The sequence below is a fragment of the Cetorhinus maximus genome, chromosome 8 (assembly GCF_964194155.1).
Source record: "Cetorhinus maximus chromosome 8, sCetMax3.hap1.1, whole genome shotgun sequence".
NCBI lineage: Eukaryota > Metazoa > Chordata > Chondrichthyes > Lamniformes > Cetorhinidae > Cetorhinus > Cetorhinus maximus.
The window spans coordinates 34,343,437-34,487,615 of record NC_135886.1 but is presented as its reverse complement, the minus strand read 5'-3'; the positions used below and the strand labels follow the sequence as shown (position 1 = coordinate 34,487,615).

Genomic DNA, 144,179 nt, shown 5'->3' with positions numbered 1-144,179 from the left:
CCACCCACACAGCTAGGAGAGATCTCAGGGCCAATCATCTGACAGATGTGGTGTACAGTCTCCCTTCACAGACAGAGCCTTCTTCGGCACTGCACCTCAGTCATATTGAGGTAGCTGCTTCGCCGCCTGTATACCCTGGCAGTAGGATAGTGGCGTTTTCTGTGGCTCCTTCCACCTTGGGCTTCCTGTTGGCCCTGCACCCCTTGTGCCTGCGCCTGGCCTCCCAAAGTTGGCTCCCCTGGAAGCTGATTGTGCACCCCTGGCCTCCTCCTTATTCTAGCCCTCCCTTCCCCCTCAAAGGAGCTGCCTCCAGTGGACATGTCAGAACCCATACCCAGGCTAAAGGGAGGCCTCCAGAAAGCTGCAGGCCCGATAAAGATTACTGACTGCAGAGTGCTGACCTGAAGTTTAAAAGTACGCAGAAAGCTGCTGGAATTTATTCTGAACTGCTACAGATCACATAGGCTTTCTGCAATAAATACTCACAGACCAGACTGACAACACCACTCAGTTCTCTTATTCCCCCCACCGTGGATGAGTTTTATTAAAAAGTTTATTACCCGCCTACCCATTGCACCCATGCGCCGAGCCGAAGATTGCACGGGCGCCTGAAAATCGGTGTCGATTGCTGATTTAAGGGCCTTAACTAGCCTGTTAATTAATGGCGGGCACGCGTCGAACTTCATCGCGCGCCCGCCCAGCAAAACATCGTTATGGCGCGCGGTGACGTCGGGACGCTAGCCCGACATCACCACGCGTTATTTTACGCACTGATTTGCGGGGCCCGCTCCCCGCACGTCAAGCAGAAAACCCTGCCCATAGTCACCAGGACTGCCCATCAGGGGGCACGGAATTCCAGTGTGGCAAAACTGGACATTTCAAGCATTTCTGCAAATCCAACAATGTTAATCGAAGTCAAAGACAAAAAAGTATTTATGAAACAGATTCCTTCCAAGAAATGGGAAGCCAAGAAAATGACGAAATTACAGAGTTCCTTAGAGGTAGTTGATAGTCTTAATCCAGACTATTGGTCAGTTACATTCTAAGTTCAAGGCTTCAATACTCCTTTTTTCTAGTTCATGGAGGCATCATATGAAGTCTCTGTTGTCTTTTTAGAGGAGTCAGCTGTGTTTTTAGTGGCTGAGCAGCATTCAGAATTTAATCCCACTGGACCTACCATCTTGAAATCCCCTTAGGAACCTTTTTCCCCAATAACTCCAATTATGAGATGGGTCAGGGCCATTGGTGAGGCCCATTGGTGGTGGTAGATTGTGCTCCATCTTTAAAATATGTTAATTTGGGGAGGTCCCTTTAAGAGTGAAGGGGATTTCAAGATGGTGTCACCAGTATTGACGAAAACGGGATTTTTGCGTGCTTCACAGTTTCGATGTGAAATTCAAAATGGCCGAGGCAGTCTGGTAGGGAAGAAGAAGCCTCAAAATGGCTGTGGGTCAGGTTGCTGTTGGGTATCATTTTCATTGTGATGGTGTGCTGCATGCCAGGAACATGTTAGGAGGGCAGAATTCTTGCTGGTGGGAGGCTGAAGAATTACAAGATTCCCGATTTGCTTTTTTAAAAAATGCCTCTGTGTTCAATCTCTTTTTTAAAAATTTTATTTTCATGATGTTCCAGACTTAGGGCACCACATGGGGAAGGCACTGAGTTGGAGTTTGGACTAGCAATGAAATGCACAACAGAGTTTCTGCCTGACTGGATTTAATAAAAAAATTGTTCACAGGACTGGCTTGCCTGAAACCTTGAAAAGATTTTTAAAAATTCATTTTTATGGGATGTGGGGGCATTGCTGGCTAGGCCAGCATTTATTGCCAACCCCTAATTGCTCTTGAGAAGGTGGCGGTGAGCTGCCTTCTTGTATCGTTGCAGTCCCTGTGGTATAGGTGCACCCACAGTGCTGTTAGGGAGGTCGTTTTGACCCAGTACAGTGAAGGAATGGTGATATATTTCCAAGTCAGGATGGGGAGGGGAACTTCCAAGTGTGGTGTATCTGCTGCCCTTGTCCTTCTAGATGGTAGAGGTTGTGGGTTTGGAAGGTGCTGCCTAAGGAGCCTTGGAGAGCTTCTACAGTGCATCATGCAGATGGTATACACTGCCGCTACTGTGCGTTGGTGGTGGAGGGAGTGAATGTTTATGGAAGGGATGCCAATCAAGCGGGCTGCTTTGTCCTGGATGGTGTAAAACTTTCTAAGTGTTGTTGGAGCTGCACTCATCCAGGCAAGTGGGGTGTATTCCATCACATTCCTGACTTGTGCCTTGTAGATGGTGGACAGGCTTTGGCACTGTTTTGTTGAAGCTGATCTTCCACAGGGATTCAGTGGAGACTTTTGCTTGAGCTTAACCTGTGCCTTTTTTCTGCTGCCAGGCTCTTGTATCTCTGGAGTTTCTAAAGTGAATTTCCTCAGTGTCTTGCTTCTTGAGTGAGGTTGTTTCAGGGCAGAATCATTGCTGGTGTCATTTTCTTGAGAGTTCTTCAGTCTTTTAGACAGGATGTGGATTTTTATCCCCCCAGTGGCCACCATGATCTGTTCTGTTGTCACTACCTGTGATGTGTATTGCTTGGACACCTTTAAGTAGTCTTGTTGAAATTACACATTATTCATTATTCACATGAATGAATTATGTATATATTTACAGTAAAGGGTAAAGATATGGAGAGGACCCCATACTAGGTCCTTACATGTTGCTATCTTACTCTCAACTGCCCTTAGCTCTAGGTCATGTGCCTTCTTACATCACCTTGTGGCCAATGCTCAGTCCCATGTTAACCCATTAGGTAGCAGATCCTTCTACTACGGTGTTTTCATTCATCATCTAAGATAAGTTAAATCTCTAATCTTCAATGTCTTTACAGCAGTGGATGATACAGCTGTGACAGTCTTCCCTGGAGTTGTAGATCATTCCTCTTCTGAAGGTCTTCCCCAGTCTGCTTAAAGTGAGCAACACGTTCCTCAGAGTGTCCTGAGTTCTTCTCGTCTAGTTCCAGAGACTCCTAAAGCCAATTCTCTTCTTCTGTCTTGGATCAGTCTTTCATTGAAAAGTCTTCATTGTCCTTGCAGTACAGTCATCTTGCAACCCACACTCAGCTTCCCAGCAATGCTGCGAAAGTGTTGTCCTATTCTGCGGATGACAATGTCCTACCAGAAGCAGAAGAAAGGCCTCATGTCGCCAAGCCATCTTTCATAATGGTTGAGAATACCATGGGAGATTAAATCCCCCAGGACTGTGATTGGGGAGGGGAAGTGTAGGAGTTGGAGCTGGGTCGAATCTGTAGTTGTAGAAAGGGAGTTACAGAAATGTAATGCAAATAGTTAAAGATATTGTTTCATGTTGTTGAAAATAGGACAGTATAATTGGGTGGAGGTATAGTATAAGTGATTAACTGATGGGATATGCTAACGTATCATGTAGATGATGATGTATTACTGATATAAGCCAATCATGTGTTAGACTCTCTCTTGAGAGAGTTTGGATTCATGGCTAGCAGCAACATGCCTATTCTGTAACCTATTTAGAGGTAATGCTAATAAACAAGTGTTAAACAGATATCAGAATATATGTACAGTCTGTCTACTATCCAAGTCCTTGGCCTAGAGTCCAAGATAGAAAGACCGTCCCAGACATATATCAATGGAAACATTCTAAAGCATAAATTGGGTGCTAGGGTCCAGACTGAATCAGAAACAGAGTTGTGTGAAACTCCATTCTGCAGAGAACCTCTTGTTCTGGTGTTTGGTTAGATCCTGGCTATTACTTTGTCTGTTTTTACAATAATGCAAAATAAGTTTGTGAGGCCAAACACCTTGCATGTAGCCAGCGTAGAGTAAAAAAATATTGGTTGAGTTCACATGATTTTCCATGCATGGAAATGAATAGATGTAATTAGCAGGCTGAGTACCTAATTTTCAATATGCGCTGACTGTGTGGGATTTTTAAAATTTGTTCTTGGGATGTAAGTGTCATTGCAAAGGCCAACATTTATTGCCCATCCCTAAAAACCCTTGACAAAGTGGTAGTGAGTTGCCTTCTTGACCACTGTAGCCCATGTGGAATAGGTACTTTTATGATGTGATGCACATTTACCTTTAAGGGGGCATATCTTAAACTGCTGTCCATCACTATCCACCACAAGACAAGATGTGATGTATAATCCCATGGCTCTGTAGACAGAACCCAACAGCAATCCTACATGTTAGATGTGTCCACATAACCTCCTACTTACCATTGTCTGTATATAGTCTTATTTCAAATAAATAACCCACGTTATTGTTTTACCAATCCTTGTTGTAGGATTGGTCCATTTGTGATTCACAGAAGAATGCAACAGGTACATCCACAATGCTATTAGGGAGGGACATCCAGGATTTTGACCCAGTGACAGTATAAGAATGATAATATAGGCCCAAGTCAAGATGGTGGGTAACTTGGAGGGGAACTTGTCGATGGTGGTGCTCCCATATGTCTGCTGCCCTTGTCCTTCTAGATTGTAGCAGTCGTGGGGTTGGAAGGTGCTGTCAAAGAAACCTTAGTGATTTTCTGCAAGCACCTTGTAGATGGTACACACTGCTGCCACTGTGTGTCGGTGGTGAATGTTAACGATGGCCTTGAGTGGAGTGCCAGGCAAACAGCTTTGCCTTTGTCAAAGTTCTTGAATGTTTTTGGAGCTGCACTCATCCCAGACAAGTTGAGAGTAATCTATTACACTCCTGACTTGAGGCTTGTAGATGGTGGACAGGTTTTGGGGAATCAGGAGGTGAGTTACTCGCTGCAGAATTCCCAGCTTCTGACCTGCTCTTGTAGCCACAGTATTTATATGGCTGGTCCAGTTCTGGTCAAAAGATGTTGATAGTGGGGGATTCAGCAATGGCAATGCCACTGAATGTCAAGGGGACTGTTTAGATTTTCTCTTGTTGGAGATGGCCATTGCCTAACACTCGGGTGGCGTGAATGTAACTTGCCACTTATCAGCCCAAGCCTGAATCTTTTCCAGGTCTTGTTGCATATAAGCATGGACTGCTTCAGAATCTGAAAAGACACAAATGGCTCTGAACATTGTTCAATCATCAGCAAACATTCCCACTTCTGACCTCATAATGGAGGGAAGGTCATTGATGAAGCAGCTGAAGATGGTTGGGCCTAGGACACTGCCCTGAGGAACTCCTGCAGCGATGTCCCGGGACTGAGATCATTGACCTCCAACAACCACAGCCATCTTCCTTTGTGCTAGGTATGTCTCCAACCATTGGAGAGTTTTCCCTCTAATTCCCATTTACTCCAGTTTTGCCAGGGCACCTTGATGCCACACTCAGTCAATTGCTGCCTTGATGTCAAGGGCAGTCACTCTCACCTCACCTCTGCAGTTCAGCTCTTTTGTACATGCTTGGACCAATGCTGTAATGAGGTCAGGAGCTGAGTGGTTCTGGCGGAACCCAAACTGAGCGTCAGTGAGCAGGCCATTGCTGAGTAAATGCCGCTTGATAGCACTGTCAATAACAGCTCCTTCCATCACTTTGCTGATGATCGAGAGTAGACGATGGGACGGTAATTGGCCGGGTTGGATTTGTCCTGCTTTTTGTAGACAGGACATGTCTGGGCAATTTTCCACATAGCTGGGTAGATGCCAGTGTTGTAGCTGTACAGAAACAGCTTGGCTAGGATCGTGGTTAGTTCTGAAGCACAGATCTTCAGTACTATTGTCAGAATGTTGTCAGGGCCCATAGTCTTTGCAGTATCCAGTGCCTTCAGCCATTTCTTGATATCATGTGGAGTGAATTGAATTGCTTGAAAGTGCATTTGTGATGCTGGGCACCTCATGAGAAGGCCGAGATGGATCATCCACTTGGCACTTCCAGTTGAAAGTGGTTGCAAATGCTTCAGCCTTGTCTTTTGCACTGATGTGCTGGCTCTCCTAACATTGAGGATGCGGGTATTTGTGAAGCCTCATTCTTCAGTTTAGTTATCCACCACCGTTCATGACTGGATACGGCAGGACTGCAGAGCTTAGATCTGATCTGTTGGTTGCAGGATCACTTAGCTCTGTCTATTGCATGCTGCTTCTTCTGTTTGGCATGCAATTAGTCCTGTGTAGTAGTTTCACCAGGTTGACACCTCATTTAGATATGCCTCATGCTGCTCCTGACATGCCCTCTTGCAATTTTCATTGAACCAGGGTTGATCTCTTGCTTGATAGTAATGGTAGAGTGGAGGATATGCTGGGCCATGAGGTTACAGATTGTGTTTGAGTCCAATTCTGCTGCTGCTAATGGCCCAAAGTGCCTCATGGATGCCCAGTTTTGAGTTGCTAGATCTGTCTGACATCTATTTCATTTAGCACTGTGGTAGTTCCACACAATACGATGGAGAGTATCCTCAATGTGAAGACTGGACTTTGTCTTCACAAGTACCGTTCAGTGGTCACTCCTACCGAAGCTGTCATGGACAGATGCACCTGCAACAGGGAAATCGGTGAAGAAGAGGTCAAGTTAGTTTTTCCCTCTTGTTGGTTACCTCACAACCTGCTGCGGACTTAATCTAGCAGCTATTTCCTTTTAGGACTTAGCCAGCTTGGTATGTAGTGGTGCTGCCGAGCCACTCTTGTTGATGGACATTGAAGCCCCCATGCAGAGTACGTTCTATGCACCATCAATGCTTTTTCAAAAGTGGTGTTCAACATGGAGGAATATTGCATGATGCATGATGATATCCTGGGACTGAGATGAGCCACAAACATCAAATAGAGAAACTGCAGATTTTAGTCTTTTTATATTTACTCTTTAAGAACTGCAGTATTATTGTGCTGCCTTTGTACTATAAATGCACCTCAATGTTTTCGTTCTAGCTTTCAAATCTGTCAATCACCTTATCACTTAATATCTCCATAGCTTCCTTGAATCATTTATCTCTGCACACGCTCCACTCCTCTAACATTGTCAGGTGCTCCTTCAGCCAGAATTCTGGAACTTGCTCCACATTTCAGGTTTGTCACCTCCCTGTCTTCAAAAGTATCTGAGTGATATTTCTCTTCAGTCATGCACTCACCCCTTTTAATGCTTGGATTTTAACTCCCTGCTCTGTGTTGACTCTTTTCACTAATCCTGTAAAGTGCTTTGAAATGTTTCACTGTTTGTGAGGAGGAATGCAGAAATACAGATAAAACTAGTACAGAGATATGAAAGAGTCACAAGTTCACAATCTTATCAGTACTCTTCCCAGGAGGCATTAGCTGAGTTGGTAGCACTCTTGCATCCAAGCCAGACCAATTCAGATTCGCACTACACCTCACATCAGGGCATAAACACAATCTAACCTAATATTTCCACGTGGCACTGAGAGAATGTTACATTGATAGAAGTACTCAAATGAGACATGAAGGCAAGGCCTTTCTGCCTGTGCAGTTGATCGCAAAAGTTCTATTTGAAGAATAGTTGGGAGTCCTTTCCTGACCAAGATTTATCCCTCGAAAAAAGCACCACAAAAAAACAGGTTAATTAATCAGCCCTCTAATTAGTTGTTTTTGGAACAAAGCTGTGAGTAATTACCTATCCAAATACAATCCACAACATTGTTTATGCTTATCATGGACAGTTACCATTTGCCATTTCCACTCAAGACAATTGCAAAGGTGTCACATATGACATGCTAAAAAGAGTGTTGGCTATTTTGGGTAATTCAGTAAAGATGTTTTCACCCCATTATTATATTTGTACTAATATCATCCTGTGGATCATTCTGTGTCTGCCTTTGTTTTGTTGAGTCTCTGTGGGTTTTATTAAGTTAAATTTGAAAGCCCTCAGGCTGTAGAGTTCATTTATTAGCAGGTATATTTAAGATGAAGCAGTTTCCCTTTCTTGGAGATGAAATGATTGATCAGTGCCGAAGGGATGCAGGGCAGTGTGCGCCAGACCTGCTGAGTATTTCCAGCATTTTCTGTTTTTATTTCAGTGAGCGCTCACTTTGGAGAAAGAAAGTCTCACTTTCTGTGTAGGGAAGCATTTTCCAATGCAAAATGGTGATTTTCAACCCTGATCTTGGACATTTCCTGTTCCTGTTTTTTCTCAGTGCCTCTAAAAGTCAATGTACCATCCAATGCTTATCGTGGACTATTTGTGTTAACACCAAGGTACCCACTGTACTGGCCGGACTGTAACAACTACTGTACTTGGCTACAAAATGCTTGAGACTTCCTGAGGATGTGATACATCAGTGAAAGTTCTTCCTTAGGGAGGAAACTGTTTAACATATTTTATAATTCACTGCATGTATCAAAATGAAAACAAGCCAAAGTGAGGATATTCATGATAAGTTACTGATACTGTTGGCAAGGTTTTCTTGCTTACCCTGAACATCTCTCAAATTCCAGCACAATCTTTTACTATTTCAGGCACTCACTGTACTTTTCAGTAGGGAGCTACAGGATTTTGACCTAGCGACGATGAAGAAATGGCAATATATGCCTAATTCATGAGGATGTGTGACTTGGGGCTCTCCCGTCTTTTCCCCTCCCCCAGTCACCCATTCCCTTTCTTCCATCACTGTTGCCCCTTCTGGCATCAACTTCCACCTCCCCTCTATGACCTACCAGCCACAACCCTATTCCATCCACATTCACCTCCCGACCTCCTCCTTCCCACCCCCAGGGTCTGTGTCTGCCTCCGATTCCCTACCAATCACCCTCGCTGCCCCTTTTACTGCTACTGTCGAACCCTCACCCTCCCACCCTACTGCCTCACTCTGCCCTCGGTCATTCTCACCATTCCCTCACACCCACCCTCAGTTCACTCCCTAGGAGGCAGTCATGGATCCATCAGACCCCTCCATGCATGTTCATCTGGACATCCCCTCCTCCGGATCCCTTCCCCTCCCCACCCCCCGGGTACCCCTTCCCCCCTCCGGACCCCTTTCCCCCTTGGAACCCCTTCTCCCCGCTTAGTCTTCCCATCCACCCGGACTCTCCCATGCTTAGTCCCTCCCCCTTCCTGACCCTCAGACACCCTTACTTCTTCTGCCACCCTTAGTCCTTCCCCCCTCCCGACTCCTTCCTCCAGCCTTACCTCATACTCCAGCCTCACTTCTTCCTCCAGCCTTACTCCTTCCCCCTTCCTGACTCCTTCCTCCACCCTCACTTCTTCCTCCGACCTTACTCTATCCCCTCTCTGCACTCTTTCCTCCTCTGGAGTCCCTCCCCTTTCCGCACTCCTTCCTTCACTAGACTCCCTACCCTCTCCGCATTCCTTCTCCCCTCTCCGCACTCCTTCTTCCCTCTGAACTCCTTCCCTTATACCTTTCTCCTCCCTTATATCTACCTCTCCAGTTGCCATCTTCTCCCCTGTTACTCCCTCCTCCCCCTCCTAACCTCACCCCCTGACACCTTCATTCCCTCCCTCCCAACTTCACCCCCTTGACACCTTCATTCCCCCCCTTCCAACCTCACCCCCCAACATCTTCATTCCTCCCTCCAACCTCCCCTCTGACACCTCTTCCTCTCCCAGTCGATCCTAGATCTTCCTCTCCCATCCCCTTGACTATCATCCGATGTGAGCATCAACAGTGACTTTCCATCTTCTGTGAGTTGCTTCGCAGCAGAGCCATGTCCATGAGAATCCACCCAGCATGCCATGGATGTTCCTCCAGTGTGCCTTTGCTGTCAGGCTCCAGCATATTCTGCTCCTCGGTTGTCCACAATGTGAACAAGGCCCTGGCGGTAAGTCCCGACTTCTGCAAGACATGTTCTACACCGGCGTGTTTTCCTGCCAACATAGGTGGACGATCCAGTGGGCTGGGGGGGTGGGGGGTGGGATGAGTCCAGTGGGCTGGCCTTATAATGGTATGCTAATGAATTACAATGAGGTTCCCAACGTCCGATAGTGGGGAACGTGGCCCGCCATCTACGGGCTGAGCGGACGATCGCAAACTGGTTCCACAATGTCATGAAACCGATTTTTGGCCTTCTCGCCATATTGTCCGACCATGCCGCTGAACACACCCTACGCTCGTGGGCATGGAAAATACTGGCCAATATTTTTAACTGAGAACTAATGTGAAAAGTGAAGCCTCACAATGCAAGGTTAGTGCAAGAATAAGGTTAGTTTATAGCTGACTCCAAGCTTATAGAAAACACAATTGTAAAGTGAACTCATTATTTTCCTGAAAAGAAATCCATTCTCAGGAAACCCAGCAAACTATGAAGTTTATTTGACAGTGGATGAATCGCTTACTTAATTGGTCAAAAGTAAGAGAAAAAGAAGCACTAGAAGCATTGAAATGATTGCTTCAGAATTATTATTGGCTCTGACGTTCCGAGCACCTTCCGTGAAGCAAGAGGATCTCAGAATTTCAAACCAAAAGATTTAAAAACTCTTGAATGCTCAAACTGCAAAGCCATATATTTTTCAAGAGGAGTTTAAAGTAATGGTTAAAGGTGAAGTGCTCATTTTCAGCAATCTGGCAATCAAGTTCAGGTTAGTATGCCTAATTTGAGCTCACTAAACATGCCTTTGGGTTTTGAAACACGTGTTCAGTATTTCAGCTGTAATAAGCCTATGATTCCGGCAGATGGCACCAATAGATTTTGTCATTTTCCGTGGCTTGACAGAGACGTGTTAATGGTATATAATGATCATGAGGATTAGTTTGACAACAGATGATTGCTGTGCCTAAAATCCATGTTCAAATTATACATAATAAATTGGTATTTTTATGCAATTATAAAATGTTAATGGCAGAGGTACTGCTGAAATAAAACGCACTCTTTGTGATGTATTAGATGTGAAATCTGTATTAATCTATGCATTTATATGGAACATGAAGTACATTACAATATTTTGTAGGCGACCCTGTTTAAAATTTGAGAAGTCGTAATTGTGTTGTTAAGCTGTGTGGTACGACTCAAATACTAAATAAGCTGTGGAAATGATCACCCTGCCAATCTCTGGTTAGTGTGACTAATTTGAGCTCAACAACCAGAAATTCCTTTGTTTATTAAATTTTGGGCATAGAATATTTAAGGAGCTTTTACATTATTGCAGTGGTTGGCAGCATTAGCAAATTAGAGGCAATTTTCACGAGACTTCACCTCACAAAAATGCCTAATTCCCTGTGCGCAAAGGCCAGGAAAGAGAGATGGCAATCTGATTTGTTAGGTTCTGCACTTTTTACACTTTCCCAGGAATTCCAGAGTGCTCCCGGGGAATAGATTTGCGTGGGCCTGCTGTGGAGGGAGCAATGTGTCTATGGTGGATGGGGGTGTGCTTGTCTTCCTGACTTGTTTCCTGGCACTTGCTGAGCTGTGCAAAGGAGTTATCAACAGTCACAGATTGCAACTCTTTCGAGTACAATCACAGTTTCTTGGTTTCCGGGAGTGGGACATGAACCCACAACCCTCTGATTCAAAGGCGAGGGTGCTATGAACTGAGCCACAGCTGACACCTGTGCAAAGGAACCTGAGAAAATGGCATCCTGGCCTGCCACTAAACACCTCCCCCTTTCCCACTCCCCAGCCCCCACCCAGCATTAACAGCCAGAAGGTCCCACTGAGGCCAACATATAACTGTTGTGCCTCACTATCCTGCCCCTTGTACAAGTGCCAGGCACTACTGGGGGCAGGATTGGGCTGGGGGTGCCCAATGACTGTATAAATAGTTTGGCATGGCAAATCCTGGTTATGTTGGTGCTGGACTATAGAAACGCGTTGTGTCAGCAGCAGGAAAATCTACATTGTCAAATCTACTGAACCAGCATTCAGTAGATGGCAGCAGAGAGCCTCTTCTTCGTGAATTAGCAGAGCTGTCTCCATTACTTTTACCTTTTACATGGATGTTCTAAATGCCCCAGGGTGGTTCAGAAGTGTGCCACCATGATTGCATAATGATGCAAAGTTGTGTCAAGCTGGGATACTCAGCATCTGTACAGATACCAATGATCTAACATTTCTTATGCTGTGCCTTTAGTCCTCTAGAGACCCATTGGAAGCTCATTCAGGAAATGGAATGCTGTTTTTTGCACATGGATAGCAGAGTTGGTTTCTATTTTCAGTCTCCCTAAAGCTAAGAGGTGAACAGAGGTATAAACTGCAGTAAACAATGGTATTGCTCTTTCAATAGGGCTACAATGAACATGCCTTCTGTTAATTAGATTACTGCTGCAGAAAACATCATTGTGTTAGTTTTTCTAGTTCTACTTATTGAAATAGGATATGGACTTCAGTTATGTTATACAGTCAAATTCAAATATTGACTTTTTAAAATTCTTTCATGGATGTAGGTGTTGCAAGGCCAGCATTTATTGTCCAAACCTAATGTACTGCAGCGGTTCATGAAGGCAGCTCACCACCGCTTTCTCAAGGTCAATTAGGGATGGGCAATAAATGCTAGCCTTGCCCTTGAGAGCTGTCTTCATGAACCGCTGCAGTCCGTTAGGAATGGACAATAAATGCTGGCCTAGCCAGTGATGCCCACTTCCCGTGAATGAATTAAAAAAAAACCTCGAGAAGATGGTGGTGCTGCAGTCCATCTGGTTCAGGTACACACACAGTGCTACTAGGAAGGGAATTCCAGGATTTGATCCCATGACAGTGAAGGAACGGTGATACAGTTCCAAATCAGAATGACGTGTGGCTTGGTGTGCAGGTGGCGGTGTTCCCATGTGTCTGCTGCCCTTGTCCTTCTAGGTGGAGGTCATGTATTTGGAAGATGCTGCCAAAGGAGCCTTGGTGAGTTGCTGCAATGCATCTTGTAGATAGTACACACTGCTGTCACTCTGTGTCGGTCATGGAGGGAATGAATGGTTTATTGTGGTGGATGGGGTGCCAATCAAGTGGGCTGCTTTGTTCTGGAAGGTGTGTTGTTGGAGCCGCACTCATCCAGGCAGTGGGGTGTATCCCATCACACTCCTGACTTATGCCTTGTAGATGGTGGACAGGCTTTGGGGAGTCAGGAGGTGAGTTACTTACCTTAGAATTTCCAGCCTCTAACCTGCTCTTGCAGTGACAGTATTTATATGGTTAGTCCAGTTCAGTGTCTGGTCAATGGTTAATCCCCCAGAATATTGATAGTGGGGCATTCAGAAATGGTAATGCCATTGAATGTCAAGGGGAGATGGTTTTATTCTCTCTTATTGGAGGTGGTCATTTCCTGACACTTGTGTATCGTGAATATTACTTGCCACTTTATCAGCCACAGCCTGAATATTTTCCAGGTCTTGCTGCATATTAGCATGTGTCAGTATCTGAGGAGTCTCAAACGGTACTGAACATTGTGCAATCATCAGTGAAATCCCCACTTCTGACCTTATGATGGAGGGAAGTTCATCGATAAAGCAGCTGAAGATGGTTGGGCCTTGGACACTACCCTGAGGAACTCCTGGGACTGAGATGACTGACCTCCAACAACCACAACCATCTTCCTTTGTGCTAGGTATGATTCCTCTTAGTGTCTAATAGGTTCTGTTGATGGATGTTAAATACCTGGTAGTTTAAGGTAATAAAGTAATAAAGTAAACAGGTGCTGGGTATTGATTAGATTAGAGCAGATGTTTATATAAAGAAGAGTTAGCAAGTATTGGGGCAGATTGTGTTAGAGTGGAGAAGTAAGCTCTGCAATAAATAGCATCATTGTCTTTTTCACAACAAGGCTTGGGAGTTTCTCTAACAACTCTAGCCTGTGGAAAGTTTTCCTCATGATTCTTATTGACTTCAATTTTGCCTGGGTTCCTTGTTGCCATGCTCAGTCAAATGCTGCCTTGATATCAAGGGCAGTTACTCTTGTCTCACCTCTTGAGTTCAACTCTTTTGTTTATGTTTGGACCAAGGCTGTAATGAGGTCAGGACCTGAGTGGATCTGGTAGATCCCAAACTGAGCATCAGTGAGCAGGTTATTGCTGTGTAAGTGCCATTTGACATCTTTGTTGATGATACATTGCTTTGCTGATGATTGATAGGATGCTGATTGGACAGAAATTGCAGGATTGGATTTGCTCTGCTTGTTGTAGAGATGACATACTTGGGCAATTACCCACAATGGGTAAATGTCAGTACTATAGATGTACTGGAATATCTGGACTCAGGGCTAGTTCTGAAGCACAAATCTTCAGTACTATATTGCTGGGATGTTGAATCCAATGCCTTCAACCATTTCTTGATATCATGTTGAATGAATTTAATTGGCTGAATACTGTTATCTGTGATGCTTGGGACTTCAGCAGGAGACTGAGATAGATCACGCACTTGCCACTTCTGGCTGAAGATGGTTGCAAATGCTTCAACCTTGTCTTTTGCACTGATGTGCTGGGCTCCCCCATCATTTAGGGTGGTGAAGGAAGGAGGAGGACATGTCAGAGGAACTGTTTTTGAAAGTGGCATCATCAGAACAGATGCGATGGAGGTGAAGGAACTGAGAGAATGGGATGGAGTCCTTACAGGAAGTGGGGTGTGAGGAGCTGTAGTCGAGGTAGCTGTGGGAGTCGGTAGGCTTGTAATGGATACTGGTGGACAGTCTATCACCAGAAATTGAGACAGAGGTCAAGGAAGGGAAGGCAAGTGTTAGAGATGGACCATGTGAAAATGATGGAGGGGTGAAAATTGGAAGCAAAATTAATAAATTTTTCCAGGTCCAGACGAGAGCTTGAAGCCGCACCGAAGTAATCGCCGATGTACCGGAGAAAGAGTTTTGGGAGGGGGCCGAAGTAGGACTTGGAACAAGGAATGTTCCACATACCCCATAAAGAGACAGGCACATCTATGCTTCCAATTTTCACCCCTCCATCATTTTCACATGGTCCATCTCTGACATTTTTCTTCCCTTCCTTGACCTCTGTCTCAATTTCTGGTGATAGACTGTCCACCAATATCCATTACAAGCCTACCGACTCCCACAGCTATCTCGACTACAGTTCCTCACACCCCGCTTCCTGTAAGGATTCCATCCCATTCTCAGTTCCTTCGCCTCCGTCGCATCTGTTCTGATGCTGCCACTTTCAAAAACAGTTCCTCTGACATGTCCTCCTTCCTTAACCGAGATTTTCCACCCACGGTGGTAGACAGGGCCCTCAACCGTGTCCGGCCCATCTCCCGCGCATTCGCCCTCACACCTTCTTCTCCCTCCCAGAAACATGATAGGGTCCCCCTTGTCCTCACTTATCAACCCACCAGCCTCCGTATTCAAAGGATCATCCTCCGCCATTTCCGCCAACTCCAGCATGATGCCACCACCAAACACATCTTCCCTTCACCCTCCCTGGCGGCATTCCGCAGGGATCGTTCCCTCCGGGACACCCTGGTCCACTCCTCCATCACCCCCTAGACCTCAACCGCCTCCCACGGCACCTTCCCATGCAACCGCAGAAGGTGCAACACCTGCCCCTTTACTTCCCCTCTCCTCACCGTCCAAGGGCCCAAACACTCCTTTCAAGTGAAGCAGCATTTCACTTGCACTTCCCCCAATTTAGTCTACTGCATTCGTTGCTCCCAATGCGGTTTCCTTTACATTGGAGAGACCAAACGCAGACTGGGTGACCGCTTTGCAGAACACCTTCGGTCCGACCGCAAGCATTACCCAGAGCTCCCTGTTGCTTGCCATTTCAACACTCCACCCTGCTCTCACGCCCACATGTCCGTCCTTGGCTTGCTGCATTGTTTCAGTGAAGCTCAATGCAAACTGGAGGAACCTCATCTTCCGACTAGGCACTTTACAGTCTTCTGGACTGAATATTGAGTTCAACAATTTTAGATCATGAACTCTTTCCTCCATCCCCACCCCCTTTCCGATTTCCCCCATCTTTTATTCCAATAACTTATATAGATTTTTCTTTTCCCACCTACTTCCATTATTTTTAAATGTATTTCCATCCATTGTTTTATCTCTACCTTTTTTGATTCCTTCACCCCACCCCACCCCCACTAGGGCTATCTGTACTTTGCTTGTCCTGCTTTCTACCCTTAATTAGCACATTCCTTAGATAATATCACCACCTTCAACACCTCTTTGTCCTTTTGTCTGTGACATCTTTTGGTTATCTCCACCTATCACTGGCCCTCTATCCAGCTGTACTTGTCCCACCCCCTCCACCTTAAACCAGCTTATATTTCACCTCTGTTCTATTTTTACTTAATTCTGTTGAAGAGTCATTCGGACTCGAAACGTTAACTGTGCTCCTCTCCGCAGATGCTGCCAGACCTGCTGAGTTTTTCCAGGTATTTTTGTTTTTGTTTTACACTCTTCTGTCCTGTTATGTCTCATCCATTTGCAACTAACAAAACAGGTTTTCACATTGATATAATCATTAATATTATGTCTCCTCCCCAATGCACAGTCTTCCTTGATGTTTTGTCATGAGAGCTAAGCAGATACCTCAAAGACAGTGACGTTATGATAGATAAAGTGCTACAGGGACAATAATTACCAGTAGCGCATCTTATTTCCATTCTCTGCCATCTTCAAGCAAGAGAATTCTTATCAGTTCTTCCTGTGGTTTACACAACGCTTTGTTGGCTTTCTACCTCTACCTTGCCTTGGATTATTTAATAATCTGCTATTTGATTCTGTAATCTACAAATACAATGGAATTATGAAGTCTTGTTGTATTTGTTACCAAGGAAATTATTTCATGATTTGTGTAGAAAACTTTATCAGTTCTTAGGAGTGAGTTAGGATGAAAAATGTGGAGACCAAAAAATAAAAATTAGCAGGTATCTGACTTTTGTATGATCGCATCGGCTGTGTTAATCATTATTCAAAAGTTATCAATTGTCAATTTCTATATTTGTGTTTTAAATTAATCAATGTGGATAATATGGAAAAAAAATGGTTTTTTGGTCAGTGGTTCAATAAAGGCTAAGTAGGATAACATAAATATACCATTGTGATTAATTAATAATTCAAGGAAAGGTTCAACTGCTCTTATTCCTAACATCAAATCTCATCCTCTCTGCTTTTCAACCTGTCCTGTTGCTCTCTTTCCCATATTATTGCAATTCTTGCATTTGAGCTTTCCTTACTGCTTGTGCTAAGTTCAGGATATCAAAACTGTGGAGTGCCTTATTGTCAGTTCTGCTCTTCCTCCTACAATGTAAACACACTTCGGGATCATCTAACCATTATCTTAATGATTTATCTTACCCTTTCTCTATTCTTTTAAAACTGAGGTTGTTCTGCACTTTAGGGGTTTGAGTTCCATGACCAAGTTTCAGTTAAAACAAAACACCAAATATCTTGATTATAGTGAGCTTCAGAGGTTGTTTGATGTATTAGCTATTTCTATGAAGAGGGAAATCGGTGACAAATGCTGAGAAATTGCACTTTGCAATATTACTATTTGGAGAAGGTTAATATGCTTATATCTAATTACTTTGTCATATTTGAATGGAAGCATTATCGTATTTAAATTAAACCTCCATTAAAATGGCAACGTGATTCCATATGCATGCATTGCATATTCATGTGGTCATATCATATAGTGTAATATTTTGGCTATATTATGTCTGTGGTCTGTAAGCTTTAAAATGTGTGCTTTGAGTTTAGTATGGCTAAATGATAGTGACAGTCATGTGAAATTGCTGCTATCTCCTTCACGCTATAGGCTTCAGAGTGATAGTTCTTGGCAGAAGGCACTGAAATACCTTAAATAATTAAAAACCTTCATCAAAGTAGACTTCTGCCAGATGGAATGAACATATGTTAAAACCTAAAGGATGGTGCTGATTGTTAAATGGATGTTTTCTAAAATGGACTCCATTTATTCTTATTATCTCACTAAGAATAATTTGGGAAACAGCTGTCTTTGCCCCAAAGCAGAGGGAATTTAAATGACAATATTCAAATTGTTAAATTATGACTCTTCGGGAGGACTAAACTTTTGCAGCAATGTAATTAACCACAGCATGTGTAAATAATTTGAGTGCCCATAGATATTCCAGTATTTTGTTCATTTAATATTCCTTACAATCAATGTTTATATACTGTAAGTAGGCCTGAGTAGTAGATTTTCAATGTAACTTGGCCATTTACAGACTGTTCATTTATATTCACTGTAGTAAGCTAACAAGGTCATAACACCATTTTGTACTAACACTGGGCTAAAGAAACCATTTTGTGCTTTGTACTTTACAAACTCAAATGGATTAATTTAGAATTGCTGCATAATCAGCAACAAGCCAGAAAAAGTTGATTGATTAAGCAGTGTACCTCAGTTTACCTCAGTTAAGTTATAATTGATTAATAATTCTTCAAAGTAGTTATATTATTAAGGCTGGGTTATGTACAGAAGTCTAAGTTTTAGAAGTATTAACATTCTGCTATAAGACTGGTGTTTTGTTGCTGCTTAACAATTAATGCACACACAGCTATCTGCTTCTGAACTCCAATTTGATGTTTGAAAGAGCAGAAGGTTCCTTTATCCCTTATTCTCCACCAGAGGGCAAGACATCTGGGACTTAGCACAGCCTACTGGCAGATTTTTATATAACCCTTTTAAACTAAAATGTCCTTTTACAAGAAATCATAAATGTTGAGCACAAACATCATAAAGACTCCGTCTGTGGGTACAGCATCAAATCTCACACAGTATGCTAGCCCAGCATCGCTTTGGCCTTGCCCATGTTAAGATGCAATGGGGCAATGAACAGACAGTTGTGCAAAGTCATATGGAAAAGACACTCTGAACGGAACCATTGTTGGACAATGTACGTAGTTAAAATCCAATAAAATAATTCAACAGTGAAATGACCAATTACTAAATTACAATTGACCTGATTTGAGATGAGATGATGGTAATTCAGGGGTTCAAAGTAGAGTTTACGAGTGACACCTTTGTTATGTACTGGATGCTCCTGAGGCAGAATTCTGAAATAATTGCTGTCAATGAAGGAACTTGAGGAATCTTGCAACTTTACCGGCCTGATCAGCCGATTGAAGCTGTAAGGGTCTGTCTTGTATTGTTAAGTATAACTTTTCCTTTTAAAATAAACTCCTTTTTTATTTTCTATTTGAGTCCTGTGTGAACTAAAGGGCAAATTTTCCCACAATGAAACTAAATGTCGGGATGGGTGGTTTCAGCAGCACCCAGTCCGCTCTCCGTAATGGCGGCAACTTGCACCTGATGCTGTGCTTGGAGCCTCATTAATTATGCGGAGGTGTGTATCTGTTTGAATGACCTAGTAGGTTGGGAGGTTATTTGTCCACCCATCATCAGCTGGCGGGTTTTAAGGTCCGGACACCATATTTAAACACCAGTCCAACACACAACCTCACACTCTCCGGCCCACCAGGGATGCCTGGCAGCCAGAAGAGGAAGGCAGCACCCTGCTTCACACACGAGGCCCTCCAGGCCTCGATCAGAGGGGTGCAGGCGCACTGGTAAGTACTCTATCCAAGGGATGACAGCAAGAAGCACAGCAGCCTTATCTCTCTGGCCTGGGAACAGTCGTGGAGCAGGTCGATGTGGCTGGCGCACACGCCTGAAGTGTCAACCAGTACAGGAAATGGATGAATGATCTCATCCGCTCTGCCAGGGTAAGTCATCCTCCAACACCAATGTCAACCTCTCATTGTGGCACCATGCATTCAAACGGCTACTCTCTTCAGGAATCTCATGCAACCATTAACGGGGGACACATCAACAGTCTTCATCTCACCAAAACTTTTTCATTACCACCATCCTCACACTCCATCCTCTGGCCTGTCTGGGGAAGGCTCACTGCACACACGGAACATGCATCACACTGAACCTCTGCTCCATCCCTTCTCATCACATGCCTTTCTTCTTCATACAGGCCAAGCTGGCGCACAAAAGGTGCGAGAGAGCTCAGACCGATGAAGGGATGGCGACATCATCTCTAAGTTTGAGGAGGCTGCAACCGAGCTGGCTGGGACAAAGATCGCTCCTGTGGGGAAGGGGAGATCGGCCTCTCCTGCATTCCCAGCATGGATCACAGCTCCATCACTTTATCAAATTCTGACATTCACAGTGAGTCACATGCAGTCTTATCTAGCTCATGTTCATTAGCTGAAACTCTACTTTCTATTTTAGTCATAGAGGTCTACAGCACAAAAAGGCCCTTCGGGTCATAGAGTCTGCACTGGCCAAACAAGTACCGAACTATTCTAACCCCATTTTCCAGCACTAGGCTCATAGCCTTGTATGCCATGGCATCGCAAGTGCACATCCAAATACTTCTTAAATGTTATGAGGGTTTCTGCCTCTACCACCCTTTCAGGCAGTGAGTTCCAGATTCCCACCGCGCTGTGGGTGAAAAAATTCTTCCTCACATCCTCTCTAAACTTCCTGCCCCTTACCTTAAATCTATGCCCCCTGGTTATTGATCCCTCCACCAAGGGGAAAAGTCCCTTCCTGTCTATGCCCCTCATAATTTTATACACCTCAATCATGTCCCCCCTCAATCTCCTCTGCTCCAGGGAAAATAACCCCAGTCTATCCAATCTCTCCTCATAAATAAAACTCTTCACACCAGGCAACATCCTGGTAAATCTCCTCTGCACTCTCTCTAGTGCAATTGCATCCTTCCTATAATGCGGATTCCAGGGCTGCATGCAATACTCTAGCTGTGGCCTAACCAGCGTTTTATACAGTTCCAGCATAACCTCCCTGCTCTTATATTCTATGCCTTGGCTAATAAAGGCAAGTATCCCATATGCCTTCTTAACCACCTTATCTACATGTCCCGCTACATTAAGGGACCAGTGGACATGCACACCAAGGTCACTCTGATCCTCGGTACTTCCCAGGGTCCTACCATTCATTGTGTATTTCCATGCCTTGTTTGTCCTGCCTAAGTGCATCACCTCACACTTATCCGGATTAAATTCCATTTGCCACTGATCAGCCCATCTATATCCTCCTGTAGTCTAAGGCTATCCTCCTCACTATTTACCACCCCACCAATTTTCATGTCATCCGCGAATTTACTGATCAGCCCTCCTACATTCAAGTCTAAATTGTTTATATGTACTACAAACAGCAAGGGACCCACACCGACCCCTGTGGAACCCCACTGGATACAGGCATCCAGTCACAAAAGCACCCCTCAACCATCACCCTCTGCTTCCTGCCACTCAGCCAATTCTGGATCCAAATTGTCCTGGATCCCTTGGGCTCTTGCCTTTGTTATCAGTCTCCCATGCGGGACCTTATCAAAAGCCTTGCTGAAGTTCGAATAGACTGCTTCAAATGCATTGCACTCATCTACACATCTGGTCACCTCTTTGAAAAATTCAATCAAATTGGTCAGACATGACCTCCCCTTAACAAAACCATGCTGACTGTCCTTGATTAATCCCTGCCTTTTCTAGGCACCAGCAGATCGAGGCACCCAAGCCAGTCCAGCACCACCAGTGTGAGACCCCAGACTTTATCTGTGGAGGAAGCTCCGGAAGAACCGTCATGGTACTCACATGCACCCATCACCATCTCAGCGACACATCTATGGGGCACAGATGCAGATTAGGCTCGGGCTCACTTCTTGGGGAACACCTCACTGATACATCCCCATAGCAGTCGGAGGCAGGGACAGCCTGGGTCTCTGGCACTGAGGGCTGCTGGAGACTAACCACCCGCTCAGTCCAAGTCAGATGGTGAGCCTCTGGAAGCAGCCGCCAACTCCATGTTGGAGATACAATGACAGGCGGCAGAAGAAGGGACATGTACAGGAGGAGGAGGTCCCTAGGCATGTCCACATCTCAGTTGCAGCAGTGTTTGCATCGTTAGATGGCAGCAAAGGCTTCAAGTCTTCTCTTGTATCGCTCTTGTTCCTAAGTGGGTTTTCAGTTCCCAGAGCTCACTCACTCACAGGGCCTCACGGACTAAAGCAAAGATCATGGCCTGGCAATTCATGAGGCAAGTGTGAATGCAGGACTCTTTTTCGCTGCAGGTGGGAGAGATGTGGCCATATTCCCTCACTTGACTTTACTCTTTCTGGAACCTGTCAGCAATTAACGTATCACGGGCATGTCTCCCATGTCTTCCTTCCTTCATCGTGTGATCGCACACATACTGACCCTCAGCAGCCTCCTGAGGTTCTTGGGCCTCTGGATCTTCACCCTCTGAGCTCTCATCCTCCTTCAGGTCATCCTTTGGCAGGGAGTCACCTCTGAATTGCCAGATTGTGAAGGGCACAACACACTGCGATGATGTGGGGAACCCTGCCAGAAGTGTATTGGAGAGAGCCACCTGAGCGGCCCAAGCATCTGAAACGCATCTTCAGAAGGCCTATGGTCTGTCTATGAAAGAACATGTGGAGCTGTGAGCAGTGTTTTACCCCTCCTCAGAACGACTCTGAGGGCGACGCACTGGTGTCATCAGCTAGCGTTTCAGTGGGTACCCCTTATCCCCAAGCATCCATCCCTGAGATGTAATGGTCCCTTGACAATCTCAGGCATCTGGAGTGACTCAGGTTGTAGGAGTCATAGCATGACTCCTGACGTAACGATGGGCCTTCCTGTAAAGGACATCTGCGACTCCCTTTATGCATTGATGTGTTGCGGATTGAGCGATGCTGGGGCCCAGGCACTGGTCACTGCGGTACCCCTCTAGTCACTATCCGCCACACTGAAAAAGACCTGTTTATTCATACTCTGTTTCTTGTCTGCTAACCAGTTCTCAATCCATGTCAATATATTACCCCCAATCCCATGTGCTTTAATTTTGCACACTAACCTCTTTTTTATGTGGGATTTTATCAAAAGCTTTCTGAAAATTCAAATATAACACATCCACTGGTTCTCCCTTGTCTATTCTGCTAGTTACATCCTCAAAAAACTCCAGTAGGTTTGTAAAACATGATTTCCCTTTCATAAATCCATGTTGATTTTGTCTAATCCCATTGATATTTTCTGTGTGTCCTGTTATCATTCCCTACTACTGATGCTAGGCTAACCAGTCTGTAATTCGCTGTTTTCTTCCTCCTTTTTTAAATAGTGGGGTTACATTTGTGTCACCCTCCAATCTGCTGGGACTGTTCCAGAATCTACAGAATTTTGGGACGACTAACGCATCCATTATTTCCATGGCTACTTTCTTTAGTACCCTGGGATGCAGATTATTAGGTCCTGGGGATTTATCGGCTTTCAGTCCCATTAATTTCTCCAGCACTTTTGTTTTAGTAATACTAATTTCCTTCGATTCCTCCTTCTCACGAGATCCTTGGTTCCCTAGTAAGGCAAGTGAATTTTATAAAATAATTCTAATCTCTACATATTGCATTTTAAACATTGCAGTGATAAATTTCAAGCCAGTTACCATCAAAGTTTTTCAAACTGATTCCCTAGACTCTCGTGGCAAAATCTGTACGTCTTCCATAAATTGTAGCTCTTGGTCACAAAAGTGACAGAAACAGCCTGTCAGCTAAACTGCATTGTATTTGCAGCCTTCTACCCTTGGGCCTACCCTGTAGCAAGTCCTGGCATTGTCATTCACTCCATGATGGACTGCAGGTTTCTGCAAGCCTCTCGCATGCCTACACGGATGCCAAAGCTGCCAGCTCTATATTAAGTTACATTGCACGCCTGGTGCTATGAAGCTCAAAGATTGTGAAAATGTTTATGCTGATAAATTCAGATCTGTATAACACTTCCGAAAAGTATCAGCAGATTGTTGTACCCCATCCCAATTGTGCCCACAGTCGTCTCTCCCTCCCAATTCTGCTTGGATCCTCTCCCCTCCACTGACTACCAAGGTCCTCAGCTGTAACTTCCAGCCTTCAGTTGACCACTCCGCTGACTGGGTGACTCTGGCTGAGTTTCAGGTGGGACTCTGTCGAACTTTATTGAAATGAGGCCTTGCAGTTAAGATTGTCCTTGACATGTTCCTCACTGGCTATCGGGCTCCCTTGCATCTTTCACGACAGGCGGTGGGTAAGTATCGTTCTTGATCACCTTTATTTACCAGTTTGCTTATAATCTCCACAAATCTGATTGGACCCATCGGCTTTTTGAACTACCACAGCGTGTGCAGCCCATTCGCTGACCTTCACCTTTCTTATTTGCTCTTGTTCATTCTAATCTATCCAGATTTTTACTTACTGCTTCTAACTGTGCATAAGGCACTTGCCTAGCCTTTCAAAATGTCAGCTGTGCATTGTCCTTTATCTTGACTTTGGCCTTGTGATGCCTAATTTTACATTTGGTCCTCTTTGTTCTCTTAGCACGTCCTCAATTACAGATGCACTCTTACTAATCCCTTCTGTAAATAACTCATCCCAGTTTAACCATGTTTTCTTAAGCCAATTCCTTCCCATCAGGAAAACGTTCCTTCCTACTACTACCAATGGCAAGTAATAGAATGCATCATCATATTCCACCCTAACGCTAACTTGACCTGCAATACTGTTATTGTCAGTTTCACACCAGTTTTGAGTAAGGGAACGTGGCTTAGAGACTTTTTGTACTTTCCTTCCAAAATAACAGACACGGTTGCAATTGTATCAATGATGAAAGTAAGTTATGAATCTCTGACTTTCGTTTCCACTGTAGGTGTTGGAATTTTATCTTCAGCCCTATTACTCTTAGCTTGCCTATGCTGTTTTTCTTGCTCACTGACTGAGGACAGATCTTGACCTTCTCGATTAAAATCAATTTCGGTTTCCACATCTATCAGATGTGCGTTCAAGGATTTCCTCCTAACTAGCTTTAGATCCACTATGACCTCAACAGTGCATGGCTGCGACCTCAAACTTTACCATGGCCTGGAGCATTACTATTCTCTCTACTCCTGCATGCTATCTGGATATGACCGACTTCCCTACATGCAGAGCATTTGGACTGGAAATGGGGGCGTTTAGATGGTTGGTGGCTACCATGGCAATGGTAAGATCTAGATTTCTGACTGAGATTGTGAACTTGGCTGCCGCACCTTGGATCTCATTGAAATCTGCTGAACCACCCCCTGCCAGCTCAGGAAATGAGCTCCCTTGCAGTCTGCAACTATCTCTTTCTGCCATTCCCATGGCTGTGGCCTTGTGACCTCCTCCCACATCAGCCTTTGATCAAAAGCTTGGTGTGGATTTTATTATTCTTTAGGCCTCCTACAAACGTGTCTCTTGGGTTGATTTCTGAGTTTGTGCCACACCCACAGTGACGAAAGAGTTCCTTTATTTTGAGAATGTGATCTGCAGCAGTCTTGCTTGGCAACTGCTTCCTTTCATGGAATTCAGTTCTCAGTGCAATCTCATTCTTAGCTGTGCCATTATATGAGTCCAGAATCACATTAATTTCAGAATAATTCATAGTACTGAGGTTTTGCGGGCAATGCTGGTTAGACACCATCTCAAAAGCATCTGGTCCATCATGGTGAGGAAAACACTTACTTCATCCTCATCTCCTATTTGGTTGGCTTTTAGCCAAATGTATAACCTTTACTTTTAATACACCAGTTCTTTGTTAGGATTGAATTCCCCCATTGTCCCCAAATATGCCTTTGTTGCCATTTTACAACTACGTACCCTTGCTGACTCTGACTCAGTGCTGAACACGATGCACACATGGAACAATCCTTCAGGTTGCTCAAACTTCCTCAAAACCAACTTTAGGTGTTCCATAAATGTGACCCAATGGCCTGGTTCTTCTGGTTGGCATCGATGCTGCGTGCAGTGATGCCACCCGCAAAGATTCCTGTGACCCGACACTTCTGCGAGTTTTGAAAAATTAAAAAAAAATTTTTTTTTCAGCTGATTTTTCTGACCCTGGCTGAAGCATCGATAGGTCAGCGCAGACATCCACGGGGAAGACAGTCGAGCTCTAGAAAAGGTGGGTGTAGAGAAGACATGCCACCTTCTTAAAACACTAGCTGTCATATTCGGGTAATTTTTTCAAAGGCCCCAAGTCTTTCAGTGGGTTAGTGAGTGGGTGAATGGATAAATGGATGAGTGAGTGGTTGGGTAGGGGGTAGTCAATTGGGGTGGTAATTGGGTCAGGTCAAGTGGGGTGGGTAGCCTGGTTTGGAAGGGTAGTCAGGTGGTAGTTGGGTCAGGGGGTAGTCAGGTGCGGGGTGGTGGTTGGGTCAACTTGGGGTAGTTGGTTGGGGGTTGATTTGGGGGAGTTCGGTTGTGATGCTCAGTTCAGTTACTCTGTCTAATCACTGAGTTATACTTGAGTTAGCGTAAGTATCCAGGTAAGTCCTGTGTATCTGACCCAACTTTTTGATACTCAGCTCAATTATCATGTATGTGTGTGACAAGACTTCTGCAGGATCCTAATGAACACCTCCCAACTTGTCCAATGTCAGACAATATTGAAGCTGGAAGATTTGGGCCAATGTTCGTCAGTCCTTAATTTCTCAAATGAAATGTAAAAAATAGGAATTCTATCCCATCCCCATCACCATCTTTCTGTTGTGTATTGCACTGAGTTAGACAAACATGTTAGCTGCAGTCAACCATTATTGAACAAACTTTATTTATACTTCTCTAATAGGGCAGCAGAGAGAGTGACATAACAAAATGCTCAGATCTTGCAATATACAACATCTCTCAATGAACCAGCAAAGGCACGATAGGCTGAATGGCCTCCTTTTATGCTATATTAGCCTATCATTCTTTGAAAAAGCTCAGTTATCGCTCAAAAAAGATACTGCATAAAAGTAAACATGTTTATTTTTATGTAGGACTTTGTTTCCAAGTATTCCTCACTTTAATTGTCAGAGATTTTCTATGAATGTGTTCATGGGTTGATACAAGAGGCAAAGTGCCAGAATCACAAAACCATTACAGCACAGGAGGCCATTCAGCCCATTGTGCTCCAAAAGAGCAATACACCTAGTGCCATTCCCTTGCCTTCTCCCAGTAACCCTGTACATTCTTTCTTTTCAAATAATAGTCTAATTCCCTTTTGAATGTCTCCGTTGACCCTACCTCCACCATACTGTCAGGCAGTGCATTCCAGAACTTAACCACTTGTCGTGTGAAAAAGCTTTTCCTCATGTCGTTTTTTCTTCTTTTGCCAATTACTTTAAATCTGTGCTGTCTCATTCTCGATCCTTTCCCCAGTGGCAACAGTTGCTCCTTATCTATTCTATCCAGACCCCTCATGAATTTGAATACCTCTATCAAATCTCCCCTCAGCTTTCTCTTTTCCAAGGAAAACAGTCCCAACTTCTGAAATCTATCTTCATAACTGAAGTTCCTCATTCCTGGAACCATTCTTGTGAATCTTTTCCTCACTTTCTCCATTGTCTTCACATCTTCCCTGAAGTGCAATGCCCAGAACTGGATGCAATATTCCAGCTGAGGCTGAACTAGTGTCTTATACATGTTCAACATAATCTCTTTGTCCCTATGCCTATTAACAAAGCCTATGCTACTGTATTCTTTAACAACCGCGCTCTCAACCAATTATACCTTTTTATTTGTGAAGCTTCTTATTGATTGCTGGGGCTTACAGCTTTTTGATGTAGTCCCACTGTTGGCATTTTGCTTGTAGTTATTGAGTGCGTTACTCAAATGTTTTCATTTCTAGTTGTGTGTCACTTTATGTGTTGGCTGGGAAACCTACCATCCATCAAGATTGATGGAACAAAGTCATTGCTATTAGTATATAATCTATATTTAGATTTGAATATACTTTTTCAAATTAAGCATACAGAAATCCATTCCATATTTTGAGCCAATATTAATACTACATGCACTCTACCATTACAGGATTATAAGTTTTTGTGTACCTTACGTATCTAAAGAGTCAAAGTTTTTCTTTTTATTTTATGGCCACTATAACATTATTGTTAATACTTAGGATTTTCCAGTAGATTTTCCTTTAATGTAATAATATTCACAAATATTTTGTTTCATATCTTTTTGAGTTAATTCTCAACATTGTCTTAATTTTGTATTTTCTGGTATTTTCAATCTCTACGGCTGTTGTATTGTGCTTCGTTTTGAATTGTTGTTTGAAAGAGATAGTTTCACCTCAAAACCCTTTTAAGAATTAAAGTTGAGATTAACTTGGTCATGCTCAAAAATTAAAAAACGGCAGTCGGTCAAGATACCAAGATATGCTGCAATGGAACTAAGCTTAGTCATTGCCTTCAGGAAGGGAAAGAAAATTGGCTGGAAGTTTCATTTTCAAGAATTGGAATTAATACCTCTTGATCTGTTGTTTGTGACTGGTTTCAGGGAATTTTTGCCGAAATACTAAGCGGTGATGATATCATTGAGAGTTGTCAGGAAGGGCTAATGAGTCTGATAGAATGGCACATGAGCAATGAGAAAACATGAGCTCAGGTGAAGTTAAACTACCTTGAGTTAGTGCTGATATCGAATTATGTTAATTTAAATTTGTTAGAATCAGCAGATCTTCCAAACCAGTAACTGGATGATGTCATTGAGACTCACTGCTTCAATAAAATTTAATTAATCAACAAAAAAGGAAGAACTAAGTTTCCAGTAGCATCTGAATTTAAGAGATTCTGATGTGGAGATTCTCTCACTTTTCTGCTATTTGGTTCTGAAGGAGATAGAAGTTTGTGCTTGTTTGATAGGGAGAGTAAAAATGAAAGTAGGTGGTTTAGAATACTGACCCAAATAGATTCGAAAGCTTTGTTCTTCACTTGGCATGAGGATGTGCACATATATGACCTCCTCAGATAAGAAGTCTTGCACAAACTATAATAATAATCTACTGAAGCATACCTTGTATTCAAAGAATGATTGTATCAAGGAAGAAGAAAAAATGCCTCCTACATATTGGGTTAGGCTATATACGCTGGTGCTGGGCTGAGAAAGAGGGAAAATATTGCTTTAAAATGTCTTTGACTTGTGAAATAATTATGACCAGACTGCCAGTTAATTTCCCAAGAAGCAAAGGTTTGTCTTGTATGTAATCTGTGCAGGCGAGAGAATGCTGTGGGGATCTGGGAAAGAACGAGAAGCAGAATATTTAAGGCAGAGTGAGAAGAATTAAGGGTGGAAGAAGAGAAATTTATAAGTTCTTGATTTATTAAATGATTAAAACAAAGCATACAAACACATGAGCGCTTTGTGCTTTATTTTCAGTAATTATTTTACATTTTTAAAGCTTGGTGCATTATTATTACCCGTCCCAGCATTTGTAAGATGCTGGATAGCTCATGAGCATTCCTACATTTTCAGACCTTAATTTATGCTCATATAAAACCCAATAAAATCATGCTACATAATTGCAAATAAGGGAGACATGTTTGGAAAAAACAGCAGAGCTGCACTCAAACACATGAATACCTTAGCACAAAAATAAAACACTGCAGACATTGAAAATCTGAAACAAAAACAGAAAATGCTGGAGACACTCAGTAGTTCAGGCAGCATCTATAGACAGAGACTGAGGTAATGATTCAAGCTGATGACCTTTCTGTTTCAATGATATTAATATCTTAATAGTTTACATATAAAATGTAACTTCAACAGGTGTACACCATATTGCTTATTTATATTACAGTAGAAGTCAGCATATAAGTCAATCTTTGAAGCATCCAAAAATCATTCCAAAAACAGGAGTCTACTTATCAGCTGAATATAAAATGTAAACTGCTGGTGTGGGTGGTTGCCATTTTGAAATGTGAATACAACACACCGGTAATTCATATAAAATTAATGTGGCACAGTTTAGTGAACAGATTATTTGAACAAAGGTACTTTTAACCACAATGAAAATATTTTAAAAACTGTCAAATTCATTGCCTTCAGCATCTGACAAGCATTCAGCAGATTCATTCTGAGTCACTTTGGCAATGGCATTATTGTAAGGATCCCAATCTGGATCAGATTTGGTGCTTTCAGTTTCAGAATCATCTCTCCACAATAATAAATCATCTTCCTCTCCATCCATTGAATTGGATATACCAATTTTTTGAATGGTCTGACAACATTTTGTGCATCCCACAACTTGTTGACAAAACTACACAAAACAGCAAGTGGGGCATGTTTTTCCACTTTTTGTGAAGGTTTTTTTCTCCATCAACCTATTCCATTTGGCATGAATGTGATCCTTGAATGTTATTGTTGAGGCACACAGCCAAACGGATGTTAGACCCCCTGATATAACTGAAATGTAGGTATTATTTCTTCGCAGGCACTTCTTGATCTCTAAGATAAAAGCAAAATACTGCAGATGCTGGGAATCTGAAACAAGAACAGAAAATGCTGGAAAAACTCAGGTCTAACAGCATCTGTGGAGAGAAAGACATAGTTAACGTTTCAAGTCTGTATGACTCTTCTTCAGAGCTAAAGAGAAGTAAAAATGTGATGAAATTTATACTTTTGGAGGCAAAGGAGAGATTGACAGGGATATCATGAACAAAAGGGCAAAGGATTGTTAATGGTCATGGTACTGGCTAAAGGAGGTGCTGATGGTGGCATTAAGGTCAGAAAGCAGAATGTGGTAATAGCAAGACAAGGGTGAGCACTCTGGAAAGAACAACATGAACAAGTGACAGATGGTCCTAGCGGGGGTGGGGTGGATCTGAGGGGACAGTGGTGGGAAGAAAGATCAAAAATAGGATAAAAGGTGGGGATAAAATAATGAATAAAAGTGAAAATAAGTAAAAATAAGTGGTGGTGGCATCCTGCTGGAGTTGGCAGAAATGGTGGAAGATGATCCTTTGAATGCGAAGGCTGGTGGGATGAAAGGTGAGGACGAGGATCCTATCAGGGTTCTGGGAGGGAGAGGAAGGTGTGAGGGCAGAAGCGTGGGAGATGGGTTGGGCACGGTTGGGGGCCCTGTCAACCACCGTGTGTGGGAAACCTCGGTTAAGGAAGAAGGAAGACGTCAGAAGCGCCATTTTGGAAAGTGGCATCATCGGAACAGATGCGGCGGAGGTGAAGGAACTGAGAGAATGGGATGGACTCCTTACAGGAGGCAGGGTGAGAGGAGCTGTAGTCGAGGTAGCTATAGGAGTTGATGGGCTTGCAATGAATATTGGTGGACAGTCTATCACCAGAAATTGAGACAGAGAGGTCAAGGAAGGGAAGTGTTGCAGATGGACCATGTGAAAGTGATGGAGGAGTGGAAATTGGAAGCAAAATTGATGCATTTTTCCAGGTCCAGACGAGAGCATGAAGTGGCACCGAAACAGTCATCGATGAAAAGAGTTGTGGGAGGGGGCCTGAGTAGGACTGGAACAAGGTATGTTCCACATACCCCATAAAGAGACAGGCATAACTGGGGCCCATGCAGGTACCCATAGCCACACCTTTTATTTGGAGGAAGTGAGACAAGTTTAAGGAGAAATTGTTCAGTGAGAGAACAAGTTAAGCCAGGTGGAGGAGAGTGGTGGTGGATGGGGATTGTTTGGACCTCTGTTCAAGGAAGAAGCGGAGAGTCCTCAGACCATCCTGGTAGGGGATAGAGGTGTAGAGGAATTGGACGTCCATGGTGAAGAGGAGGCGGTTAGGGCGAGGGAATTGGAAATTGTTGATATGACATAAGGCGTCAGAGGAATCACGGATGTAGGTGGGAAGAGACTGGACAAGGGAGACAGAATGGAGTCAAGATAGCAAGAAATGAGTTTCGTGGGGCAGGAACAGGCTGACACGATCGGTCCATTGGGACAGTCCTGTTTGTGGATTTTGGGAAGGAGGTAGAAACGGGCTGTCTGGGGTTGGGAGACTGAGGTAGGAAGCTGTGGAGGGAAGATCTCCAGAGGAGATGAGGTCAGGAGAGAAGATCTTGATCTCATTGATTTTATGGGATCTGAACACGTTCTGCACTAGTAAGTTGTATTCTTTACATAGGTCACCGAGATGCCTAATCCATACGTTACTGATCTCTAAGTTCACTGCATTCTCACCCATCCAACTGTTGTCATGGATATATATAAAAACTCCTGTAGGGAACTTGATTTTTGGCATAGTTTTATGTTTGAAAATTACCATAAGCTTTAATTTTGCCCAATTTGCCATGGAAGCTAATACCATTGTGAATCTAGTCTTCTCATGTCCTGTGGTTTTCACTTGAACTGTTTTTGAATCTTTCCACTCCACAGTTTGCTGAGAATATTGAAGTTCATGAATGTTTCAGCCATATTTGTGACATAAGGAGTGCTCATGTTTTTACCGCTGTCTGATGATGAGTCGTTGGAAACTGGTCATTTTGGCTTTGGGGGCCTTTTGGGTAGCTTCTGAGCAATCTTGATCTTCTGCCACAACACAAGGCATTTTCATTCCATAAAGCAGCTAGAGCAACTAATTGTTGCTCTTAAATCATTACTGGATTCAGGGTTTGATTTAGCTCACTTAAGTGCATATCTATGCATTGCATTTCTGCTAACAATGCAAACATCCTGATGATTTACGAGGACCAATTCCAATACATACTTCTCCAGATCAGGCCAGTGGCTGCTCCCATGGTGCATTTGGCCTTGGGCATTTTCATTAGGGTGGATTCCTCCTTCTTCCATTATGTTACTAGTTCTTCATGAACGTTGAGTTCCCTCACTGCAGCACTATTTTGATGAGTTAGCAAATGCTACAACGTTTGGCTCAAAACCAGCTTCATATTTCATTCATTCTGTTGGAAGACTAATTTCCCTTTGTTGTTCACCAGACGGGGTCTACTCTGTGTGGATGTGTTTTCAACTCTTGTGCAAGTTTGCAACACAGCCCGTATCTCTACTCGTTCCCTTGTGCCCAGTTATAAGGTGAGTAAAATGTACATTTGTGGGATAAAAATTGAGCCTGACTACTAATGTGAATGTAGCATGTCTTGGCTAAAAAAGGGGTCAACTTGTATGCAAAGCATCCGCAAAAATAGGGTTATTTTATATGTGGGGTCGACTTGTACACCATAATCTATGTAGACCCACAAGCCAAAACTGCAAAACTTCACTCACTGAAGTATCACTTCAACAAATTTGATTAAAAAAAGATACAAGTTCTGATCATGTTGTATTTTGAGGGTCATAAAAAGGCATTTAGAGGTGAACATCAAAATGTGTGGGTTGGGGTTGGGTGAGACGTAGGGCAGGATTTTGTCCATTTATTCCCTGCCAGAATGGCAGACCCATTTTTGGGTTGGGAACCTAATTTCCTAATGAGCTGGTTTTGCTGAGGCTTCTTCCCAGAGCCATGACATCATCATCACATCTCCAGACTACCCAATCAGTTAGGGAGGGCAGGCAAGATGACACATCCATTTTGTCAAAGGAAGGATTTCTAATTAAAGGGACCATGACATGGGTTACAATGACTCAGCAGTGCTTGGATTAGGCTGCAGCAACCACAGGGATGGAGAGGAAATCTGGGAAGGCTGCCCCTAGGTGTCTCAGTATTATCTGGGGATCCTGATGCGGGATCTGAGGGGTTGTAGTGAGGTGAGCTCTGCCAAGGATGGGAGGAAGAGAACAACCTCTCCGATCAAGCTGGAGTGGATGAAAGTGGGCGAGGAAGTCAGCAGTAGGAGTGTGCTCCCTCCAACCTGGAGACAGTACACCATGAGGATCCAGGACTTCAGGAGGGTGGGAAAGGTGGTGGAATAGCACTTTCAGCTGCCACACTTCACACCCTGACTTGCCCAGCATTCCCCTGCACATCATGCTTCAGGTCAACACACATTCAACTGCACTTATTCCTCTCTCTGAGGCACCTCACATCCCCATCTGAGCAGCCAACTCTTAGATGCACCCTCAGCATATGCCCTCCTATGCCTCACAGTGACTCTCCACAAATGGTGTCCTTCCCTCCTTTCCACACTAGCCATTATGAACACTCATGCTTCTACTTTCCTCTTTGCAAGAAAGGAAAGCACACAGCTTGGCAAGAGACAGAGACCCCGAGGGGTGGTCCTCCAGTGAGAGGTACCCTTTCGGCCATTGGCAAAAGGTGCCCACCTGTTCCACTGTGAAGGAGGCCTTGTTCCAGGAGGCTGCAGATGTCAGCAGTGATCTCCCATGATAGCCTGAGCTTCCTGAGGCACTGGTGCCCTGACATGTCTAGAGAGCTGATCTTCCTCGTGTGTTGATGGTTTGTCTCCTTCCAGCAGGATCATGGTGCTCACCCCCTCTACCCTTTGAAGGGGTCTGCAGCTGAGGGGAAGGAAGTTAATGCTGCTGCTTATGCTTCTTGTCCTGCTCTTGGTAGTGGTCTAGCTTCTGCTTTTACCCCTCAGTAGAGGTGGAGTTTCATAAGCTGCTTCCATGCCATGTTGAAGGCTGACAGCAGGACAGTGCTGCTGAAGGTGAGTGAGTGCAAGGCAGGTGAAGTGACTTCCAAGAAGTTGTCAGTTCATTCATCGATCAGCAAAAGCACTTTTTGAGAGAAGAAGTGCTTTGAACAGCAACCCTTCAATGACCATGACTGGAGCTCTTCAGTGTGACTGATGAAAGTCTTTCCAACTTGTCTGCTTCACTGAAGAAGCTTCTTCTGCTGCACTCACCTCGGTGACCCTGACAATGTGCAGCCACAGCGTAGAAGATGTGCGCCCTTAGTTAAAAAGGAATTCATGGATAAATAGTCTCTTAATTATCTTTCTAATCACCTTAATCACTTTCCCTGCAGACTCACAGGGGGTTCCCCACAGGATTCAGAACCCACCCTGGGGAAATCAGGAAGAGAACAGGGTGTCAACAGGATTCTGATCTGACACCATTTTCCAGAACTTCCCCACTCTAGATTATACTTGAAGTGGCTGGGCTGCCCAGAACAATTTAGGAACAACTTAAACCACACACGAACCCTACTCTGACCAGACCGATTCCAGCTAACTGAGGCTGGACAATGTGCAGGCTGCCAACACACGCCTCAGAGGCAGGTTGACCATTTAAATATCCACTTTCTCTAACAGGTTTAACCTTGGCCAGTTGGATTGCCCAGGCCTCAGGAAACCAGGCAACTCAAAGGAGGCAAGGACAGCTTCAGGGAAAAAGTAAGTGGCCTTCCGGCACTGATTTTCAACCAGGAGGAGCAGAAGTGCTTCTGCCCCTGACAAACCCAGACCCCAGCATATGTGCTGACCTGGCATCCCACTCCGACCCAACAGAACCTCTCGTGTCAGTGATCAGAACCCCAACCCTGAGGGTTGATCCCCTCCACCCACACTCCCACTAACAACTGCAGGCTCCTTAACTGCAGCTGCAGCCTACTCCTGAGTGCTTTGTATCCTGCTGGAAGCTAAGACTGTCAATCAGGCGGATTCCCAGGCAGAGACCCTGTCAAGAAGAATATACATGGAGCATGCAGGGAAACCAGCCTCTGGTCAATACTATCTCTTTGAATGAAATAATATCATCTTATCGTGTCATCAGTCAGCCTGCCACCACAAATTTGTTAATGCAACTGAATAATTTGAATGAAACAAGAAAATTATGAATTTTTATGCTCTAAAAGACATGGCATTTGGGAAATATTTGCTTGATAGAATTATACATGAGTTTTCAATGGGATGCAGTTTTAAGAACTTTCTGCCTAGAATGGCCTCAGTAGGATGGCGATGCCCCTTTATAGCATAATTACAATTTAGTAAACTATTAATGACATTAAAAGCAGGAGGAGGACTGAAGGATGATCAGTGATCTTCTGTATTCCATTAAAAATGATTGAGTTTTGCTGTTTGAGCACTGTTTGGAATCAAGTCCAGAATGGTATTGTTTGATAAATCTGCTGCATTACCACAGTCATTAATCCTCTGGTGTGAACGTTGTTAGGAATTAAAGAAATCGAGTACACTGACACTTGGGAACCATGCAGACAGACAAAATTAAAATGACCTCCACCACACAAATTTCAGAGAGTAGTTTTCATTTAGAATGTGTTTCTCCCTGACAATTTGAGCTGAATTTCCCATCTCAGTCAGGATATTATAAAGAGCTTAAAGCACTCGCAAATAGGTAGCAATAATTTTAATATATGAACCTCACAATCCAAAACTCTCTAACTTTGAGGGTTAAGAAATTCAGTAAGTAACTCTATATTTTACAATAAAGGTGTATCATTGAGGCAGACTAACAAGTTATTTCTGTCAGAAACCACGGCACAAGTTCTATTTTACCACAGGAACAAAAGAGACGTACTCTTGTCATTGATAACTCAAGACAGTTATGACTCATTTTTAACCCGAGTTAGTTACACATAAGGGGTGGAATTTTTCCCTCGTCAGGCAGGCTCAGCGGGGGCGAGCGGGAGCAGCCGGGAAGCCGACCACTGCCCGCAATCGGGGCCCAACCGCAATTTCACGCTGGTGGGACAATTGAGGGCCCCCCAGCGTAAAATGCGTGCTGCAGTTCTCAGCGCTGCCTGTGTGGTGGGAGGAGGAGGGGAGTGTGGAAGTTCGCTCACGCGTGTGTGTGTGTGCACGCAGGAAAAGCTCCCTGAGACACAGAGCTGCCTCAGGGAGATGAAGATTTTGAACAATGAAAATAAAGAATTTAAAAATGTTCCATCACATCAAAATGAGGACAGATCAGAAAGACCCATTGGCTACATTTCAAGAACACTTTCCCAAGCTGAAAAGTGCTACTCACAGTTGGGAAATGAAGGATTATTGGTTGTATTCACCAATACCTACACAGGTGACATTTTACAATTGTGTCTGACCATAAGACGCTGAAAGGTTTGTTCAGCGAAGACAAAACTATTCCGCCTTTAGCTTCAGCGAGAATCCAACGTTGGGCTTTGATGCAATCAGTTTACAAGTACACATTCATGTACCGCCCTGGCTCACATACAGCCAATGCAGATGCACTTAGTCATCTTCCATTACCAGGTGGTCTTGTCAATACACCCATTTCACAAGAGTTAGTGTTGTTGCTAAATTTCTTGGATTCATCACCTGTATGTGCCGAACATATCAAGATTTAGATGAACAGAGACCCAGTGCTGTCAAAAGTCAAAGACTTTGTCTACAAAGATGGCCAAGAACACTTTTATCTGAAGACTCACAACCATTTTATTCCAGAAACACTGGACTGAGTTGCCAAGACAGAATTTTTGCTGTGGGGTTGAAGAGTTGTGGTCCCATCACAGGACGGGGAGTTATTCTTGGCAGAGCTCCACAGTGCACACCCAGGCATAGCGAAGATGAAGATGCTGACACGTAGCTACGTCTGGTGGCCAGGAATAGACAGTGACATTGAGAGCATGGTTAAACACTGTTCCCTTTGCCAGCAACACCAGAAGCTACCTGTTTCAGCTCCCCTCCACCCATGGGAATGGCCTGGTTGACTTTGGGTTAGACTGCATATTGACAATGTGGGACTGTTTCTAAGCACCATGTTCCTATTAATCAATGATGCACATTCAAAATGGCTTGATGTTTATGAAGTAAAAACATCAACTTTAGCCACAACTATTGAAAAGCTGTGTCATTCTTTTGATATACATAGTTAACCGAGATTATTGTTTCTGACAATGGAACAGCTTTCACCAGCATAGAATTTCAGAGATTCATGGACCTGAACAGTATCTGGCACATCAAGACCGCTCCCTGGCATCCTTCTTCCACTGGTCTCACCGAGAGACCTGTCTAGACTTTTAAAGCTGGTACAAAGAAGTTATCTGGAGGTACTCTGGAGTCTCACTGTGCAAACAACACTTACTACTGCAGGCTCGACACCGTCAGAATTACTGATGAAACACCGCGTACGCGTTTACACTTGGTGTTTCCAAACCTAGAAGGGAAGGTGACACAGCCAGAATAATCAAAAATTGAACCACGATCTACACAGCAAGGCTTGTACATTCCATGTAGGTGACCCTGTGTACATGCAGAATTTTGGAATTGGACCCTGTTGGACTCCAGGAGCCATCATTTCAGAGGCTGGCCCATTATCTTTTCAAGTGTAAGTCAACGATAGAATTGTACGTAAACATGTAGATCATATTAGAGCTAGACAAACATCCCAATGAATACAAGATCAACCTGTGATTGTTGCTTCACCTCCGGCTTTTGGGGTGTCTGATCATCCTGGAGCTGATATTCCAGATGTATCTAACGAGTTGCCAAATACAGAACGCCCCAGTTCCAATGATGTATCTCCCAGTGCAGCTCCAGATCCCATTAATCCTGTTCGGGAACCTCCTTCGATAGAGCTATGCCGTTCTAACCATCTCCACCGAGTTCCTCAGAGACTTGATTTGTAATCACCAGAGACTGTACAAATGTTTGCTGGTTTTTTTTTGACACGATTAATATTGTAAATGTAAGAAACTTAAAGGGGGAGGAAGTGTAGTAACTGGATGTACTGTGCCTCTCCGGTGTCAATCACCCATCATGTGATGCGATTACAGGGGCTTCGACCAATAAGTTTTTGTGTGGGTAATCCTGTGAGTGGGGCCTCTGACGGAGAGAGTGCATCTAGCGTGCAAGCACCTCTACATGACTCCTAAATAAAGTTTAGCCTTTTCTTCACCAAAGTGGCTACTCCATCAAGTTATTATAGACTATCAAAAACCTTCTTAAAATCCAAATACACCACATCCGCTGGTTGTCCTTATCAATGCTACAAGTAATATCCTCAACAAACTACACCAATTTCATTCCTGCCTCCATGCTCTTAACCTGTGGTGTGACTACCTCTTTGAATGTACTATCCATGTAGCTCTTAGCCTCGCAGATGCAACCTGGAGCTCAAGTGTCTGCAGCTGGTGACACTTCCTGAACATGTGGACATCTAAGTCACTGGTAGCATCCCACATGCTACAGGACACATATTTCACACAACCGAGCTGCCCTGCCATGTCTTAACTTTACTTAACTTATGTTAACTTTATTTTACTTTGGTTTACTTATATTAACTTTATTTTACTTGGCCCTAACTTAATAAACCTCACAGCTATAGATAAACCTTACTAGTACTGATAAATCTGAATAACTAACACACTTTACCAGTTGCAATTAGCCTTACTGAAAGCACCTCTTTCCCCCGTGTACCGAATTCCCATGCAAAACTAATTCGCTACTCACTCGGTCTGTGTTTCACTCAGGCGCAGTCTCCTGACCACTTACTGACGAAAATTACAGCTCTTATACTATTTTAAACCTTAGGAATAGAATGGTTCCCCACAGGTTCACCGCTCTGACTCCTAGGTGGGTGTAGGCCTAGAGCCTCGGCTCTGATTTATATTTTCCCGCTATGGGCTAGTTCCTCGCAGGTCCGCACCCTCTCCGACTCCTACACGCACTCACTCGCTCCCACACACACTCACTCTCCCTCTCACTCGCACACACTCACTCACTGTCTCACTCCCACACACACATTCACTCAATCTCCCGCACACATCAGCCAGCCTTTTCCCCACCTGCCCTTCTCCGACCCTGGGCTCTGCAGTGTCTCACTCCTGGGTTTTGCAGCCAGTCTCTCCTCCCTCGGGCCCTGACACTTTCATTCCCCCTTCCCCAGGCCCCAGGACTCTGGTCACCTGCCCAACCCCCACCTCCACCTCCACCCCCCCTGGGCCCCAACACTCTGGTATCCCACCCTTAGCCCTGGGCCCTGGCCCCCCCCTACCCGGCCCCGGCACTCTGGCCCCCCAAGCCGCCTGGGCCCCGGCACTCTGGTCACCCCGCTCTCCCTTGGCCCTGTCGCTCTAGTACCCCCCCAGACCCCGCAGTGGGCCCCGGCACTCTGGTGCGCTGCCAGGCACCCATCCTCCTGACCCCCAGGAACCCCGGAAAATAAAAACCCTTTTCCCCTCAGCAAAATCATCGCCGCTGCTGTTCGCTGCTCCTCCAATCACAGACTGTATCTCTCCCACATTTGCTGCTGAGAGGTTCACTAGTGAGAATGGCTTCAGGGCCCACAGTCCAGCCCGTGGGCTGCTGCTTGGTCAAGTCTGCAGTAAAACCTCTGCAGCAGGAAGATTGCAGCATGCAAGATTCACAGTGGCAGTTGCGGAAAAGTTTGACTCTCCTGCTGACTGTCAGATGCCTCATGACCACTGCCAGAACCTTATGAAGGAATATTTTTACCAGAGTCGAAATGAGCAAGTTTATTCATTTCTGTAGACTATCAAGATGTAGACTCTCACATTTCCTCTTTTGTCATACAGCTTTTAGACTGAGAAGTTCACAATTGGTTGCTCATATTTATCCCTCAATCAACATCACCAAAAAAAACCAGATCACCTGGTCGTTGTCACATTGTTATTTGTGGGAATTTGCTGAGTGCAAATTGGCTGCTGTGTTTCCTAAATTACAACAGTAACCACACCTCAAAAGTACTTCCTCAGCTGTAAAGTGCTTTGGGATGTTCAGAGGTTCTGCATGGTGCTAAATAATTGTAAGTCTTTCTTCTCTTATCTCATCCAACATACCTCAGCAGAACATTTTTGCTTCTTCTTCATTCTGTGCAACTGCCACACATTGCCCATAATTTAATACTGTACCCCCAAAGGTGATTTTGGTGCTAGGGGTGGCATTTAATTGAGAGAGAGGATGGTAGATGGGGATCTTGCCACCTTCTTGCCTCTGCCATGATTAAGTCTGAAGTAGTAAAGCTAATGCATGGCCTTCCTGCCCTGCTGCCAATTGAGGCCCTTAAGTGGGCAGTAAAAACTCATTTAAGGGCCTCTTCCTGCACTGCTGGTTTTCACCCAGCAGTGGGCGGGGTAGTCTCCATGTGGGAAGCATGGAAAGCAAACCCAGTCGGGATTGCTTGCAGGCTTCTGGGGCTGGGGGGTTGCCCTTGTTGTCGGGTACTCTGTGCCTGATCGGGGTCATGACATCAAGTAGAGAGGGGGCACTGAGAGCTATCCCCTGCCCTTACTGCTGACCCCATTCGCCCCCCCCACCCTCGCAATTCCATCCCACAGTTTTCATCCCGCCTCACTCACCTGTAGCCTGGGTCCCTTGGTGAACCTGGTCCTCAGGTGGGTGCATTACTGGAAGTAACCACTGCCTTCCCGGTGGTGCTGCTGAGCAATGGAGAGCTGCCAGCCTCTGACTGGGGGGAGCTCTTGGTGGGTGGGACTTCTGCCCCAGTGATCCTTGATCCCAGGGAAGGCCCACTACTGCCCAGTTACGTGCCTGGTTGGCACTCAGTGGGGTGGGCCTTCCCAAAAAGAGGTGACACAGGGCTATCGCCAGTTTACCAGCTGGCAGGTGAGACCCCTGATGCCTACATTAAATTCCACCCATTCTAGGAGTAAGCTCAGTTATTACTTGGAATAAACATAAAGTAAAATATCCCTCTGAAGTATTGCGACATCTGGATATTGTCTACGGAAATTTATTTCTTCCTACACCAAATCTTCCCTCATAAGAGTAAAGGGTTGAAATAGGTCAAAAGCATAGAACACACAGGATAAAAGAGCGTGAGGAGAGCGGCGGAGACACAGGATAAAAGAGCGTGAGGAGAGCGGCGGAGACACAGGATAAAAGAGCGCGAGGAGAGCGGAGACACAGGATAGAAGAGCGTGAGGAGAGCGGCGGAGACACAGGATAAAAGAGCGTGAGGAGAGCGGCGGAGACACAGGATAGAAGAGCGCGAGGAGAGCGGCGGAGACACAGGCTAAAAGAGCGCGAGGAGAGTGGAGACACAGGATAAAAGAGCGTGAGGAGAGTGGCGGAGACACAGGCTAAAAGAGCGCGAGGAGAGCGGAGACACAGGATAAAAGAGCGCGAGGAGAGCGGAGACACAGGATAAAAGAGCGCGAGGAGAGCGGAGACACAGGATAGAAGAGCGTGAGGAGAGCGGCGGAGACACAGGATAAAAGAGCGTGAGGAGAGCGGCGGAGACACAGGATAGAAGAGCGCGAGGAGAGCGGCGGAGACACAGGCTAAAAGAGCGCGAGGAGAGTGGAGACACAGGATAAAAGAGCGTGAGGAGAGTGGCGGAGACACAGGATAAAAGAGCGTGAGGAGAGCAGCGGAGACACAGGATAAAAGAGCGCGAGGAGAGCGGCGGAGACACAGGATAAAAGAGCGTGAGGAGAGCGGTGGAGACACAGGATAAAAGAGCGTGAGGAGAGCGGCGGAGACACAGGATAGAAGAGCGTGAGGAGAGCGGCGGAGACACAGGATAAAAGAGCGTGAGGAGAGTGGCGGAGACACAGGATAGAAGAGCGTGAGGAGAGCGGCGGAGACACAGGATAAAAGAGCGTGAGGAGAGCGGCGGAGACACAGGATAAAAGAGTGCGAGGAGAGCGGCGGAGACACAGGCTAAAAGAGCGCGAGGAGAGCGGAGACACAGGATAAAAGAGCGCGAGGAGAGCAGCGGAGACACAGGATAAAAGAACGCGAGGAGAGCGGAGACACAGGATAAAAGTGAAAAAGTGATGTCACAGAAAAGCTGTGACCTGATTGGTTAGTAGGAAATCTGCACTAAATTTGAAAAAAAAACACTGCAAATAATTAACTAAGTAGAGGTGGCTGGGCAGGTAATGTGCTGTAGCTGTGTGATGTGGGAGCTGGCAGATCCCATTGCGAGCCGCAGTGACCACATCTGCAGCAAGTGTTGGTTGCTGGAGGAACCCCGGCTTAGAATTGATGAGCTGGAGTCTGAGCTCAGGATGCTGTGGCACATCCGGGAGGGGGAGAGTTACCTGGACGCGTTGTTTCAGGAGGCGGTCACACCCGGTAGATTAAGTACCTCAAATTCGGTCAGTGGTCAGGGTCAGCAGGGTGTGACTGCAAGTGAGGCAGGTAGAGGGATTCTGTGTTCAGGAACAGAGGAGCTTCAGCTCTTGACCTTGTCTAACAGGTATGAGGTTCTTGCTACCTGTGTGGATGAGGAACAGGGCTGTAGGGAGGATGAGACAGCTGACCATGGCACCGTGGCACAGGAGGCCATTCAAGAGAAAAGAGTGGTAGTTGTAGGGGATTCTATAATTAGGGGAATTGATAGCATCCTTTGTAAGCAGGATCAAGAGTCCCGCATGGTATGTTGCCTGCCCGGTGCCAGGGTGAGGGACATCTCTGACCGGCTTGAAAGGATTTTGGGGAGGGAGGGGGAGGATCCAGTTGTTGTGGTCTACGTCGGGACAAATAACATAGGTAAGACTAGGAAAGAGGACCTGTTTGGGGATTATCAGGAACTAGGAACTAAATTAAAGAACAGGTCCCCAAGGGTTATAATCTCCGGATTACTACCCGAGCCACATGCAAATTGGCATAGGGACGCGAGAATAAGGGAAGTGAACACGTGGCTAAAGGAGTGGTGTGGGAAAAAGGGGTTCCATTTCATGGGGCACTGGCATCAGTATTGGAACAGGAGGGATCTGTACCATTGGGACGGTCTCCACCTGAACCGATCTGGGACCAATGTTCTAGCGAAAAGGGTAAATAGGGTGGTCAACAGGACTTTAAACTAGAAAGCGGGTGGGGGGGTGCAAGGGATGGGTAAAACTCCAAGAAGTATGACTAATGGGAAACAAAGCAGCAGGTTAGCATGTGGGGGGGTGGATTCAACTTCATGGAAAATTATGAAAAAACTGAAAAGAAAGGAGAGACCAGGTGAGGCTATTAAAGTCTCCAGAACACAAAATAGGACAGAGTGTTTAGAAAGGACTAGGAATCTAACTTCAAGCACATCAGATAAAGGGACGACAATGAGAAGGGGGACGGGAAATGCAGGACTGAAGGTGTTGTATCTGAATGCACGCAGTATACAAAATAAGGTAAATGAGCTTGTGACGCAGATTGAAATTGGCAGGTATGATGTGGGCATTGGGGAGACATGGCTGCAGGGGGATCAGGACTAGGAGCTAAATATCCAAGGATATACATCCTATCGAAAAGATAGGCAGGTTGGCAGAGGGGGTGGGGTTGCTTTGTTAGTAAGAAATGAAATTAAATCGATAGCAAGAAACGACGTAGGGTCAGATGATGTAGAATCTGTGTAGGTAGAGTTGAGGAACCGCAAAGGTAAAAAATCCATAATGGGAGTTATGTACAGGCCTCCGAACAGTAGTCAGGATGTGGGGCATGAGATACACCAGGAGATAGAAAAGGTGTGTAAGAAAGGCAAGGTTATAGTGATCATGGGGGATTTCAATATGCAGGTAAACTGGGAAAATCAAGTTGGTAGTGGATCCCAAGAAAAGGAATTTGTGGAATGTCTATGAGATGGCTATTTGGAGCAGCTTGTGGTGGAGCCCACTAGGGAACAGGCAATTCTAGATTTGGTGATGTGTAATGAGGCAGAATTAATAAGGGAGCTTAAGGTAAAGGAACCCTTAGGAGGAAGGGACCATAATATGATAGAATTTACCCTGCAATTTGAGAGGAAAAAGCTGGAATCAGATGTAACGGTATTACAGTTGAATAAAGTCAACTACAGAGGCATGAGGGAGGAGCTGGCCAGAATTGACTGGGAGATGAGCCTAGCAGGAAAGACAATGGAACTGCAATGGCAGGAGTTTCTGGGAGTAATTTGGGAGACACAGCAAAAATTCATCCCTAGGAAGAAGAAGCATACTAAAGGGAGGACGAGGCAACCATGGCTGACAAGGGAAGTCAGGGACAGCATAAAAGCTAAAGAGAAAGCATACAATGCGGCGAAGAGCATTGGGAAGCCAGGGGATTGGGAAGCCTACAAAGACCAACAGAGGACAACTAAAAAAAAATAAGGAGGGAGAAGATTAAATATGAGGGTAAACTAGCCAATAATATAAAAGAAGATTGCAAGAGTTTTTTTTTAGATATATAAAGGGTAAGAGAGAGGCAAAAGTGGACATTGGGCCACTGGAAAATAACACTAGAGAAGTAATAATGGGGAACAAAGAAATGGCGGAGGAACTGAATAGGTACTTTGTGTCAGTCTTCATGGAGGAAGACACGAGTAACATCCCCAAAATGCAAGAGAGTCAGGGGGCAGAGGTGAGTATGGTGGCCATTACCAAGGAGAAGGTGCTAGGAAAACTGAAAGGTCTGAAGGTGGATAAAACACCTGGACCACATGGATTACACCCCAGTGTTCTGAAGGAGATAGCTGAAGAGTTAGTGGAGGCGTTAGTGGTGATCTTTCAGGAATCACTGGAGTCAGGGAGGGTCCCAGAGGACTGGAAAATCGCTAATGTAACCCCCCTGTTTAAGAAGGGAGTGAGGCAAAAGACAAGAAATTACAGGCCGATTAGCCTGACCTCGGTCGTTGCTAAGGTTTTAGAGTACATTATTAAGGATAAGATTTCAGAATACTTGGAAATGCATGGTAAAATAGGGCAAAGTCAGCATGGTTTCATCAAGGGGAGGTCGTGCCTGACAAATCTGTTAGAATTCTTTGAGGAGGTAACGAGCAGGTTAGACAAAGGAGAGCCAATGGATGTTATCTACTTGGACTTCCAGAAGGCCTTTGACAAGGTGCTGCACAGGAGGCTGCTCAGTAAGATAAGAGCCCATGGTGTTAGAGGCAAGGTACTAGCATGGATAGAAGATTGGCTGTCTGGCAGGAGGCAGAGAGTGGGGATAAGGGGGTCCTTCTCAGGATGGCGGCCGGTGACTAGTGGAGTTCCGCAAGGGTCAGTGTTGGGACCACAACTTTTCACTTTATACATTAATGATCTAGATGAAGGAACTGAGGGCATTCTGGCTAAGTTTGCAGATGATACAAAGATAGGTGGAGGGACAGGTAATGTTGAGGAGGTGGGGAGGCTGCAGAAGGATTTAGACAGGTTAGGAGAATGGGCAAAGAAGTGGCAGATGGAATACAACGTGGAGAAGTGTGAGGTCATGCACTTTGGTAGGAAGAATAGAGGCATTGACTATTTTCTAAATGGGGAGAGAATTCAGAAATCTGGAGTGCAAAGGGATTTGGGAGTTCTAGTCCAGGATTCCCTTAAGGTTAACATGCAGGTTGAGTCGTTAGTTAGGAAGGCAAATGCAATGTTGCCATTTATTTCAAGAGGACTAGAATGTAAAAGCAGGGATGTGCTGCTGAGGCTTTATAAGGCTCTGCTCAGACCACATTTAGAATATTGTGAGGAATTTTGGGCCCCGTATCTCAGGAAGGATGTGCTGGCCCTGGAGAGGGTCCAGAGGAGGTTCACGACAATGATCCCAGGAATGAAAGGCTTAACATATGAGGAACGTTTGAGGACTCTGGGTCTATACTCGATGGAGTGTAGAAGGATGAGGGGGGATCTGATTGAAACTTACAGAATACTGAAAGGCCTGGATAGAGTGGACGTGGGGAAGATGTTTCCATTAGTAGGAGAGGCTAGGACCCAAGGGCACAGCCTCAGAGTAAAGGGAAGACCTTTTAGAACAGAGATGAGGAGAAACTTCTTTAGCCAGAGAGTGGTGAATCTATGGAATTCATTGCCACAGAAAGCTGTGGAGGCCAGGTCATTGAGTGTATTTAAGACCGAGATAGATAGGTTCTTGATTGGTAAGGGGATCAATGGTTACGGGGAGAAGGTGGGAGAATGGGGTTGAGAAACTTATCAGCCATGATTGAATGGCGGAGCAGACTCGATGGGCTGAATGGCCTAATTTCTGCTCCTATGTCTTATGGTCTAACAGGCTCATAGTGAATTGGCAGCCCATTTTACACCGTGTTTGACTTTAATGGAAATGAAAATGGGGTATGGTGCAAGTCAGGCTTGTGATTCACTCTGCATCACTAGTGATGAACAATTTCACCCCCTCTATTCATTTTCTCCGTTGCAACATTGTGTATCATTATCTGGTTCAAAACATCATTTGTTTTGTCATCTGGATTTGTACTATTGCAGTGTTCTTCTGCCATAGATTTTATGTTACTAAAACCCCAAGTGGTTTGATGAGAAGGCTTCACTTGTACAATTGCTGACAGGCACAGAAAGACAGCCTTAATAGCCTGGTTGTCTTCTATCAGTTACTTCACTTAGTTCAGATCTAGATGCTTCCGATGACCTGGTGATTAAGCGGTAGAGTTGGAATAAGTTAGATCTTTGGATTTCATCGTCTTTGATGAAAATATCCTCTAGCTGTCCTTACACAGGAGGCCTTAAAACAAACTGGAAACCGTCCAATCTCTGATCCTCTGAATAGCACACTGTCCCAGCCATAGATCTTCTTGATCTTATTTCAAAAGCGATTGATAATCCTACAAACATTTTTACTCATTTGCATGTGTCTAAATTAGATTGTAAAATACATGTCTTTATATTACTGCAGTGCCATTCATTTTCAAAGTAATCGCACAAAACCTTCAGAGCCTTCAGTTCAATTCTTCCTTTCCAATATGGAAGCCATGTAAACTCAACCTGCACTGAAACAAGGGCATGTTGTCTTTTTAATTTACTCCTTAGCTGCAAATCATTACCCTGGGAGAAGGCTTGCTTATCTGCAACAACCTGCCAGAAAGGAGGAAGTTTAGGCCATTGCTAGTGCCACAGAGGCCCACAGGTAAGTGATGGACAGGGGGTGTAGGTGGGCATTGGTAGGTGGGGGAGGGAGAGGATTGCAAGTCTTGCCAGGGTGGGGAAGGAGTGATTGGTGTTTGGGAACTGGAAGCAACAGTAGTGGGGGGTAAGGGTGAGCTAATTTAGGGCCAGGAGGAATACTCCTGCTCCTCTGAGCTCTACCTCCAGGTTATTTACTTAGTTTCTTTGTTGCAGGGTTAGCAGCCCCGAGTGCAGCTTCCTGTCTGGCATGGGGACTTAGGAAGAGGCATAGTGCCTGAAAAATGGGTGCCACATGACTGAATTTCTAGGCCGATAGCTTTGAGTGAATATTTTGAATAGATGTTATTTAACAGGGAAGTTTGCAGAGCGAGGAATCTCTTCCAGCAATTAAGATAGTTGCTACTATTACTTTTATTTAAAAAAAAATGATTTTTCTATCATGAGAAAAACACTAGAATAAATTGATTTGAGTTCATTTTCAAGCCCAAAATGAATGCAACACTGCAGGTGCAGCTAAAAATTGGAGGCTTAAGTATTTCCCAAAATTGGGCTTTGCACCTTATTTTAATAATAGGAGTGAGCTACCAGTGTCTGGCACACCATCAGAGGCACATCGTGAAGGATTAACTCTCGGCCTGCTGCTTTGCTGGCAATGCCCCTCAGTCCGAGTTGGGGGAGGGGGTAGGTAAATTAGGGATGGCTGTGCACAGGCCCGCAGCATCCACCATGGAGGCAGAGAAGCAAGGTCCTGGCTTCAGAGGAAGGGACGTTAAGAAGGATTTCCCTACCATTTCTTCAGAGGACTCCAGTGATCCTTTTAGACCACTGTAGAACTGGTTGGAGGATGCTCTGTTTAACAAATGCTGAAGGCGGGTCCTAAAACAGAAGCAGGAACCTTCTTTCCATATTTAAATTATACCAGAGCTGATTTCAGGTGGCTGCTGGGGAGGCCTAAACAAAGACGGCCAATGTGGCAGCACCCGTGTCGCAGGGTATAGGTCAGGCACAGGACCTCGAGACCAGAAAATGGTAAATGTTGCATCCATTTTATGCCTGATAAACATGCGCAACACAGACCAAGTTCTACTCCATGGTGCCTGCATGTGAAAGACCTTGTCATGAGTTGGTGGTGTAGTAGTAATGTCACTGGACTAGTAATCACAGACCCAAGTTAATGCTCTGGGGACATGGATTCAAATCCCACCTGGCAGAATTTGAATTCAGTTAATAAACCTGGAATATAAGGCTAGCCTCAGTGATAGTGACCATAAAACCATTGTCAATTGTCGTAAAAACCCACCCAGTTCACTAATGCCCTTTAGGGAAGGAAATCTGCCATCCTTACCTGGTCTGGCCTACAAGTGACTCCAGACACACAGCAACTGTGGTTGACTCTTAACTGCCCTCTAAAATGAGCGAAGGTCAGTTCAAGGGCAATTAGGGATGGGCAACAAATGCTGGCCTTGCCAGCGACGTCCACATCCCGTGAAAGAAAAGAGAAAGGGATGTTTCCACAGACTCTGGCAGTAGCCCTGAGGTTGGCAGCTGAACTGTGGAACTACATGATCTTGTGAATTTTCCTGGTACATTAGTAGACAACAGTGCCACACATTGGCACCAGGAGCTATATTTTACTGCCAGCAGGTTGAGTGTCCAGCTGGTCTATTCAAGTCAATAGGACATTTTTTTTTGCTTTGTTTCCTGGCTTATATAAACCTTCCCCAATGATTGGGAGGGATCCAGTGGCCAAAAAAAAAATGAAGCTGCAATTCATGAGTTTCAAACAAACATGCTTTTCTAAGTCTGCAAATGTGCCTTTTGTTTATTGGCTGGCACTGGTGCTGTGGATTTCACTGTCCAGTGTAAATGGGTCAGATTCCACATGATTCAGATCATCAGCCGTTGCTGCCTGAAATAGCATGTAATATGACGGGTGAGTATTTTTTCTTCATTAATATAGCACAGCAGCATGATTTCAAGGTTAGAATTTCATCTTCACATTTGTTTTCAGCTTATAAACTGCTGAAGGTTTGCTCTTAATTTAAAGCATCTTGATTTGATCACTGCTATTTAATCACAGGTATCAATTATTATAACAAAATTAATATCATTAACACTATTAAGCTCCATTCATTTTCAAAGTGGCATTAAAAATATTATTGACATGATATGTTTCTGTGGTGGTGATTTGTCAGGCAATGCACAAAATGGCTACATAGTGTATTTTTAAAAATTCTTTCATGGGATGTGGGCATTGCTGGCAAGGCCATCATTTGTTGTCCATCCCTATTTGCCCTTGAGGAGGTGGTGGTGAGCCACTTTCTTGAACGGCTGAAGTCCATGTGATGCAGGTACACACAGTGCTGCTGGGAAAGGAGTTCCTGCATTTGGATCCTGTGATAGTGGAGAAACAGTGATATAGTTCCATGTCAGAAATAAAAGCAAACTGGCTGCCCGCTGAAGCTGCTCAATGTGATCTCCTCTTTCTGTGACAACATAATGGGTAAAGTCAGCTATAATGAGGCAACATTGGACCCTTTTGAGTCCGCAATGGCGTCAAACAGGGACTGACATTTTTTGGTACATTCTTCTCTTTGCTGCTGCCATATGCCTTCAGGTCACCTATGGGTCCTGTCTATTTATATCCAGAAATGATGGAAATCTGTTCAACCATGTGTACCTGAGAGAGATCCAAGACAAAAGCGCACCAAGTCCTCATTGGAAAGTTGATCTATGCTGACAATACTGCACTAGCATTCCATACTGAAGAACACCTACAGTGGCAAATGGACAGATTCTCACATGCCGGTGAAGAGTTTGGTTTGACCAACAGTATCAGGGAGACGAATGTCATTGTCCAGGATGTTGCCTTACTGCCAATTATCAACATTTAAAATTTGACCTTGGAAGGTGTTCATAGCTTTACATATCTAGGCTCCAACAATCACCAGCAATCTGTCACTTGATGCTGAAATCAACATACATAGTGCAAAAGCTGCAGCTGTTATGTCCAAGCTGAGTAAAAGTGTGTGGAACAACAGCAACCTGACTGAGAACACCAAACTGCGAGTCTACCAAGCTTGTGTCCTCAGTCAGTCCTCTACAGTGGTGAGACTTGGACAACATATGGTAGGCAGGAGAAAAAGCTGAACAGTTTCCACCTTTGTTGTCTCAAACCTATCCTCGGCAACTCTTGGCAGGACAAGGTCACCAACTCAGAGGTCCTGGAGTGTGCTAATTCCATCAGCTTACACTAATTTCTAAATCAACGACTTCCGCACTAACCCGGCCACATTCATTGAATGGATGATGGCAGTGATTACACAAAGTACGGGAACCGGCCACTAGGTCACAACTTCTTGGGTTTCCATTCCTTCGCTGCAAGGACACTTGCAGGCCAGAGATGGACATGAGATCTGGGGGCTGACTGTTTGGATGGGCATTGGAAGAGGCAAGCAGAAACGAAAAGCTCAGCTGGCGAGGAGGGCCCAGAGTAAACAGAGGACAGTGAATTGTGCACTTTCTTAGCCCACGGTGTTCCTCTGCTGAAAATGCAGCAGAAACTACCATGTCAAAGTGGAGGTCCTGAGCCACACGAAGTGATACTTAACACAGAACTGACCACCTCAGCGCAAACCATCTTCTTATGAGACGGAAGGCTGCGATTGGATAGTTGGCTTTTTGGGAATCACTGGATTTCACGTACCTTAGCTGCAAAAGAAACTTTCTATTGATTTGCTTGAAAAGTTAACTTTGGAAAACCAGACCATTAACCCTATGATAATTAATTGATTAGGGTTCGGACAATTGCCTTGGGATACATTTTCCAGAGACCTATTCCATTGGTTCTTTTGTTTTTTATTGAAAGCAGTGTATGTGAAAATTGATAGAAGGTTAAACAGGGTGGTCAGCACACACAACCAAAATTCGATCAATCACTATATCACTTTAATATAATCAGGGCTACCTGCTCCTTGGAGAGTTCTAAAAGGCAACATTTGTTTTCTATTTCACAATCTCATGGGTAAGGAGATTTGATAGGGTAGATACAGAGAAATGATTTGCCTTGGTGGGGAAATCCAGAAAGTGGGGGTGGGGGTATAATCTTCAAATTAGAGATAATCCATTTCAGAGTGAAATCTGAAAGCACTTTTTAAACAAAGGGTCATGGCAATCTTGAACTCAATCCCCTGAAATGCTGTGGATACTGCACCAATAGAAAGTTACAAGACTGGGACTGAGAGATTTTTTTTCTAGGGTAAGGATATCAAGGGATATGGAACAAAGGTGGGCAAATGGAGTTGAGGTAGAGATTAGCTATGATTAAATTGCATGTTGGAGCAAGTTCAAGGGGTTGAATGGACTGTTTCCTTATGAAAAAGCTTTTTAATGAAGATATGCTTTGCGATGTGACACTGCTATGATAATGCATTTGCAGCTTTATGCTAGGTGATGGCAGGAAAGCAATAATGGGTATCTTGCAAACAGTGCAAGTGTTGTGAAACAAAACAAATAATGAAAGGTTATCCTGCAGAAAATAGGATAGACAGCAACCACTTCATCAGATTAAAGTTGATGATACATGTGTATTTGTTAAGAGAGGTTTGAGAAAAGAGCCATCTCCACAATTACTTTACCTCAGGGTAGAGTTGTCTGGTCCCGTTAGTATCGGGCGTCATGGCAGGGGTTGGGGGGGTGGGTACAGTTCGGCGTGAGGGGCAGAATTCAGTTTCACGATGGCGTGAAAGCACAGCGGGATCATCTGACGTTGTCCGCCATGGCAGAATGCGAATCCCGCTGGAAGCCGGCGTGACCCAGTAATGGGTTGCAAAGTAAGACTTGGCCAGAATCGTCCCCCAACACCTGGTTTACCGTTACGCCGGTAGGAAAACAAGCCGGCCCAGAACATGTCTGGACAAGTGTGACGTGCAAAGATTGGGACTTACCGTTAGGGCCTTGCTCAGATTGCCAACATCCGAGGGGAAGAAGGTGCTGGACCCTGGATGAACATGTGCATTGCATGCTTGGTGGATTGTCATGGAGCTGCAAAGCAGCTCACGGAAAGTGGGAGGGCTCTGTTGATGCTTTGGGCTTGGTTCGGAACATCAGTCTTCGCCATGGGCTGCTACGGATGATCGGCAAAGTGGGGGCAGAGAGGAAAGCCTAGCTGTGAGTGGGAGAGGAAGGTGTACTACCGGGGTGTGGCTGAGGTTGTGGGGGGAGGGGTGGAATGGCTGGGACAGGGGCAGTATCAAAGGTGTCGGGGGGGGGCTGAGGTTGGAGGAGGAACAAAGGTGTCAGAGGAGGTGAGATTGCGGGCGAGAAAGGAGTTGTCGGATGGGGAGGTTGGGAGGGGAGCAGAGGGAGTACGAGGGGAGGAGGATGTATGGGGGGAGAATGCAGCAAGCGGGGAGGTAGGTGTAAGGGGGTAGGAAGGTGTAAGGGAGGGAGTTTGGAGGGTGGAAGGAGATCAGAAAGGGGAATGCATCTGGGGAGCAGGTGAATGTATTTGGGGGAGGAAGATGTCTGGGGGGATGAGGGAACAAGGGGGTGATGTCCAGGTGAATGTGCAGGGGAGAGGTCTGTGGAGTCAATGACTGCCTCCTGAGGGCGGGAGTAGTAAGGGGGAATGGTGAGTAAGAAAGGGGGCTGAATGAGCCGATAGGGTGGGAGGGCGAGGGCGCGTTGGTGGTGGCAGCAGGGGCAGTGACTTGGAAGCAGACACGGACCCTGAGGCTGGGAAGAAGGAGGTCAGGAAGGTCAATGTGGATGGAGGGGGTGGAATTCCCAAGAAGGTAAGGAATGTGCACGGGAATGTGCACTTTCACCTGAACATCCTGGAAAGACAAGGGTTCAGGTTGGTAGGTGGAAGGTGAGGCCAGTGGGGGTCGACAGTGATGGGGGAAAGGATATGGGTGACTAGGGGAGGGGAAAGGATGGGGGAGCTGACGATAAACTTGACAACTACCATTTCGCAGAAATCGAAAGTGAGCAGAGCCTCATGTTGGACGGGCACAGGTGCTGCATGGCAGTCAGCATGATGACACGCTCCTCAAAGTGGATGAGGTGCCTATTGTGGGCCCCGCCAGCCCCAGTCTGGGACCTCTCCCTGCTGCTGTGAGCCAGCTTCTCCTGCATGAAAACAGATGGAGTGTGAGCAGGATACATGGCACTACGTAGAATATTTGTGTGGTGAGCGGAGATGTGGATGGGATGAATATGTGAGCTCCAGAGGATATGCACCTGATGGAGATGTGAGGGCGTTTGTGAGAGTTAGTGGTGTTGTCCCTTGAGGTGTGAGATTCCTGTGCATGTGTGATGGGTTTGTGAGTGTGGGTGAGTTGAGAGTGATGAGGTGGTTGACTGACCCTGGCGGAATGGATGAGAGAATCCATCCTCTTCCTGCACTGCATGGCTGACCTATTATGTGCTTTGGTGGCACTAACCATCGCACCACTGCTTCCCATGACGGATTGGTGACTGTGGTGGACCTTCTGTTGCCAGAGTGGGGGTAGAAGACATCGCGGCAGCCTTCCACTGCGTCCAGTAGGCGCCCCAGAGAGGTGTCACTAAATTTGAGGGCTGCCATCTTCTTTGCTTTCGGGACCATCTGTTGCCTGGAGCAGTCCTGGTCTGTAGACGTGAAGTAGGCAGGCGCTCTGGTGCGCTTTAAATATGGCGCCCAGAGTGAGGAAGCACTGAGGTCATGGCGTGGCGGGAAAATCCGAGCCCGCCCACCAGCAATCCGGAGTGTTTTCTATGAATACATTATTAATAGGGCCGGGAATGGGATGATCCAGCCTGAAAAACCGCCATTGCGGCCGCCGGGTTAAACACCTCTTTTCACACCTACTTAGCATAAATCTGGGATGATTCTGCCTTTAGAAGTTGCCATTGGTGATATTAAGAGATGAAAGCTTAAATTGGGAGGAAGGTCTGGTGGAAGATGGGGGATGAAATTTGATGATTTATATCAGAGGCACAATCTGGTTCTGATGTACCCTCTCCTCAATTTAACATAGAAAGATAGAAAATAGGAGCAGGAGTAGGTCGTTCGGCCATTTAAACCTGCTCTGCCATTCAATATGACCATGGCTAATCCTCTATCTCAACACCATACTCCTGTGCTCTCCCCATAGCCCTTGACGCCTTTAGAATCCAGAAACCTATCTATTTCCTTCTTAAATGTATTCAGTGACTTGGCCTTCACAACCTTCTGTGGTACAGAATTCACCACCCTCTGAGTGAAGAAGTTTCTCCTCATCTCAGTCCTAAATGGTCTACCCCGTATCCTGAGATTGTGACCCCTTGTTCTAGACCCTCACCCCACGCCTAGCCAAAGGAAATATCATCCCTGCATGCAGTCTGTCCAGCCCTGTCAGAATTTCATATGTTTCAATGAGATCTCTCTCATTCTTCTAAACTCTAGTGAATACAGAGATAAAGACAAAAAGCTAAAAGCTACTGCGGATGCTGGAAATCCAAAACAAAAACAGAATTACCTGGAAAAACTCAGCAGGTCTGGCAGCATCGGTGGAGAAGAAGTTGTTAACTGATTTCTTCTCCACCGATGCTGCCAGACCTACTGAGTTTTTTGAGGTAATTCTGTTTTTCTTCTAGTGAATACAGGCCTAGTCGGCCCAATCTCTCCTCTTACGACAATCCTGCCATCCCAGGAATCAGTCTGGTGAACCTTCGCTGCACTTGTTCAACGGCAAGTGTATCCGTTCTTAGGTAAGGGGACCAAAACTGCACACACTGCTCCAGGTGTGGTCTCAACAAGGCCCTGTACAGCTGCAGTAAGATATCCTTGCTCCTGTACTCAAGTCCTCTCGCAATGAAGGCCAACAAACCATTTGCCGCCTTAACTGCTTGCTGCACCTGCGTGCTTGCTTTCAGTGATTGGTGTACCAGGGCACCCAGGTCCCTTTGTACATCAACATTTCCCAATCTACCACCATATAAATACTCTACCATTCTGTTTTTCCTACTGAAGTGGATAACTTCACATCTATCCACATTATACTGCGTCTGCCATGTATTTACCCACTCACTCAACCTGTCTAAATCACGTTGAATCCTATTACCACCCTCATCACCACTTACATTCCCACAAAGTTTCATGTCATCAGCAAAATGGAAATATTAAATTTGGTTCCCTTATCCAAATCATTGATAAAAATTTTGTGAATAGTTGCGACTCAAGCACTGATCCCTGTGGTACCCCATTGGTCACCACCTGCCACTCTGAAAAAGAACCATTTATTCCTACTCCTTGTTTGCTGTCTGCTAAGCAATTCTTGATCCATGCCAATACATTTCCCCCAATCCCATGTGCTTTAATTTTACACACTAACCTCTTATGTGGGACTTTATCAAAAGCTTTCTGAAAATCCAAATACATCACATCCACTGGTTCTCCCTTATCTATTCTGCTACTTACATTCTCAAAAAACTCCAGTAGGTTTGTCAAACATGATTTCCCTTTCATAAATTCATGTTGACTTTGTCTAATCCCCTTGATATTTTCTCAGTGTCCTGTTATCACACCCTTTATAATAGACTCTAGCATTTTCGTTACGACTGATGTTAGGCTAACTGGTCTGTAATTCCCTGGGGAGAATTTTCTCCCCGTCTGGGAGGGGTTTGGCAGGAGCAGGCATGGGCAGGTGTGCAGCTGCCATTTTACATTTGACGCGCACCTGGAAGCGCTGAGTGCTCCCTGTGCAGGCGGAGGGAGTAGGTGAGTTGGGGCCCGCATTCTTTCGCGCATGCGCGCCAAAGAGCGCAGAAATCTCCCTGAGGCATTACTTTGATTTTTAAAAATTTTAATAAAGGAAAAAAAATATTAAAAACATGTCCCTTCATGTGACAGTGTCACATGAGCTGGGACATGTCTATGAATTTTATTAAAAATTTCTATTAATGTTTTAAAACCTTCATGAAACCTCATCGCGCCCGTGGATGAGGTTTCGTGATAAATGTGAAGGCCGCCTGGGCTCTTCGCCTGCCCGCCAACCTCAAGGTTGGACGGGCAGCTCAGTTGATTATTTCAATTGGAATTTAAGTGGCCTGAAAAGGCCTTTGATAGTTTGGCGGGCACACAGCCAAACCCGGTGCGCGCCCGCTGAACTGAATATCTGAATGACACGCAGTGACGTCAGGACACACGCCCAACGTCACGGCGCGCCATCTTATGCGTCGGCGTGTGGGGCCCACCTACACTTGCCAACCTGAAGATTCTGCCCCCTGTTTTCTTCCTCCCCTCTTTTAAAAATAATGGGGTTACATTTGCCAATCTGCCGGGACTGTTCCAGAATCTACAGAATTTTGGAAGATGAGAACCAACGCATCCACTTTATCCATGGCCACCTCCTTTAGTACCCTGGGATGTAGATTATCAGCCCCTGGGTGTTTATCGGCTTTCAGGCTCATTAATTTCTCCAGCACTATTTTTTTAGTAATACTAATTTCCTTCAATTCCTCCTCTTCACTCGACCCTTGGTTCCCTAGTATTCCTGAGAAGTTATTTGTGTTTTCCTTGATGAAGGCAGAACTAAGGTAGTTGTTTAATTGCACTGCCCTTTCCTTATTCTCTAATATAAATTCTTCTGTTTCGGTCTATAAGGGACTACATTTGTCTTCATTAATCTTTTTCTTTTTACATACTTACTGAAGTTTTTACAGTCCACTTTTATGTTCCTTGCAAATTTACTCTTGTACACTATTTTTCCCCTCTTAATCAATCTCTTGGCCCTCTTTTGCTGAATTCTAAACCACTTCCAATCCTCAGGCTTGCTACTTTTTCTAGCAACTTAATATGACTCCTCTTTGGACCTAACACCATCTTTAATTTCTTTTGTTAATGCAAGCATGTTTGGATACTGGTGGTAAAACTAGATTGCAAATGGATGTTTAATGGCTGAATTATTATCCTTGGGAGATGTTAATGAGTTATTTTAAAATTGTTTTTAACTTGACTCCAAATTAACGTGGGCATCAAAGGTTTCCCGGGGGCTCAGAAAATGACCAAAGAAATGGAGTTTGATCTGCAGTTCAAACGGTATTTACATTTGTCATTGTCCCTTCTGAATAAAAGTTTGCATTCTGCAGCTTCTATCTTAACTCCTCTGGAAAATGTTCAACAAAGAGTTGTTTGGCTATTGTTTTTTTCAACTTTGAGGATTTCAAATTGACAGGATCAGGTTAAGAGGTGCCTTGTTTCACACAGCACACAGGAAAATAGGTCCATCACCACCCAAGGTGGCAATGATGTACTGTGGTGGGATCAGCACATTCATAGGAGGGAATTGTGCAGGAGGGAGGTGCATTATAGCCCCTCAGGGTTCCACCAAAGACTGTTCCACATTCACCGGTGCAGGGGCAGCTCTGCTATCAAGAAACCAGGCAGCATGTTGAGTACTGGTTTGGGGGCCACTGGTGGAGCAGACGAATGGAAACACTCAGAGCGGAGTTCCCACTTCCATGTACCGTTCCAGCGTCAGCCCTTTCCTGGACCAGCAACACATCACTCCTTTCATTCTGCTGCAGGCCAGATTTGTGAAGATCAATGATAAATGGTCAATCTTATGGCCATCAGTAAGATATCAGTCACCCTGTTTAAGGCAGCAGACAAGTTAGCATCCAAAGTCTCAATGGCCATGGACACATGTTTCTTTGGGGTAAGTAGCAATGGTAGATGGATAAATGGGGGGGGGGGGGTGGGTGGTGATGGAGTGTATGTAAAGTGAGGGCTGGCCGCTGCTGAAATTTGAGGGGGTGTCATGAGTGTGTGATAGAGAACACTTAACAAGACAAATTGAAAAGTGGGCGGCTTAAAGCACAGGATGTACTTGAATCTTCAAATGTGCTCACTTTTCCTCACCTGGTTTGGTCATTAGCTCATTAAACTGCTTTCAATATTGTATCCATGACTGGAGCACAATGCTCCTGCTGCCCACCTCTTTAGTGACTTCCAAACGCCTGTTCTTGGTGAGATTAGCAGTTTTCTTCCTCCCGTGGCTGGAGAAAAGTATGTCCTTCCTGCTTCTGACTGCACCCAGCAGTAATTCCAACAAGGCATCGTTGAAGATACATTTGCTCTATATCCACCATCCAGCCTAAACACCTCCAAGTTTCAAACAAAAACAGAAAACGCTGGAAAAACTCAGCAGGCCTAACAGCATCTGTGGAGAGGAAAACAGAGTTAATGTTTCGAGCCCGTATGACCCTTAAGCATATGGACTCGAAATGTTAACTCTGTTTTTCTCTCCACAGATGCTGTTAGGCCTGCTGAGTTTTTACAGCATTTTCTGTTTTTGTTTCAGATTTCCAGCATCCACAGTATTTTGCTTTTACCTCCAAGTTTCATTTGTGCACTGTCACTTTGAATAGAGTTGAGATCACACAATGCAGATGCGCATCTCGCCCACAGTGCAGTTGGGGAACGTGGAACCCGGAAGTGAAAATTAATTGGTTCAATTCAGTCATGATTACAAATTCCAACCCACTCAGTTGCCTCCTGGACTTTGCTCACATAATTCCACCATCCTTTCACTGCATCCCACCACTTCCATATTAATATTGCGGCCATGCTTTGGACAACCTGCTTCATTAATTTAGATATTAACACATTTAAAGTAATCCATAAGACATTATACTGATTTTTAAAAATGTGTTCACAGGATATTGATGGCTAGGCTGGCATTTTTTGCCCATTCATAATTGCCTTGAGCAGTGGTGTTGAGCCGCCTTCTTGAGCCACTGTAATTAATGTGGTGCAGGTACACCCACAGTGCTGTGAGGGAGGGAGCTCCAAGATTTTGACCCAGTGAAGGAACTGCAATAAAGGGCAGAATTTTGCCCTGCGAGCTTGGCGGGGGTGGGCGGGGGCGGCCGGGAAGCTGGCTGCCCACGATTGGGCCAGGACCGTGATTTCACGCTGGGCGGGCCTTACGTGTGCTGCCACACTCAGTGCTGCATATGCGGGAGAAGGAAGGAGGGCGAGTGGGGAACTTTGTGCATGCGCGTGTGTGCGTGCTGGAAAAGCTCCCTGAGGCACAGAGCTGCCCCAGGGAAATGAAGAGTTCTGAAAAACAAAAATAAGACATTTTTAAATGCTAAAAAGCATGTCCTCACATGTGACTCTGTGACATGAGCAAGGACATGTTGTGAATGAGATGTAAAATTTTTTATTTGCTGTTAGAAACCTCATCCTCCCTGTGGATGAGGTTTCCTAAAAAGTGCAAAGACCACTTGGCCTTTTCGCCTGCCCACCAACCGTAGGGCTGGACAGACATTGAAAAATTTAAGTTAATTAATACTTTAATGGCCTTAATAGGCCTTCTAATTGTCGGCAGGCACGCGCAGGAATCGACAGCGTGTTCACTGACTGAACTATCGCTTGACTGTGCGTTGATGTTGGGATGCTCGCCAGATGTCATCACGCGTCATTCCACACTCAAGCAGGTTGGGCACACCCCTTCCCACTGAGGTGAAAATTCTGCCCACAGTTTCAAGTCAGGATGGTGTGTGGCTTGGGGGCTGGGGGTGGTGGTGGGGATCTTTCAGGTAGTTGTGTTCCCATGTACCTGTCGCCCTTGTCCTTCTAGGTGGTAGAGGTCATGGGTTTGGAAGGCGTTGTCAAAGCATAATATTGCCAACACTAATTTCCAGACTCTCGTGAGTTATTAGATTTGGATTCCTCAAAGATTAGTGCCTGCTTTGATTATGCAGCAATTGACATAAATAGAATTCCGGGTACATCAAATTATTTAGATTGAGTTTTAAAATGGATGAACTTATTTGGCATCATCTAGAGAATATTATTCTCCAGGTGACAAATGCTCTTGTCAGGTGAATGCAGCCTGTTCTCTGCTCTGCCATTGTTGAACTGTGGAGAGGAGATTACAGTCACTCGGTAATTACATTTATAATAAATTTTAGTTATTTTGCAGCCTCTGCAGGATCTGATAGCAACGAGTTGATTTTAAAGTGCAGTATTACTGTGATGATTTTACTAATGTGCTTCTCTGATGTTAGATGGAAGTGAAACAGTCAGCTATGCATGGAGGCTGAAAGAAATTCATCTGAATAGATATGAAGTGCCAGCTGTAAAATGTACACTTTCCTTAAAGTTATTTCACTATTCATATGAGTAATAAATGTTGCTGGATTGAAGTTGAATTTACTAAATGTGATTGATGTACTTAGAATTCATTAATTTCTTACTTTAAGTTATCTTGTCCTGGCAAAAATTGATGGAGAAAATGAGGATAAAAACAGAAGAGGAAGAAGAAAAATTGGATGGGTGGACAACATTGAGATGTAGACGGAGGAAACCTTGAAGAAAACCAGAGAAGAAGCAAAATGATGCCAATGGCCCCACTAAGGCAATGGTGACTGCGAACAAAGTAATGAAAAACATTGCAAATCTACAGCAATCCCTTGCATCATAGAATTATGGTATGATGATAGAATGGTCTAGTTTTCATATTCCTATTTTAAAACACATGAAATATATTCCTGATTACAGCCAGCCCTGGCTCAAGCAAATCTACATATTATTGTAAAAAACAGAATACCCGGTGGGAAAATCATCAGATGATTGAGTTATTGATTCAATTCCAGATGTACCTTGTATGCATGTTGCTTTCTACTCCCTTGAACTCTTTACTGGCCCCTATGCTAACCGACATTGTAAATGCCTTTCCCTCCACAGATGCTGTACCCAGCTCTTTCAAAACCATCATTATCACATCCCTCCTCAAAAGAATACACCCACAATACCAATGTTCTTGTGACCTACCCACCCCACCGTTCAACTTCCGTCTGCTCTCCAACATTCTTGAATGTGTTGCCCCCTCCCAAATCCATTATCATCTTTGCTGTAGCTCCTTGTGTATCACTGTCACCCTGAATCAAAGTCACAAATTGCATCCTCTATTATTATAATTGTGGTGTATTATTCCTCCTCATCCATCTCACATCAATGTGGCCTTTGACAATGGTTGACCACATCATCTTTTCCAGCATTTCTGTGTTGTTCAGCTGAGTGGGATTGCCCCAAATTGGTTCTATTCTGACCTAGATGACCATTGCCAGAGCATCTGCAGCAATGACCTCTCCATCAATCCTCCATCATTATACTGGTGTTGGTTGTATAGTAAATGTGCTTAATTTTTTTTATTCATTCATGGGATGTGGGCTTCGCTGGCTGCACAAGCATTTATTGCCCATCCTGAATTGTCCTTGAGAAGGTGGTGGTGAGCTGCCTTCTTGAACCGTCGGTACGCCTGCAGTGCTGTTAGGAAGGGAGTTCCAGGATTTTGATCCAGTGACAGTGAAGGAACAGCAATATATTTCCAAGTCAGGATGGTGAGTGACTTTGAGGGACAGTGCATCTTGTAGATGGTATACACCACTGCTACTGTGTGTCGGTGATGGAGGGAGTGAATGTTTGAGGATGTGGTGCCAACCAAGCTGGCTGCTTTGTCCTGGATGGTGACAAGCTTCTTGAGTGTTATGGAAGCTGCACTCATCCAGGATGGTGGGGAGTATTTTATCACACTCCTGACTTGTCCCCTGTAGATGGTGGACAGGTTTTGGGGAGTCAGGAGCTGAGTTACTCCTGCAGGATTCCTAGCCCCTGACCTGCTCTTGTAGCCACAGTATTTATATGGCTAGTCTTGTTCAGTTTCTGGTCATTTGTAACCCTCAGGATGTTGATAGTGGGGGTTTCAGTGATGGTACTGCCATTGAACATCAAAGGGTGATGGTTAGATCCTCTCTTGTTGGAGATGGTCATTGCCTAGCACTTGTGTGGCATAAATGTTACTTGCCACTTGTCAGCCCAAGCCTGGATATTGTTCAGGTCTTGCTGCATTTGGACATGGAGGACATCTAAGGAGTTGCAACTGGTGCTGAACATTGTGCAATCATCAGCAAACATGCCCACTTCTGACCTTATAATGGAAGGGAGGTCATTGATGAAGCAGCTGAAGATAGTTGGGCCGAGGACACTACCCTGAGGAACTCCTGCAGTGATGCTCTGGAGATGAGATGACCGATCTCCAATAACATAACCATCTTCCTTTGTGCTAGGTATGACTCCAGCCAGCAGAGAGGTTTCCCCCTGATTCCAATTGACTTCAGTTTTGCTAGGGCTCCTTGATGCCACACTCTGTCAAATGCGGCCTTGATGTCAAGGGCAGTCACTTTCACCTCACCTCAGGAGTTCAGCTTTTTTGTCCATGTTTGAACCAAGGCTTATATGAGGTCAGGAGCTGAGTGGCCCTGGTGGAACCCAAACTGGGTGTCAGTGAGCAGGTTATTGCTAAGCAAGTGCCGCTTGATAGCACTGCTGATGACCCCTTCCATTAGTTTACTGATGATGGAGAGTAGACTGATGGGGTGGTAATTGGCTGGGTTGGATTTGTCCTGCTTTTTGTGTACAGGACATACCTGGGCAATTTTCCACATAGCCAGGTAGATGCCAGTGTTGTAGCTGTATTGGAATATCTTGGCTGGGGGCGTAGCAAGTTCTGGAGCACAAGTCTTCAGTACTATTGCCAGAATATTGTCACGTCTCCATAGCCTTTGTAGTATTCATTGCCTTCTGCCATTTTTGATATCACATGGAGTGAATTGAATTGGCTGAAGACTGGCATCTGTGATGCTGGGGACCTCCGGTGGAGGCCGAGATGGATGTAAGTAGAGGGCAGTGACTAAGGATTTTCTTGGATTCCTATAAAAGGAACAGACTGGGCTTTGGAGTTGAGGAGGCACACGTTTGTCATGTATATCTCAGTGAATAAATGCTTTTAAAAGGATTTAAAGTTTGGTTCCTGTTTTGTCGGTCACCAACAGACTTTCCAGAGAGTAACAGCAGTGTCCCTGAAGATCTACCCTTGGCCTCCTCCTCTTCCTCATCAAAATGATCACCTCTGCTCCTACCTCAGTGCAGCTCCTGCTCCAAAACTCATCATGCTATTGACATCTCCAGCATTGACTGTTCCAATGCTCTCCTGCCAGCCTCCCACCCCTCCACCCTCAGTAAACATCAACTCATCCAATATCCTGGTGCAAGTATCCTAACACCATATCAAGTCCTGTTTATCCATCATTTCTGTTGTCACTAACCTACATTGCTTCCCAGCATCCCAATGCCTTAAGGCTAAAATTCCCATCGCTCTGTTGAAATTCTTTGATGGCCTTGTCTCTCCCTATCTTTAACTTCATCCTGCCTTACACCTTCTTCTCATGAATCCCCGATTTATCTGCCTCCTTAAAATCTACCTCTTTGACAAGTTTTTGTTCACCCCTTCCAGTAGGTCAAACTTTGTGGTAGTGTTCAATTTCGATTCTGTCTCCGTGACATTTTTTTCTACAGTATAAGTGGTATATAAATGGTAGTTATTTGACTAAAACATTTACTAAACACATGTTTGATATTCATCTTATCAAATCCTCACACTGGGAGAAGGAATCTTAAATCAGGGCGAGGGAATTGTTCATGCACTAAAGGTAGCAAAATTATAAATCTTATAAAAAGCACGGCTAAAATTTTGTTAAAGGTAAGGCATGGTGATAAGTTCCCCCAATATTCTTACAATTTACAAAATCATATCCATGTGTAAAGCATTTGTTCGTGCAAATATGATTTAATTATATTTGGATGTTAAATGCTTACCAAAATTTGAACATATTTATTAATATTCTCTTTGTTAAATTACTTTATTTTTGTGGTGTCTTTTTAAATCCTGATACAATTTTTTTTTTGCAGATTCACTAAATGTGTTCTGATAGGTTCATATCTATGAAATAGTGGTTTTTGCTGCCAATTCCAGATGGCTACAGCTAATGTTTAATAATGAATGAGATTTATCCATTGGGTCTATTGATGGATGAGCTTAGGTTTCCATTTGATATTTGCTATGTTTTATAATTGCCACTGGGGGAATTATTTCTTCCAATCCTATTGGTAATTACAATCCCCAAGGCAATTAAGGTATCTACTTTTCATTTTATTATGTAGCTCATGACTTGTGATTTTTCTAGCTTTTTTTCTTGTAGCTAGTTTGGAGCTCAACACTCTAGTCAGTACCCTCTCTTAATCTCTCACAGCTTAACATGTGTTAAGCAGCATGAAGGATCCCTCATCACCACCACCAGCGCTTTTGAAGCGATCATCAACTACTTACAGGTTAGTTGCTAGTTGATTTCTGCTGATGATTGCTACAATTCTACAATTGTTTGTTGCTTTCTATTGCTCCCTCAAGTTGAAAAAATCCTCAGGGAACGGTGTGATTGGTGCTGAAGGACTTTTTCCCTGACTTCAAGGCTTCTGTGCAAACCATTGTTCCCAGACATGAATGCAGTAGAAGATTCTCCTTGCAATTGTATGACTGGGGAAACGGGCAGACAGCACACAGAGCAAGTGGCTAAAAGTGGGAGGAGGGGGAGAAGGAAGAAGAGGAAGAGGAAGGAAGGAGGTGACTAGACAGCTCCTTTCTATACAGGCTGCCCATGAAAAACTAATTTGAGTGCAATACCAGCAACCACAACTCCAATTCCCTGTTCACTAACAGTCCCAGACCTTACCTTCACTCTGTCACTGATCATCATAGCATCTACTTGGTTACAATGCAAAAATAAAAAAAAACAAAATAAACATTCCAAACTAAATTTATAAATGAAACAATGCCTTTTTGCATACAGGCGTAAACTAATTACTCTTGTGCATTGACTTAGTGCTTGTCTCCCACATGCTTTTACCTGAGCTAATGCTTCTATGTAGCGCTACTCCATTGGCTGCAGCAGGGCTGGTAGACAACTGCTGACTTTCAGTGGGGGAAACTGTACATGATCTTAAAGGATGACTTTGGATAGCTCTGGGCCTAGAAGGCCCAGTTGCAGACTGCACCATTTTGGCATGGGTTGGAGGGTCTGGGCTGGCAAGCTGACAGGCAACAGCAAGGGCAATAGGGAGTGACAGGGGTGGGAGGATGAATGCAAATTTACTGCAAGAGGACAGAATATCTGTGCTCCATGGCACCACTGCCATTACCTGAGGCAATGCCTCAGCAATAGTAATCTATTGGAGGACAGGTTGCTGGACTGCTGTGAAGCCCAGCAAGTTCTTTTGCACACTGTAATCTACATCCTCAGGGGCAGCAGCCTGAGCTTGTATTGCAGCAAGTTGACCTTTGACTGTTGTAGCTTGAGCTTTGGCTGCATTACTCAGATGCTGGGTGACTGCTGTTTGTTCTTCAAAGGAAGTTGTGAAATTGGGATCAGACATTGCATCGTGGATGGGTCCACAAGTTTGGTAATGGAATTAGCCACCATTTCCATGCTGGATAGGATGAGCTCCAATCTCTACATGGAACCCTTTCTCAAGTTAAGTCAGGACTCCCCTATGCTCCTTATCATTGACTGTTGGCTTTCTGGCAAGCTTCATAATGTTTCAAGTATTTTGTTGTGCATCGCCATTCACCTTCTTTGGTAGACTGCCCATCATAGTCTTCATCTGAATCTTCAGCAGCCTAATCCATATGTTGACCCACCCTCCAGTAAGCTGTTACCTGCTCTTTCCTACCACCTACCTGGGGTGCAACAGTTCCAATTCAGTTCCGAGGATGAGTCAAATTGGATTTGAAAAATTAACTTTCTTTTTCCACAGATGCTGCCAGACCTGCTGAGCTTTTCCAGCGCTTTCTATTTTTATTCTGAATACAGCACAATTGTGTCCTGTGTCTCAGTGCATGCAGAACCTTCCTGTAATATTGTCTTTAAGATATGCACCGTGTCAGTATCTGAACTGGTGACAGCTCATATGAAATTAAGTGACAGTGCTGTGACTTCATCATTATTTTCTTGTGTTCCTCCAATTGGCCAATTTGAACCTCTTGAATATATTAAAGGAGAAAGGCACAAGGGTAAGGTTGTGGTGAGGGGTGGGTTTGGGGGGATGGTAGTAAAAGGAGCATGCTTACACCATCTGCAGCATGTAAATCAGAAAAGTGTTGATGAATGGTGAAAGAACATGAATGGGAAGCTTGACATGAGAAGGGGGTTTAGGTATGAGGATGCCATCACCATCCATGGATTCAGCCCTGCTGTTGGCCAAGGCCTCAGCAATGGCCATCAGCATTGCCTCCATGGGGTTTAGAACTTGTAGACACACTTGTTCCCCTCCACTTAGCTCCTGCTCCCTTCAGTTGTACGTCACCTATTCCTGCAAAATAGAGGAAAGTAAGTCAATGAGTGTCATAAGTGTCATTGGTCTGGGTGATGTGGCTGTTATGATTGAATAGCTGCCAGTATGTGCTAAGCATGTGAAGGTAAGCTGAAGTTATGAATGTCAGGTATGCATCCTGATCAGTAGAGATTGTTGGTAGGTGTGGCAAATCGAGTAGTGACTGAGGTGAGTGGTTCAGTTGGTAGAATTTGGTATTTGGAGACCCTGACCACTCTTGTGAGCTCTTTGAACTTCTTGCAGCAACGCATCTAGATCCTTGGGGCTTGAGACCTGGAATTGACTTCCCCGGATATCTGCTCCCACAGACCTTTGACTGTGTATGTCTGGAGGCCATATTTTGGATACAGTCTATCTCTCCTTTTTACCTCCTCCACCAAGATCTCCAGTGCAGTGTCCAAAAACCCTGGAGCCTGCTCGGTACCATTTTGTGCTATTCCTTACTTTTCTCAGTGTAACTTCCTGCATGACTCTCTATACCTGCTACAGCCACAATGCACCTCTCCTTTAAAGATGCAGGCTAGATTTAGGCAGGTTAGCTTTAAATGGTGCTAGGTAAATACAATTTTGGACCCTTCTGAAGCGGCAGCAATGAACAGCATGGATTAGTGCTGTTATAATTAGCAGGCAGTACGAAGTTGGCATGCTACTTGCATTTCCATTAGGAGCAAAGATTAATTGCACATCACATCCTTTATCAGGGGTTATCCAATTTATCCCCCACAGAGATTAAAATGGAGCAGATAAGGGTGCTTATGATAAATGTCAGGCACATAACACAGTAGGGAACCACACTGAATACAAAAAGCATGGAGGAAACCTGAAAGAGGAAATAATAGGGTCAAGAGTGTATTAGAGCAGGTTATGGATAACAAAAAGGAATCCAAAATCTTTTATGAAAACTTAAATTGTGTAATGGAAGGCAACAGAAAAGTAGCCCCTATTAGGGACTAAGGCTGGAATCTCCCTGTGCTGGGGCTGGCGATCCCTTGGAATCTCTGTTCATATTTGTGGGACCGGAAGATCCCACTGGTGTGAGGGGCCGGAAAATACTGGCCTAAGAAGGAGATCCAGGGACCAGCTTCCTAGGTTTGCTCTCCATTTCTGTGGCTACTGAAGCCTTAAAAATCCATGTCAAGTTGACCCATTCTAACCCATGCCTTGGCCACTTTAATTAGAAATTCTTCTTTTGACAGATCCATTTCATCCTTTCGTCCACCCTCCCTGATTAAGTGGGGAGCCCTGAGATAGATGTTATGCCATTGCTCAGTTAAAGGGCCTTGGCAAAGCCCGTTGGAGATTTTGATGGGTTCCAAATCCACTAATGGTCCTGCCATTTCACCAGGGACTAAGGTGAGAAAATTCAGTGCATTGAGTTCAAAAGCAGGAAAATCATAATAAATGTTTATAAATCACTGTTTAGGCCTCAGCTGGAGTACTGTGTCAAATTCTGAACATTACATGTCAGGGCTTAGAGGTGGTGCAGAGGAGATTGACTAGAGTGTTACCAATAATGTAGGACTTCAGTTACATGATAAAACTAGAAAAGCAGTGTTTGTTTTCCTCATAGCGAAGAACACTAAGGTGAGATTTAATAGAGCTGTACACATCAGGAATGGTTTTGACAGAGTAAATAAGGAGAAACAATTGCCAGTGGCAGAAAGGTCACTGAACAGAGGACACAAATTTAAAGTAATTGGCAAATGAACCAGAGGAATGATGAAGGCAATTTTTTTAATGTAGTAAATTGCTATAATCTGGAATACCCTGCCTGAAAGAGTGGTGGAAGCAGATTTGTTATGCTCCTTGTAAAGACCAATAATTTCGAAAAAGAAATTCAAATTCCCAGTGACCAACTTAAAGGAATTCCACAACATGATTTCAAGTTTTAAGACTTTTATAGTAACAGACAAACTAAAAGCAACATTGACTAAACTTTATTTCAGTAAGCAACTTATATTTTAAACCACAGAAAAGATACCTCATTTAATATTTAAAACAGCCAAAATGTTTTCTCTATAGTTATACTTTGCTGTGTCCCTTATGTAGACATTCCATTCTCCTGGAACCAGCCCAAAGTGATTCATAGCTCCTGAAGGCTTGCTTTCCTTCTTTTCTTTTTCCAGCCAGATAACTTCTAATCCCCAAACTAGCTTTTATTTTCAGGTTACCCTGGAGATTCATCCCCCTAGTCAAAGCAGGGAAAAACTTCCAGTCTGGTTTAAATTCTCACGAACTTGGTCTCTTCAATTTGAGCGTGAGCTCTTACCCGCCTTCTTGTGTGGTGAACCATAGAGACTTGACACCTCTATCTCTTGGCTCTCTCTTTCTCTTGGATTTTGTCATACTGACTGTCTGTGAGGTTCAGTGATATTTTAAGAAAACACCATGTAAACCAATCCTACAGTGGCTTAATATGGACTTCTCCCCTCTCAAAACCCATCTCCATGTTAACATGAATCACATGGGCCTGGTATCCAGGTAGAAATGCTGATTAGCTCTCCTTTAAACTTTCAATTTAATTCTATCTTGAAACTAAATATATAGTTTAATGTACAACCAATGACAAAACCTGTCATTCCTAGCATCTTGCTGGGCCTTTGAATACTAAGAGGTAGATTTTCACGGAGTCAGGAAGGCTCCATGCATATTTAAAGATGGTGGTGGGACCTGAAGTCTCACCCCCATTTCCAACTGATCAATTTTTTTGCGGGTTGTGATTTACACAGGAGGGAAACCCAAAATCAGCAGGGTTATTTGAACTCAGCGCTGAGTTCAAACAGACCCCATTTTGGCTGTTGCATGGGCCTTAACCCGCAGGGGGGGAGTCACGAATTGATGCAGTAGACCTAAGCATGAGTTAGCATTAAGTTAGCATGGAGGGTATAAGGGGTCATGGGGTAGGTGGGGGTGGGGCATAAGTTGGCACGGGGGAAGTGAGGGGCTAGAAGGCCTAACATCTTCTAAAACAAGTCCAAGAGAACTGAGGTGGGTCTTCTTATCAGCCTGCCTTGGCACTCACCCACTCCTGTGGCAACCTATGCTCTGCTTATGGGGTTGGTGAGTCCAACTCAATCCCACAGCCACCCCCTTGGAGCAAAATCATGCATTTTGGGATACTTTTCACCAGGGCAGGAAGGACATCTGCTGTCTTTACTTGATCTTACAAAGACACCAGACATACAGAAAAATAGTAGACTCTTAACCGTCACCTGAAATGGCCCAGCAAGCCACTCAGTTGTCAAGAAGGTAGCTCTTTAAGTGCCCTTGTGCCTAAAAAAAACTTAATTTGAAGGCTCCTCCAGTGGTTCCAAACAGTGGCAATCAATGAAAACTTCCATGCTTATTAATTCGGTTTGGGTACATTTCCAATGTTGTGGGTGGGGCTGGCTTCCAGCCTGATTATTTTTTAAAAGCAACATTAAAGACCTTAGAAACTCAATTTATGCCAGATGTAACTTGCAATTAAGATTCTGTGATCTTTCTGCAGGTTTGGCTCATTTCAAACAAATTGAACTGGTAAAATAAATAGAAGCTAGTACAAACTCTAGACCGTTGTGGTAAAGTGTTTAACTCTTACTTGTTTTATAGTTTGTTATCCAAAAGTCATGCCAGTAACTTGGACACCTGCTTTTAGCCTCACTGTTATTTCTACCACTAAATCTGGTTCATTTTTGAAACATACCTTATAACACACTTTTAAAATAATCATTAACATTTAAATTATAAAGAGCAATCAGTAATATGGAGATTTTAAATTATAATATTATATTATAATATTAAAGCAGTATTAAATTCTTAAACAATAAAGTTTTAATTATTTTTGCCAAATTGATGCTGCTAAACTTTAATCTCAATAAACTGCCACCTATGGGCTGAATCCTTGCAGGGATCCACATTATCGATTTAACTCTGGACATCTGCTCGAATTCTTCAGTATATAAATAGAGAAGGACCATAATTTTGGCAACAAACTTCATTGTTTTGATTCAAGATTTTGTCCTTGAAACACTGACTAGACCTGTCAGCTGATATAATTTAAAAGTACACTTTTGTATTGATATCAGGTATTCCAGCCTATATACCGATTTAAAGGTGCCTAATTCAGCAGACAGGTCCTGTTGGAGTTCTAAGCACATTAAAGCCAAGTTATGTAAGTTCTCCAATTACACTACCACCTGCCTCTGCTGTCTGCTTTATTCTTTTGTTTTGTACTTGACAACGGATGCCAATCTTTGAGAGTTGATAAAGTCATGAGGTGACATCCAAATGCTTTGATCAGCCTCAATTTAACTGTAAAGCAAAGCTTGCACATATACAATACAAATACTGATACAAAGTAAAGCTAGCCAAACCGTGTTCTTTAATTGTGTGCATTAATTATAAAAAGGCTGAGAATTACTATTGAAACTTACGTTGCAGAGCTGTAACCTGATAGCCTCAAGATCTACGGTAAATGCAATGCACAAAATACAATGGATGAAGCAGCAGCAATGAGCATTCAAGCTATAAAATGCATTTCAATGTAGAGTGGAGAGATAGAAATTTGAAACTAATTTTTTGAATAGAACCTCATTATCTGTTAAAATGAATTGCATTCATAGCCACAAATGCATCACCGCTAGGATAAATATGGAATCTGTAGAACATTAAACAAAGACACATAGCACCTTTGCTATTAAAATCTGAGACATTTGAGATATGACATTAAACATCATGTAGAATTCACGGTTGTGTATATAAACCTCAGTAACATAACGGAAGGGAAATAGATTTATTTACAATTAGTCAATGACTAAGGCAAATGACAATGGAATCATTGGTTGGGACAAACACAAAGAGCACCCGTCCCCTCTCTGATTGAAATTTTTATTTGTAGTTAAAGGAGCGGGGGCCAAATGAAACCAGGTTTTGATGCAACTTCAGCTCCTTCTTTTGCTTATGCTTCAGCTTCACTCTTCCAGACCCTAGGATTTCTGATCTCCCCTACTACTCGTTTTAAAAAGTCATTAGATTCATAACTACAGATCAGTAACTAAGTAATGGGAACTAAAAGGAAAGGTGGGTGGAGGTGCACATTTTTATTCATGATTGGCTTCTTATTTGTGTCCAGTTAACAAATACCAGTCCCATTTAATATACTGCATGGAGAGATGAGAGGTGTTCAGGGCAGCACAGAAATATAGGCCTTTTATGTAATCAAGTGGGTTCTTGTTTTGTCAGCAGTTTATATACTGACAGTATTGTTTTTAGGGGGTGGTCTGGTTTGGTCTACCAATTTTGCTTTTAAACTAACTGCTTCCGCTGATTTCAATTCTCTGTCGCCATCACTGCCTGTCCCTTAGTGAGGCCAGTCCACGTTCTGATATTATCCATCCATGCCATTGTGCATGTTTTCCAGGTGTTTCTCCCTTCATTACCTCTTTTTCCAAACACTCCCCTCCCATTTGCATCATATGTCCAAAATATGTGAGCTTCCTTGATATCATTGCCTCAGACAAATTCCTCTTAACACCAGCTTTCTCAAGCACCTGCTCGTTTGTCCAAAACAAAATAAAAACAGAATTACCTGGAAAAACTCAGCAAGTCTGGCAGCATCGGCGGAGAAGAAATCAGTCAACGTTTCGAGCCCTCATGGCCCTTCGGCAGAACTGAAGCATAGTTTCAACAAGGGAGAAATATAAATTGGTTTAAGGTGGGTGGGGGGGAAGAGACACATTGAGGGTGTGGTGTGAGCAGATAATCAAAAGATGTCAGAGACAAAAGGGTCAAAGAGGTGTTGAAGGTGGTAGTCTTTGTCTGAGAAAAGTGCTAATTAAGAATGGAAGACAGGATATTCAAAGTACAGCTCTAGTGGGGGTGGGGTGGAAAGACTATCCTGTCTTCCATTCTTAATTAGCACTTTTCTCAGACAAAGACCACCACCTTCAACACCTCTTTGACCCTTTTGTCTCTGACATCTTTTGATTATCTGCTCACACCACACCCACCTTAAACCAATTTATATTTCTCCCTTGTTGAAACTATGCTTCAGTTCTGCCGAAGGGCCATGAGGGCTCGAAACGTTGACTGATTTCTTCTCCGCCGATGCTGCCAGACTTGCTGAGTTTTTCCAGGTAATTCTGTTTTTATTTTGTTTTGGATTTCCAGCATCCGCAGTAGCTTTTAGCTTTTTGTTTTTATGCTCGTTTGTCCACTTGGCTGTCCATGGCACACGTAATATCCCCCGAGTCCTTTCTTTCAAATGGTTTTATTCCAGCCTCGTCACCCTTCTTGATGGCCCAGCTTTCAGCTGTACTTTGTCATCAGCCACACAAGGGCTTTCAGAAGATGAATTTTCTCTGTAATCAAGATTTTGTGGCTACTCCAAACTCATTTAAGCGAGCTCACAATGCCATGACCCTTTTTAACTCCAGCCCAAATTTCTTTGGAGATTCTTAGAGATTACATCTATACAACTAAAGTGAGGGCAATTTGAAAAACATTTTAATGGATCGCTGAGACAAGGCGAAAATGTAATTGTGACTAAATTGCCTCATCTAACGTAAGTTTAATTTGTTGTTTTCCAAGATTTCATGGGCCAGAATTTTCCCGTCAGCGATTTGGGGGCGGAGCCCGCTCGCCGACGGGAAAATGACGCGGGATGGCATGGGAGGAACCCCCGATGTCATCCCGGTCCCTTTAAATTTTCAGGATGGCGGGCGGACAGTGAAATCAGCTGTCCGCCTGCCGGTCTGTCAATGGCCAACTGAGGCCATTGACAGGGTAATTAAAGTAATTAAAGGCCCTGCCGTCCAACCTTAAGGCTGGTGGGCAGGCCAGGAACCCCAGCGGGCTTCTGATAATACACAAAACCTCATCCACTTGCGGGATGAGGTTTCATGTTACTTTTTAAAAACTTTAATAAATGTAATGTTATATTTATTAACATGAGGGGGACATGTTAATAATATTTTTATTTTTCTATTTTTAAAGTTTTTTAGGCTGTCACTAACCTCCCTGAGACAGCACTTAGTCTCAGGGAGCAATGCACTCTTTCAAAATCAAAATGTATTTGATTTTAGCAGATCGGACAATTGAATTTTCAATGAGCAATAACCGAAAATAATGTATTGAAGGCTGCTTATTTGGCTAGTACCTGCAAAATTTTTGCATCATCCTTTAGGACTATCTTAATCCAGCAAGCTGGACATTTAGCTTCAAAATTTTTAATCTGCCTCATTAATGCTTTTATTTGAATAAATACCTGAATTCATTAAATAATAGAAAATTGTTTAATTTTAATTATATTCAGGTGGTATAAAATTCAGGCCCAGTAAAGATAAGATTTTCACAAAGCCCTGGCTCAACAGTGTGAGGAGAAATTAAAATAAATTTTATCGTCTTTTGCTTAACCTGGATTCTTTTTTCTCCTCTGCAACTGTTAGTGTCAGCATTACATAAGATTGTTGGAGGATAGGGAACTAAGAACCTTATTGAGTAAGCTAGGCTAAGCCACAAAGACACTATCAAAGGTGAATCCAGAGGAGAATTTAATCATTACAAATAAATATGATTCATTTTCTTTCCACGATATTCAGTGGATTTATTTTGTGCTAAATGGATTAATTGCCTTGCATACTGTTGAATTTCCTTTCCTGGGTGATGAGAGTAGTTTTTTTAATTCTTTCATAGGACATGGGTGTTGTTGCTAGGCTAACATTTATTGCTCATCCCTTATTGCCCTTGACAAGGTGGTGGTGGGATGCCTTCTTGAACTGCTGCAGTCCATGTGGTATAGGTACACCTACAGTGCTGTAAGGAAAGGAGTTCCAGGATTTTGAACAAGTGACAGTGAAGAAGTGGCGATATATTCCAGGTCAGGCTAGTGTGTGGCTTGGAGGGGAACTTGCAGATGGTGGTGTTCTTATGCATCTATTGCCCTTGTCCCTCTAGGTGGTAAAGGTCACAGGTTTGGAAAGTGCTGTCGAAGGAGCCTTGGTGAGTTGCTGCTGTGCAACTTGTAGATGGTACATACTGCAGCCCCTGTGCGTCAGTAGTGTAGGGAGTGAATGTTGAAGGCGGTAGATTGAGTGCCAATCAAGTGAGCTGGTTTGTCCTGGATAGTGTCAAGCCTCTTGAATATTGTTGGTCATGCACTCGTCCAGGCAAGTGGAGAATATTCCATCACACCCTCGATGTGTGCCTTGTAGATGGTGGACAGGCTTTTTGGAATCAGTAGGTGAGTTACTGCAGAATTCCCAGCCTCTGACTTGCTCTTGTATTCATAGTATTTATATGGCTGGTCCAGTTCCGTTTCTAGTCAATGGCAACCCGCAGGATGTTGAGTGCAGCCTTGGCAAACAGAGTGCAGCTGAGCTAACTGAGTGAAGATTCGAGTTTGGTGAGAGGGGAGTTTTAAATGTTAATTTTGTTCTTAAATTTTACAATCTAATCTAGTCTGTAATTAGCTGTAACTGCAAAGTACTGTGTAAGCAGGCTAAGTCTTTTCTTTCTTGCAGTTTCGACAGACAAATGTGAGGTGAGAAAAACTTTTTCACACAGCGAGTAGTTAGGGTTTGGAATGCACTACCTGGAAGTGTGATGGAGGCTGGTTCGGGTGAGGCATTCAAGAAGGCATTGAATGATTATTTAAAAAGAAACAATGTGCAGGGTTACACGGAAAAGGCAGGAGATTGGCACTAAGTTAAAATGCTCAGAGAGTCGGTGCAGACATGAAGGGCCGCATGGTCTCCTTCTGCACCGTAACAATTCTGTGATTCTGTAATTCTGAGGGTAAACTCACTCTTTGCTGTCGGAGCTGAATAGTTAATTAGCTAACTAGTTCAATCTGGTTACTGTAGCCCCAGTCCAGTTCACTATGAACTCAGGGCTCTTTAGTTCAGCCTTGGCAAACAGAGTGCAGCCGACTAACTGAGTGAAGACTGGGAGTTTGGTGAGAGGGAAGTGTGGTGAAGGGTGCGGGGAAGGAGTTGCTCATTTCCTTTTTCTATCTTTCTCACCCCATAGAAATTGGTTCTTGGTCTACTACAGGGAAAGGAGGTAGCTGTTTGCTGAGTATTGTGTAAGTGGTTAGGTTCTAGTCTATCCCTAAGGTTTAAAATAGTACACAAATTACTGGTAAAGTTAATGAAATATATAAGAAAGCAACATAAAGAAGTGATTAATATAATTAAGTAATTATTTAAAATACATTAAAGATGGCAGGACAGGCGATGTGTCAAGGCTGCAGCATGTGGGAGCTCCTGAATAACATTGTGATCCAGGGCAAACGCGTCTGCAGTAAGTATTTGCAGCTTGAGGAACTTCGGCTCAGAGTCATTGAGCTGGAGGCTGAGCTGCAGGGAGGGGGGATGTTACCTGGTGCTTTATATCGGGAGGCAGTCACACTACTTAGGATAGGGTCTTGTGATTCGATCTGTGGCCAGAGACAGGAGGGTGTGACTGCAAGTGAGGCAGGTAAGGGGACCCAGAGTGCAGGAGTGTAGGAGTGTGAGCCTCTGCAATTGTCCAATAGGTTTGAGGTTCACTCAGCTTGTTTGGATGAGAGCAGGAGCTGCAGGCTGGATGAGCAAACTGACCATGGCACTGTGGTACAGGAAACCATCTAGTGGGGGGAGCAAAAAGGAACATAGTGGTAGTAGGGGATAGTATAGTAAGGGATATTGACACTATTCTCTGTAGCAAAGAGTGAGAGTCCAGATGGCTTTGTTGCCTGCTTGGCACCAGAGTTCAGGAAATCTACTCAGGGCTAGAGAAGAACTTGCAGTGGGACGGGGAGGATCCGGTGGTCGTGGTCCATGTAGGTACCAATGACAGGCAGGATGAGGAAGGAGGCTCTGTATAGTCAGTATGACGAGCTAGGCACCAAATCAAGAAGCAGAGTCTCAAAGGTAATAATTTCTGGATTTTTACATGAGCTACGTACAATTTGGCATCAGACAAATAAAATGAGCAAAATGAATGTGTGGCTCAAAGGCTGGTATGGGAGAAGTGGGTTCTGGTTCGTGGGGCACTGGCATTAGCATTGGGGAAAGTGGGATCTATACAATTGGGACGGTCTACACCTGGACCATGCTGGGGCTGATGTCCTTGTGAGCCGCCTAACTAGGGAGGTAGGGAGGGTTTTAAACTGAATAGTGGGGGCAAGAGATCAAAGTTGGGAAGTTGTGGTAAACCAAAGAGTAGAGACAAGGCAAGAGAGAGAAAGGTATTAATATGAGAAATATATGTGACAGGAAGGGACAGAGGGTACAATTCTAAGAATAAATCAGCAGATAAGTCTAGACGCTACAAAAATAATAAAAGGACAAAACTAAAAGTTCTGTATCTAAATGCATATAACATTCAAAATAAAACAGATGAATTGATAGCGCAAATAGAAATAAATAAGTACGATCTGATTGATAGCTGTTACAGAGACATGGCTACAGGACAACATAGATTGGGACCTGAATATTAAAGAGTACATGACATTTAGGAAGGACAGGAAGTTAGGAAAAGGTGGAGGGGTGGCTCTGATGGTATTAGCACATTAGAGAGGGGTGACCTAAATTCAGATTATTGTTGAATAAGTGCCACTTGATAGCACTGTCAATAACACCTTCCATCACTTTTCAAGAGTAGGCTGATGGGGCAGTAATTAGCTGGATTGGATTTGTCCTGCTGTTTTTGGTCTGGGTCAATATTCTAACATGTTTGTGCTCCATCATTATTACATGTTCTGTTATCCATTTGTATACAGTTAAGCGCACAGACTGGTAGCATCAAGCAAATATTAAATTTGATTGATAAAGTACATGTTAATAACTTTGTACATTTCTCCAATCCTAACAGTGTCCTTACTGACTCAATCAAATATAGGAATTCTCACTTGAGAGCTAAGTGTCACCACCTCTACCATAAGCAAGTACCAACACAAATATACACTACAGGAAAGGAAATGAAAAGTGTTGAGGAGGGAGTGGTGACAGTGGTGATGGTTGGTGGGGTACCAGCTGACAAAGGTCTAACCTATTTAATATACACACAAGTTGTCAGGGAATGCATATCTTAATCAGCTGCTCTCAAAAGAAAATTTTAACACAACAAAGTAAAATATTGATGAATTTTCCTCCATACGTGTGATCATGGAAGGTGAACTCAGTATTGTTTGGGAACCCAAATATGTACCACTCTTTCTCACATAGGTGATGCCTTGGAGCAATGTCTACTTGCGCTGTATTTTACCATTGAACATGTTGCCAACAACAGAGACATCTGCAACAAAAACCTCCATTATTCTGAATGTAAGTATATGAAAATCTCTCACCATAAGCAAAAAAGTTTCATCCAAATTCCTTCCTTAGTTCTTGTGCCCTGTATTTGAAGCTTCAACCTCAATAAGCAATTTACTAGCATCAAGTTTGCAGAATTTCCTTCAGAATTTTGATAACTTCAATTAGATCATCACAAGACCCTTTTCTAAAGAGAACAAGCCCAACTTCCTTCATCTTTCCGCACAAATACTACTAATACCTTGGATCACCTCTGTATTCTTTCTGAAAGAATATTCCACTAGATGTTGAATCTATATTGAATAGATACTTGAGGAAATCACTTTTATTAACAAAATATATTATCTGATGACTACTAATGAATGGAAGGTACAGTTTTAACCCCACAAGAAGCTTGATTCATTGCAACTCCTGCAGCTTTGGATATGGAACCTTTAATATCTTTATATGATCACCCTTTTATGTTAATCATAATACAGTAATTAACCTGCATAAGGATTTTTAACACAATATAACCTAAAAACTGGCAAGCTTTACAAAACAGTTAGGTAAAAGCAGCATTCTGTCCCCAATACAGATAAAAAAAAATGAAATTACTAATTCAGCAGTAATTGCATACTAACAAGCTACCCAAACACTGGCCATGAGATAAGGAACTCCCAATAGGAATAGGCAGTAAAAACTGGGAAATAGGAACCATAGAAGCTGCTCATTTAATCCTACTTTCCAGCAACTGGTCTGTAGCCTTCCAGGTTACAGCACTTCAGATGCAGATCCAGGTACTTTTTAAATGAGTTGAGCAATTCAGCCTCTACCACCAACTTAGTCAGTGAATTCCAGATGCCCACCACGCTCTGGGTGAAAAAGTTTTCCCTAATGTCCCCTTTAATCTTTCTACCAATCACCTTAACGCTATGTTGCTTGGTAATTGGCCCCTCAGCTAGGGGAAACAAGTCTATCCTTTCTAGGCCCCTCATAATTTTGTGCACCTCAATTAGGTCACCCCTTGGCCTCTTCTGTTCTAAGGAAAGCAACCTTAGACTATCCAATCTCTCCCTATAGCTGCAATTTTCAAGCCCTGGCAACATTCTTGTAAATCTCCTCTGCAGTCTCTCCAGGCCATTTATGTCCTTCTGGCAGTGTGGTGACCAGAACTGTACACAAAATTCCAGCTGTAGCCTAACCAACGTTTTATACAGTCCCATCATTACAACCCTGCTTTTGTATTCAATACCTCACCTAATAAAGGAAAGCATTCCATTGGTTTCTTGACCACCTTGTCCACCTGTCCTGCCACCTTCAAGGACCTGTGGACATGCACTCCAAGGTCTTGCACTTCCTCTACCCCCTCAATAACTTCCCATTTATTGAGTATTCCCTTGCTTTGTTTGCCTTCCCCAAATTCACACTTTTCTGCATTGAATTCCATTTGCCACTTCTCCTCCCACTCAACCAAACCATCAATATCATTGTGGATTAGACAGCTATCCTCTTCACTATCAACTACAAGGCCAATTTTTGTGTCATCTGCAAATTACCCAATCATGGGAAGAATTTTGCCCTTGATGGGCAGGCGGGCGGGCAGCCGATCGCCGCCGCCGAAATGGGCCCCGCCACCATTTTAAGTGGGCGGGCCAAATAAGGCCTGCCCAGCGGGCCGCCCGAAGGGAAGCGCTATGCGTTCCCTGTGTGGGGTGTGGAGGGGGGGGGATTCCCCAACTGTCAGAGTGCTGTCTCAGGGAGATAACTGGCAGTGTTTCAAACTTCAAAAATGAATAATAAAAAAATTATTAACATGTCCCCCTCATGTGACAATGTCACACGAGATGAGACATGTTAATAAAGATCACTAAAACTTTATTAAACTCTTTTAAAACAGACTTGAAACTTCATCCCGCCAGTGGGTTCCCCCCCGGCGTCATCCCGCGTCATTTTCGCGTCGGTGAGCGGGCCCCACCCTCAGCTTGCCGACGGAAAAATTCTGCCCCATGTCTCCCATATTTAAGTCTAAATCATTAATAAATGCAACAAACAGTGAGGGCCCCAACATTGAGCCCTGTGGAACACCACTGGAAGCTGTTTTCCATTCGCAAAAACATCCATCGACCATTGCCCTTTGTTTCCTGTCTTTGAGCCAATGTTGGATCCAACCTGCCACCTTCCCCTGTATCCCATGAGATCTCACTTCCCTGACCAGTCTGCCATGTGGGGCCTTGTCAAATGCCTTACTGAAATCCACGCAGACAACACCCACTGCACTACCCTCATAAATCCTCCTTGTTACTTCCTCAAAAAATTCTATTAAACTAGTAAGATACGATCTTCTCCTAAAAAAACTATGCTGACTATCCCTGATCAACCCGTGCCTTTCTAAATGACAGTTTATCCTGTCTCTCAGAATTGTTACTAATAATTTCCCCACCATCGAAATCAGACTGACAGGCCTATAATTTTCTGGCCTATCCCTTATACCTTTTTAAATAATGGCACAATGTTCGCAGACCTCCAATCCTCTGGGACCTCGCCTGTATCTAGTAAGGATTGGAAGATGATTCTCAGAGCATCTGTAATTTCCTCCCTGGCTTCCTTCAGCAGCCTGGGATACAATCCATCTGGCCCTGGTGACTTATCCACCTTCAAGGATGCCAGTCCCTCCAGTACGTCCTCTCTCACTATGCTTATCGTATCTAATATTTCACATTGGCGTTCCATTTTAAGGATACAAGACCAGTTCGGACCAGTACCCTTATTTCCCAGTTTTTATTGTTTTTGTCTCTTGTCAATAGGGGGTCCTTAGAATTCTTAGCCTGAGAACGGACCAGGAATGTAACCTAGCAGATCAAGTTTCCTGATTGAACTTTGAAAGAAGCATAACAAAACAGTGTGAAAGAGTCACTTCCATTGTCACAGGCCAATGATTGCTTAAACAAATGATCCTGAAGGCCTCTCAACCCACTTTGTCCAGAAGGTTGGAGGTAAGGATGGGCTAACTCTTTTTCTTTGTAGAAGACACGTGAAGCCTCATTGCCCTCTACACCTTTGGGAAAAGCCCCAGTGGGGCAAATGCCTGTGTCAATATCATCCTCTATGCTCACACTCAAAAATTACATAAAAGAAAACATTTGCAGAGTCAAGTTGTACAGCCATAAGGGCTGGAGCAAGGGTTGACCCTGGAATAGGACCAGGCAGCAATGGCCATATGAGAAGAAGATCTAGAATCTGAATAGCAGATACACCAAGATACATGTGGACTATGGGCCACGGAATAGTGGATACCCCAGGTGGGCTGAAGGCTTCCTTCAAAACTCCTAACAATTTGGCACCAAGAAAAGTATGGGTGATATAATTCTCCTTTTGTAATGTAAGCTATTGCTAAGGCATAGATAGGTAGTGACCCTTGTGTGAAACTTAATAAATTGTACCATATTGGAGTCACGTGAATCACAGGGGAGAGTCAAAAATACCCTACACTTCTATGTGGTCCATAAAACACACCTACATCTCCTTTATGGTTTGTGATATCCTCTGGACTCTTCATCTTGTTGCTGTTATTTTCTGCAAGTATAGTACCTTTTTCAAATTAACAGCACCAGCTCCTGCTCCTTCCACTTTTTTTTAACAGAAGTGAACATTCAGCATAAGGAAGTCACAAATGGCACATTTGGATCGGTTTGCAACCAGCTGTTACAGATTTGTTAGGAATAAGGCAATCCAACTAACTTGCCAACAGTCAGTTTTATCACCTTATAAGTCAGTCGTTGTCAGTTGTTGTTTGCTGTGGGAATTATAACAAATATAGATTGGCCATGCACTGGGGAAATCAAAGTGTTTATTCATATCTGCAGTCTATCTCATGGTTAAATTGCAATGGAAAACAGTTAAACTATTTCTGTCCAGCTCTTTGTGTGGATTATTAACCCTTAACATTAAACTATCAAAGAAAGGATGCCAGTTAGCTGAAGGTGATGGATGTGACAGAGGATATCATCACTCTGGAAGTTCAGTAAAGTGCACTGAAGGCATTATTTTTACTTTTAAAGATGCACATGAATAGTCATTATGTTTTGACTCCTTTGCAGCATTTTCAGCACCAGTCAGGCTATAAATTGCACATGTAGTTTAATATTATAAGAAATGTTTAAAAATATTTATTATAGCCTGCTTCAGCTTAACAAATAAAAGTGCAAAGATGAAAAATATTTGCAGTGAACACATAGATGTGCAAATAGTAATTTGACAGAATTATGTTATATAGTTTGTGCTTGCTGCTGCGAGATCTAAATTATTTATTAGGTTATTTTGAGCACAGTTCTACCATATAAGTATTGATTTATGTGTTTATATATTCTTTCTGTAATACCTAATATAGTTCCTTGAAATAGTTTTGTGTCTCTGGAATATCTTCAAAGCCACAAAATATTAATAGTCTGAATGCCAACTGCACTGGTGCTTTTTTAAAGGTGGGAGGCCAGCTCTCCTTAAATTTGCTGGTCAAAGTCGTCAGTCTTGTGTTCTTCTGTAGACACCTGGGGACCAAAATTCCAGGAGTCCTGCACTACTGCTAGAGTTGCGACAGGGTGGAAAATAAACCAGTATTCAACTTCCAGCTGCTGACTGGGAAGCACGTTGACCCAGTTCAAAATCCATTGAGGAGATCACAGTATACGGACTTGGTGATGGAGAGTATGTGGTGAATATTGTTCAGCTTGGGATTGATTGTGATGCTGAGATTGTGCATGGCTATTCGACCTAAACTCATGGTCAGAGACACAAATGGCATCAGTGGCAAAGAGAGGAGAGTTTACGGTATCAAAACAATCTTCAGTCTTCCTAATATTCAGCTTGAGAGAAGATGAGGCTCGTCCAAGGCGATATAAGAGAAGCAGTCCGACAGCTTGGAAATGTATGGTTGTGAGAAGTTCTGAGGATATAGAAATAGACATCAGTATCTGTGGCAGCTGACCCTGTGTCTACAGATGATTGTATCAAGAGGTAGCATATAGATAAGGACAAGTGAGGGATCAACAATGAAAAAATCAGGAGCAAAGAGGTGACACTATGGTGAAATAAGGTGAAGCCATTGCTAGAGAAGCACTAGCTTCATCAGAAGGTTAAGCATGAACCTATGTGCGGTAGTTCTTTGGAGCTGGAATGTAGACAAGAGCCAGTGACAGAGAATGCCATAGTTAACTGAGCCAAATATTGTTGATGGGTTAAGGAGGAGAAGGAAGGATATTGCAGCATAGTTATAGTTGTAGAGAAAGCCATTTATGGTTTTGAGTAGGGCCATTGTGATACTTGATGAAAACCAGACTTGAGGCCTTCAAATAAGTATTGTTGAGACAGAAAGGCGTGAATCTGAGATGCAACATCTGCTTGAAGAGGGAAGCCAGAGAGGTAAATATGGCCAGGACTTGAAGTGGGGAAGAATTATGACAAAGGAAATAGAGTAATTGACCATGTTGAATACCATGGAAACCAAGAGAGCTAGTTGAGTATTCAGGAATGTAGAGGAAATCAGGGGAACAGGAAGTATGTCTAGTGGAAGAGGTGACTTTGGAAAAGATAACAGGGAGATGGGGAGAAACTGCAAAATGGTGATTGTTAAACTGAGGTATTTGGGAGATGGAAAGGAAAATAGGGCAGAGAAATGGGAAGGGGTAGAAGTAGCATTAGCAGCTGCATGGGTACCCCACTCTTAAATACAAAGAAATTCATGTGCTTCTCATGTTTCAAATTGGCTGTGAAAATGGGGGGAACAAGAGAAAAGGGCCTGAGGGGAAGAAGATCTTAGACTTACCCTTGACCTATAGGATGATCTTGGAATAGTAAACAGATTTGCCAAAGGAGAGCAAAGGACAACTAGGTTCAGTGCTTTTAGGTTAAGGAGTGAAAAATGGACAAAGATTTCCTTTTTTCTTATTCTTTCATGGGATGAGGGTATCACTGTTTAGACCAGTATTTATTGCCACCCCTAATTTCCCTTGAGAAGGTGGTGGTGAACTGACTTCTTGAACCGCTGCAGTCCATGTGGTGTAGGTACACCCACAGTGCTGTTAGGGATTTTGACCCAGTGACAGTGAAGGAACAGTGATATAGTTCCAAATTAGGATGGTGTGTGAGTTGGAGGGGAGCTTTCAGGTGGTTGTGTTCCCATCTGCTGCCCTTGTCCTTCTAGGTGGTAGAGGTTACGGGTTGGGAAGGTGCTGTCAAAGGAGCCTTGGTGAATTGCATCTTGTAGATGGAGGCACTGCTGCCACTCTGACCTGCTCTTGTAGCCACAGTATTTATATGGCTATTCCAGTTCAATTTCTGATCAATGGTAACCCCCAGGATGAATTTGGTGAAGGTAATGACATTGAATGTCAAGGGGAAATGGTTGGATTCTTTCTTGTTAGAGATGGTCATTGCCTGGCACTTGTGTGGTGTGTATGTTACTTGCCATTTATCAGTCCAAGCCTGAATGTTGTCCAGGTCTCACTGCATATGGGAATGGACTGCTTCAGTATCTGAGGAGTCGCGAATGGTGCTGAACATTGTGCAATCATCAGCGAGCATCCCCACTTCTGACCTTATGATGGAAGGAAGATCTTTGATGAAACAGCTGAAGATGGTTGGGCCTGGGACACTACCCTGAGGAACTTCTACAGTGATGTCCTGGGGTTGAGATGATTGGCCTCCAGCAACCACAACCATCTTCCTTTGTGCTAGGTATGACCCTAACAAGTGGAGGCTTTTCCCCCGATTCCCATTGACACCAGTTTTGCTAGGGTTCCTTAAGGCCACACTCGATGAAATGCTGCCTTGATGTCAAAGGCAGTCACTCTCAGTTCACCTCACCTTTCCTGATCATGCTGTTGTGACTTCTGTTGTATATATAAGAAGCCAATGTCTTTCGGGGAAAGGACAAAATCACAAAAATACATCATACAATGCAGCAGCTGAACATTTACAATGAAAACATTGAGTCCCAAACCCAAATCAAAAAGAACATTGTGCTACAACAAGGCTCATATGAAAGAGAACGAAAGAGAGCAAACTACATTGTAATTGTTCCATCAAGATTAAAGAATACAACCATAAATTCACTCATCTTTTGAGAGGTTCCTGATTTTACCTTAGTATGCACTTTGCAGTTAACAATAAACTTTCATTTTTAGGATATGCACTATTGGGTGGAATTTTACTGCTCCCTGGGAGTGGGCTGACAGGCAGAGTGGCCGTAAAATTGGGTGGCATAGTGCTGCACGGTGCCTGTCGCCTGCCCACCTCCGCTAGTATTTTACTAACATGGGGGATGTGTCAGGTGGCCTGCTCACCCTTGGGCCTGTTGAGGCCCTTAGATGGCCTATTAATGGCCACTTAAGTACCTCCACCCTCTGCTGCTGGTATTTTACTAGTGGTGGAGGATGTCCATATGAAATGTCGGTGGCCTTTTTGTGGACCAAGGGGGTCCCTTCTGTTCAGGCACCCTTTGCCAAATGGAGGCCCCCCTCATGGTACACCAGCACTTCACATGTGTTTCCCTTACCCGGCCCACTGCCCTCCTGAACCCAATCTTCCACTTCTTCACCAGGCACTGCCAGCCTGGCACCAGTGGAACCCCAAACGGGCTCCATGGTCCCTCAATGTTGGGGACTGCCTGTTGTCCCATTGGTGGCCACAGCTGTAATTAAAGAGCTGCCTCTCATTTGATTGGTTGATGGCTCTCGGAGGCAGGACTTCTGCCCAGATGGAGATATAGTTTTGCCCAGAGGTTCTTAATGTCCTGATGGCTGTTAAATTGCTGCAGGGTGAGCTGACCAAGTGGAGGTGAACTCTACCACCGCCACAGTGTAAAATTAGAGTTGTCATCTTTTTTTCCCCTATAGACATGTACAGCATATTTTCCAGCTTTTTAATATGTTTATTAAAGCTTAATTTTAGTTGATTTTAATTGTTGCTGGTCAAAATGGCATTGTTCTTGGAAGTGATTTTGTCAAATACAATTTGTTATCAAGAACTGGCTGATTCCACTGCTTCACAATGGAGGCTGTCATATAGCAATGCCATCCTTTATAGACAAATCTGCAGATAATCTCCACCACATACAAGCTTTTTCTAATTTTGTCAATTTCACAGAACTATAGTAGCTCACAACAATTAAGAAGGAGCCTCTTGGCACTTTCTATCTGTGCCAGCTCTTTTCTAGAGCAAATCAAAACTAGCCACACTTTCCTGTTCTCTCTCCATAGCTCAATATCTTCCTTAGCTTTAAATATTTATCTATTTTTCTCTTGAAAGATGTAATCGTCTTAACCAATTCTCATCGTTCCATAAATAAATCTCTCCTGACCTCCCTTCCCTTTAGGATCATTCCAAGACAACGTCAAGTCAAATCATCAATTGGCTATCTTCAGATGCATTAAGCAAGGTCTTCTTTGTAACGGGAAAACATTCATCAGTTTCCCTGTAGAAAGGATGCATCATATAGCTACTCTTGGGTGGCATGGTTTCCAGAGTGCAAAGCATCAAAAATGGTACCCATATGACCTCTTAGCCAGCTTGTTTTGTTCTGCTTCTTAGATGCCTTCACTTACCTTTCCTCACCCATGCACTTTGCTTCAATCAATGCTTCTTCCTCAAACTTGCCACCTGCATCTTACCTAACGTGTGCAATTTGGCTGGTGGTTGCAGACAGCGATGGAAAAAACAAAGGATGATGTATGGTCATTAGCAACACTGACAGGCTGCTCTTCCATTCCAACAATGACTAGAGAAGGACCCTTATTGCAAAATACTGTATGTGATGTTTAAATGTATGAGAGAGAGTGAGAAAGTGGTATGATATTAAAGGAGGAAGGTACTAGGGTTGGCACTTGGGAGAGGTTGGCTTTACCTTTCACCACTCCCTCTATTCTCTGATTTGCCAGGATTTCAAGTATGGCCCTCTGTACATGTGTGAATGACCGATGGGGCAGAATTTTACATTCCCCACTGACAGGTTTGTAGGCGGGAGAGTGGCTGCAAAATTCCTCAGATGGCCTTCCCACCGGGTTCCCACCTGCCCTGACCTCTGCAATTTTATGCTGGGACGGGCAAGACCCAGGCAAACAGACCCACTCTTTCCAAGTTGATGCTCTTAAGTGGGCCATTGTTAATCACTTAATGGCAGTAAGCCACCCAGCTTCTATTCTTAGGCTGGCGGGATGAGCTCAGCAGCAGGCGGGGGGAATCCTGAAAACTAACCCTGTTCAGGCCTCAAGTGGGCAAGTCAGTGTGGGATGGGTGGGGGGCACAGTGATGTGGTTTGGGGGGATGGGGCGCATCCTTCAGCAGTCTCTTTTTAACATTAGGTGCTTTCCCCCACTTCCAAAAGAAAGGCTCCTGCAGATTCTCCCTCCCCCACCCAGCCTCTCCACCAACATCCCCTCCCCACCACCCCCAAACCCCCCACTTGCCATCTCTCCTGGGCTTCACCTCCCCTCCCCGCCCTAAGAACTCCAAAACGTACCAGGTCCTGGACTCCCAGGGCTTAGACTCTGGAGACTGCTTCTGGTGCTGCAGGACTACAGAGCTGCCAGCCAATCAGACTGGCAAACAGCACTCTAAGGCGGGACTTCCTCCCCAGTGAGGAACAGAAGTCCTGCCTCTAGCTAATTAACACTTGTTGGAGTGTTAAATGGCTGCGGGACAGGCAGTATCAGTGGGGATGTGTTCCGTGCCAACTCCTTGGATGGCGGGAAGGGAATCCCCGCCATCCTAAAAATCCTGGTCATGATTTGTGAATTTTTATTTCCTTGGGACCCGTTCCTTCAAATTGTGCCGTCTTATTCCGCAAGTAGTAAATAATGTTTGGATGTAAGTTGATGGAACACGTGCACAATGACAGACATATGACCAACCTGCAGGCCACCCTGGTGTCAGTGGCTGTACATTCATTCTGCACTCATGTTGTTTTACAATGGTTTATTAGGTGATGGCCTTAGGCGATGTGAGTGTGATGAAATTTTCTGTGATAATGTTGCATCTTGAATATGTATCCTGCTGAAGTATGGGTAAATAGGAGATACAACGTAAAGTTATAATGTTCTGTAAGAGCTTGTCATGAGCAAGCAGTGAGTTTGGAACCAGTTGACAGGTAATACTTTGTGCCGCAGTCTGGGGCTTTGTGCTAAATGGTCTTGTTTCTTTGCTACATTGCTTAAATTGTGTTGTTTTCTCCCATGTCTGCTTTCAGGTCTTGCAGGTCATACCTTTTAGTTTATACTTGTATAAATATCATCATTCACATGAAATAAAACTTTTAATAATGCAGTTTAAAGCCTAAAGGGTAAACTTTTGGAAAAAGCGTCCTTCAGCAGCCTCTTTTTAACATTAGGTGCTCCCCCCGCCACTTCCAAAAGACTGCAGGTTCTCCCTTCCATCCACCCCCCCAGCCTCTCCACCAACATCCCCACCCCTCTCACTTGCCCTCTCTCCTGGGCTTCACCTCCCTAAAAACCTCCAAAACTTACCAGGTCCTGTACTCCCAGGACTTAAGCTCTGGAGACTGCTTCTGGTGTTGCAGGGACAACGGAGCTGCCGGCCAATCAGATTGGCAAACAGCACTCTAAGGCAGGACTTCCTCCCCAGTGAGGGATAGAAGTCCTGCCTCCAGCTAACTAACGCCTGTTGGAGTATTAAATGGCTGCAGGACAGGCAGTATCAGTGGGGATGTGTTCTCCGTTGATCTGCCCACCTCCCTCCACACTGGGTGACCAAAGGTCAGAAGCATGAGGTTGAAGTGCAATCAAAGGTTTAGGAGCAACCCCTTCAAAAAATAAGAAAGGAGCTGCAACCTCGTATATCCAATATAAACATGGAACACTGACTCCTCATGGCCACAGAAATTACAGGCGGCCTGGAAGTCCATGAACCAACTTACCCTACGATTGCACAGGGCTGTTGCATGCAACACCCTCCTTAATCTTAACCTTAATTGATACAATTACCATGCAGAACCATTACACTTATTTGACTTCATAGCCATCTGGCAGATTCTTTAAACTAGCATAATATTTTCCATATGATTTGAAAGAAATGAGCTGCAGTGAGCCTAGCTTAGGAATGTATAAGGCATTTGAAGGTTAATAGTGCTTGTATGGTATTAAGGGGAGATGATGGCTTAGTGGCAATGTCACTGGATTAGTATTCCAGAGGCCCGGTGTAAGGCCCAGGGCCATGGCTTGAAATCCCACCATGGAAGCTGATGGAATTTGAATTCATCTGGAATATAAAGTGAGCCTCAGTAATGATGACCATGAAACCATCGTCAATTGTTGCAAAATCCCATCTGGTTCACAAATGACTTTAGGGAAGGAAAATCTGCCATCCTTACCTTTCTGTCCTAGATGTGACTCCAGACCCACAGCACTGGGGTCGACTCTTAACTGCTCTCTGCCACTCAGCTGCAAGGGCAGTTAGAGATGGGCAACAAATGCTGACCTATTGTCAGCAATGTCCACATCCCATGAAAGAATAAAGATTGTCAACAAACTAACGGGTAAAAATGTGTGGATGTGTGGGCAAGTTGAAGAAAACAGATTGGGGTGGGGCGGGGGGAAGGGAGAGCCCTTGAGTGCCAATATAGAGTGAGTGCCCATTGTCACAGTTTTGCTATTTGGACAGCTGTGGGGAATGGGAGGCATGTAACAATGGAATTTCAGTGGGCCAGAACTATTTAAATGGATGGGGTGCATTCCAGTCCAGGATTTTCTGATGGATAAAGCTGGGAGTGTTTCATTAGGTTGAACCATTATAATAAGGGGCATTGAAATCAACAACATCAAGTACAGGGGCAACAGAAGCCACTGTCTGTTTTACTTAAAATTGTTTGTCCAGTGGTTTGGTGAGTTGTTTTGGCCTTTTTGGGTTTCCTTTTGTTGCATTTGTTTTAGTTTGTTACTTCTTAAAAATATTGCACTTCAACTACCTTTTTAATTCAATTTTCTATTGTACCACCTACATCAGCTGAATTGTACGTTGAGTGGGCGGGCGCGCGCCCGACCCGATCGGGTGTGAAATTGCGCGAGATGACATTGGGTGAGCGTCCCAATGTCATTGCGCACTCGCGGTGCGCGCAAAAGTCAGAAGCGCACCCGCCGACAATTAAGAGGGCAATTGAGCCCATTAACGGCACAATTGTCTGTTATTTATCGTCGCCCGTCCAACCTAACAGCTGGCGGACGGGCGAATCGGCCAGGCAGTCTTTATGTTTTTCATAAAACTTCATCCAAGGGCGGGATGAGGTTTCCCTTATGAAATAAAATAAACATTTATCGGCAGCAGTTTTATCATCTGTATTTTCAGGTACCTGATTGTGATGCCCTGACATTTTTTTCCTGCTTTTTAAAACTTTATTGGAACATTTTCGGGTCTGCAGCTCCCTGAGGCAGCTCTCTGCCTTCAGGGAGCTTTCCCTCAGCGCTTGCCTGTGCCCACATTGACGTCATCACCCACCCTCCTCCCGCCCCCACCCCGGCAGCACTGTGCTTTTCAGCGCGCGCTTCATGCTGGTAGGCTGTTAATTGGCCAGCCAGCGTGAAATCGCGGTCAGGGGGCCAATCATGTTTGGCGGCTCTTTCCGGGCCAATCCCAGGCCCGCCGATCGTGCCCGTCTGCTGAGCTAAAACATCAGGCCCAGGAGTGTTTTGCTGTGACTTGCAGCAGTCCCTGTTGATAAACTGAATGTTCCTGTTGAAATTATTTCAGGGCGCTAGAGGGAAGGATGATTTCCAGAGCATTTATCCAAGGAAGGTAGCTAGAGTGTGAGGTGGCTGACAAGGCCCAGCATCACCCACGTGGCCAGATCCAAAGACGTATCAGTAGAGCCATGCCTTTGACACTACAAATGACCAGGGAGGCCTCTCTGCAGCCTGGGATTGTGGCCTCAGCGTGATAACTGTTTGAACCAACTGACAGGTTATCTTGAGAAATTGGAGGTTAAAGGAACATCTGCACAGTGACAGACACGTGCAGAATCTGTGGGCGAGGCTGTATATCATGCAGTTTGGTTGTTTAAAATAACTTTGATTTGAGTATGACAAGATTCTGAATTCTACGTCACATCATGAAGGCGTTATTTTCTAAATTATACATATGTATAAAATGCAAAGCAATGGACTATAAGATTGTGTTAATCTTTGGGCCATCCGTGAAATAAATTATACTTATGAGTCTCTTTTCCTTGCTTCAATTCCTTTTAATGTGTTGTTTTCTGGCACACCTGTTTCCAGGTTCTACACATCATTAAGTCTACTTTCTCTGTTTTAAACATGGTAATTGGGTTATCCCCTAACACCCATCTCATGTAGCTAACACCAATGTCACCATCAAACAGGGGATTGTTGCTGCATCAGTCCATTACACAATCTGCTTTGTCTTCTACATGTTGTTCCTTTCACTTCATTTATGCCTGCAACTTTTCTCATCCCCTTCCCCATAGCCTTGATAAAGCTGAAACAAATGTTTGACCCGATATGCAGTCATTTACTTCAAGTATGCATCTTCCTTTAGCTTACACCTGTTGAATAGATTTTCCATTGCCCCCAAATGGCTTTTGCCCCTGTCCAACGCCTAAATTAATTTGTCACTACGAATAATTATTCAAATAAGTCATTGGATATTGTGGGGTAGTCAATTCACTGTTCCATTGACCAGCTTTGCTTCAATAAAGTGGCATAAAAGCATAGTTTGCATCAATTGTAGAATTCCAGCCTTTGAAACAGCACTTGGGCCAGGTGAGTTCTATCTAGAACCCTTGAGGAACTAAGTAATGAAATAAGTGAGGCTCTGATTGTTTTATTTCTCAAGAGTGTTACAACATCTGTAGAAACCTAACTTTTAAAAAGAGATAGAAATTTCCCAGTCACCTACACAAATAATCATGAGAAGATTTCACGTTTTAAAACTTCTGTTGTAACAAATAGACTAAAATCAAAATAGACTACACATTGCTTATTGGGCAGCTAATACACTAAACTACAGAAAAGGTATTTTCCATTAACTTCTTAACACAACCAAAAAGCCCACACCAGGTTTTTACATTACAGCGTACTCTCCGCAGAAATGCAGACTTGTGTGTGTGTGTGTGTGTATATAGTCCAAAGCTCCTTCTTAACAGGATCTCTTCTCCCTGCCCCACCAGGGTAAATCTTCTACTGTCCTTTTAACAGGAACACTAGAACACAAGAATCAGGAGCAAGAGTTGGCCCTCAAGCCTGCTCTGTCATTCGATAATATCATGGCTGATCTGATTGTGGCCTCAGCTCCACTTTCCCATCTTCCCCCATAGCCCTTGACTCCCTTGTTGATCAAAAATCTATCTAACTCAGCCTTGAATATATCCATCCTGTCAAGTCCCCTCAGGATCTTATATGTTTCGACAAGATATTCTCCCATTCTTCCAAATTCCAGTGAGTATAGGCCCAAACTACTCAACCTTTCCTCATAAGGTAACCCCTTCGTCCCAGGAATCAGTTGAGTGAATCCCCTCTTAACTGTTTCTAATGCAGTTATGTCCTTACTTAAGTAAGGAGAGCAAAACTCTATAGAGTATTCCAGGTATAGTCTAACTAAGGATCTGTATAGCTTTGTCAACGCTTCCCTACTTTTAAGTTTAATTTCCCTTGCAATTAATGCATTTGGCTTCCTAATCCTTGTTGTACCTTCATACTGACTTTTGTAGATTCATGTACCAGGACACCCAGATCCCTCTGTACTACAGCATTCTGCAGCCTCTCTCCATTTAAATGACATACTGCTTTATATTCTTCCTGTCAAAGTGGACAATTCACACTTTTCCACATTATACTCCATCTGCCAAATTTTTGCCCACTCACTTAGCCTACCTTATCCCTTTGTAGATTCTTTATGTCCTCTTGGTAATTTACTTTCTTACCTATCTTTGTTTCCTCGGCAAATTTAGTTACCATATATTCCTTCATCCAAATTATTGAAATAGATAGTTGAGGTCCTAGCACTGATCTCTGTGCCACTTCACTAGTTACAGCTAGCAAACCCAAAAATGACCCATTTACTGCTATTCCCTGGTTCAATGATTCATTTATTCCTACTTTCTGCTTCTTAAGCAAAGCTCCCTTCACTCAACCCTTTGACCATAACCGAATGGCCTTTGAGTATCAGTGTACCCTCTAGTGATTCTGTAGTCTTTAACTCTTCACAAGCCTTGTTTCCCTGAACAGGGAAACCGTCCTCTGCTTGGTGATTAACCTAAAATCTGTCTTTTTTTCCTGGTTGGCATAGGAGCACCTGCTGCGAGTCTTCTTTCCCCAATTCTCTTGGCCTGACTGCCTCTGAGAGTCAGTGAGTCTGGCAGCAGTAAGGCCAGCTACCTCCTCCTTTGTGCTCAGGTGTTAAAATTTGTGTCTGACTTTGAATAAATTTCAATTTGAGTTTCTGCCTCTGTAACAAACAGGTCACATGAGTTTGTCTCTGGGCAGACTCTGTATGAGGTCACGTGAGTGTGTCTCTGGGCAAATCCCATAGGAGGTCTCGTCCCCGTCTTCAAGTGACACCATTTTACATTGAATTAAATGAGACAGTTTAAAACATAACCATCTTATAAAGTCCAGCATTTGCAACAAGAGTTCCATAGAATCAAAAATTGTACCTAAGGACCAAAAAGTTCCTCATTTGGTCCCAATATTTGAAAAGGAGCAAAAAAGAGGAAAATTAATGAAAGAAAAGACAGGCAGGTTTTTTAAGGCAAGTTCCCCAGCACACCCAACTCTCCGATATTCATAGATAAATTTCAGACAGGTGGAGACCAAGGACCTCCCGATGCAGTAATCAAATTGCCATATTAAAACACCTTGAAGATGTCCTATAAAATACAAGGTTCAGTTTTCCTCTGCTTTGCATTCTGTCTGCAACATGTTCTAAGGGATTTAGCAGAAAAGCGCAGGTGGAGATTGGTAAGGTCTCTGCTCCTTTTGTGCATGATACACATTTGTGCAAACATTCCTAATCTGGGCAGGACATCCTGTCTGAAACAGGTAGGAGCATGCAATTTGGATGCAAGTGACACCACCCTTATGACCAAGATCTCTGATCCATCACAGTCTTCTCTCTCCAACAACATTTCTGATTGCTTTTTCAATCCATTTATATTGCCTTCTTTGATGATCTTCCCTGGTAACTTGTGACACAAGTCTATTACCCTTTGGAAGAAAAACAAACAAATCCATTTAGACTTCTTTTCTCACTTGTAGCTTACTCATTTTTATCTTGTGCTCCTGTTATTTGCTCCAATTGCTGCAGTCAACAATTTGTATGGATCAGCTTAGTCAATCCTCTTCACAATCTTGAAAATATAAATTAGGTGGGCAAGAAGTCTCATTTTTCCAGAGAAATAAACTAACTTCCTTACCTTTCCTTGCACCTTAAATCTGTGATGCCTAAAATCAGCTTCACTGCTGATCCTCTACTAACATATTTTAATTCACGCCAGGTGTATTATTTCGATATCGTGTTTGTCACTTTGTCACCATTTGGGGGCACTGTTGATCTTGATCACAATTTATTTGGTCAGAATCGACACTACACCCTTTGCTTCTGTATCAAATTGTAGGTTCCAGCCCTTTGTTCTCTTGCTGAGAATATAGGTTGCTCCTTTCTTTCTGTCATTGCGTTTCCCACAAACTGTCAGCTAGGAAAATGGAACAGGCAGTAATTGAATCTTTTACCCAAACAAATCCTGAATTTCAGACATGTAATGTAACTGGTCCTTACGGGTTTCTGCACTATGATATGAAGGGGTTGGGTTAGATAGCTGGAATATTTAACAGCTAAAGATTATTAATATAAATGAGAAGTCACTAGGTTTTGATCTGGAAGTGAGCATGTTGCTTTAAGTAAAAGTGTCAACAACATCAAATTAAATTATGCTAAACTGCTTAGTTCCACTGATCGTTTAATGGCAGCTGTAGGAGAAATAAACATCCAGTTCATCTTGCTTTCAGTAGGAAAGGCTGAGAAACTAAAGAGAAGAGAAACCTGAATGTAGCTATAAATTATTGCATTAATCTTGGTATTTATTTATGGCATGAAGGACAGCTTAAAAATGCTGTCGAGATAAGATGAATTAAAACACATGATACTAAAATTATACCGTAAATTTTCTGGTCATTTCTTACACACTCATATAAATTGCTGTATATTACACCGCTGTTTTCAAAATGTCTGATTTTCAAAATATGTTGCAATGAAACGAAGATGTTTAAGACTGAGATAGTAATTATAAATTTGGGCTTAGATCTATGTTTGTCTAATATTTTTCAAACTGAAATTACAGTACTGTAAATAATTCGTTGACTGAACTATAAATGTCACAGTTACCTTTTATATTCAGGTTCTTTCAACCATGCAGAGTCTGTCAAAATCCTTTTGGAGAAGAATTAATATTGATTATAGGACCTTTTTACTCTATTGACCTTTGTGTCAGAAGAACAGGTTTGTGCTTCTTCAGAGTAACATTGCAACATAAATGCAATTTGTATTTACAATATGGCCTGCTTGCAAATTTATCTCTAGATTTAGTTAACCACTAGGGTTCAAATACACATTGTCTGGAACAAAGTTCATCTCCAATCCCATTATTTTTCTATCATATATCAAAAGTCTCATGTCTGGAAGCACTTCCTAACTTTCACCTTTCCTGTGTTGATATTTTTGTCACCTCTGGTGTCATTTTTTATGCCTGGGTAATGTCTGTAAATGTATACTTATAGAAACCTTTTTCCTAGGTTTTATTAATTACCACATTTTTTTTGCCTCATAGGACCTATATGGTGCTGTGCTCTATAATGCAATCTGTTTTGCTTTTGTTCCTATAGACTCCGCTTTCACATTGACTGTTTGCCCATTTATAGCTGATCTGATTCTACAACGTCCTCCAATCCTTCTGCTCTATGGGGCACACCCATTCCAACTCCTGCCATTGTGAGCCTTGGCCTTGTGACTTATGGTTGCACCCCTACAACATGCCTCCCACTGGCTCCTATGTGGAGTGCACACCTTCCTCTTCCTGGTGTCGAAGACCTGGACAATTTGGCCACCAACTGCCCAGAACCAAAGTGACATTATACTAGGCTGGTACTGCTAATTATATTGCACTACATTCTATTATGTATTGCTGTGCTCAATTACTATTCAAGTGCTCTATGCCACTAGTGGCTCTTGTGCTTATGAAATAATGAAGAGTGGCATAACAAGCATCATATGTTCTGAACCATTTTCCAATTTGGAGACCAAATAGTTGATGCCTGTGTCAGTATTAGAACAGGGTTTTATATAGGATCAAAGCATAGTACCAAAGCATTCAGTACCAAATTTTGGACCTGAGGTTATATGATCTGAATCAGTTTAGATCTATTAGTGAAAATCTATGAGTAGATTATTATTGTCCGTTACTCCTCAGTATGAGTATTCAATCACAAGATTTTTTTTACGTTTGATACATTGACATGTAACAGGATTGTCAAGTTAAACACATACATAATCCTTACATATGCATTGCTTTCACATTATCCTTGTGCAGAGGAAGAAGAGCTGCCTTGAAGAGCCTGTATATCTGGTCTGACATTTGTGATAACTGACATTGGAATCATTTCATTAAATTCTCAATGCGTTCTTAATTAGTTGTAGAGGATCATTTCATGCAATATGAAGCTAAAATGCTTTTTATGGTATGTGAGCATCACTGACACAGCCAGTATTTATTGCCCGTCCCTAAGTATCCTTGAGAAAATGGGGATGAGCCGCCCTCTTGAACCGCTGCAGTCCGTCTGGTACAGGCACACCCACAGAGCTGTTAGGGATAAGTTTCCAGGACTTTGATCCAGCGACAGTGAAGGAACGGTGATATAGTTGCAAGTCAGGATTGTGTGTGACTTGGAGGGGACCTTGCAGATGGTGGTAGACCATAAGACGTAGGAGCAGAAGTAGGCCATTTGGCCCATCGAGTCTGCTCCGCCATTCAATGAGATCATGGCTGATCTGATAATCCTCAACTTCATTTTCCTGCCTTTTCCCCTTAACCCTTACTGATTAAAAATTTGACTATCTCGGCCATGAATATCCCAGCCTCTACAGCCCTCTGCGGTAAAGAATTCCACAGATTGACTACTCTTTTAGAGAAGAAATTCCTCCTCATCTCTTTAAATGGGCACTCCCTTACTCTGAGAATATGCCTTCTGGTCCTCGGCTCTCCCAAAAGGGGAAACAACCTCTTAGCATTTACCCTGTCAAGCCCCCTGAGAAACTTATGTTTCAATGAGGTCACCTCTCATTCTTCTAAATTCCAATGAGTCAGGCCCAACCTACTCAACCTCTTCTCATAAGAAAATCCCTCCATACCTGGGATCAACCTAGTGAACCTTCTCTGGACTACCTCCAATGCCAGTATATCTTTGCTTAGATAAGGAGGCAAAAGTTATTCATAGTATTCTAGGTGTGGTCTAACCAGTGCCTTGTATAGTTTTAGCAAGGCTTCCCTATTTTTATACTCCATTCCCTTTAAAATAAAGGCCAACATTCCATTTGCCTCCTCTATTACCTGGTGAACTTGTATGCTAGCCTTTTCGGATTCATGCACAAAGATTCCCAAATCCCTCTGTGCTTCTGCCTTCTGCAGTCTTTAACCATTTAAATAATATTCAGCTCCTCTATTTTTCCTGCCAAAGTGCATAACCTCACATTTTCCCACATTATATTCCATCTGCCAAGTTTTTGTCAATTCACTTAACCTGTCTATATCCCTCTGTAAACTCCCTGTGTCATCCTCACCACTTGCCTTCCCACCTATTTTTGTATCATCTACAAACTCGGCGATAGTACATTCACTTCTCTCATCTATGTCATTAATATATATTGTAAATAATTGAGGCCCCAGCACTGAACCCTGTGGCATTCCATTAGTTACAGGTTGCCATCCTGAAAATGCCCCCCTTATCCCAAATCTCTGTCTTCTATTAGTCAGCCAATCCCCTATCCATGTTAATATGCTACTCCCAACACCACAGGCTCTTACCTTATTAAGTAACCTTATGTGCAGTACCTTATCGAGCACCTTTTCGAAATACCAATATATTATGTCTACTGGTTCCCCTTTATCTATCCTGCTTGTTACCTCTTCAAAGAATTCTAATAAATTTGTTAGGCATGATTTCCCCTTCATGAAGCCATGCTGACTCTGCTTGATTAGATTATGTATTCCTAAATGCTCTGCTATTACATCCTTTATAATAGACTCCAACATTTTCCCAATGACAGATGTTAAGCTAACTGGCCTATAGTTACCTGTGTTTTGTCTCCCTCCCTTTTTGAATAAGTGTGTTACATTGGCCATTCCCCAATCTTCTGGGGCTTTTCCAGAATCTATGAATTCTTGGAAGATTACTACCAGTGCATCCACTATCTCTGTAGCTACTTCCTTTATTATCCTAGGATGTAAACCATCAGGTCCAGGGGACTTATCACCTTTAGTCCCATTAGTTTCCCTAGTAGTTTTTCTCCAGTGATAGTTATTGTATTTATTCCCCCCCCCACCCCCCTTTGCCTCTTGATTATTTAGTATTTTTGGAATGCTATTAGCATCTTCTACCATGAAGACAGATGCAAAGTATTTATTCAACTCCTCTGCCATTTCCTGGTTTCTCATTATTATTTCCCCAGCCTCATTCTCTAAGGGGCCCAAGTTCACTTTGGCCTCTTTCTTCCTATTTATATATTCAAAGAAGCTCTTACAGTCCATTTTTATATATTCTGTTATAATATATAAATTATATTTATTATTATCTGTATTTAAAATATAAATATATTTATATTTTATATAGTTTACCCTCAAAATTTATTTTCTCCCTCTTTAGTACTTTTTGGTTATCTTTCATTGGTTTTTTAACTTTCCCAATCCTCTAGCTTACCACTAAACTTTGCAACATTGTATGTTTTTTCTTTCAATTTGATACCATCCTTAACTTCCTTGGCTAACGATGGTTGGTTTATCCTCTTCCTAGAATCCTTCTTCCTCACTGGGATGTATCTTTGTTGTGAGTCATGAACTATTTTCTTAAAAGTCTGCCATTGTTCATCAACCATCTTTTCTGCTAAACTCCTTTCCTAGTCCACTCCAGCCAACCCTGCCCTCATTCCTTTGTAATTACCCTTATTTAAGTTTAGCATAGATGTTTTCAACCCAAGTTTCTTATTCTCAAACTGAATGCTAAATTCTACCATATTATGGTCACTGTTTCCTAGGGTATCCTTTACTCTGAGATCATTTATTAAACCTGCCTCATTACACATTACCAGATGCAAAATAGCCTGGTCCCTGGTTGGATTCACAACATATTGTTCTAAGAAACTGTCCTGAATACACGGTGGGATTTTCTGCACCTGCCCGCCACCGTAATCTTCCAGTCCCGCCGCAAGTCAATTGACTTCTAGCTGGGGCGCCACCTTGCCCGCGGCAGGTCCCGCCTGTGACAGGGCCGGAAAATCCCGGCCGCACTCCATGATTCTTGTTTGTGCCTACCTCTGCCAATTTGATTTTCCCGACCAACATGAAGATTAAAGTCACCCATGGTTAATGTACTGCCATTTTTACATGCCCTCATTATCTCCTGACTAATTCTCTGTCCTACGGTATAGCTACTGTCAGAGGACCTATAGCCTACTCCCACCAGTGTCTTCTTCCCCTTGTTATTTCTTACCTCCATCCATATGGATTCCACATCTTCCAATCCAAGATCCTCTCTTGCTATCATACTTATAACATCTCGTACTAACAAAGCTACCCCACCACCCTTTCCTTCCTGCCTGCCCTTTCGAAAAGTCACATACCCCTGAATATTTAGCTCCCAGCTTTGATCTCCTTGTAACCATGTCTCCATAATGGCTATAAGATCATACCCATTAATCTCTATTTGTGCCGTTAATTCATTTATTTTGTTACAAATACTATGTGCATATAAGTAAAGAACAATTAATTTTGCCTTGTTACTATTTTTTCCCCTTTTGACCCTATTTGCTGCTGGTTTTTTTTAAGTTTCTACACTCTGTCCCGTCCTGTCACACTCTGGGTATCATTAGCTAAGTAACTGTCCTGCAAGGCTGCCATGTCCTTTTGCTTCGTAAGCCTATATATCCCTTTTCCAGAACCCTCCCCTCCTTTCTATTTAGTTTAAAGCTCTCTCTACAGCCCTGGTTATTCGGTTCGCCAGGACACTGGCCTCAGCATGGTTCAAGTGAAGCCCGTCCCACCGGAACAGCTCCCTTCTACCCCAGTACTGGTGCCAGTGCCCAATGAACTGAAACCCATTCCGCCCACACCATTCTCTGAGCCACGCATTAAACTCCTTGCCTTTATTTACTCTATGCCAGTTTGCCCGTGGCTCAGGGAGCAATCCTGAGATTATTACCTTGGAGGTTCTGCTTTTTAATTTAGCTCCTAACTGTTCAAATTCTTTCAGTAGAGCCTCCTTTCTAGTCCTATAAATGTAGTTGGTACCAACATGAACGATGACAACTGGATCCCTCCCCCCCCCGCTCCAAGTTCCTCTCCAGTCCTTAACCCTGGCACCGGGCAGGCAACACAACCTTCGGGACTCACGCTCATGGCTGCAGAGAACAGTATTTATCCCTCTAATTATACTGTCCCCTACCATTACTATATTCCTATGTCCTCCCCCCACTTGAATGGCTCCCTGTGCCACGGTGCCCTAGTCAGGTTGCTCATCCTCCCTGCAGTCCCCGCTCTCACCCACACAGCTCACAAGAATGTTGTAACTGTTGGACAGTTGAAGGGGCCAAGGCTCCTCGAACGCTACCCCCTGGGTCCCCATATCTGCTTCACCTGCAGTCACAGTCTCCTGTTCCTGATCACAGACCAAATTTGAATGACCTAATTTGAGGGGTGTGACTGCCTCATGGAGCAAAGCATCCAGGTAACTTTCCCCCTCCCTGATGTGGCGCAATGTCTGCAGCTCGGACTCCAGCTCCTCAATTCGGATCCGAAGTTCCTCGAGCTGCAAACACTTACTACAGATGTGTTCACTCCAGATCACCTTGGTGTCCAGCAGCTCCCACGTGCTGTAGCAGCAACACATCGCCAGTCCTGCCATTGCTACCATATTTTATTCATTTTATTAATTAATTACTCTAGCATCCCTGCTCTTTACACTTTATTATAATTATTTTTTACACACACCAGTATCGATCTTATACTTAACAAGCTATCTTTAAGAAAAAGAGAAAAAAAGACTAGAGATCTAAACACAAACTCAAATCCTTACTTTACTTTAAAGACTAGAAAGACTCACCAATCCTACTCACCAATCAGCTGCTCTCTGCGCTTTTTTCCCTCTCACGCACTTTAATTGTCTCACACTCTTCTCTCACTCTCTCACCGTTAAAGGCCCAGCTCCTCTCACACTCACTCCCTGTAAACGACCATACTGTTTCTCTCACACTTTCTCGCTGTAAATGACCACACTGTTTCTCTCGCACTCTCACCCTGTAAATGGCCATGCTGTTTTTCTCACACACTCTCGCTGTAAATGATTATTGCCATGAAGCTATTAATGTATATAATACATTGGAAAATATTTTTCTTTTAAAATTGAGGTTTAGTCTGTGGGTGTGTCTTAATTGGATTAAAGCCAGCTAATCTGGGTGCTTTGGTGGGTACTAGTATTGATATGTAAGGGAGATAGCGTGCATTTGGATTTTTTGAATAGACCATTCAAGAAGTGGGATGAAAACTGACACTTTTCTAGCAGCTACCAAGCAATATGTTTATATTACTAATAAAGTTTGCTACTACGAAAGGGGCTTTATTGTTAGAGAGGTTTAGTTCAGATGTTGTTGATACAATAAGAATTAACATTCAACGGGTCTCGTAGGTATAACTTCAATAGTTTTCGGGTATGCAGAGCAAAGGCAATGTGAGATCAAAAGGCAGCTGCATGCCTCCAAATGGCTCCACAGCAACTAAAGCGAAAGAACCTCATTTTGAATTTGTAAGTTGAAAATGCTTTGCCTGGTGTCTGGCTAAGTCTATGGGTTGCTGTTGCTTTAATGGAGACTAGTTTGGAATTTGTTTAAAGTTATGATACTAGTAATTTGTAGCCATGTGTACATATATTTTAACCTGTGTAAATTAATAAAATGCTTCATTTAGTTTAATATAAAACCTCGAAAGGTAGTGGTCATGTTCCTGAGTTTAGAGTCGCATCTCAAACATAACACTTAAATTATTGGTTATGACAGTTGTTTAAAGTTTCCCTCTGGGATTTTTAAATAACTCCGCTTTACAGACTGCATTGGTCATAAGACCACTCTGTTTCTCTCACACTCTATCACTGTAAATGACCCTGTAAATGTGACCACTGTTAATGTGGTGTTCCCATGCTTCTGCTGCCCTAGTCCTACTAGGTGGGAAATCTTGTGAGTTTGGAATGTGTTATTGAAGGAGCTTTGTTAAGTTATTGCAGTAACTGGTACACATTACTCTACATCAATGGTGGGAGGAATGAATGTTTAGGTTGGTGGATGGGGTCCCAATCAAGCAGGCTGCTTTGTCCTGGATGGTGTTGAACTTCTTGAGTGTTCTTGGAGTTGCACTCATTCAGGCAAATGGACATTCCTTGCGCCTTGGACATGGTAGACAGGCTTTGTGGAGTCAAAAGGTGAGTTACTCGCTTCGGAATTCCCAGCCTCTAACGTGCTCTTGGAGTCACAGTATTTATATGGCTGGTGCAGTTCAGTTTCTGATCAATGGTAACCCCAGGATGTTGCTACTGGGGGGGTTCAGCAATGGTAATGCTATTGAATGTCAAGGGAGGAGGGTTAGATTTTCTCTTGTTGGAGATGGTCATTGCCTGGCACTTGTGTGGTACCAATGTTATTTTCCTCTTATCGGCCCAAGCCTGAATGTTGTCCAGGTCTTGCTGCATACAGACAGGGACGGCTTCAGGATCCGAGGACTTGCAAATGGTGCTAACTATTGTGCAATCATCAGCGAACATCCTCACTACTGATCTTATGATGGAAGGAAGGTCATTGATGAAGCAGCTTAAGATGGTTGGGCCGAGGACGCTACTCTGAGGAAATCCTGCAGTGATGTACTGGAATTGAGATGATTGACCACCAAAAACCACAACCATCTTCCTTTGTGCTAGGTATGACCCCAACCATTGATTTCAATTTTGCCAGTGCTCCTTAATGCCACACTCGATAAAATGCCGTCTTGATGTCAAGGGCAGTCACCTTGCCTCCAGATTTAGAGGCTTCATTCAAATATTGTGTAACTGATTTCTTTTTGTCATCTTGTGACCAACTCATCTGAGAGATTGGTCTTCATTCCAAGGTGCTGATAATATTCCTGGGCTAATGCCGTCATGTTCTTGTTGAACACTTTGCCATTTTAATTTGCGCGTCATCCATATTCATGTTATCATGCTTGATTTTCATATATATTAATAAAATCTTTACACTACACATGATTGCCTCCGTGGCACAAAATAATTGGCAGCCTTTTATGAAATAACCTGACCTTTTTTACCTGTGATCCAATGGTGAGATTGTACTGGAATGTTATTTGCGATGCCGTAGCAATAATATGAACGGTAATGATAAAATTCTGTCCTAAATTTATTAATTATAGGGAGGTTCATTGATTTTCTTTTTTTCCCTCTGTGCTAAGAATGCTGTCAGAAATCAAATGAAAAGGATGTTGACGTTCGTTGTCCTTCATCCTCTGAGAAATTGGTTCAAAACCTATTCAGACAGATTAAATGAACAATCGGCAGGTGCCTGCAAAAGATCTTCAGTGCATTGGATTTTCAAAATCCTGATCCTATTTGCAAGCTCCTTGAGTTTTTACTATGAAAATACTCTCAAATGTAAAGCCAATAAATGCTAATTCCACAACTTTCCTCTGAGAGCATAAACTGTGGAAATGGGAATGCCAACCTTTTTTCACAGAGGTGGCCTCTCACTGGAGATCTTTGCTCAATGGTATCTGTGTTGGAAGCTCACAATCTATTTTCTGTCCATCCGCCTCTGAATTGTGGTGGGTTGATGTGGTCATGGGAGTTGCAAGGGCATTTTTCTCACATTAAAAGGCTCTATGTAAATGTTTCATACCACTCCTTTTTGCCTTGCACCATCAATACCTTTGCCATTTAATCTCTCCTGTCTTTCATCCTATCTCAGCCCAACACTTTTGTTCTTTTTCCCACCTTCCTTACTTTTACTGATACTATACTTGCTTTAAACCTGTTTCATCTCTAATGTTTCCCAGTTCTGATGAAGTGACATCAACCTGGAATGTTAACTCTATTCCCCTCTCCACAGATGCTGCCTGACCTGCTGAATATTTCCATCATTTTCTGTTTTTATTTCAGGTTCCCAGCAGCTGCGGCATTTTGCTCCTGTGCTATATAACTGTATGTTGTTGAGGTTGATGCCCTTGGAATGTATTGTTTCTGTAGCTTCAGATGTGAAGTTGGGTTATCTGGTTTGAAATACCAGTTTCCATTTGAATCTGAACTGATAAAGTTATGAATCCCTCATAGAACAATGGATGTGCTGTTCTGTAACATCTGCAAATGTCAAAAGCTAATAGTTCATGGTCTGTTTGTAGGGAATCATCATATTTCACAGTAATGATAAATTTATACTGGTTCTATTTATTAGATGATTGGTTTCCAACTGACCTACTGACCTACCAACCCACCACTATTGCTGCCTTGACCTTCCTACCCCAACTACCCCCTGACACCCCATGACTCCCTAACTCACCCTCCACTCCACCTAACCCAACACCATCATTCGACTCCCCCTTGACCCCTGACTTCCCCTGACCAATCTGACTCAACCTCACAACCCGACTCTCTCTCAGCCTCCTACTTCCCCCAACCCGACCTGACCCAACCTCATCACCCTGCTCTACTGCCACCCTGCCCCCTTACCCGCTTACTTAATCCAACCTACCCCCTTACTCACCCTACCCCCTTTACCCACTTACATCACCCACCCTACCCCCTTACCCACATTTAGACTCTTTAGGTACCAGAATATGGCAGCTAGTGCCATAAAAAGGGGGCGTGGCTTCTGCATGGATTCCCTTTGCTGAAGTCTCTAAGGTTTCCTGCACTGAGTGAGTTTGGAAGGATCCTCCATCGGAAGAAGGTAAATGGGTTTTTTTGTCTATCCAATGTCGGAACCCTTGCTACCTTCCCTGGTTCTGACCCTGATCGGAAGATTTGGGCTGATGTTTCTCCTGCGTTGTTCTTTATTGCTTGAGTCAACTGGAGTTGAAGTTGGCTGGTGCTCTTTAGAATCTTGTTGAAGGCCATTCGATTCCCTTGTTTTGTGAAGAGAGCAGATGGCGCAATATGAGTAAAAGAAATGCCAGCAACCATTTGAGTACTGTATTGTGATTGCATACACTATTATATGCATGACATTACTTAAAAAATCAATTGCAATGAATCTGTCTCCTAAACCTTCAGGATATTGAAACTTGTTACAGATAAACTTCGCAAAAGGGAAGCAGCAGCTGTATTAACTGATGGTACAGAATCAGATCAATTCTAATCATTAAGAATAGTGAGGGTGTTGGGGATTAATGGTGGCCTTTCTTATTGGCTGGTGATTTCACAGAGAGTTGGCCATGATTTTTATCTGAACATGTGTACCATCTACAAGGTGTACTGCAGTAACTTGCCAAGGTTTCTTTGGCAGACCACCAGCTGTGCCATCGAGAAGAACAAAGGCAGCAGGTGCATGGGAACACCACCACTCCCAAGTTCCTCATAAGGTTGCACAGCATCTTGACTTGGAAATATATCAAAATCCTGGAACCCCCCTTTCTAATAGCACTACACAACATGGATCAGAACAGTTCAAGGAGGCAGCTTACCACCACCTTTTTGAGGGCAATTAGTGATGGACAATAAATGCTGGTATTGCCAATGATGTCCACATCCCATGATGGAATTTTAAAAAATTAAATAAAGCAAGGATGACTGTAAAATTCTGATTCTGGAAGAACATCAGCAATTCTCTGGCGTATTCATTTAATTAGACAGAAGAGAATCTAATTTAAAAAAAGAGTAAACAACGTGAAGTGATAGATCTCCAACAGGATATTTTAGGAGCTAGTACTGCAAGACATATATCTGGATGTGTTGTGATAAATGACCCAATGTTGACGCATGAAAGAACATGAAGTCGTGTATGAAAATCAGAGGAACCCTTTCTTAAATGATGAATTGTAAAGCATGCAATTAATGAAAAATGAAATGTTGTCGTAACCTATCACAATTATATCCACACTCCTATCTGGCTTTTAAATTTTTTTGTGTTGGTCTTTTAGACATCTTGTCTGTGTGATTTGTGGTCTGTCAAAATTGCTTTCCATTCTATGTACCCAGCAGCGTTCCAATTAAAAACCAAAATTAGTTAGTTGAGTGACTTGCATAGGTGGAGAGAAGCAATAATTAGAAGGCATGTTGGATTTTATAAAACAGGCTGACCATGCAAGGATAAAATTAAATACTGATGATTCAAACAAAGCAACCACACATCATGGCCTGGAGTTTCCTACTGCACTGCTGGATTTTTTCAGGCAATTCGACTGATATTGGCATATCTGACGCAAAAGATGGAGGAATTTTAAGTGCAAATTGCGTTCAACGCAACTTGAGTTTCCACAAACATTTGCTTCGGCTTTAAAAACTGCTAAAAGCAGATCCCACCTAAAAAATTGCCCCCCACCGCACCCCAACAACCTCCCCCCCCCGGCCCGACCCAGATCACATTAATCACTTTGGAATGTTAATTGTGTTTTTGAAGAGACCTTTGAGGAGGTTCTAAATATTATGCTAGGGCTTTTGGAGGCAAAGGGCAGTAATTGGTACATTTTCAAAGATTTTAAACATTTAAAAAAATTAAGAAACTGTCTACTGTTCCCAATCTAACTAGGAAATAATTTATTAGATTTTTTAAAAGTCATTTTCAGTAACTTAAAATTGAGTTACTATCAGGTGGTCAGTTGACACTGATTTAAAATGATTTGTGATAAAACCTTTTTCAGTTGTATTAGTCAAACTTTACTAAGTTAACCCTCTTAAACATATAAAAAATGTTGTTTTAAAGCAAATTTTCTTTTCAAATCAAATCAATTTTAAAATGCTGCACTGGTTCATGGCAGATTTTGATTTTGGAGATATACAAACTAGATTAAATGGAAATTTGTGAAATAAAACACTTTTCGAAAAAGGCACAATTTTGGTGTCAATTTACACGGAAAACGGGAACTACATTTTACGGTCAAATATTTTTATGCTAATGTTAAATTTGCAATGTAAATCAGGTGTCAAAACTCAAATAGGCTACACAGTGAAGCAGAGTAAGACTACACCCTCCACTTGTTCCAATGTTGGGTGAGGTTCTGACGCATAATTGGGCTGCATTTTCATTATGACTGCAGCATTGATTGGAGCAAAACTGCTTTACACCAAATGCTATACGGTAAAGTCCCGCCATTCACGAGGGTCCCGTTCCCGCGAAGCCTTGCAAAAGGTGAAATCGCAAACAACGAACATGCTTTATAATGGGAGTCAATTAGATATAATCCAGCCGTCCTAAAATTTTACATGTATAAAGAGTCAAAGGCAATAAAATCTATGGGTGGACTTGTTCCAGATTTGCACTAAATGTGGTCGTGGTGGAAATAAAGGACATTTTACCAGCTGGCCATAATGGTGGCTTTTTATGCCCTATTGTCCCATTCCTGCCTCATTCATTATGCATTCCCAGGAAAAATATCGGGTCCCTGTCAGGGTGTCTTCTGATTCACCCACCCCGCCATCACCTCAGGCCTTCAGTAAACGTGACGCCATATTTAAAGGCCACCCTTGCAAAGAGCTAGCACTCATCAAGGGATAGGAAGCTGCTGGGAACTGATGGCTGCCAAAGGGAGGAAACATCCTGCTCCCAGATTTAGTGACACTTCCCTGAAGCCCCTACTGGACGCGGTGGAGGCCTGCTGCCATGTCCTCTGCCCTCACTCTGGGCGAAGGCCAGCAAGCTAGCTCACCAATCCAGCATGGGAATTGGTGGCAGTGGTGGGCAGCACCAATGCCCTGCAAAACAGGACAGCCAGCCAGTGCAGAAAGAGGATGAATGGTCTCATCTGTTCCACCAGGATAAATCACTCTTTTCATCACTCTTAACTCGCAAACTCACAAACCCTTCACATAAACACCACTAACTCACACACACCCTCACATCTCCATCAGGCTCATATCCTCTGGCATTCACGTCATCATCCCGTCCATGGCTCTGCTCACTACACAAACATTCCACACAGTGCTATGCGTCCTGCTCACATTCCATCTGTTTTCATTCAGGAGAAGCTGGCTCACAACAGCAGGGAGACGTCCCAGGCTGAGGGTAGAATGGGATACATTAGGCCCCTCACTTACTTTGAGGGGCGTGCGATCGCGCTGACTGGTGAGGACGTGGACAGTGCCTGCAGCGATGGTGAGGTCGGAGAGGAACACCCACATGAGGATCCTGCACCACATCATTTCTCTCTCAACGTAGTTGTGAGTGCTCTGTCTCCTGCTTTTGACTCTGCTGCCATACACTAATTATCTCTACTTTGGTTCACAAGGAGCTCTGCCAAGCAACCAACACCCTCAGCCAGCCAGTCCCTCAGTTCCATCCAGGTCCGCACCTCGAGCCAAGAGGATACCTCCTCCATTGAAGAGCTGCAAATAAGCAGCCTGGAAAACCCATCCCAGTGCTTACCCATACCCTCCACCAGCACAGAGACACACCTCAGTGGGACCTAGATCTAGAGCAGGCTCAGGTTCACAATCTGATGGTCACCACACAGACATGTGTCCGTAGCAGCAGGAGGAGGCAGGTTCAGCCAAGCTCCCCGGCACTTGGAGGACTGCTGGGCAAGAGGCATCTGTGAGATCCAAGTCAGGTGATGAGCCCATGGATTTGGCCTTCCAACTCATCGTGGAGAGTCAACAGAAGGCAGGGGAACATCACGCAGAGCTGTTGGAAGCCCTCAATAGAGTGGCATATGAGCCGAAGGAGTGTGTCTGCCTGCTCTCTGATGAAATGGTGTCCACAGTGTGCATACGGAGGTCTCCATGGGAAGGATGGTGGACGCCATGGAGACCCTGGTCCAGCAGAATGCTGAGATGCGTGCAGACCTACACTCCATCGTGGTAGCCATGGATAAGTTCCTACAGTGGCAACGCGAGAGGGAAACAGGGCACCTCAACATCCCTCCAAGTGCTCCTTCCCCTCAAGGAGTCAGGCTGGGGTCCCAGGGCACCCAAAGGGAGGAGGAGCAGCAGCTGGACACCCCTGGGTCATCCACTCATGAAATACAGAGGCTGTCCTCTCCCTCTGAGACCCCAGTGCTTGTGACCCCCTCAATTTCATCCTCTGTCACCGCAGAGGGTGCAGCTGACCCACAGGATGACAGTCAAAGCCAGTCAGGGCCCTCAACGCCTCAGGTCTCCAGAGGACGCATGCCAAAATCATCAGAGGCAACAGGGCCAACCATTGCACAGGCTGTCTCTACCCCTGCTGTGGATGTCAGGGCAGTGCCTAGAACTGCTAGGCCTAGAAAAGTTAAGAATTTCTGATCACAAATGGCTGCATGGGTGAACGCATTTTGTCACTTTGTTATCTGAAAATATATTCACTTTCACTGAATAATGTGTAATGGTGTCTTTCAGCTTCATTTACAGGCTTCTCGAGTGCTCCGCCTTCATCCCCCCGGCCCTCCCACTGGACGTTCAGCTACGTGTAGCCGGCCCAGGAATGATTCTGGAGGGAGAAGTGTGTGTGTGGCAGGGCCTATCAAAGCCTCATGCAAGTATTCTCCCACGCACGTGGGGTCTTGCTCCATCGCAATGTCCTGAGCATTTTCAATGTTGCCTGCTGGGGTTCTCTTTCAATTGCTCATCTGACCTGACCTACCCACATCTCCGTCCACCCACTGATCACACTCCTATGCAGCACATGTTCCTGCCCAACATGAGACTCCTTTCACTTTCGATTTTAGAAGCATGGTAGTTGTTAAGTTTGTCTTCAGCTCTCCCGTCCTTTTCCTTCTCCCAGTCACCCATGTCCTTTCCCCAATCATTGTTGACCCCACCCCTGGCATCACCTTCTACCTCCCCACTGTCACCTACCAACCAGAACCCTTTTCTTTCCAGGATGTCCAGATGAACATGCACATTCCCTATCTTCCTAAGAATCCCACCACAATTCACACTGACATCCCTGATATATTTTTTCCCTACCCCCAGGGTCCGTGTCTGCCTCCGAGTCTCCACCAAACAGCCTCGCTGTCCATTCTAACGCTAATGTCACACCCTCAACCTCCCACCCTACCGGCTCACTCTGCCTGCTCTCATTCTCACAATTCCCTCCTACCATGCCCACCCTCATTTCACTTCCTAGGGGGCAGTCATTGACTCCACAGACTCCTCCCTTGCTTGTTCACCTGAACATCCCCCTTACCCCTTTCTCCACCCTTACTCCTTGTGCCACCCTTACTCCTTCCTACCCTGTACTCCTTCCTCCCTCCGAACTCCCTCCTTCCCCTGGACGCCTTCCCCCCTCCGAACTCCTTCCATTACACCTTCATCACCACTTACACCTACCTCCTCAGTTGCTGCATTATCCCCATTACAACCTCCTCCCTATACTCTATCCTCCCCCCCAACCTCACACCCCGATACCATCATTCCACTCTCTAAACTTCACACACTTTCAACACCATCATTGACCCACCCCCCCCAACCTCACCCCCCAGTACACCTTCCCCTCCCAGTCAAACCTAGACCCTCCTCTCCCACCCCACTGGTGCACCTTCCTCTCCCATTCATAGATAGACCTTCCTCTCTGTGCCCCCCTGCCCAAACGATCATCCATGACCAAGACACTGATGTCCCGAAACAGACCTCAGACATCAACAGTGACCTTCCACCTTCTGTGAGCCTCTTTACAGCGGAGCCATGTCCATCAGAGTCCACCCAGCAGGCGATGCACATGTTCCCTCAGGTTCTAGTTGCTGTAGGGCTCCAGCATCTTCTGCTCTTCGGATGTCCGCGATGTGTGCAACACCCTAATGGTAAGACTGACTTCTGTATGTCACACTTGTCAAGACGTGATCTGGACCGACATGTTTTCCTGCCAATGTGGGTGGTAAATTTGATGTGGGAGGATGATTCTGGCGAGCAGAGCTTACAATTAGATGCAGATGTATTAGAATGATGTTCCCAACATTTGGTGGCAGGAAAGGTGGCCCACCATTGATGGGTGGAGCAGACGATTACAAAGTGGTTTTATGGCGGCATTAAACCGATTTTTGGCCTTCCTGCCATACTGCCTTCACATGTCTACCATGACGCCCGACGCCAACGGGGACAGAAAATTCTGGCCTGTGTTTTTAATAAACTTGAAGAAAAATTTACTGTAGAAATTTTTTAATAAAACAAGAAAACAGGAAAAATGTAAAATTTGGTCACTTACAGTACTTTACTTGAGAGTGGAAGTGGACTGTGATCGGTGCTGCAGTGAGATCTTGCTGTTGTGGCCATGGGGAGTTCTTGCTGGGGCCAGAGGTATTTCTTGTTGCCGAGGCCACAGGGAGTTCTTGTTGCCGGGGCCAGGGGGATTTCTCGTTGCCGGGGCCAGGGGGATTTCTTGTTGCTGGGGCCACAGGGAGTTCTTGTTGCCGTAGCCACAGGGAGTTCTTGTTGCCGGAGCCACAGGGAGTTCTTGTTGCCGGAGCCACAGGGAGTTCTTGTTGCCGGAGCCACAGGGAGTTCTTGTTGCCGAAGCCACAGGGAGTTCTTGTTGCCGGAGCCACAGGGAGTTCTTGTTGCCGTAGCTACAAGGAGTTCTTGTTGCCGGAGCCACAGGGAGTTCTTGTTGCCGGAGCCACAGGGAGTTCTTGTTGCCGTAGCTACAGGGAGTTCTTGTTGCCGGAGCCACAGGGAGTTCTTGTTGTCGGAGCCACAGGGAGTTCTTGTTGCCACGGCCACGGGGAGTTCTTGTTGCCGGAGCCACAGGGAGTTCTTGTTGCCGGGGCCACGGGGATTTCTTGTTGCCTGGGCCACGGGGATTTCTTGCTAGTGGGGCAATGGGGTGTGGGGTGGGGGAGAGGCTGGCTGCAGAAAATATGTCATGGACACCTCCCTTTTTCAAAAACTTAATTTAGGTGGCTCTTTTTTTGGCATTTTCTAAAGATGGTTTTTATTCCTTTAATTTCTAAGTCTGCGGATAAGTGAATTTGGGCCTGCAATGGGTGAACTGGTGTAGAAAGACTTTTGCACAGATAAACAAATTCGTGAAAGAGGAAGTAGTTGCGAAGAGCGGGACTGCACTATGGTTGTAATCTGAATGCATCTATAAATTTATATTTATCTGTCTATATTGCTAACTATTGTGATGGAATCTGTGGTTTGCTGTACCAGTTCTGCAGTTTGTGGTGCAAGTAGGGAACATGTCTGACTAGATGACTTGTCCAATACGTGCACTGACCCTGGTTTCAAAGCTGTATGTTTTGGGTTATGCCCTAAATGAAAGGGAAATTCTACCCTCAGGTTTCTAGAGAAGCTAAAACTGAAACTGAAGCTGGCTGATGATGATTTAACTTTGGAAAATAACGCGACCTTGGCAGTCCAAATCAATTCAATTTAGATTCAAAGAGGTTACACAGCAATGCAGTAGAATAGCTATATAAACAGCCAGCACTTTAGAAAGGGCCCCTAACCTATTGATCAGGAACGCTGGAGAATGATTTTGTATTAAAATGTTGGGAAGGTCAAGGAAAGCGCAGGCTCTCTGACTTGACCATGTTGAAGTCTTTTAAATTTGGATATCATGATGACAAAACAAAGCCTAATATTCCATATTGCCATTTCATAGCGAAACAGTTTCGAAAGGTTCACAAAAAGAGAAAAAGAATCCAGCCATTTCCTGATCTTTTGTTCTTAACCATTAAACTTGGTCTCTCCCCAAGCAAGCAAAGTAAAGCCAGACAACCAATGTCATTTTCAATAACAACAATAATTAGCCTCAAACTGACATCAGGATGTATCTGTTTAGATACAAAAGCAAAATACTGCGGATGCTGGAAATTTGATGAAACGTAATCCACCTGACTGAATTTGTCAACTATATTTCTCTCTCCACAGATGCTGCCTGACCTACTGGGTATTTGCAGCATTTTTTTGGTTTTATATTTGTGCAGATAATTTTTTTAGAGGGATAAACTCCACAGAGGTCTTAGGGGGACTGACCAGCTAACAGCTAAACTCATTGTCATGTTCTACATCATGGATTATTTGAGAGAAATGCTGTAGAAATTATGATTGTATAAAAATGGAGGAGTTCACACCTTACACCTACCCTTTTATACCGCCTATTACACAACTCATGCAGAGTCACAAGGGACGGGAGGAATACGCAAAAAAAAAATCTTGATCAAATGAGGTACTGGTTTTATCTGACTGAAGAGAAAGGTTTCTTATGTCGCCATGCCAATGTTAGTACAGGCGAGGTTTTAAGCCACACAGCATGAATGCAGAAGGCATTGTCAGCGATCTCTTAATCAGATAGGGAATTCAGAAGAAACATTTTCACCCGGAGAGTAGTGAGGACCTGGAACTCAATATTGCAGGGAGTATTTGAGGTGAGTAGTATAGATGTATTTAAGGGAAAACCAGATAAATATGAGAGAGAAGGGAATAGAGGGTCAACTTAGATGAGGGAAGATGGAGGATGCCTCAAATGGAGCATAGTAGCCAGCAAGATCTGCCCCTGTGCTGTATTTTCTAAGCAATTCTATGCAACATATCTTACGCAATTTGCTAGCCAGGGAGATGGAATAACAATGCATGATGATGCTCACGCTAAGCAGGGAGGTTGTGACATTTTTGTCTCCTGATCTATGAAAACATGCAGGAACACTCAGCTACTCACTCAGTCCTCATCAGACACCATGAACTTTTATATCTTCCTGGAACCCACAGAGGACATCGCAGGAATCAGATAATTTAATGTAATAAGTTGATAAGTAATTTAATAAGATGACCTCCATTAAATAAGCAACAGAAGCTAAATGCACCACAAACCCACTTAAGCACACCTCAACAGTGAGCTGCAGCAGCAATAAATGTAGCTGCAGTTTAATCACAACGACGGGCTCCCAGAGAAACATTGCCTCACTGGCTGTATGGGCATAGCCATTCTTGTGTCTATCAACAATTGTATAACATTCCTAATTGAGCAAACGGAGTGCATCTGACAAACTGAGTGAAGACTGGAAGTTTGGTGAGAGGGGAATTTGGTGAAGGGTGCGGGGAAGGAGTTGCTCATTTCCTCTTTCTATCATTCTCACCCCATAGAAATTGGTTCTTGCTCTACTGCAGGGAAAGGAACTAACTGTTTGGTGAGCATCTGGTAAGTGGGTAAGCTCTATTCTATCCCTAAAATAGTAAGCAATTTGGTTGTAAAGTGAATAAAATATATAAGAAAGCAACATTAAATAAATGATGAATATAATTAAGTAATTATTTAAAACACATTAAGGATGATGGCACAGATGATGTGACAAGGCTGCAGCATGTGGGAGTTCCTGGATAACAGTGTGATCCAGGGCAAACACATCTGCAGTAAGTATTTGCAGCTTGAGGAACTTCGGCTCAGAGTCATTGAGCTGGAGGCTGAGCTGCAGACTTTGCGACACATCAGGGAGGGGGAAGGTTACCTGGATGCTTTATACTAGGAGGCAGTCACACCACTTAGGATAGGGTCACCTGATTTGGTCAGTGGCCAGGGACAGGAGGGTGTGACTGCAAGTGAGGCAGGTAAGGGGACCCAGAGGACAGGAGTGCAGGGCTGTGAGCCTCTGTAATTGTCCAACAAGTTTGAGGTTCTCTCAGCTTGTTTGGATAGGAGTGGGGGCTGCAGGCTGGATGAGCAAACTGATCATGGCACCATGGTACAGGAAGCCATCCAAGTGGGGGGAGCAAGAGGGAATGTTGTGGTAGTAGGGGACAGTATAGTAAAGGGATTGACACTGTTCTCTGTAGCAAAATATGAGAGTCCAGAGGCTTTGTTGCTTGCTTGGTGCCCGGATTCAGAACATCAGCTCAGGGCTGGAGAGGAACTTGCAGTGGGAGGGAAAGGATCCGGCGGTCGTGGTCCATGTAGGTACCAATGACATAGGCAGGACGAGGAAGGAGGCTCTGCATAGTCAGTATGACGAGCTAGGCACCAAGTTAAGAAGCAGATCCTCAAAGGTAATAATTCCTGGGTTATTACCTGAGTGACTTGCAAATTGGCATAGGACAAATAAGATTAGAGAAATGAATGTGTGGCTCAAAGACTGGTGTGGGAGAAAAGGGTTCTGGTTGGTGGGGCACTAGTACTGGTATTGGGGAAAGTGGGATCTGTACTGTTGGGACGGTCTACATCTGAACCATGCTGGGGCTGTTGTCTTCGCAAGCCATCTAACTAGGGAAATGGAGAAGATTTTAAGTTGAATAGTAGGGGCAAGGGATCAAATTTGGGAAGATGTTGTAAACCAAAGGGTAGAGACATGGCAAAAGAAACAGGTATTAATGTGGGAAATGATTAACAGACCGTGACAGGAAGGGACAGAGAGTACAATTCTAAGAGTAAATCAGCAGATAAGGCTAGACACTACAAAAATAATAAAATGACAAAACTAAAGGCTCTGTATCTAAATGCACATAACATTTGAACATAACAGATGAACTGATAGCGCAAATAGAAATAAATAAGTACAATCTGATAGCCATTACAGAGACATGACTATAGGATGACATAGATTTGGACCTGAATATTGAAGGGTACGTGACATTTAGGAAGGACAGGAAGTAAGGAAAAGGTGGAGGGGCGGCTTTGTTAATTAATGATGGTATTATCATTAGAGAGGGGTGACCTAAGTTCAGGAAACCAGGATGTAGAAATGGTTTAGGTTGAGATGAGGAATGATTAGGGCAAGGAGTCACTTGAGGAAATGGTATACAGGCCCCCTAATTGTATCTGAAAAGTAGAACAGGGTATAAAAGAAGAGATAATGGGAGCTTGCCAGAAAGGTACAGCAATAATCATGGGAGATTTTAATCTACATATAGACTGGAAATATCAAATGGGCAAAGATAACGTAGATGAAGAGTTCATAGAATGTTTTTGGGATAGTTTCTTAGAATAGCACATTCTGGAGCCAACCAAAGAGCAAGCTATACTAGACCTGGTATTGAGCAACAAGATAGGATTAATTGATAACCTCATAGTGAAGTCACCCCTAGGTAGCAGCGATCATAATATGATTGAATTTTACATTCATTTTGAGGGAGAAATTAGTGCATTCAAAACTAGTATTTTAAACTTAAATAAGGGCAATTATGAGGGCATGAAAGCAGAGCTAGCAAAAGTGAACTGGCAAATGAGGTTAAGGGAAATATCAATAGAAGTTCAGTGGCAGACATTTAAAGAGATATTTCAGAATACACAGAATGTATACATTCCAATAAGAAAGAAAAGTTCCAAGAGGGCTCACCATGCGTGGTTAACTAAAAAAGTTAAAGACAGTATCAAACTTAAAGAAAAAGCATATAATTACGCAAAAACGGGTAGCAGGACAGAAGATTGAAAAGAATATAAAGAACAGCAAAGAATGACAAAAAGGTTAATAAGGAGGGAAAAAGTATAGTATGAGAGAAAGCTAGCTAGTAATATAAAGACAGATAGTAAGAGTTTCTACAGATATTTAAATAAGAAAAGAGTTAACAAAGTGAGAGTTGGTCCAATGGAGAGTACGGCTGGGGAATTGAGAATGGAAAGTAGGGAGATGGTGGATGAATTAAACAGGTATTTTGCTTTGGTCTTCACTATAGAGGACACAAGTAACATCCCAGAAATAGCTGTAAATCAGGAAATGGAAAGGAGGGAGGAACTCAGGAAAATTACAATCACAAGGGAAGTGGTAATGAGAAAATTATTGAGGCTGTGCGCTGACAAATCCCCAGGTCCGGATGGACTTCACCTGAAGGTCTTGAAAGAAATGGCTAGTGAGATAGTTGATGCACTGGTTTTAATTTTCCAAAATTCCCTAGATTTGGGGAAACTTCCATTAGATTGGAAAATAGCAAATATAACTCCTTTATTCAAAAAGGGAGGGAGACAGAAAGTAAGGAACTGCAGGCCAGTTAGCCTAACATCTGTCATAGGGAAAATGTTAGAAGCTATTATTACAGATGTTATACCAGGGCACTTAGAAAAACTCAAGGCAATCAGGGAGAATCAACAAGGTTTTGTAAAAAAGGGAAATCATGTTTAACTAATTTGTCAGAGTTCTTTGAAGGAGTCACTGTGCTGTGGATAAAGGGGAACTGGTGGTGTACTCAGATTTCCAGAAGGCATTTGATAAAGTGCCACATCAAAGGTTATTGCAGAAAATAAAAGCTCATGGTGTAGGAGGTAACACATTGGCATGGATAGAAGATTGGCTAGCTAACAGGAAGCAGAGTTGGCATAAATAGGTCTTTTTCTGGTTGTCAGGATGTGATAAGTGGTGTGCTACAGGGATCAGTGCTGGGGCCTCAACTTTTTACCATTTATATAAATGACTTGCATGAATGGTTGCTAAATTTGCTGACGACACAAAACTAGGCAGGAAAGTAAATTGCGAAGAGCACGTAGGAGGCTACAAAGTGACAGAGGTAGGTTAAGTGAGTGGGCAAAGATCTGGCAAATAGAGTATAATGTAGGAAAATGTGATATCATCCATTTTGGCAGGAAGAATAAAAATGAAGCTTATTGTCTAAATGGTGAGAGATTGCAGAGGTCTGAGATTCAGAGTGATCTGGGTGTCCTAGCGCATGAATCACAAAAGGTTAGTATGCAGGTACAGCAGGTAATTCGGAAAGCTAATAGAATGTTATTGTTTAATGTGAGGGGAATTGATCACAAAAGTAGGGAGGTTATGCTTCAGTTGTACAGGGTGAGGCCACATCTGGAGTATTGTGTACAGTACTGGTCTCCTTACTTAAAGAAAGATGTAAATGTGTTAGAAGCAGTTCAGAGAAGGTTTACTAGACTAATACCAGGTATGGGCGGGTTGTCTTCTGAGGAAAGGCTGGACAGGTTAAGCTTGTACCCACTGGAATTTAGAAGAGTAAGAGGTGACTTAATTGAAACCTTTAAGATCCTGAGGGGTCATGACTGGATGGATGTTGAGAGGATGTTTCCTCTTGTGGGAGAATCTAGAACTAGGGGTCACTGTTTAAAAATAAGGGGTGGCTCATTTAAGACAGAGATGAGGAGAGATTTTTTTCTCTCAGAGGGTTGTGGTCTTTGGAACTCTCTTCCTCAGAAGGTGGTGGAAGCAGAGTCTTTGAATATTTTTGAGGCAGAGCTAGACAGATTCTTGATTAACAAGGGAGTGAAAGGTTATTGGGCATAGGCAGGAATGTGGGGTTGAGGTTACATTCAGATCAGCCATGATCTTATTGAATGGTGAAGCAGGCTTGAGGGGCTGAGTGGCCTACTCCTGCTTCTAATTCGTATGTTCATATGTAATGTAAAAGCACTGTTACTTCTCAAATGGTATGTGATTGCCACCAGAAAATAATGCATGTCAATGGCTACTTCTTATAGGATAAACATAACACAATACTGAAGCAATCACTATCTCCTTTGAAGGAAAAGAAAGAGTGCTTCTGAAATATAGGCCAGAATTTTCTATCCGCACGTGGGGGCTGGCCCAGCGTAAAATGATGCGCTGTGACATCAGGAGAGTGTCCTGATGTCATCACGATATTTCGGTGGGCGTGCGCGCGATGATCTCCGATGCGCGCCCACCATTAATTAATGGGTCACTTAAGGCCCTTGAGCCAGTCATTGACGCTGATTTATCGGGGCCTGTGCGATCTTCAGGTCATCGCACGGGCGCAACAGGCAGGCAGGTAGGCCACATTTTTATAAACCTTATCCATGGGTGAGATAAGAGGGGTGAGTGGGGTCACGAGTGTTATTTGTCAGACGTTTAATGCTTAAAGTTACTAATACTTGCCCCTGTGAGCAGGAACACTGCAAAACACTTCACAGCTGCTTGGGTAGGAGTAACAGATTTCAGGTCAGCACTCTAGAGTGAACATCGTTTCTGGGGCCTTGCTCATTTCAGGAAACCTTCCCTTAGTTTGGGAATGGAGTTCTGCTCTCCGCTGGAGGGACCTCCTCTGAGCAGGAAGGGAGGGCCAGGAGGGGGAAGAGGCCTGGAGTCCACATTCAGCCCCCAGGGGAGCCACCTTTGGGGGAAGAGGCACAGGCACAAGGGGCATAAGACCAACAGGAAGTCCAAGGTGGAAGGGGCTGCAGAAGACGCCACTATCCTGCTGCCAGGGTTTACAGGTGGCGAAGCAGCTACCTCAATATGCCTAAGGTGCAGGTCCGAAGGAGGCTCCGTCTCTCAAGGGAGACAGTCACCTCCATTTGTCAGATGATCGGCCCTGAGATCAGCTCCAATTGTGGGGTGGGCACCCCATGCCAGTGGCGTTAAAAGTCACGGCTGCCCTCAACTTTTATGCATCCGGCACTTTCCAGGGGTCGGTGGGTGATCTTTGCAGAGTCTCCCACCAGCTGTCCACACTTGTGCCAAGCAGGTGACAGACGCTCTGTTCAGATGTGCATTGACCTTCATCCACTGCTGCTGCGACCAGGCAAGTCAGATACAGTGAGCCAGATGCTTCGTGGCCATTACTGGCTTCCTCCGTGTCCAGGGTGCAATAGACTGTACATATGTGGCCATCAAGGCGCCAGCGGGTGAGCCCAGTGCCTTTGTCAACGGGAAAGGCTTCCACTCCATGAACGTGCAGATAGTGTGTGATCACAGGATGCTGATTCTACAAGTCTGTGCAAGGTACCCAGGCAGTTCCCATGAAGCTTACATCCTCAAACACTCCCAGATGCTGAGGCTCTTCAGTGCTCCAGCCCGGCTTGATGGATGGCTGCTGGGTGACAAGGGCTATCCCCTCAGAAGGTGGCTTATGACACCTCTCCGTCATCCAAGAACAGAGGCTGAGCAGCGGTACAATAGGAGCCACGCCTTCACAAGGACTGTGGTGGAGAGAACCATCAGTCTTCTCAAGACAAAAGCAGAATTACCTGGAAAAACTCAGCAGGTCTGGCAGCATCGGCCGGGAAGAAAAGAGTTGACGTTTCGAGTCCTCATGACCCTTCAGCAGAACTGAGTATAGTTGTATAGTTAGGAGAGGGGTGAAATATAAGCTGGTTTAAGTGGGTTGGGGGGGGGGGGGTTTGTGGGGAGAGAAGTTGGGGGGTGGTGGTTGTAGGGACAAGCAAGTAGTGATAGGAGCGGATAATCAAAAGATGTTACAGACAAAGGAACAAAGAGGTGTTAAAGGTGGTGATATTATCTAAGAGAATGTGCTAATTCAGAATGGATGGCAGGACACTCAAAGTACAGCTCTAGTGGGGGTGGGGTGGAAAGACTGACAGGGTATTAGTTGTAGATTTAAAAATAATGGAAATAGGTGGGAAAAGAAAAATCTATATAAATTATTGGAAAAAACAAAGGGGAGGGGGAAGAAACGGAAATGGGGGTGAGGATGGGGCAGGGAGTTTAAGATCTAAAGTTGTTGCATTCAATATCCAGCCCGGAAGGCTGTAAAGTGCCTAGTCGGAAGATGAGGTGCTGTTCCTCCAGTTTGCGTTGGGCTTCACTGGAACAATGCAGCAAGCCAAGGACAGACATGTGGGAAAGAGAGCAGGGTGGAGTGTTAAAATGGCAAGCGACAGGGAGGTTTGGGTCTTTCTTGCGGACAGACCGCAGGTGTTCTGCAAAGCGGTCGCCCAGTTTGCGTTTGGTCTCTCCAATGTAGAGGAGACCGCATTGGGAGCAACGAATGCAGTAGACTAAGTTAGGGGAAATGCAAGTGAAATGCTGCTTCACTTGAAAGGAGTGTTTGGGCCCTTGGACGGTGAGGAGAGAGGAAGTGAAGGAGCAGGTGTTGCATCTTCTGCGTGGGCATGGGGAGGTGCCATAGGTGGGGGTTGAGGAGTAGGGGGTGATGGAGGAGTGGACCAGGGTGTCTCGGAGGGAATGATCCCTACGGAATGCCGCCGGGGGGGTGAAGGGAAGATGTGTTTGGTGGTGGCATCATGCTGGAGTTGGCGGAAATGGCGGAGGATGATCCTTTGAATGCGGAGGCTGGTGGGGTGATAAGTGAGGACAAGGGGGACCCTATCATGTTTCTGGGAGGGAGGAGAAGGCGTGAGGGCGGATGCGCGGGAGATGGGCCGTACACGGTTGAGGGCCCTGTCAACAACCGTGGGTGGAAAACCTCGGTTAAGGAAGAAGGAGGACATGTCAGAGGAGCTGTTTTTGAAGGTAGCGTCATCAGAACAGATGCGACGGAGGCGAAGGAACTGAGAGAATGGGATGGAGTCCATACAGGAAGCGGGGTGTGAGGAGCTGTAGTTGAGGTAGCTGTGGGAGTCGGTAGGCTTGTAATGGATATTGGTGGACAGTTTATCATCAGAAATTGAGACAGGAAGGGAAGTATCAGAGATGGACCATGTGAAAATGATGGAGGGGTGGAGATTGGGAGCAAAATTAATAAATTTTTCCAGGTCCCCACGAGAGCATGAAGCAGCACCGAAGTAATCATCGATGTACCGGAGAAAGAGTTGTGGGAGGGGGCCGGAGTAGGACTGGAACAAGGAATGTTCCACATACCCCATAAAGAGACAGGCATAGCTGGGGCCCATGTGGGTACCCATAGCCACACCTTTTATTTGGAGGAAGTGAGAGGAGTTAAAGGAGAAATTGTTCAGTGTGAGAACAAGTTCAGCCAGACAGAGGAGAGTAGTGGTGGATGGGGATTGTTCGGGTCTCTTTTCAAGGAAGAAGCTAAGGGCCCTCAGACCATCCTGGTGGGGGATGGAGGCGTCGTCTTCTCAAGATGTGCTTCTGATGCTTGGACTGTTCAGGGGGCGCATTCTAATACTCCCCAGATCGTGTGTCACTGACGGTGGTTGCATGCTGCGCTCTCCACAATCTGACACTGGAAAGGGGCGATGCAGTGGGTGAAGAAGATGTAAACGCATTTGCTTTGGCTGCACATGATGAGCCCAGTAGCGAGTCCGAGGACAAGCATGCAGAGGAGAACGCTGATGAGGTAGACACTGACGCAGGCATACTCCAGGGAGGCAGGGACATCCGGGAGGCTTTAATCCAAAGAACCTTCAGCTAGCCCACCACAGATGGACCTCCAACACACGCCAGGGCTGCAGGCTCCATACTCGATACCTGAGTCCTAAATCTGCCTGGGTAGGAACATTAACTATGTGCCTTGTCAATAAAGCTCAATGTCAAACAACTCATAACATCATGGGTTCCTGTCGTCCTGCAGAAGTAAGGAATCACCCTGAGCCATGCTCGCATATCAAGATTTAATGAATTAACAAAATGAAGCAGAAAATAAAATGAATGCAAATGTGTTACGCATCACACCAACTTGTCGTCAACTTATAGCAGGCAACATAAAACCACCAGTGAGAAACCCGTGGTGTGCCTAAGGTGCCTTATGGTTACATTTCCAGGTGCTATGTCTGGCATCTGAGATAGCCTGCTCACTGTGCTGTCCTGTTGGCCTCGATGACCTTGGCGGGCGTCCTCTGGCCCGTGGAGCCTTTGATGGGAGGGAGAGGCCAGTTCCACAGCTGGCATCTACCCAGTTGCCACAGCCTCATTGGATCCCACGGTCACTGGCAGGGGGGGTGGAAGAGCTGTTGCCCTCATCCGGAGCACCCTGAGTGGAGCCCACAGACGACTGGCAGCTTGTGCGCCGACATGAGGTCACTTCAGACCTCCCTGCTCACCATTGATGGATGGGCACCGAGTTGGGATACTTGGTGCCCAATCCATCTCCCACACTGGCACTGACCAGCTGAAGTCAATGCCGCTGAGGGCTTGCAGGTCTGAGCGCAACCCCAGGAATCCCTGATTGTTCTCCTGGAGGAGCCTCTCCACGAGAGTCACCACTCTCTCCATGGAGGAAGCATGGCGCTCGGCCATAAGGCACATTGCATCGGTGATGCTCTGCATGGACTCCTCCAGCACGGAGACCATGCCACGCATTCCCTCATGTATCTCCGCCAGATCCTCCCGCACACCCTGCTGGACTTCTAGAGTCTGCTGCCTCATGGATGGCTCCAGGGGCACATCATCAGCCCTCAAATGAGCATGTGCCTGGCCCCCAGCAGTCCTCTGACTGCCAGCGCCATGGACACTCCCTGTCTCCGCCCGCACCTCAAGCGAGTGTGAAATGTTCTCACTGCTGTGCCCCGGGACACTAGCCGATGATCTAATTCCCACCGAGGTGCTAGTATCTGTGCTAGTGCCTGCCTGGCAGAGATGGTGTGACGCTGGTGATTGCATTTGTTCAGGGCCGTCAGGTGGCCAGAGGTAGCCGCTCCCCCTCCTCCTTCCAGCCTTGCTCCGGTGATGCTGAAAGGAAGAACAAAGACATTTGATTAGTTCAAGTGGAGACAATGTCAATTAGCATGCCTGTACCCTGGATCATTATGTGCTCATCCTTCCATAATCAATGGTCAACTCATGTTGCAAACTTCAATCGCTGAACATTTAGCAATGGCTTGGCTGCTGGGACAGACATGGTGACCTCAGTGCTTGACAATCTTACCTCCCTGTGGCACCCCAGCCTCACTGCCACCGGTGGACCTGGGCACATGGCGCCACTCCAGATCCATCGCCTCCTGCCCGTATCTGGTGACTATGGCCAACTGGGCCTGGCCTCTGCCGGTCCGTATCCGCTCGGTGATATTGTGTGCAGTCTTCTCCTGAAAAGGAGAGAGGAGCATTGATTAGTCCAGCCTGTATCTGGATTCCCATTGCATCCCTGCCACCCCAACCAGAGTGGGACATTGCAGGGCTCCAGTGCTTCGTCAGCCCGCAGCTGCCACACACTCATACCGGCAGCCAGGGCTGAGCACCCCTTGCCCACATGCTGCCTCCACCACACTTGCCACCACACAGTCTAACTTTGCAAAGTAAGGCTGCACAAGCATGTGGAATGCCAAGGCCAGCAGATGGATTGGTGCCCCGCCACCTGGAAGTTCCCCTCCCAGCATGTCAGCAGCCTGACTTTGACATGTTCCGAAGTTCCAGCACTATGTCTAGGTGTAGATCCTTGAGGTTGCCTCCAAAACAGTACTGTGGGTGTTAGTGTCACACATGCTGCGGGTGCAGAACCCATTTCAGCAGTATCCTCTCAGCGTGAACTAGGCATGGGCAATATCTGCTGGACCAACCAGCGAGGGACACATGCCGTAAATGATTCAATACCGTAACTGCACTCAGAGTTGGGCAGGGTGGGGGCTGCAGGGAAAGCCTACCTGCTGTGTTAAGTGACCTTTGGCAACGTGGTACTCACCCTGCCTGAGCGCAAGAGGTCGTTGAATCGCTTGCGGCACTGGACCCATGTGTGTCACACCATGTCATGGGAGCTGACTGTCTGCCAACTCCTCCCAAGTCAGGTGGGGGGGCCTCCTCCTCCTCCCGTCCAAGGAACGAGGACCACTTGCCATGCTGCCACCTCCTCCAGGAGGGCAGCTAGGCACTCATCAGAAAACCGAGGGGCACACTGCCCCGCTGTCCTACCCTCCTGCCTGGCCTGCTCTCCAGCAGCGCACTGGGGAGCCCTTCCACTGGCCATGATGATCAGCCTTTGCAAGGCGGCCTGCGCTCTATTTGAACAGACCGCCGGGTCGCCATTGGACCCGGAGGTCATTGTACTCCTGCTGCTGCCCACCCACTCCTGCTATCCTCAGGAGCTGCGCTTCATGCTGGGCGGGCCTTAATTGGACCACACATGTAAAATGGCGGCGCGGAGCTGATCGCAGGCAGCGACTGGCTTTGTGCCCGTCCGCGCCCACTCACGCCCGCTCCCGACCGGCCCTCTCGACGGAGAGAAAGTTCTCCCCATAGAGAACATCATACCACTGAGTCTGCTGACACCTCAATGAGATCACCTTGCCACAGGAGAGAACTGATATAACAAATGCCTATCGGCAAACCCAGACCACTGAACAGAGATTTGGGGTGCTGCAGTAATGCTGCAGTCACATGAACTGGATGGAGAATCTTCCACAATGGCCCAGAGAAGATCCTAAATTAAAACTGTCTGGTGTAAACTATCTTCATGAAGTGAAGGATGATCAGGGACATGAATAAAAGCACCTGCAAGCTACAGAAGAGAAAGAAAACAGTGAAGTGCAGCAACATCAGCAGCAGTCCTGCACTGCAGCCAGGGACAGTATTTATTGTCCATTTTTCCTAACAAGGTCCAAATTGCAATTCCTGTCTACTGGATATATTTGCAATCCAGGAACTATTAGTTGCCTTATCCATTTTGTTTTTTTTTGTTGTTGAATAAATAGCCTTGAAATTGCTGTTGGCAATGGACACCTCACTAATTTTTATGATAACCCTCTGATTGCTATTGAAATAGCGGTGATAACCACCTCCACTGAAATAATACATAAAGGTGCCCCACTGTTGTTCTGTTGTCCTGTTTGTTCAATTTCCTGCTTAGTTAATTTGTGTCAGGCCCTTCCTATCATATTGGATGTTATCCTTTTCCATGCCTCTTCATTGCCCTTTTTGCTTTTTATGTTGATCCTGGCTATACTGGGTGGGATTTTCTGGCCCCACTCGCCGTCGGGATTGTCCGGTTCCACTGAAAGTCAATGGTCTCCTGGCTGGGCCGCTGAATCTCCCACGGCGGGTCTCACTGCGACGGAGCTAGAAAATCGCAGCGACTGTGTTTGTTAGTTCCTAACTGGGTCCCTGGCTTTTATTGCTTCTGCTTTCTTGCTATGCTATTCAACAGGCCTCTTACCTGGACAACAATATAAAATAGTAAGCTGTAAAGTAGCAAATGAGGTCATCAAGTGCCAGTAGCAGAATTGCTCCCTTCCAACTCTTTGTTCTGCTAGGGGCATATAGAACTATCATCTTTACAAGGCCAGTAACTTTTAGCATTTTCCAAAAGTAAAGCACAATGTTACTTGCTAAAACACTGTCTGGAGGATAATTGCCTCTTTTTGATGCTGCAGAGTCAATTGGAGAATATGGAAGTATTATGCGTGGAATTTGTCACTTAATCCAGTTTTATGGAATATTTTTTGCACGAAAATTAACAGGTGTATTTGGTAATTAAATCAGGGGGTTCTGTACCATGGTCTACCCCAAGCCTACCTTCACCCCATATCCTCAGACTGTGACCCCTGGTTCTGGGCTCTCCCGCCATCGGGAGCATCCTTCCTTCATCTACCCTGTCTAGTCCTGTATGAAACAGCATGTCACCTTCTGCTGTTCACAACGGGCAAGGTACAGACTGTACCCAACCAGCCCGTGCTCACAAAACACATTATCCAACATTAGATGTGATTCCGCGATTGGACAACATTTGCTAAATAATCCTAGGTGTGCTAAAAATTATGCTGACAGCCAATTTAAGATTGTTAGTTGGGCTCGCAGTGTGGCACATTTGCGTGTACTGGAAGGTACATATATTAATACACAGGGCCCTGTTCTTTGCAGGCAGAGAGATCATGTACACACATTGCGCCTGTTTCAGCTAAACAAAATAAGTGATAGCCATTTGCTGGTTCATTCCTCAGGGCAATGCCTTGACCAATCAGAGTCAAGCTGCCTTGTTTACAATGTCAAACAATGCTTGCCGGCTAACAGTCCGTCACTATTTACTAGTGCATTCTCCATGGCACTGCCCCTATCAATTCGTGTCCACTTGCCAACCAATCAGCACCCTCTTCTCATACAGTATAAAGTTGTTGCTTCCTCTGACATTGGTATTCTTGTGATTGTCCTGATGAGTGCAAAACAAAAAGCTTTGGCAAAATGTGTTTTTTTTCAGCAATACTCAAGTTCTGTGCTACCAAACATTTATTTAATCATTTATACAAATGAACAAACTTTTATTTATCCAAGTCAAACTTGAATGCTGATATATAATTGAATTGAAGATGTACTTACAAGACAGATTAAACATTTTTTTTAGATGCCATGAAGTTTGAAACCAACCAAAAGTTATGATCCTCTGCAAGTTCCACCACCTCTAGTATTATGCTACCACCAAACACATCTCTCCTCCTTTCCCCTTTCAGCATTCCATAGGACATTCTCTCCGTGATAGTCTGGTCTACACTCCATCATCTTCAAACCCTGCTGCCTTTCTCACATCACTTTCCTATGCAATTATTGCAGATGTAACAGCTGCTCTTTCATCTTCTCCCTTCCCACTATCCATGGCCGCAAACACTTTTTCTAGGTAATACATCAATTTACTTGTACATCTCTCAACTTCTCTCGATCTCTCAATCTGTATTCACTCTTCATGAAGCAATCTCCTCTACACTGGGGTGGCCAAATGTAAATCTTGTAATCACTTTACTTGAAGACTTCCATTCAGTCTTCAGTCGTGATCCAGGGCTTCTGGTTGCCTGCCATTTTAATTTTCCATCCCAGTCTCACTCTGTCCTTGGCGTCCTACACTGTTCCAATAAAACAAGAGCAATAGCATGTCATCTTTCAGTTAGAAACTTTACAACCTTCTGGACTCAACAATGAGTTCAACAATTTCAGATCATAACCTCTGCCCACATTTTCTCAGAACTAGGTTCTGGTAATAACACAAACTATGATATTGGAAATGTGTTGGATTTGCCTCTCCTGTTCACTCTTTGCTAACACTAAAGCCTGAATTTCGTGCTTGGTGTGCTCGCCAAGCTGGCAGGAGTGGAAGCGGATGTGGAATCCCCTCCCGGCCGTGGTCACTTTGCAAACACGATTTCACGCTGGTTGGCCAATTAAGGTCAGGCCAGCGTGAAACGCTTCTTCTGAATGGTCAGCAAGGACCGTGCGGGGGCGGGGTCCTGTCAGGCACTGGGTCCAATGGCCACCAGGTGGGCGCCTTAAAACCAGCAAAGGCAGCACCCTGAAGGCTGCCAAGGAAGAATCTTTAGAGTCGGTCTGGAGGCTGGCACAATGGCCTCACCAGCGGCAGGAAATGTCAGGCGGGAGGGCAAACTGGGTGGGCACTCAGCCCCATGTTTCTTGGACAAGTGCCTCACAGTCCTTGTGGAGGAGTTCAGTGTCAGGCAGGACACTCTTGTACCCAGGAGGGCAGGGGGAGGCCACCGCTCATGACCAAAAAAGCCTAGGAGGAGGTGGCAGCCGAAGTCAGCAGCCACAGCGTTGTGCGGTACACATGGGTGCAGTGCCGCAAAAGGCTCAACGACCTGCTGCGCTCAGCAAGGGTGAGTACTGAGTTGGCATGGATCAGTGTGGAGAAGTGTTAAGGACTGGCTGTCCTCCCGTGTAGCTCAGGGATGTTAGAGCCTGAGTGCCAACTGTCAATGACATCAGAGCTGGCCAGGGGAGTAAGCCCTGGCTGCTTGGGCTGAGTGCCTTGCGGCTCGAGGTCCACAACTCGGATGTGCCCTGCAAGGTTTTCCTCAGGCGAGGTTGGTGAGGCTGTGATGGCGCTGCAGGTAGAGAGTGGTCTAATCAATGGTCCTCTGTCCTTTCAGGAGAAGAAGAGCCATAAACACATTGAGAGGTCATGGACAGGCGGAGGCCCCCCAAACCTTCACATTCTGATGAGGTATGAAATGGATGCATTGGAGCTGGAGAGCCGCCAGCTGCCTTGGTCAGCCAGTTGTGGAGAGGCAGGGGTCTCTGACAAAGGAAAAAGCGTAGTGCACAGAAGTGAGTGTGTCCGATTGTGCAAACATTCTTGTGTAGTCTCATCATTAATGGTAGCCTCAAACCTGAAGTCTGCATTGATCATTGAACGACGATGGCACCATGATATAGATCTCCATTGTGTCACCAGGGTGCCTGGCATGCACAGTGGTAGTGTGATGACTTTAACTAATGTAATTGTTCTCCCTTAGATTCACCAGCATGCACTCGAACACAGGGTCCCAAAGAGCCACCCTTGGCGCCAGAGGACCACGGGGCTTTAGATGCACCTGCATCGCACCCCCTCTCTGAACTAGGCACCAGCACAGATATCAGCACCTCGGTGGGCATTAAATCGTCAGCTAGAATGTCGATGCACAGCGGTGAGGGCACTTCACACTGGCTTGAGGAGCAGGCAGGAGCAGAGGCTGCCCAGTGAGCCGGCAGTCAGAGGACTGCTGGAGACCAGGGCGATGCTGAGCTGAAGGCAGATGATGAGCCACTGGAGTTGTCCATTAGGCGGCAGATGCTGGATGTCCAGCGGGGTGTGCAGGAGGATCTGGCAGAGATCTATGATGTTATGCATGCGATGGCCTCTGTTGTGGAGGAGTCCATGAGGAGCATGAGCACTGCGCTGACCCTCATTGTGACTCTCAGGGTGGGGCAGCTCCAAGGATGGAATCAAGGGTTCATGGGGTTTGTGCCTGGACCTGCAGGCCCTCACAGAGGCAATGACCTCGGGAGGTCAGTGCTAGTGTGGGAGATGGATGAGGCACCCAGTATCCCAGCTAGGTGCCCGTCCATCAATGGTGAGCAGGGTGGTCCAGAGCGACCTCACATTGGCGCACGAGTTGCTTGTCATTTCTGCAGGCTCCTCCTCTGGGTGATGGCAGCATCTCATCTGCCCTTCTGTCAGCATGCGTGGCATCTGATGAGACAGCGATGACTAGGGAGATGCCAGCCATGGAACTTGACACTCCCTCCCAGGCAAAGCCAGCGCAGGCTCCATTGGCCAGAGGATGACCGCTGAGGCCATCATGGCCAACAGGACAGCACAGTCAGCAGGTTGTCTCCAATGCCACTGCCAAAGGGTAGGGGGGAGAGGCAACAAGATGTAGCACTCGCAAACATAAGTTTAAGGCACCATGAGCACAAGAGGGACTGTTCATTGGTGATCTTCTGTTCTCCCATGTTTTAATGTGTTTACTGGTGTGGCCATTAACACCATATACAGTTCTGTTCATTTAATGTGAGTGTCAAAATGATATAAATGTTGCTTTTGTCTTAATGACCTGAGTGTGTTTCAATTGTTTTGTAGGTGCAGGGCACGCCAATATCTAACGCTGGACATGGGTGGCTCTAATCTTAATTGCACAGGCGCTGACTAGACATTGGGTTCAAAGGAAAGGGTCATTTCAGAAATCTGGGATGGAAGCGGCATGAAGTGGAAGCAGATCTTTGGCAGCCTAGCTGAAGGAGTGTTGGATCCAGGTGTCCCTGGTGTCCCTGCCTCCCTGAAGGATACTGAGGTCTGCCTCCATGCCTTCAGCATTCTCCTCACCGTGCTCCTCTTCTGACTCACTACTGGGTTCATCCTCTGTGGCCTGTGCATCTGTGTCAAGATCCTCTTCCTCCAGTGGGTCCCCCCTTGCCAGTGCCAGATTGTGGAGAGCGCAACATGCAACCACTATCAGTGACACCCGCTCTGGAGGGGATTGTAGTGCTCCCCATGAACGGTCCACGCATCAGGAGCGCAACTTAAGAACACCTATGGCTCTCTCTATCACCGCCCTTGTGGAGGCATGAATCCTATTATAACACTGCTTTGCCTCTGCTCTTGGGTGGCGGACAGCGTCATAAGCGACATTTTCAATGGATAGACCTTGTCACCCAGCAGCCATCCATCCAGTCGGGCCGGAGCACTGAAGAGTCTTGGCACCTGTGAGTGTCTGAGGTTGTGAGCATCATGGGAGCTGTCTGGGTACCTTGCACAAACTTACAGAATCTGTATCCTGTGATCACACACTATCTGCACATTCATCAAGTGGAAGACCTTCCAGTTGACAAAGGCACCCGGCTGACCCGCTGGCACCTTGATGGCCTCATGTGTGCAATCAATTGCACCCTGGATGCGGGGGAACCCAGCAATTGCTGCAAACTCTCTGGCTCGCTCAGCCTGGCTGGCCTCCTCCATTCGGAAATGAATAAATGTCATTACCCGCCTGAATAGAGCATCAGTCACCAGCTTGACACAACTGTGGACACTGATTGGGACACTTCACAAAGATCCCCCACTGACCCCTGGAAAGCGTTGGAGGCATAGAAATTGAGGGCCACTGTGACCTTCAGAGCAACTGGCATGGGGTTTCCACCCACACAGTTGGAGGTGATCTCAGGCGCAATCATCAGACAAATGGAAGTCACAGTCTCCCTGGAGAGACGGAGCCTCCTTCGGCATTGCACCTCAACATGTTGAGGTAGCTGCATTGCTGCCTGTAAACCCTGGCAGCAGGATAGTGGCGTCTTCTGTGGCCCTTTCCTCTTTGGACTACCTGCTGGCCTTGCACCCCTTGTGCCTCTCTTCCCACAGGTCACTCCCCTGGAAGTTACATATGGACACCTGGCCTCCTCTCCCTTCTGCTCCTCTCTATCTCCTCAGAGGAGGTGCCACCAGCAGAGACCACAATCCCCATTACCAGGGTAATAGAAGGCTGTCTGATACCTGGAAGGGTCCACATGATCAAAATCCTCCGGGGCCCTTGGAGACACCAATGAGACCTGAAATGAAGCCTAGAAATGCTAAGAATGAAGCTCAGAACAGAGATGAAGCTGTCAAGTTCAAATAAGCAACCAGCAGCAAACTATCTCCTACACTCCTCACTACTCACAATGGTGTTTTGCCCATGCAATGAGCGCAAAATTATGTGAGCAACGTAAAATTGAGTACAATTGGCTTTTTAAAGGCCTTATGTGGCCTTGTAATTGTTGGCGGGCGCGGCTTTAACACTCGCGCATGTGCGCCAACCTGAAGATTGCTCGCGTGCGGGATAATGTCGGGACGCTTGCCTGATGTCATCTCACGCTATTTCACGTTCACTCGGGTGAGGCATGCACCCATCCGCAAGGCTTAAAATTCTGCCCTAAAAATTTATCCAGCATTTAGATGGTTGCTCTATTTCTCAACTGCTCTGTGATGTTGTTTACCAGTGGAGTACCTAGTTGATAGCTAGTGGGCAGCAGGATTTCTATATTTCTTCTTCAGTTCTCTGCTTGAAGGCAGGTCCTGCCCTTGGCACCACAATCTCCACCATGGGTAGGGCAAGGAGGCAGGTCCCAAATTCACCCCAACTGGAATGGGAATTGAACCCCGTGCTGTTGGCACCAATCTGATCCACATCGGCCATCCAGTCACCTGAGCCTACCGGTCCCACAAGGAGTCTGAGCTATTGTGGCAACAGACAGTTTTACATGCATGTTGTTGTCTGGAGCTAGTGATGGTAGAGGATCCAGTTTTTTTCCACAACATTGCTGACCAGGAATCTCTCCTGCTTTTGCTGCCTGCCATTGGCATGGGTTGGAAGGATTTACAAATTGATTCTCAAGCTATTTGGCCGCATTATGAATGCACTTTCCTTGGCCATTAAATCTTGGAACCAGATCTAAACCTGGATCAGAGGCAGGAACGCTATCATTGTGGCACAAAACTTCCTGTACTCTCCATATCAAAAAGCTTTTAAATAATGTCAACACACTAAAACTGGTACTTGAAGGGGAAACTGCAGTCCCATGGGATACTTACATTTTGAGTTCATATTGAAAAAAGCTTGTAGGCTCTTCAGTTCCATCTAATTCAATTTCTGGTGATTGGACATTAAACTCATGTAAATTGTATGAGACACTGCGACCGTACAGAAATACAGGCATCTGTTCAGCTTCTAATTTGAATTTCTGTTTTTGTGAAGAAGTCTCTGAGACACTGATATAAGTAAAGCCATTTTGACCTGTCCTCCCTACTGAGCTTAAAAGACTTGGCTCCATTCTGGGGTATAATCCACTAGTGCTAGTTGCCTCTAATACCTTTCCCTAGTGGGGATTTTTTCACATGTAGCCCTTGGTAATGAGTACCTCAAAGCTATTTTCTTGTAGGGAGCTTTGCAGCAGAGCCCAATTCCACCTTTCTCTGTTATCCACACCAGTGTACCTAGCGAGGGTCCATAGGCAGAGATCACAAGTGAAACAATTGTTGATTTACTTTTAATATTCTTCTCCTTCCCTTACCCTAGAGCACATAAGCCAATTCAACTTCCCTGCTGTCATTCTGTCTGAAATAGCTACCTCGGCCCAGACTGGGAAGTGAAGCAGGATCTCCCGGGTGCATATGGCTCAACTACTTGCTCGATAAACTCGCTGAGCCATCAAGGGAGGTTAAGTGTGGTCAGTTCAATGTAAAGCTGAGTATCCTAATTCTTCTTGCCAAAATATGCCAAAGGTGACTGGGTGTTTATTATATATATTTTCTAAAATGAACATTATTAGTAACAAACACAGCAATAAGTGGATTTTACGAGTAAAATTGCAAGAGGTAGCAAAACCTGTAACAGTAATGATTTGGTCTCAGCAGTGTGTGTCATTAGTAACCTGACAATTTCACTTCACCTGCAGAGAATCCGACATCAGTTGGTTCACCATTACATGCAACAGCTACAACATGTACATCATTCCCCTGGGAATCATTGCTAGGTGAACTGTTTCTTGACAGTGACAATTTAGTAAGTCCAGGATAGGCAGAGAACATTTATAGTTCAGGAGAGCACCAGGTTGAACAGCCTGACCCACCCCAGTTATACAGCCCCTTAGCACATCCTCACTGCAGCTGATAATGTTTCACAGACATTGAATTACTTTTGAAATGGTGCCTGAGATATCTGCCTGCTCTATTTCAGGACGGGTGTAGGTTTGATTCGGTTGTATGCTGCACTGCTAACCAGTGGACTTGTAACGTGACGGGAAAAGACAGTGACAGCATTGCATTTGGAGCTATGTTATGTGACTATTCTTTTAACATTATAAATGAGTGAACCACCTACTGCAGGTCAAGATTAACACTTATAAACTTTGATTTGGGTTTTCCCATTGACAATGCCTGATAAAAACAATTTTCTATGTTTTGAGCTGGAATGTTGTGTCTTGCTCAGCATAATTGAATAACTGCTGAAGAGCGTGAGGGTGACTGAATTCTAAGCTGCATTGAATTTCCTTAAAATGAACAACCAAATGTTAATCCTTATTTTATATTAACATTTCACAGTTATATCACACATAAATTGTTGGAAATATTAGGGTACCTTTACATTAAATTATTAAATATTTAGATATTTACATCTTTTATAAATCTTGCTGCTTTGAATGCATAAAACCTGCACTTTCTTTTTAGAAATTATGTTACGAATCATGTAATGGTTACTTTATTTAAATTTTTTGATCATGAAGAATTTGTATAAAATATAAACAGTCACTTTGTACTATAGAACATTAATATCACTGAAAAGAGAGACATGTTGCCAAAGCTTTTCATATTGCACTCATCAGGGCAAACACAAGGATGCCAAATTTCAAATGATCATAACAATTAATATTACAGGAGAAATGAATAGCTATAAGCACACTCAGGATTGTTCAGTAAGTGATGCTCTAACAACCAATTTAAGATAATCAGTTGATCTCGTAACATGTCTCATTTACACTTGCTTAAAGCAATATACATTCATACGCAGGGGTCTGTTCTCTACAAACTAAAGGAATATGTTCAGGCCTTGCGCCTTTTTTGAATTACCCAGGAACTTGGGGGGCCTATAGCTACCCATTGCATTCTCCATGGCCAATCAGAGTTAACTTGCCAACCAATCAGCACCCTTTTCTCCTACAGTATAAATTGTCGTGATCATTTGAAATTTAGCATTCTTGTGTTTGTCCTGATAAGTGCATGATGAAAAGCTTCGGCAGCGTGTCCCTCTTTTCAGCAAGATATGAACACCCAGACCAGGATTTTTAGGATGCCGGGGTTTCCCATCCCACCATCCAGAGAGTCAATGGAGAACACATCTCCACTGACACTGCCTGCCCTGCAGCCATTTCATGCTCCAACAAGTGTTAATTGGCTGCAGGTGGGACTTCCACCCCTCATTCGGGAGCAAGTCCTGCCTTAGAGAGCTGCGGTCAATCTGATCTCTAGGCCCTGCAGTGCTAGAAGCTGCAATGGACAGGACTGGGACTGCATGCAGTCCCCAGAGCCTAACTCCCGGGAGTCTGGGAACAAGTAAGTTTTGGGAATCTCAGGGTGGGGAGGGTAGGGGAGGCCTGAAGGTTGGGCTATGGGGGACTGGGGTGTCAGGGGAGAGGCCAGGGTGGAGGTCCTGCAGCTACCGGATCTTTAGCGGGGTGGGGGAGGGGGACGAAATTAAAAGGGCAGTACAGATGAACGTGGCCCCCCCCACTTCCTGCCTGAGGCCTAAACCCAATTATTTTTGGGCTTCCCCTATACCCAGGAACTCCTCCTGCCAGCCTAAAAATTGAGGCTGGGCAGGAAACGACCCTTAACTGGTCAATAATTGGTCACTTAAGGGCTTCAATTGGGGCAAGGGTGCTCCTCTGCCTCATCCGACCCAGCATAAAATTGCAGAGGGGTCAAGGCAGGAAGCCCATCCACAATATTTCATGCTCACCCCACCCCACCTGCAAAGCAACCTGTGGAGGAGCTTAAAATTCAAGCACTAATCTTAATCAGAACTTTGTTATCACTGTCCACTTTAAAGAAAAATAAATAGTTAGGAACATGGGGCAGAATGGCGCCTTGTGGGCACCTGACCAGATCCGGTGTAAAATAACGCGACAGGACGTTGGATGAGTGCCCTGACATCATCCCGCATGCGCTCAATTTCAGGTCCATGGGTGCGCCCAGGCGTCGGATCCATGCCAGCCATCAATTAAAAGGTCACTTAAGGCCATTACAATCCCAATTGATCCCAATTTTGCATTGCCCATGTAATTTTGCACTCGTTGCGCGGGCAAAATGGGCAGGCAGGAAGCCCACATTTTGCAAAACCTCACCCAAGTACGGGATACAAAGGGTCAGCAGCATTGCCAGTGTCAGTAGTGAGGAGTTTACGAGATAGTTTGCTGCTGGTTGCTTATTTGGAGTTGACAGCTTCACCTCTGTTCTGAGCTTCATTCTTAGCATTTCTAGGCTTCATTTCAGGAGTCATTGGTTTCTCCAAGGCCCCTGGAGGATTTTGACCATGTGGACCCTTCCAGGCATCAGACAGCCTTCTGTTACCCTGGTAATGGGGATTGTGCTCTCTGCTAGTGGTACCTCCTCTGAGGAGGAAGCGAGGGGCAGAAGGGAGAGGAGGCCAGGGATCCCAATGCAGCTTCCAGGGGAGCAGTCTGTGGGAGGAGGGTCGCAGGCACAAGGGGCACAGGGCCAACAGGTAGTCCAAGGCGGAAGGATGCAGCTACTTCAACATATCCAAGGTGCAAGGCTGAATGAGACTTCGCCTCATCAGGGAGACTGTGATCTCCATTTGTCATATGACTGGGCCTGAGATCACCTCCAACTGTGTGTGTGGACAGCCCATGCCAGTGGCTCTGAAGGTCACAGTGGCCCTGAACCTCTATGCGTCTGGCTCTTTCCAGGGGTCAGTGGGGGATCTTTGTGGAGTGTCCCAATCAGCTGTCCACAGTTGCATCAAGCTGGTGACAGAAGCTCTGTTCGGGCGGGTACTGACCTTTATCCTTTACCGTATGGATGAGGCCAGCCAGGCTGAGCAAGCCAGAGGGTTTGCAGCAATTTTTTTTTTATTATTCATTTGTGGGATGTGGGCAATGTTGTTTAGACCAGCATTTATTGCCCATCCCTAATTGCCCTCATTTAGACGTGCTATGGATCTGGAGTCACATGTAGGCCAGACCAGGTAAGGATGGCAGATTTCCTTCCTGAAAGGACATTAGTGAACCAGATGGGTTTTTACAACAATCAGCAATGGTTTTGTGGTCATCATCATATTGGATTCAAATTTCACCATCTGCCATGGTGAGATTCGAACCTGGGTCCCCAGGGCATTGCCTTGGATCTCTGGAATTCTAGTCCAGTGACACTATGCCACCACCTCCCCCTGATTGCTATGTTCCCCCACCCCGCATCCAGGGTGCAATTGACTGCACATATGTGGCTATCAAGATGCCAGAGGTCAGCAGGGTGCCTTTGTTCATTCGATGAATGTTCAGATGTGACCGCAGGATGCAGATTCTGCAAGTTTGTTCAAGATACCCTGGCAGTTCCCATGACGCTTATATCCTCAGACACTCCCAGGTGCCGAGGCTATTCAGTGCTCCAGCCCAACTGGATGGATGGCTGCTGGGTGACAAGGGCTATCGGTTGAAAAGGTGGCTTATGACACCTCTCCACCACCCAAGAACTGAGACGGAGCAGCGCTATAATAGAAGTCATGCCTCCAGAAAGGCAGTAATAGACAGGACCATAGGGCTTCTGAAGATGTGCTTCCGATGCCTGGACCGTTCAGGGGGAGCACTACAATACCCCGCAGAGTGTGTGACACTGATAGTGGTTGCATGCTGCATTCTCCACAATCTGGCACCGGCGAGGGGGGAACACAATGGAGGGAGAGGATCTTGATGCAGATCCACAGGCCACAGAGGGTGAATCCAGTAGTGAATCAGAAGAGGGGCACAGTGAGGAGAATGCAGAGGGCATGGAGGCAGACCTCTGTATCCTTCAGGGACACTAGGGCGCCTTGATCCAACACTCCTTCAGCAAGGCTGCCAAAGATCTGTTTCCACCTCATGCCAGGGCTGCAGCCTCCATCCTGGATGCATGAAATGATCCTTTTATTTGAACCAAAAGTCCACTCAGTGCCTGTGCAATAAAGTTTAGAGACACTCAAGTCAAGCATTACATACTGGTGTACCCTGCACCAAAAAAAAAAGGTGAAGCATACTCAGGCCATTACGACAAAAACAAAATTTATATCATTTTCACAATTCAAACAAATCATGGATCAAATTGTAGCTTTAACTACAAATAAGGGCCTGGAGGTAAACACTGCTGTGAATGCAGGTGAAGTGAATAAGGTAGATGAGAGATATAAAATGCTTTTGTCTAAAGGCATAATCCCTTTTTCATCCAATAATGCAGCTAAACCCCCAATTATATTAAGGGACACAGGAGCTAGTCAAGCTCTTTTGCTGGAAAAAGACCTAGTTTTCCCTCCACAGCGTTCAGTGAAAGCTAAAGTATTGGTAAATGGGATAAGTGGAGAGTATATCCCAGTTCAATTGTACAAAGTACAATTGGAGAGTGATTTGTCTGGATCGATAGTTGTAGGGGTGGTTACAAAATTACCCGTGGATGGAGTTGATTTACTCCTGGGGAATGATTTGGCAGGAGTGAAGGTTATAGCTTCGCCCATAATTATGGAAAATCCGAGAGAGGCTAAAGAGACAGAGCAGTTACAAGAACAAGTTCCTGGTATTTTTCCATCATATGTGGTGACCAGAGCAATGGCTAAACAAAGTCCATCACCAGAGGTCAAAGTAATACCATGAGCAGACGTTAGAATAGCCAAAACTTTCTTTAAGGATGAGGATAATTCAAAGGAAGTGTTTGGCATGTCTTCATTAATTGAGGCTCAGAAAGCAGATCCAGAATTAAACAAGTTAGCACAGTCAGCTCACACTGAAGCTGAGGTGGAAGGAGTTCCGGAGTGCAATTACATTAAAAATGTAGTTCTGATGAGGAAGTGGAGACACCCTCACAGACCTGCGGATGAGGAATGGATGGTTGGTCATCAGATAGTGGTACCGCCCAAATATCATAAGGAGATGTTGTGAGTAGCACATGAAATTCCTATGGCAGAACATGTAGGAATAGGGAAAACCCAAGCATCATTAAACAGGCATTTTTATCTGGCCAAGCCTTCATAAGGATGTAGTGCAATTTTGTAAAATGTGTCATACATGTAAGGTAGTAGGTAAACCTTAACATGTAATCAAACCAGCATCTTTAATACCCCATACCAGTTTTTGAAGAACCATTCAGTCAGGTATTAGTAGATTACGTAGGACCATTGCCCAAAGTGAAAGCAGGACATCAGTATGTCCTTACAATCATGGATATGACAACCCGATATCCAGAATCTATTCCTTTAAAGGCAATTACAGCGAAGGTGGTAGTGGAAAATTTAACATAGTTTTTCACTCGTTATGGCCTACCAATTGAAATACAATCTGACCAAGGTTTTAACTTCATGGCTAAAATTTTCCAGGACATAATCAGCAATTTGGGTATTAAACAACTAAAGTCTACTGCCTATCATTCACAGACATAGGGAGCTTTAGAGAGATACCATTGACTCTCAAAACAATGATTAAGACCTATTACCATGAATACCCAAAGGATTGGGACAAAGGATTAGATTTTTTACTATTTGCCACCAGAGATTCTCCAAATGAATCTGGATTTAGTCCATTTGAATTGATCAATGGTCATGAAATAAGAGGTCCATTAAAAGTTCCTAAAGCAGAAGGATGAATCCTCCATGTTGGATTCCATGTCCATGTTTCTAGAAAGACTCACAGGAGCAAGGAAGGTAGCATGTGAGCATTTGAAAATTTCCCAAGCACAAATGGAAGAATGGGCAGACAAATATGCTACAACTAGAACTTTCCAAGCAGGAGCTGAAGTATTGGTATTATTTGCAAGGTGAACCCCTGAAAGCAAAATTTTGTGGCCCCTACAAAGTAGTTTAGGAGAATTAATAAAGTGACTTATCTAATAGATACTCCTGGGCATAGGAAGAAGAAACGGTTATGTCACACAAACATGCTGAAGCAACATCATTGCAGGGAAGATGATGGGAAAGAGCAATATGCCAAGTGGTGGGAGTAATAGAGGATGACAGAGACAGAAAGAGTAAGATAGAGGGAGAATTAGACAGTGCACAGAGCGAACCTCCTACAATTCAACTAGACAATACGAAAATCCTGGGACAGTTAGATACTGTGCTCTCATATTTAAAGGAAGGACCACGGGAAGATCTAATAAGATGACTTAGGAAGTGTAAGGGAATTTATAGGGATACATCTGGATGTAATACGTTAGCGAGACATGATGTGAATGTAGAAGACTCGGTGCCGATAAAACAACATCCTTATTGGCTGAGCTCAGAGAGACAAGCTCAGGTAGAAACAAAGATCCAAAATATGCTGGAAAATCAATTGAGTCCAGAAGGTTGTAAAGTTCCTAATTGAAAGGTGACATGCTGTTTCTCGTTTTATTGGAACAATGTAGGAGGCTAAGGACAGAGTGAGACTGGGATAGAGAATTAAGATGGCAAAATGGCGTCTTCAGCATGCAGAAGATATGTCCTTCCCTGGCAGCCTTCATGGAGCTTCCTGTGCCATTTTTAAACCACCCGCCATTGAACCCAGTGCCCAACAGGCCCCCGCCCCTGCCTGACCCTTCCCAATTATTGGGAAGACGCGTTTCATGCTGGGCAGGCCTTAATTGGCCAGCCAGCGTGAAATTGCGGGCGGGGGGCCGTTTCCGACCTGTCCTGGGCCTGCCAATCGCACGTGCCCACCAAAGGTAAAATTCAGGCCATAGGAACAGGAGTAGGCCATTCAGATCCTCACGCATGTTCTGACATTTAATTACATCATGGCTGACCTGTATCTTAATTTCGCTTACCTGCCTTTGATAGTCTTATCACTGTTGATTTCAATCTTGAAAATTTCATTTGACCCAGCATTCACAGACTTTTGTGGGGGGCAGAATTGTTGTGGCTGTAACTATGACAACTATCATTGCCTTTGCCTAACACTTGTTTACATAAATAGATATCAGAGTTTTCCCATGAATGCTTTTGCAACATAGTATGGAGAGATTAAGAAAGGACATGCTGCTACCATCATCAGCGGACTTCTGTTCTGGACAGCTGCTCTCCTGCTGATATTTCTCTTCACCTGCATGCTTCACTTCAAATCCACAGTTAAACAGGGGACCAAACTAAGATTAGGACCAAACATTTACTGTTTATCACTCATAATTAATTGAACTCTCGCCGAAAGAATGGGAGCTAGAAATTCGTCACAGGTGGGATTGGATTGGTTGCCAATCCCACAATAAATACAAATATTTAATTCCAGCTTTTTAAATAAAACTTGCACTTATCTGCATGATTCAGATAATGTCTTGTTTCCTCATTATTTGGTAACAGTAGAGTTTACATAAATATATCTGCAAAATCTATCTCTAGCCCATAACACAAATAACACAATGCATGGGGATAGATGTTCCTTGTTCTTTTTCTGGGTGTATTGGCTTACCAAGGCCCAGTGAACACACAATAATTGGATCAGGAGGACTGCATGCTCATAATGGGGCCTGCCAAATTTTACATCCATTCACTTAAACGGGCAGAAAACCAACCTTACACATAAAGGCAAAAATACTGTAGTTGCTGGAAAAACTGAAAAAGCTGGAAACATTCAGCAGGCCCGGCAGCACCTGTTGATGAAGAGAACGAGTTTTTGGGCTGTATTTTCCTGGCCCTGTGGAGATAGGGTTGAAGGTGTGGGTCGGTGAGGGGGAGTCAGGAAAATGGGGGGCAGCTCCACGATGCATTCCCACACCTGGGAGACTTTCCTTGTCAGGCTAGGAATAAGATTAGCTGCCTGCTTCTTGGAGGTGGTCTGCCAATTAATGTCCTACTTAGGACCATTTTGCGCCAGTGCTAGTATTTTCCCACCCAGTGGCCTCCCACCATGTGCAGCCAGCTCAATCGAGGTGGCCTCCTGGTGTCAGCCCAGGGAGGGTGTGGGTGTGGGTGTGGATCGGACACCCATGCCCTGATGATGGTACTGCAGGGCTGAAAGGCTGCAACCTTGTCCATGACTAAAACCGAGGAGGTTTCCACCCACAGCCCTTACTGGCTTTGGGCTTCTTTATTTCATGAATTCTATACAGGTGCACTCACCTGCCTGCCTGCCTTGGATGAGCCTCCCTCTCCCAGTAGAATTATCAGCCTGCCATTGCTGAGGACTCTGTGATCAGCCTTGTGAGCCTGCCTGTCCACACCCTGTCCTGAATAAGACATCGAGCCTGGAATCAACCAATTTGGGAGCCACCTCTCAGGTTACACCAGCAGGGGCATTAACAAGATGGGCAGGCTCAGGACCCCCATGTAGGCTTTATATGTGTTGCAGTGGAAAATCCAGCTCAATGTTTCAAGTTGATGACCCAGTTCCAATGGAAGCCCATCGCCCTGGAATATTAACCTTGGCCATGCAAAGGTGGGCGACTCCTGCTTGGAAATCCTGGGACATTGGAAGCCACCTTTTCAATATATTTATCCCTGCCACATTTCCTCAGACTCCACCATGTCGATCCTGAACCCCCCGACCACCTTCCCTTGCCAGGGCTTGCCAGTCCGGCCCCGATGAGACCCCGGGCTATCTATAAGTCTCAGTTCAATAGCTCCTCTTCTTTGGGGACTGCCTGCAGTTCCAAGAGTGGCCACTACTCCCAGTGGTGCTGCTGGGACTAGAGAGCTGCCAGCTGTTTGTTTGGCTGATTGGTCTCATTGTTGGGGCTTCTTCCTTGATGGGACATCCCATCTCGAGCCAATTAGCGGCCGGGTGGTCATAAAATGGCTATGAGATGAATCGGCCAAGTGGAGGCGAACATTCCCCCTGACAGAACTGCCCTGGCATAAAATGCAGCCCATAGTCTATGAGTATTTCCAACTTTATTCAATTTTTATTTAAAGGTCCTTTGTATTGGAATGCCATCCTCCCCATCTGTCATCCCTGTATTTGTTGCATTTTGAAATTCCATTGTTGCTGGGCACAGTACCAGGAAGTTCCCCCTCTCATCTGTTCGGTATAGTTTTTATCTATGCATTGAGATAAGTACTGATCAGATCATTAATATTTTTAATATTTGCAGGTGATGGTTATCCTAAAGTTATTAGTTAGTATCATTATCTATCAAGTGTGATGCACAGATCAGCAGTTGGTGAGAAGAATTCTGTGGGGCTCTGCACTTTATAATGGTCAGGAATTAAAGGGTTAGTAAATTTACAGCTAACTGCTCACACTACTGTACCATTTGGTAAGTGTAATTGTGAATATTCTGGATAATATTATTAGTCATATAATCAACATTTATATAGGAACCCTCAAGAGATGCCGTTAAAAAGTAAGACAGTCTAACGTTATTGTCACTAACAGTGCAGGAACTGAAGACTGATCTGAGTCTGAGGTACATTGTAATCCTACAAGAGTATAAGTCTGTAACAAAGGGAAATAAAATTTGCCTAACATTGCTCAGCACTGTCACAGAGTGATTAAGGAATTTTAATCTTTTGTAATGTTGAAAAGAGTTGCAGAAATGCAGCTGATTTGTCAGTTTAAGGGATTAAAATTTCTCCTAATCTTCTGCACAGATTTGTGGTATTAAGAGTTTAGTGTACTGTCACTTGGCATGTTGCTTAAAATATCAAGCTTTCTCTTATTTTTATTTTCTGAAAATGGGACTGAAGTGAATAAACCATCACTATTAAAGCTGATGTTACATTGTTGCTACCAATGTCGAATTGATAACTATGGTATTGAATTGCAACTGGACAGGAAAGAGCTCTTTTCTCCTCCGTAGAGGGTCCCATCCCCAGATACTGCATTGGGAACATGGGCAAGAACTCCCATCTCTTAAGTCATTTCACTAAGCTCAGCTTCCATTTATATGGTGCACAGGAGACTCAAAAGATCCTTTTGCAGTTTTTAAGCTGAGTTTGGCATCAGAGGATTATACTCTGGTATGAGGTGTCCTTCCTGTCACTCTGTTATCAGGTCATGATCCAGCTTCAGAGTTTTGCTTCTGCATTTTGAAACCTAATCCATGGAATGATGATCTCAAGGAAGGAAATGTCTTTTCTAAAGTCTAGGAATTTGGCAATGGTTTATTTTAAAGTTTCCTCAAATAAGGTATTACTGAAACTAAATTCTTCATCTTTGCTTACTGTTTGTTGAATCACTAACTACCTTTACCAATATGTTTGATATAATAGTTTGAACAAATTTTTATAAAATCATGCTCATGCCAAATGTGTACTTATTTTCATCTCTATGTGAGCTGTCTGCCTATTAAGTGAAGGTACGTTATCATGTCTAAAGCTATAGCAACAGTCAACTCCTTATTAATGTATTTGATTGTTGGACTCAGAATGATTCCGTTCCAGATATAACACAACAATAACTTGTATTTATGTTAGAGTTCTGTTATCTTTACCCCTCCCTCCAGAAAGAGTAAGTCTTCCTTTTGAACTTACTGCTCGATTAAAACCTCAACTAAGAGGAATTCTAAAATATCATCAAAGCTTAATCACCAAATAGCAA

General features: G+C 44.4%; 1 long non-coding RNA gene across 1 annotated transcript; it reads right to left on the bottom strand.

Annotated features, from left to right (window-relative positions):
• Positions 1-28,940: 28,940 nt before the first annotated feature.
• Positions 28,941-95,284, bottom strand: LOC144683550 (uncharacterized). The gene is made up of 3 exons (XR_013577290.1): positions 95,150-95,284; positions 59,193-59,324; positions 28,941-30,103 (listed from the first exon to the last, which is right to left on the bottom strand). It is a non-coding gene; the product is annotated as an uncharacterized LOC144683550 (long non-coding RNA).
• Between the last annotated feature and the right edge of the window lie 48,895 nt (positions 95,285-144,179).